General features: G+C 43.1%; 10 protein-coding genes across 14 annotated transcripts; 4 read left to right on the top strand and 6 right to left on the bottom strand.

Annotated features, from left to right (window-relative positions):
* Positions 1–10658: 10658 nt before the first annotated feature.
* LOC310816840 (gap junction gamma-1 protein-like) lies at positions 10659–12095 on the top strand (the record flags this gene model as incomplete). The annotated part of the gene is made up of 1 exon (XM_083687153.1): positions 10659–12095. One exon carries the CDS (start codon positions 10659–10661, stop codon positions 12093–12095), a length of 1437 nt encoding a protein of 478 aa, XP_083543279.1.
* Positions 12096–25666: 13571 nt separating this feature from the next.
* On the top strand, positions 25667–49914 carry adam11 (ADAM metallopeptidase domain 11; the record flags this gene model as incomplete). Its single annotated transcript, XM_083687151.1, has 26 exons — positions 25667–25724; positions 26071–26261; positions 30189–30265; positions 30948–31014; positions 36042–36124; positions 36335–36398; positions 37834–37897; positions 38392–38537; positions 39128–39202; positions 39530–39601; positions 39843–40009; positions 40110–40194; positions 40485–40575; positions 41979–42030; positions 42461–42560; positions 42917–42988; positions 43972–44064; positions 44930–45010; positions 45507–45557; positions 45739–45802; positions 45975–46080; positions 46253–46372; positions 46589–46757; positions 47518–47632; positions 48876–48966; positions 49866–49914. 26 exons carry the CDS (start codon positions 25667–25669, stop codon positions 49912–49914), a joined length of 2403 nt encoding a protein of 800 aa, XP_083543277.1.
* A 6561-nt stretch (positions 49915–56475) lies between these two features.
* Positions 56476–67656, bottom strand: LOC310816844 (endoplasmic reticulum protein SC65-like). 3 transcript variants are annotated; one of them, XM_083687158.1, is made up of 8 exons: positions 67531–67656; positions 64701–64786; positions 60398–60547; positions 59092–59263; positions 58265–58393; positions 57865–58010; positions 57115–57198; positions 56476–56960 (listed from the first exon to the last, which is right to left on the bottom strand). In XM_083687158.1, the coding sequence occupies exons 3-8, from the start codon at positions 60476–60478 to the stop codon at positions 56817–56819; spliced, it is 756 nt and encodes a 251-aa protein (XP_083543284.1). In that variant the 5' UTR covers positions 60479–60547; positions 64701–64786; positions 67531–67656; the 3' UTR covers positions 56476–56816. The 3 variants fall into 3 exon arrangements, with proteins under 3 accessions (XP_083543284.1, XP_083543286.1, XP_083543285.1); XM_083687160.1 differs by having other exon boundaries at positions 60398–60544; XM_083687159.1 differs by lacking the exon at positions 67531–67656 and adding an exon at positions 64995–65130.
* Positions 65606–73316, top strand: fkbp10b (FKBP prolyl isomerase 10b). The gene is made up of 10 exons (XM_083687152.1): positions 65606–65948; positions 66389–66534; positions 67534–67723; positions 67958–68103; positions 68973–69162; positions 69747–69892; positions 70066–70255; positions 70799–70941; positions 71140–71303; positions 71950–73316. The coding sequence occupies exons 1-10, from the start codon at positions 65758–65760 to the stop codon at positions 72136–72138; spliced, it is 1695 nt and encodes a 564-aa protein (XP_083543278.1). The 5' UTR covers positions 65606–65757; the 3' UTR covers positions 72139–73316.
* A 2165-nt stretch (positions 73317–75481) lies between these two features.
* LOC310816805 (7-methylguanosine phosphate-specific 5'-nucleotidase-like) lies at positions 75482–81153 on the bottom strand. The gene is made up of 10 exons (XM_083687110.1): positions 81080–81153; positions 80204–80278; positions 79021–79119; positions 78654–78723; positions 78481–78527; positions 78112–78197; positions 77268–77357; positions 76810–76972; positions 76145–76345; positions 75482–75733 (listed from the first exon to the last, which is right to left on the bottom strand). Exons 1-10 carry the CDS (start codon positions 81080–81082, stop codon positions 75608–75610), a joined length of 960 nt encoding a protein of 319 aa, XP_083543236.1. The 5' UTR covers positions 81083–81153; the 3' UTR covers positions 75482–75607.
* Positions 81154–81679: 526 nt separating this feature from the next.
* On the top strand, positions 81680–84692 carry LOC310817562 (kelch-like protein 10; the record flags this gene model as incomplete). The annotated part of the gene is made up of 5 exons (XM_083688198.1): positions 81680–81813; positions 82045–82534; positions 82770–83378; positions 83567–83716; positions 84327–84692. The coding sequence occupies 5 exons, from the start codon at positions 81680–81682 to the stop codon at positions 84690–84692; spliced, it is 1749 nt and encodes a 582-aa protein (XP_083544324.1).
* Positions 84693–84920: 228 nt separating this feature from the next.
* Positions 84921–89621, bottom strand: LOC310817424 (kelch-like protein 11). Its single transcript, XM_083688004.1, has 2 exons — positions 89060–89621; positions 84921–88619 (listed from the first exon to the last, which is right to left on the bottom strand). Exons 1-2 carry the CDS (start codon positions 89617–89619, stop codon positions 87035–87037), a joined length of 2145 nt encoding a protein of 714 aa, XP_083544130.1. The 5' UTR covers positions 89620–89621; the 3' UTR covers positions 84921–87034.
* A 2112-nt stretch (positions 89622–91733) lies between these two features.
* LOC310816990 (ATP-citrate synthase) lies at positions 91734–113998 on the bottom strand. 3 transcript variants are annotated; one of them, XM_083687374.1, is made up of 30 exons: positions 113875–113998; positions 110176–110367; positions 109586–109708; positions 107782–107844; positions 107251–107441; positions 106264–106343; positions 105861–105991; positions 105457–105575; positions 104878–105014; positions 104562–104623; positions 104118–104235; positions 103767–103921; positions 102795–102888; positions 102328–102384; positions 101343–101372; positions 99489–99630; positions 99048–99216; positions 98726–98830; positions 98351–98547; positions 97895–97976; positions 97694–97804; positions 96284–96411; positions 96041–96134; positions 95628–95782; positions 94991–95141; positions 94674–94817; positions 94359–94472; positions 94111–94193; positions 93795–93871; positions 91734–93294 (listed from the first exon to the last, which is right to left on the bottom strand). In XM_083687374.1, the coding sequence occupies exons 2-30, from the start codon at positions 110332–110334 to the stop codon at positions 93200–93202; spliced, it is 3366 nt and encodes a 1121-aa protein (XP_083543500.1). In that variant the 5' UTR covers positions 110335–110367; positions 113875–113998; the 3' UTR covers positions 91734–93199. The 3 variants fall into 3 exon arrangements, with proteins under 3 accessions (XP_083543500.1, XP_083543501.1, XP_083543502.1); XM_083687375.1 differs by lacking the exon at positions 102328–102384; XM_083687376.1 differs by lacking the exons at positions 101343–101372; positions 102328–102384.
* Positions 113999–114718: 720 nt separating this feature from the next.
* On the bottom strand, positions 114719–124098 carry LOC310817489 (dnaJ homolog subfamily C member 7-like; the record flags this gene model as incomplete). The annotated part of the gene is made up of 14 exons (XM_083688110.1): positions 114719–116523; positions 116634–116708; positions 117000–117149; positions 117278–117424; positions 117684–117757; positions 117992–118083; positions 118496–118660; positions 119038–119191; positions 120009–120127; positions 120209–120283; positions 120551–120664; positions 121152–121276; positions 121560–121648; positions 124028–124098. The coding sequence occupies 14 exons, from the start codon at positions 124096–124098 to the stop codon at positions 116486–116488; spliced, it is 1488 nt and encodes a 495-aa protein (XP_083544236.1). The 3' UTR covers positions 114719–116485.
* Positions 124099–125364: 1266 nt separating this feature from the next.
* On the bottom strand, positions 125365–130758 carry LOC310817561 (uncharacterized protein; the record flags this gene model as incomplete). Its single annotated transcript, XM_083688197.1, has 7 exons — positions 125365–125997; positions 126286–126357; positions 128622–128747; positions 128959–129063; positions 129195–129338; positions 129421–129466; positions 129640–130758. 7 exons carry the CDS (start codon positions 130756–130758, stop codon positions 125966–125968), a joined length of 1644 nt encoding a protein of 547 aa, XP_083544323.1. The 3' UTR covers positions 125365–125965.
* Positions 130759–144179: the final 13421 nt, after the last annotated feature.

Below are 144179 nucleotides of genomic sequence, written 5' to 3'. Positions count from 1 at the left end.
GGTAAGGCTAAGGTTGTGTCTGCTCCTGCTGCTTCTCCACACAGCTAGTGTTCATCTGCCCCTGAGCAACACTTCACCTCAGTCCACCCCTACACGCTAATTACAGCACACAGAAGTGTGTTAGGATGCAGCCGAGTCACATTTAACGCTAAAATAAGCCCACTTGTGTTTTAATTCAATTACCATCGAGGTGAAGAGACCCTCATTCTGTCTGTGTTTTCTTCTCATGGATTCGCCTGCGGCTAACAGTGGCCTCGATGAGGATCCTAGAGTTTTCATGGATGTTGTTTTGACAAAAGGAGTCATTTTAACACTAACAAACGGAGATGAATCAGAGACTTCACAGCAATAACAATTTACTTGTCGTGAAATGAGAAAAGCAATTCATCATTTCAGATTAGCCTTTGCTGTAAGAAACAGTCTGCCGATGATATAGCCTGACAGAAAGAGAAAGGAGAGTATCAAGTGAAATGAGAAGCCCTAAAGTAGCCCTAAATTAGCCCTAAAGTAGCATGTTTGTGGACAGTTTTGACTAAACTGTCCCTGTGTTGCTCATTTGTCATCTGTTCAATCTGCATGTGAAAGAAAAGCACTTTTCTTTTAAATGTTACATTTCAGCTAAATAGTAGGCTACTGTATATTAAGCTAAAAAAACCCTTCTTCAAATGAAAGTCACCCCATGGTAAGTATGACAGTAAGGAAGTCATTAATGTCCTATAATATGCATGCTAATGTGCTACCATTATGAACAAGCAGGTAATGGGTTTACCCCAGTTAATCATAGCCTCCATTAAATGCATGACCGGGGGTGTAAATCGCAGAGGGATTGTAGGCATGTAAAGATAGATGCCGAGTGTAGGATTTGAAGGTAGATTCCATATGCCACAGTGGTATTAGGGTGAAAAGAGTCTCGCTGTTTAGTTTCAAAATAATTGAACAACCAGGCCTCTTGTGTTTTGAGATTGGAATGATAATGATACATTAGACAGAGCATGGTGTGGTCTCTATGATGGGGGAGATGGGGATTACCCTGCTGCACACTAGTATTTCCCATCGGGTGTTAGTCACTGGCAGTGTCCTTGGGGTGGGGGGGTGGGGGGTTATTGAGATCCTGCCCTCCAACAGATGACCCAGATGAGCAGCTGAGTGTGTGTTTGTGCGATACATGGGAGTGTGTCTTGTGTCTGAGCTCTTTCTTGGTTTATAGAGACATGGTTAAGTTCTGCAATGTTGTTTAAGGCCCAGAGCAAGCAGGTCATTTCTAATGTTGCTTGTTAAGCTGTTTTTGTAACATCATATTTCGGTTATGGTTCTGCTGTTTGTTGGTGTTTGTTTGCACTTACTTTTTAAAAAAAACAATTATGTAATTCTGTATACTTTGGCCCATTAACCAATTTGGCCTATTTTCACCACTACCAATGACTTTACTATGGCTTTAGAATGAGAACCTATTATTTATTATTTATTATGTATTATGAAATTATGAAATTATTTTGACTCAATACTGGTCGTTGAACTATCATGACTGCGAATTTACAGAAATAAAAATACGATTAAAAAAATAGTGAGACGTCTCTGATTATTTCCATCACAGTGGATAACTTAATCATAATATAATGCACAATCCCCCTGCCCTAACCCAGGCCTTCGGTTGGTTGTACAGTCAAATGTAGTGTTGATGTGGTTCACCTCTAGATTAATTATCCTACGGCTATATGAGCATTATTTGCAAATAAAATAGGTCAACGTAGTAAAGCTGCAAAACAGGTTCAGGAACCTGACAATCAGTATCACATTGGCTATCATATTATCTATGTTTGATATCTCTACAATCCTGTTTCATGTTTCTAACATTTGCACTGGCTTGGGGATACATCTGTTATTGAAAACATTTTTTTTTATAAATGTTGCGCACATTTTCTGAACATAGAGAATGCATCCACCAACACATTTACAAACACACACACACACACACACACACACACACACACTGGTCTGTGGCCTCATCCCTTTAATACTTCTTTCCTGTGGGAAGGGTAAGGTCACAGTTCACCCAACCATGCCTGAGGACAGGATGAGATGAACGGTACAGCTATTGCCCTTCATAGTGTTTTCCAATGATCACCACTCCCCTGTTTAGCCTTTGTTCGTTAGTTATACAGTGCCTGTATAACTGCATGAGTATAAGTAATGCATAAGTAAGTAATGGGACAGTGCATAAGTAATGGGACAGTGAAGCATACGCATATTAAAAACCTTGTATTTGTAACCTCTGCAGGATTTTTAGGTAGTGGTAACTAGTGGTTTGCACCTTGCAGTGAACCTCTGTAGTGCAGCTAGTGACGTATTCTGCAGATGGTAGTCTCTGACACATTCATGTCTACTTCGTGGAGAGAGTTTTTTCTTCATTATGGTGAGCATTCTTCGGTCATGCACTGTGGAAGTCTTCCTTGGCCTACCAGCCTGTTTGTGATTGCTGAGCTCACCAGTGCTTTCTTTCTTTTTAATGATATTCCAAACTGTTGATTTTGGCATATATAAGGTTTTGGCTGTGTTTCTGATATGTTTTTCAGATTGTCTAGCCTAATAATGGCTTCCTTGACTTTCATTGACACTTCTTTGGTCCTCATGTTGACAGGCACCAATAGCAGACGCAAATGCAAAGCCTAGAATCAATACTAAACATTTACAGCTCTCTTATGCCTGCACCAATGATGTGACAGAACACACCTGAATAACCAGAAACACCCGTCAAGCCAATTATCCCATTACTTTTGGTGCCTTGAAATAGGGGGACTATGTATGTAGTGTTGTCATTTCTAAATGTTGAAACCAGTATGTACACAAATACCCTCAAATAAAAGCTGGAATCCTAATTTGACCTTATAGTAATTGTTTGATTTAAAATCCAAACTTTTGGATAAAAGAGCCAAAAGAAGAAAAAATGCTTCACTGTCTCATTACTTATGCAGGACATTTAGGCCTAGTTTACTTGTGCACATAATCAAATATATTATGCATATGAAATAAATAATATGCATATGAAAATATGTAGCTAGTGCAGGTGAGGTTGAAAGAACTGTACAGTAATTGTACAGTTAATTAAAAAAAAGAACAGTACCTATTTGACTTAATGTATAACATAAGACAATACACAAAAATAATGAAACTCCTTCAAAGTTACACCAGTAGCTGTAACAGAAGATAACCCTCTATTTCTCCATCTCTCCAAGTCTCCTGACTTTGTATAGTATTGGATTTATGAGGTCTGAAGCATTCAATCTCCTCTTATAATACAGCACCACACAGCACTGGTCAGAGGGCCTATATATAGTGTTCTGTTCTGGGATGACAGGATGTATTGTGGCCTATGGTGGGAGTGTCTGGAAAAGCGTACTCATGAGTCTTACTACTGGTGACATTTTGTAACAATAGCAATTATGGTTAAGCATACCTTGGTTATCATTAATTTTCTCTTTGTTTATTGAAAGTGTGTGTTTAGACATGAGCAAGACCTGGGCCCTGCTATGAAAGGCAACACTGATCAACTTGTGTTGTTATTGGGATGATTATAGAGTGGTCTCAATTGTGAGTGGGAAAGATGATGACAGAGTGTGTGTGTGTGTGTGTGTGTGTGTGTGTGTGTGTGTGTGTGTGTGTGTGTGGACAAGCATGCATATGTGTGTGTATTAGTATTTATTTTCTGCATATCCCAGATGAATTCCACAGTAAACTGAATTTGGAGATCAATCCAAGCAGTGTGTTTTCAGTTGAATCTGGCTAAAGAAGAGCATGCTCCATTCCCTTCACTGCCAGAGAGAAGAGCACTGTCAACATACCAGAGGAGAGTGATGTCTTCATTTTTTGGTAATCGTTGTGTGGGTGTATGTGAGAGAGACAGACAGGCACAGAGACAGAAAGAGAGAAAATGGTGAAAGAAGTGGGCTATACTCTCTATTTTGAAATGAATCAAGGGTGTATGTCAAATACTTGTGACCGAAAAACATTGTATTTAATTTTTTTCCAACTGAAGATGTTGCATCACATTTCTAATCCAGAGTGTGTGTTCATTGCCAGGTTAACATACAGCAGTGCTTTAGCTTCGGTGCAAAATAATTGGGTTGGTTTGAATGGATTAATTTAATTACCGGGAGCTCTCTACACCCGTCTACTCCATGGTGGGCGGAAGTCTCTGTTTGTGTTTTTAAGACCCCAAAGGGACATGCCATTTGATTTAAAACCACACTGGGAAAAAGCATTCTACTTGAGCTCCGCTGATTGTCTAGTTTTCTCACCATGTTTGTGTTGAGTCACACGTACTCTATGTGAAGATTACGAGTGCACTGGGCAGTGGGTAATAGCGTCCTCCAAGCATTTTTGGCAAACTCTCCTCCACGACTGTGTGACATGACGGCAGTTAACCGTTGGCTGCTGTCACTAGTGGTAACAAGGAGCCACTCCAATCCGTGGGCTACTCACAGCTTCATGGAGAGGTTGAGGACACAGTCCCAGATTCTCCTCCTTAGCCATGATGACATTCTCAATTCTCATTCTTTCCTCTCCTTTAGCTCTCAGCTTTTGCTTGCTCTCCTTCTGTCTTCTTCCTCTCTGTCACTCCCCTTCTCCTCCATTTGTCTCTCTCTTGTAGCCCTGTTACATTTTCATTTTTAACTCTACCTCAAGGAGCCGCAAGGACCTTGACTGTGATTCAGGGGACTTTGGTCTTGGGTGATTATCTTGACTGTGACGATCTGAGTTGTTGTCGTCTGTCTTATGATGTCATGGTTGCCACTGGCACAACGTTTTGCTGATGTTGTAGAGAAGTGGTCTGGCGTCCTCATCCATTTGTCTTTACCCATTGACATGGGCCATACTGTATGTAATATCACATTTACATAAGTATTCAGACCCTTTACTCAGTACTTTGTTGAAGCACCTTTGGCAGCGATTACAGCCTCAAGTCTTCTTGGGTATGATGCTACAAGCTTGGCACACCTGTATTTGGGGAGTTTCTCCCATTCTTCTCTGCAGATCCTCTAAAGCTCTGTCAGGTTGGATGGGGACTGTCGGTGCACAGCTATTTTCAGGTCTCTCCAGAGATGTTAGATCAGGTTCAAGTCTGGGCTCTGGCTGGGCCACTCAAGGACATTCAGAGACTTGTCCCGAAGCCACTTCTCCTTGGCTTGTGTGCTTAGGGTCGTTGTCCTGTTGGAAGGTGAACCTTCGCCCCAGTCTGAGTCAAGGATCTCTTTGTACTTTGCTCCGTTCATCTTTCCCTTGACCCTGACTAGTCTCCCAGTCCCTGCCGCTGAAAAACATCCCCACAGCATGATGCTGCCACCACCATGCATCACCATAGGGATGGTATTGGCCAGGTGATGAGCGGTGCCTGGTTTCCTCCAGATGTGACACAAAGAGTTCAATCTTGGTTTCATCAGACCAGAGAATCTTGTTTCTTTTGGCAAACTCCAAGTGGGCTCCAAAGTGGTTTCAAACTTCTTCCATTTAAGAATTATGGCTACTGTGTTCTTGGGGACCTTCAATACTGCAGACATTTTTTTGTACCCTTCCCCAGATCTGTGCCTTGAGACAATCCTGTCTCGGAGGTCTACGGACAATTCCTTCAACCTCATGGCCTGGTTTTTGCTCTGACATGCACTGTCAACTGTGGAACCTGATATAGACAGGTGTGTGCCATTCCAAATCATGTCCAATCAATTGAATTTACCACAGGAGAACTCCAATCAAGTTGTAAAAACATCTCAAGGATGATCAATGGAAACAGGATGCACCTGAGCTCAATTTCGAATATCATAGCAAAGGGTCTGAATACGTATGTAAATGTGATATTTCAGTTTTTTATTTTTAATAAATTAGCAAACATTTCCAAAAACCTGTTTCCGCTTTGTCATTATGGGGTATTGTGTGTAGATTGATGAGTAAAAAAATACATTTTAGAATAAGGCTGTAATATAACAAAATGTGGAAAAAGTTAAGGGGTCTGAATACTTTCCGAATGCACTGTATGTGACTCTGCAACTGGAATCCATCAATCCATCAGTCCCATCGACCATCAACATGTCTGCTGGATTCAACATGTCTCTCAAGTTACAGTGTGTCTTTTCCATAGGAGTGCCTCAGGGTTCTGTGCTTGGACCCCTCCTTTTTTTCCTGTTGACAGATCCCACGGCTGTGGTTTCTTACAACAACCTTGTGATATTATGCTGGCGTTATACAACACTCTCTTTCCCACAGTCTGACAAACATATTGCCTTTGCATCAGGGCATGCCTTAGTGGTATGTCAATTTGCAATGTCAAACTCAGTTTATCCAAATCCAATGTGCTCCTTCCTCCCAGCCAAGTCCTCACTTCCATAGGATCTCTCTGTGACTCTCAAAAACAAGCCAGCGGCTCGCTCAATATTTCTCTTGTCCAGATCAGTTTTTAATCGCACTAATTGAGGTTGTTCGTGGGATGAAATGTCTACAAATTGAAATCTGTGGAGTAGGGAGTGGTGACAGGGGCATTTGTTCACTTTCCCTAACCTTAATCTTAAACCTTACCCTAAACTTACTTTAGCATAGACGAGACAAAACAGCTATCCAGTCAAAGCAGAGTTATTCATAGTTTTAGCCTGGAACTCACACCGGAAGCCTTAAAATCCCGGAAATCTGAAGCCACGCCCCTCTACCGGGATACAGAAGTCGTGTTTCCCAATTGACCCCACTAGAAATATGTTTCAATAAACTTTTTCATGGGTTTGGGGTGTCATTATCAAATTAGTTAGCTATCATCACCATCAATAACCTACATTATAGTTAAAAGACAGTTGTACCCCACTGGAAAACCCCACTTCTGTAACTCAGTAGAGGGGCATGGCCACTGTGGAACATCACTCCGTGAGGGTCTATAGTGAAACTGTTTTGTTTATCGGCAGGATTTGTTTATTCAGTCATAAGCAGGAAATGCCCTTCAAACTTTACATAGAGCATTATTTAATGTATATTGTGATAATTATCGTTACCGACCAATATGGACAAATATATTGTGATAACATTTTTGGCCATATCGACCAGCCCTACACCCAAGGGAACATTGAGTTACGGTTAGGAGGAGCAGGAACAGAAGCGGAAGCTGGTCATTTCCACTGCAACCTCATCCCTTCATTCTGCACCTTAATGGGGAGTTTACCCAAAATCCATTTTTATGTGTATTTCTGGTCAATCCACGATGCATACCGTCTCGTACTGTCATAATTTTGCGTGCAGCTACATCACAGAGTAGGTCAGTGTTTAAAAGGTTCATGGTTGAGCAACAGTATCGCAGAGGTACCGCAACAGTCAACTGGCCCTTTCCACATATTTTATTTGAGGTATTTTACCTCTGCAATATAACCACCAGGGGGAATATAACCACCAGGGGGAACATAACCACCAGGGGGATCATCGTTTATCAATTATAATGGATAGGCTTGTTGTGAAACAGTAGCTCATATCGTCTTCACTTGCCTAATTTGTGAGCTGATATTAATTGTATATTTTAATTGTCCCCCACAATGAAATCGGGGAGGGGGACTATGGATCGGTCTCTGTCCGTTCGCCACATACATTCATCTTGTGATGGTGCGGCTAAAGTGATAGATTGTTATTAAAAATGTCATAATAGGGTGCAAAGAGGAGAGTATACCTCACAACTTTTGACCAATTGACTGTTTTCAAATAATACTGTCAAATCCTTGGAAATTAATCAAATAAGCATTACAAGCTCAAGTAACTTTTCAGCCTACCTCAAATCCGTAGACTGCCTTCAAATAAACGCAAAGCTGTAAGAAGCAAGACTAATAATGAATTTAAGAAGCACTACACATTCCAGTTACCTTTTCAATCATACGTTTGAATAATTGTCACCAATTCACACAAGGAGGGGCGTTACATCATGTTTACTGTACACTTGTTTAATTTGTATTATTGTAATTTTTCATATTGAATTAACAATAATGGCAGCCTGGATAAATTATGTAAGGAGTAGCCTATGAGTTGTTGTTTCAATTTGGAAAAGGACAAACTATTGACTGAAATTATGTCCTTTTTTTACTTTCATTTAGAACAAATCATGTCTTCATGGACACTTGATAAAATGAATGGGTTATTTTCATCAAGCAATATTTCTTGACTCAGATATCGTTTTAAAAGACGAAAGATTTTTTGTGAATGTGTCTACTGTTGACGAATGAAAACAACAAATCCACTGGATTACAGGGTACAATTCCGCTTTAACATCCTTCTCATCCTGTCATAACACCGTTTTTTCCCTCTCATTCTCACACTTTTGCCTCCCTCTTCCATTTTAAGGCGCCGAGAATAATGAGGCTGAATTATCAGGGATTATGTCTTCTATTGCAAATGGCCTTGATTGGGTTCTGTATTTTATTGTCTTGGCATGGCATTTTTGCCATCATACGGAACAGAGACTTCATTCTCTCTCACTTCTACACAATACCTCTTTAAATCTCTTGCTTTTCATCTTTATAGATATTTCATCTGCTTCCACATTCTTTCCAATCTATATTGGTCTCTCTGTTTATAGATAACTTCAATTCTAGGGAATAAGAATAAAAGTAACAAGAAAAATATCTTCCAAGTGACGCTAGTTTTTCCAAAAGGATTCACCCAAGAGAGTTTTGGGCCAAGTGAGCAAGCAGTGGGAGAGATGTTGGGTTCAGTTTCACAAATCATAATTTCACATTCCTCGAACAGTACCTGAGACGTTGAGGCTAACCTGCATACTGTAGGGCTAGCAAGTTAACCTGTTATCCAGTCAATGCTGGTTTTATACACTCATAAATGGAACTCAACAGTAGATTTGACTGATTCCTCATCTGGCTGACTTCAAGTTTCAAGTGTGGTTCAGTCTGTCTACACATTAGACTATTCACTGATATGGATCTGAGCTCCAGTGACCCCAGCAATCAGCAGCCTGATTCGATCAAGGATTTAAAAAAATAAATGCATTCTTTATGTCAATCCTTAGTTAAAGAAGAAAGCCAAGAACTTTTCCAAGAACTTTTTCCTATGGATGTTAAAAAAGGTTGTTTTGTTCTCCTTTGCGAGCCATAGTCATGGTTCTGCTTTGTTAACCCTAACCCTGTTGATAGCAAGGCTACATGAAACAGGTGCAAACTTTAATGTCTGATTGTAATGTTTGATTGTAATATGAAATAAAGCGTCTTATGGTGTGTATGTGTGTGCACAAGTTGTGCAGGAGGAGTGTGTGCTCTTGTGTGTTAATACGACAAATATGTTCCAGATTACATCTTGGCAGTCATCTGTGGAGGCATCAAATGTTAAATATGGAATTCTGTGGCGTGCTGTTTTCAAAAAGTGCAGAATTGAGGTCTTATTCTCATCCATATATTTCAGACCATACAAAGCCATGTTGTCTCTGGCAGCTGAAGTGCTTCATGTTTCTGAAGGTCTGTTTTCCTACAGACAACATCGTAATCCATAAAAACACTCAGATGTGCAGATCAGAGGGCTCAATTTATGTAGTGTGTGTTGTATTCCATAAATTCCTTTCTTCAGCTACACGTCAGCATTTTTGAACATGTAGGCTACTCATATTTTCTACCTTGCAGCCTTCTAGGCCTACATCTCACTCCAACTATGTAGCTATTACTGTATGTCATAATATGTCACAGTACAAATTGTATACAGTATATTCCAGCACCCATTGTAATGTCTGGTTGTCTGTATGGTAAAGTATGGGAAGATTACATTGATTTTGCGTGTGTGTGTGTACACGTGCACAGTGTGCCTGTCTATGCATACGTGACTGACTGTGTACAATGCGGAGGGGTGGTCTGTTAGTTTTTTCCACATGGTCATAATGTATGGCTGGCCTGGCACTCTGCCCTGGGTAATTGAAAGCATGTGTCTTCAATGGAGAGGTGCCCGTTTTGCTGCCCGTCTTTGGGATTGGGGGGGGGGGGGAAAGAGGGCGATAGGGAGGCTGCAGGGCACAGTAGAAATATGTGGGATGGGTCTCCAACAGAGCGTCCAATACACACACACACACACACACACACACACACATACAGAGAAGCACCAAGTGCCAAATCCATCACCACCCTGTCTGGACTGCACAAAGGCAGATGTTCTAGGATCGTTTGTCTTTGCGCTCCGTCTTTATCGTATGTCCTTATTTGTAGTGGAATTTTGGATCTAACCTCTTTTGAAAAAGTCGTATATTTAGTATCATCATGATGACCACTGTTTCAAATGTACTGAACCCCGTGATTCTTCACTTACAGGCTCACAGGTATAGTAACATGTCAACAATACATCTAACATTCATGTTCATCCCCGCCCACCCCCCCCCCATCTCAAATGCATTGATTCAGTAAAACAGACAGACTTTTAATAGCTCAACCGCTGCTGGCGTCCTGAACAAATGACTTTTACGTGTCGATCATATTTGGAGATTATGAGTGTTTTTGGTTGGCGTCTCTGTATGTGATTCTGAACATGTAGCAACATTTCTAATTTCTAAGCCCTTAACCCCCCCCTACCCATTGTCTCTCCCTTGTGTCTTCCACAGAGGCTCATGAGTGAGGAGGGACGCCTGTCTTATCTCTTTAACGCCTTCCCCAATCATCACCATGAGCTGGAGCTTCCTGACCCGGCTGCTGGAGGAGATCCACAACCATTCCACCTTTGTGGGCAAGATTTGGCTCACTGTGCTCATTGTCTTTCGCATCGTGCTGACGGCCGTGGGTGGCGAGTCCATTTACTACGATGAACAGAGCAAGTTTGTCTGCAACTCGGGCCAGCCTGGCTGCGAGAACGTGTGCTACGACGCCTTCGCTCCGCTCTCGCACGTTCGCTTCTGGGTGTTCCAGATAATCCTGGTGGCCACACCCTCCCTCATGTACCTGGGCTACGCCGTCAACAAGATCACTCGGCGGGAGGAGAGTAGAGAGGAAGCTGGGGGGACGGGAGCTGGGGGTCTGTCCCAGCGAAGGTCCAGGAAGCTGTACTTTGGGGCGAGGAGGCAGCACCGGGGGATGGAGGAGGCAGAGGACGACCAAGAGGAGGACCCCATGATTTACGAGGTGCCAGAGGTGGAGAGCGAGGGCGGCGGAGGTGGAGGAGGAGGAGGGGGCAATGGAGGAGGCAGCGGCGGGCAGGGCAAAGGCAAGGTGCGCCACGACGGACGCCAGCGCATCAAGGAGGATGGTCTGATGCGCATCTACGTGCTGCAGCTGCTGGCGCGCTCCATGCTAGAGGTGGCCTTCCTGGGCGGGCAGTACGCCCTGTACGGCCTGGCGGTGCCCGCCACCTACGTGTGTTCTGGCCGACCCTGTCCGCACAGGGTGGACTGCTTCGTGTCGCGCCCCACCGAGAAGACCATTTTCCTACTAATCATGTATGCTGTCTCGCTGCTCTGCCTGGCGCTCAACGTGTGGGAGATGCTCCATCTGGGCGTGGGCACCATCTGCGACATCCTGCGAACCCGCCGCGGACCATTCTCAGAGGAGGACCTATACGGGCTTGGCGGGGGTCCGATGGGGCCTGGAGGGTCACCCACTCTGAACGAGGGAGGAGGAGGAGGAGGAGGAGGAGGAGGAGTGGTCAGAGAGGGCTACGGGAGCTACCCCTTCTCCTGGAATGCACCGTCAGCTCCGCCGGGCTACAACATTGCTGTCAAGCCGTCTCTGGTGCCGGGAGTGGCGCAGGACCAGCAGCTGCCTTTCACCGACCTCAGCAATGCCAAGATGGCTTGCCGGCAGAACCGCGCAAACATTGCCCAGGAGGAGCTGCGTCAGTACGTCAGTAACGAGGACAACTTCCCGTCTGGCGGTGTGGGTGACGCTCGCGGCACGTTGCAGAGGGAGATCCGGCAAGCACAGGACCGGCTGGAGGCGGCTATCCAGGCTTACAGCCAGCAGCAGAGCCACAGTAACCCAGGCAAGCCCCACCGCGACCGCAAGCACCGGCAAACCTCCAAACACACTTCCAGCAAGGCAGACCGGGGCAGCAGTAGCAACAGCAGCAGCAGCAAATCTGGAGAGGGCAAGGGCTCAGAGTGGATCTGATGGCCTGTTGGCCAGATAGGACTACTCAAATGGGACAATAATACCGTTAGCTTCTATTTTCTACAGTACTCTTCCGTAGTTAGTGCTCCATATAGAGTGTCCAGCTCCTACCTGTAGGCCTATACAGTGCAGTGCCAATACCTGAACTATTGACCACTATTGAGGTTGCGCCCTGTTGAGGCAGGGAGAAATATTTAAGCAGTGTTCCTCTACATTTACATCTTATACTGTAGTTGTTTTCGGATTTGATGTAGTCAATCACCTCAAGTAGTTTTTAGATGCGTATCCTGCTTCTTTAGTTATTTAGATGCAGCATTTAGTCAGCTTGTTTTGCCCATTGAAGCCCATTAATTTACTAGGGGTATTTAGTCATAAAACAGAACAGAGCATTTTATTATTCAACAGACACATACATTACGGTTGGCAAAGTATTTCAGAGTTCAATGCTTGTCAAAACCGCCTGGACCACTTTCAGAGTACTGGACAACTATAAGATAAATAGTAAATATAGTGGAACATTTCTTTAAGAACTAGGAATGGTGCTTGGCTGTGTACTGGCCACATCTATCTCACACATACAAGTGTGCCCAAACACAGACAGACAGACAGACAGACAGACAACACACACATACACACCATAGACAACACACACACACACTGATGCAAGCTGTACCTGACACAAAAGGAGGTAATTAATTTGTTTGACTTTTGTCACAATTTTATGAGGGGTTTTTATACCCTTTTATGTTGTGCATATGTCATGTTTGAATAAGTAGTAATAAGGGAAGATAAACAGACTTCTGTTAGTTTTAAACAGACTTCTGTTAGTTTTAAACAAACGTCTGTTTGTTTTATTATATGGGTATAACTATGCCATCTTTGCTTCCATGAAGAATGGGAGACGTTAATGCTGCAACCCTGCAATCTAAAGTGCCTTTACTCTTACAGAGAAGCTATGGAATAAAGTGTGCTTCCAAAGCTGCTCATGAGTAGTGCAACATGAACATTGTTTTTTAGAATGCTTGCAATTATATTTTCATATTTGGTGTGCTCAGTACCAACAACTGAAACCTTTTTTTCAGAGGTTTTAGCTTCATTATTGACTCTTGGGCACCAACCAGTGGTCAAAAATGTGAACTGTATTGCTTTTCACCTCATCAATGACAGTTGCTTCAGGTCCCAAGACAATCTGTTCCTCCTACTTTTCATCAACCCTCATATCAAGCTAAATAATATCTCTCTGGGCTATAACAAAGCAGCTACCATCCAAAGCCAAAGCCGAACAACAATAGAGGGAATGCAGATGGTTTTGAGTGCATATTTCTGTTTGAACTATGCCGTTTTATACCAGCAAAATAGTCTTCCGTGGTTTATCCAAATGTTTTATGCTTGAAATGTGTGTGTGAAATGTGTGTGAAATGGTTCTCTGTAGTTGTATTTCACAGTGTTACGTTTTCCAGGCAAAAGCATTTGAAGAACCCTTTAACCATTGATAGACCAGCCACTGTTTTATGAGGAACTGCCAGAGCAGATTGGAATTCTAGCCATAGTCTTAAAGAAAGGGAGAACGTTTTAAGAAGAATCAGTAATATTTTCATAATGTGTATAAGATTTAATTTTGTTAATGCGCTATTGTTACGTTTTATTGTGTTTTTGAAGAAACAATTAAGCAGCACTTTGGTTCATTTACTGTATGATTTTTGATTCATGTTACATTTCCTCAGTTTGACAATTTTACACATTACAGAGATAAAAGGAATGAACAATGTATTGTCAGTATTCTTGAAGCTGTTTGTTTGCTTTGATGTATTACTTCACGTGTTTTTACCGTAAGGTGAGGTCATGTTGTGATCTCTCCCGGCTTTGCCATTCGGCTCCATTTCCCTATTGTAGATGCTGTGTGTTTTGCTGACGTCCTTATGCCTGTGTATCGCAAAGTAGAAGATATCAGACATTGTTAATTGATGAAGACAGACATCAAAATTATACTTTTTTGTCACCAGTTATCTTTTAAATATTCACCTCATGGTGTCGGTTTATGTATCTCAACATAAGAAAAGAGGGAAACCCGACTGGGTATCAAGCTATATGTTATTTTCATTTGCCTCTTTTTTCAAATTGAAATGTTTAAAGTTGAAATCTGAGAGCCCTTGCACTGTGCCAATATTTCCATTTTGGGGAAATAATTTTGTATAAAAAAAAAAAAGAAAGAAAGTGCATGTTCTGAATAATTTTGCAAACCTGAAAGTGAATAAACTAAAAGTTCAGATTATACAGTATTTGCCTTCAGTTTTTGTGGGTACTTGCAGGGGAATTAATTGCCCTATGAGATATGGTAGTTGTAAACACAATTTCAGCTATTTGTTAAATTAGTGTGGTCCCTATTCTGGATGTTCTGTAGACAGCTCCTCTGACCATAACAACATCATGGGAGTTGGCCCATACAAATCTGGGACCAGTCGACACAATCTTTAGAATTATTTTTTTGGATGCCTGCTCAAGTGTGAACCAAGTAATTTGAATGTGTGGCCTTAAAACTCAACAATGTGGGTACAACATAATGGGCCGGTTTCACAGACAAGGCTTAAGCCTAGTCCTAGACTAAAAAGCATCTTCAGTGGCAATTTGCCATTGAAAGTGTGAATTAGTCCAGGATTAGGCTTAAGCCTTGTCTGTGAAACCGGCCCATTGAGTAATTGTTGTCTTACATTAAACTAAACTAGAATACTACTACAGAATTACTACAGACAAGTTAATTATTTAGACAAAATGTATTGGAAAAAGTGAGCATTATATATATTATATATATATATTATAAAGTGATATTATTATATTATATTATATTGTAATTGAAAATACAAAAAAAGCATATTGTTGTTCGTTTCTTTCATACAATTGGAAATTAATTTCAGTTCTGCCAAAGGGGTTTTGTTCTGCTTTTAGTTCCTAGTATGATTGTCCCCGCCGGCTTGCCATAGTCTAATGGAGGGGAGTTTGAAAAACAAGGGATTGTGTAAAAAATCGGCGGTTACATTTTAAACTAGCTTGTCGTTTGACAGTTTATTTGTGTTATATATTGGGAATTTAAAGCCAGTTTGGTAACTTACTACACTGGACGGTCACGCTTGATTACATCCCCGAGAAAGTAAGGTACGTTTTAAAGTATATCTTTCTTGCCAGTTTGTGTAACGTTAGCTTAGCCACCTCAAGCTACCTATGACAACTCATCTAGCATGCTTATCTAGCCTAGTAGTGCTAGCCTCTATTGCTAGCTTACTGCTACCCACCCAGCAAGCTAATATCTCACTAAAAGCTAGTTAATGATGTGTCTGGGTTTGTCACTTGGCTAGATTTGTCTCTGTGGCCAGCATATTAACGTTAGTAGCTGCCTGTATCAAGTGTGACTGAACCAGAGATTTTCTACAGACAGGTTTTGAGTGGACCAGCAGGACAGGCCATGCAGCAGCACCCACCCGGGGCAGGACCCCTCTTGGGAATGCTGTCCCCTGGGGCAAGAAAGCTGGAGGGGAAATCCTTTTACCTAGATGCTGTGAAGAGTCGCTCTGCAGCCCTGCTTGTAGAGGCCATCTCCCACCTTGGAGGGGTAAGGGAGCCTGGGGTGGGAGTGGGGCTCTAGAAAGGGGTCATAGATAGCCCAGAATCCAGAATCTGACAGTCACTAATGTCACTCAGACTCAGACTCTTAAAGTGCCATTTGCCGGAGAACTGACACCGCATAAAGCCTATGGAGTGAGAGTTATGGTCAGAGTTAGACCCCTCTATTTGGTGACTGGCTTCAGTCTTTGATAGGTAACCTGACACATTCTTCTTCTCCTTCACCATTGACAATTTTGGTAAAGACCATAAAACTTAGTGTATATAAGCTGTTTTAGCCACTGGACTAGAATTGTATAGGCCTGCATTCTTACTTAATTAGATAATATAAAGTCATTCACATGTGCTGGTAAATTACCACTGACCTATATTGATGGCTCTCTTGTTTTGCAGAGCATTGAGAATTTCCTGAACAAGGACGTCAGCTTTGTGGTGACTGGGAACCAGGAGGGGCTCCGGGATCGGAGGTCTGAGGTGACCCGTGGAGGATCCGATGGGATGAGTGGGGAGGTTCTCAGCACTCCTCACTTCACCAAACAGCAAGATGCCAGGCAGCGTCCAGGCACTCCCAGACCCACAGTATGACCCTCTTCTATCCTCCTCCAGTGCATTGACATGACATCATTATCATCTTGGCCATGTTGTGGTTCATGCCATTCATGGTCACTTGGATGGAGTATAGACCCAACTGTGATGCTGAGCAGCTTGCTCTGCGTGAAACTGGCATAGACAGTCAACCGACCCGTGTCACAGCCCTGTTTGTTTCTGCCTGCAGGTGTTTGGCAGCCGTGGGAAGGTCCTGCTTGAGAAAGCCATTCGCAACAATGTAAGTATACTTTATGTTAGATTACGTTGATATTTTGCATGTATTTGGCCTCATATGATATCTGGAGATGGGGATTGTCTTATTGTGGATGCAGTTGATTTTGACACACTGTCACTGTGTGGATGCCTTTATATTTTTACAGGAACGGCTTCAGAGGAGCAGTGTATTGGCCAATGCCCGCTCCTGGGGAGTGAAGATTGTGCATGTGGACGGTATCCTTTTCTCTGCAAACGCAGACGGAGAACTTCCCTACAGGCTTATGTTGTGTTTGGTCTTTTGCTGTAGTGAGCCTAAGCTGACAGCAGATGGCACCATATTGTTTCTGTACATATAACTGAGTACAGTCATGATGATCATTGAGTGTTTACAATGCGTTCGAACACTGTCACTAATGGATGTATTTCCTGATGCATTTGGTCTTAATTACAAAAATAAGCATCCTGGAGGCTTCTCCAATATGGCGAGGGAATGACGTGGCTTCCCTTGTAAGAGGCTTGGATTAAATAACCTGAGTTATTAGGTTTAGAAACTGTTTTATAGATCGGAACCTAGAACCAGAAAGGACGTCTTTTTTAATGGTATACTTCACACACAAAAGCTAGTCTTGTATTGTATGTAATGGTATGTAATCTAAGCCCAAGACATTCAGGTTTCTCAACACATGGACATTAATGAACGTGCTCCTTAATTTAGTTGAAGATTTCCTGTCGTACATGCAAGTGTTGACAGCGGAGAGCTCCAGGGTCAAACGCAGGAAATCAGAGGTAATGTGGTTTGGGTCATTAGCTTGTTTGGCCTGCTCTGTTCTCTACACTGGGGACAGAGAGGACAACCAGTGTTTTGTTTAAGAAAGGAGATTAGATTTCGGTCTTTGCGTGCCAAACTGTCCGAGAAGCATTATTAAGCATTGAAAACGTAAAAATATATATTTCGAGAAAAAAAAGTACCTGGTAAATAAAATGTATATGTAGTAACTGTTAAAATAAATAAAAACAAGTACGTAGGTCCTCCAATGAGGGAGGTGGTGGCTGGGCACAAAAAAAAAGAAAATATGAAGATATATATATATATATATATATATATATATATATATATATATATATATATATATATGTGTGTGTGTGTGTGTGTGTGTGTGTGTAATTATATAGCAAAAAAAAAAAAAAGAGTGGTGCTTTGGAAACACAGTGTGCATGTATTTGGTTAATTGAAATACAGGGCTGGCATGACTAACATTTACCCCTTTCAGCTTTTGCAGAAGAATGCCAACAAGTACCCTGCATCTCATGTTGTCAAAGGTCAGTAATAGCCATTCAGTGTGTGTATTACATTATTATCCATGAGATACATATATTAATGGCATTGTCTTCGTGCCTCCTTTGACTCATGTCTTTGTTGTACAGTACATGTCTGTTTTAACATGTGTTTTGCCTCTAACTTCACATCATTTGTTCTCTCCCTTGGTCTTTAGCTGGAGCTTTGAAGTCCCCCTACCTGAAAATTGAGGACTCATGCAGGTAGGCCTCTCTCTTCTGCCTACCCATGTGCCTTTTTATGTGGGCCCTCTCCTTACTCGTTGGGGGGGGGGGGGTTAGAAGCCAAGTGCAACCAGACGCTTCAAGTTCTCCATGGCTCCACACTGCCTGAGTTTCCCCTCTAAACATCCCTCTCAACTCCACCTGACTCCACACATCCCCTTAACCAAAGCTATATAGTGGGGGCTTGACAGGCCTTTAATATTTAATCATGAGCTTTGAGAGGAGGGGCAGAGTTAAGAGGGGTGATTCGCTGCCACTGCGTCTGCATCACAGCTGGGATTCCAGCTTTACTCACAAGCTGTCCCACGACTGGGACCAGTTGATGAAGAAAGAAGTAGTAAGCATTTAGTTTAAGACATGCAACATTAGCCATTAGGTCCTGTTGCTGAGCACTGGAACAGATGCTGTCCACAGCTCACTTGCTAATGACTGAAACCACAATGTGGGTGGTGGTGCCCTGCCCTGCATTTCTATCCTTTCTATCCTTTCCACCCCACCCGGCTAAGAGGCTAATGTTTCAGCAGGCTGATTCTCTTAATTGAACTTGTTTAGAGTACCGACAGGTAATGTGACTAAGTGCCATCAGCAAAGCTGCTCCCCAGGAGTCCATGGATCAAGTAGAGGATACGGTTTCGGTTCCACCTTGCATTTGGAAGCAGCACTACATGGACATGTTGGGATCTGGATGTGCTAAAAGCCCCTGTCAGCAGCACTGTCATTAATCAGCTGATTAAAGGGCTGTGACTAAGGGACTGGGCCCATTCGATGAGAAATTGAGCCCGACATCTGAACCTGTTATTAGTTATTTTGATATGTGCCGTAGGAGTACCTTCCACTAGTGTACAGAATATCAGTCTTGTTTGAGCTGTAGATGTACGCAGTTCAATAAATCAATCTTCTAATCAAAGTGTTTATGCTATGCAAAGTCCGCTTCACCTAAATCATAATTGTATGAAATTCTCTGATTTGTTATGTAACCAGGAAATACAAGCCCATTCACATGCAGTCCATGACCTTCCCTACTCTATGCTACTCTGGACGCTTCAGTCCCTTTGAGCCTCCTCCACCTCCACGACCTGAGACAGTCAAGGAACAGGGGCCAAAGAAAGCCAGGTTTGTGACACACGCACATATACATTGAACAGGTCACACATCCTAACATTACCTGCGAAGTCAAGTCAATAGCAGGTTTCCAGTGTGAGAAATCTCAAAACTAGTGTTTTTCTCTTTCTGTTGGTGTCCTAAAACTTCATTTTCTGGATTAGGTGATGCAGCAAAGCCTTTGTAGTGAGGAAATGCAAATTCACACAACACTTTTGTGTTTGTTTGTTTGTTTTTTTACCAGAGAGGGGAGTACCAGCAAGGACAAGCCTCAAACCCCGTTCCCACTTATCCCCTCACCTTTCCGTCCACGTAAAAAGAATCTTGGCTACTGCGAATGCTGTCATGAACCATTTAAGGATCAGGATGAGGTGAGACTGTTGGTGTCTATACGTTTGTGTCTGTTTCGTGTTTACATCTGCCTGTTGTCTCTGTTTTGGTCTGTCTGTGTTTACATCTCGCCATGTCTGTGGTTAGCCCCCCGCTTATTGTTTTTTTACTCTGTCCGGCAGCACTTGCAGTCGGACCAGCACCGTGGCTTTGTGCAGGACTCCTCCAACTTCAGCGTGGTGGACCAGCTGGTGGCTGACTTGCAGCCAGGCTTCGACTCCTACCCACCGGAGCCAGCACCAGACCTGATGAGGTGAGCTTGAGCTGGAGCCTTCACCTGCAATGCCTTGGTACTCCAATGAGAACCACGTTATGATTCATTGCATTTATGCAGCTCTTCACTAGGTCTCAGATTTACATTTTGCATGTCGGTAGTCCACCCCATCCACCACCAATGAATAGCATTTGCCAGTGAATACCTTTCTTTGATGCCCAAAAGGGTATCTGTCAGAAATAATAATAATTGATAGTGTTTGTTCCTGTTGTCAAACACATGGAATGAAATGGTTTTGTGATGTCTGCTGTCCTCCCAGGTCGGTGACCCCCTCACCTCTGCCACCCCCCAGCCCCTTTGAGTTAGAGACCCATGCTAACAGTGAGACTGAGCATGCCATCCAGGCTCTGCTGACACAAGTCTCACCATCCAACACCCTGGACCAGATGGATCTTCTCACCAGGCCTCCCACCCCCAGCCTAGCAGCTCCACCACCTGACGCTCAGCCTCTCTTTTCCTGCCCAGACACTTTTGGTCAGCCATTCAGCCCCTACTCCCAGCCTCCCATCCTCAGCCCCCAAACCATGGATTCTGTCTACATTCTTGACGCCCTGTCTGAGCATCCCAACCCCTACTCTCTGCCCCCTGTCCTCAGCCCCCAAGTCCTGCTCCAGCCCCAGAATCCTCACCAGCTTACAGAGGATGAAGATATGGAAATGAGCAACCTCATTTCAGCATCTGAAGAGGTGGAGCCAGCTCCGCAGACTGTCCTGGCTGTGTCAGTCCATGTACCCACCCCTTTCCTCCCTTATGATGGTGAGGACCATACTAGTTGGGTAATGGGATTAAACCAAGATGGTCCGGACCACAGTTTGGCGCGGTCAGGGGTCGGAGCAAGTAGGTCTTGTTTTCTCCCACGGCTCTGGAGCACCACGGTGAACCCAAAGAAACGCAGCAGGTCAGTCAGCCCAGACCTGAATGCCAGTAAGAGGAGAAAGTCTTCCCTGACCAAGTGTCAGAGGTCAGACCCCATCTATGGCTCTAGCGCTGGCTTGACCAGACAGGAACATCAGCTGTTAATCTCTTCCATACATACTGAATATGAGCTTGTGGCGAAGACCTGCTCCCTTCCCAAAGAACCATCCTACCAAAGCCCAGTGGATACCTGTTGTACTGCGGATCATAAACCTATCGTGGAGCGGCTTGATGTCAGTGGAAGTCCACAGATGATCTCACAGGCACAACAGGGGATCGACTCTGGGCGCACTTTCATCCCATCAGCCAGTTGCTTTTCTGTGCCCAACTCCAGCCTGGATCATGCCACCTGGCCTTCCTTGCAGGGAGACTGGACCACCAATTTATTAAATGGGGAAGTGTTGGCTTCAAAACCTCAAGTTTCAATCACCTCCCCTTCCCTTTGTATTATGAACTTCCCCCAGTTGCCAATGCAGGCGATGGAAGACCCTTCATGTCATAGGGACCCCTCTATGGACATTGGTACTGGCCAGCAGCACTGCCTAGTAGCCCCAAACACCAGGCTATTCTTTCCCCCTCTCTTCCCCTCCAGAGATAAAACCCACTGCCCACCCTCCAGCCAAGACTCTCACCCCTCCCTCTCCCAGTCCTTCTCATCAGTCTGCATCGAATCAGCTCTCCTCCCCAACCTGTCCACCCTCTCTCCCTCGTCTTCCGACTCGGACTGGGACTGCGAGCTCCTGTCCCGACTCGCCCCAGCTCCTGCACTTCCTCTCCAGAGGACAGGGGGGAGCTGTGGGCTGGATCTGGAAATGCTGCAGAAACCCTGCAACTGGACACACAACACCAGCTATGAGTCACGCCTTTGCTCAGCTCTGCAGCCTCCCTCTCCACCGCCGTCCCTGTGTGGAGAAGCCACTGAGCCGTCGTTGTTCTCGAGAACTGTAATGCAAAGTCTAGAAGTACAAAATTGACTTGGGTTTAATAGGCACAATTCATGTTTGTGAAAGTGCTTCTCTAAAGAGAGCCTGCTACTCCTCACCCCACCTCTGCACTGCCCATATTGCACTCTGTCATTGCTAGATCCATATTCATCTAACAACATCAGCCAGTACATAAAAAAAACATGCTAAACAGCTAAAGTATTGACTAGGAATCTCAGAAATTGTGTGTTCAGGTATTTCCTGCAAAGATAATTGATGATGTATACCGCAGAGGGTCACAATGAACACTGGTCATTATAACACTGACTTACAAGGATGTGGAGAAGATCCTGTGTCCTTGTTTAAGCCCATCCCTAATCCTCTAGTGCTTTTAAAGCCCAAGCCCATATTTTGTGTCTCCTGCTGACTTTTGTCTTTCAGCAGCAATCTCCGGGAACACACGATGGTATTGAGAATTTAATGAGGCTTTGCTGGAGGGGGCATTACTCAATTAGCTTAAGTGCTGCGTCTGGACCTGGTCCCACTTGCACCGGTGTTGATGGTCAAACAGGCTAAGCGTTAAGTGAGTGAAGGACTCTATATCCCCGAGCCAGAAAACTGTCTTGATTAATCTGGAATGGCTCCCTTTCCTTTTGAAGGTGATCCAAAATGACTAGGCAGGTGAAAGGGATATGGTGGGCTTTCTGCAGTGCGTTCCACCCAGAGGCATGCAACATATGGTTTTCACTGTTCAATGTTCTGGAAGGATCACCTTAAAGAGGGAATGAAGTCATTGGAGAGATTTTTAATTTACAAATTGGTCTAAGCCTCGAAGTCCAAAGCAGACAATGCAGCAAACAATAGTGGCCACCTGGCTCATTTGCTGCCTTTCTCTTTATAGTGTGACTGACTGCTTGGGGTGCAGTCAACAACTCCCCATTGAAGGATATTGTTCTAGTAAAATGCTTCAAATTAATTAATTTCTATTGTCTTGGATGCTATGGTTTATTGGCCCTTCGATTTTACAGAGCACTGCCCTAGCTTATGATGCTGCCTCAAGATACTCTTATCATTCAAACACATTCAGAAAATATTGCAATTCCTCTCTACCTCAATGTGGACCTTTGTCTAAGTTTCAGCACTTTGCCAGATTCCACTCAATTTATTTAACTGATTATGTTGAACATGTTGCATCTCAAAATCAAGGGACTAAGTATTATTTTTTAATTTTTTTTTCAATTTCTGAAAAGTTGACAGATTGCCTAAAATGTGAATTAATCATGTCTCGTTTAAATAAATGTTTTAAATTCACACATTTACGTTTCTTTACTATTGACATTGCTTGCATGTCAATTCAATGCAATGCGTCATCATAGGGAGAGAGAAACAACCTCATGTACATTTGTGTATTGATAAAGTTCTATTGTACTAAGTAACTGACAGGGAGTGTGGGCAATGAGTAGACACACAAGCAAGGTTATGAGGTTTCTCAGGCATTTTTTATTTTTGGGGGATGGTACTACCTTCCAAGCTTTATATGTATTGAAGTCAATGTCTTTATGTCTTTAGGGAAGAGTTCGCTGAGCCTTCAAGACAGAGGGTGGTGGAAAATAGCAGCCACATGACTTTCTGTGGTCAGGCGCTAGCAGGTCTCAGAAGAGTCTGTAGGGGGAGACAGAAAGGTTGCGTCTCATCTTGTTAGGGTCCTTCCAATTTCTCCACTGGTGTGAGGCTCAAGCTGACTTGATTAGAGAATTCTGTGACTGCGCCTCACTGTCTGTGAGTTCTCTCTCTCTCTTTCTCTCTCTCTCTCTCTCTCTCTCTCTCTCGTGCGTCAACAGTGTGAATGCTATGCTATTTGCCAGTTGAGAAATGCAGCAGGGATCTCCATACAATGGATGACTTGGTAAAGCTGCTGACTGAATTTGAGTTGCCCACGCTTTCCCCATCTCTTAGTACTTAACACACTGTTACTACATGTACATAGATTTCATGTACGGTTTGGGACTTACATGTTAAGAATCTAACCAACATGTATCTGTTGCTGTAATGCCTGATTTATACTATAGAATTCCTACCATACACCAATGCAATACTGTGTGTGCTTTAAAGGAAAAATAAACAAAGACAAATGGAGATAGTTGCTGTAGTGACTGGAGCTGTCCATGGTGCTGAACTGGGTGCATTTCAGCCACACGTACACTCACCGAGAACTTTATTAGGAACACCTGTACGCGTTCTCATGGTGGAGGTGGTGTAATGGTGTGGGGAATGTTTTCTTGGCACACTTTGGGCCCGTTAATACCAATCAATCATCGCTTGAATGCCACAGCCTATTTGAGTATTGTTGCTGTTCATGGCCACAATTTACCCATCTTCCATCTTCTAATACTTCCAGCATGATAATGCACCATGTCACAAAGCAAAAGTCATCTCAAACTGGTTTCATGAACATGACAATGAGTTCAGTGTTCTTCAGTGGCCTTCCCAGTCACCGGATCTGAATCCAATAGAACACCTTTGGGATGTGGTTGAACGGGAGATTCAGAGCTTGAAAATCTGCAGGAATTGTGTAAGGCAATCATGTCATCATGGACCAGATTCTCAAAGGAATTTTTCCAACATCTCTTGGAATCAATGCCACGAAGAATTGAGGCTGTTTTGAGAGCAAAGTATTAGTATAGTGTTCCTAACAAAGTGCTCAGTGAGTGTATGTTCAAGCTTCCAATGGTGTGGAGCTGTCTGTGATGCTCAACTGGGTGCTCTTCATCCCTATCTAAGCCCATGCCTCTTAACAGTACCACAGTAAATTAAGAAGATACAGTAGTGTATGACTGAGGGGGAAGGGAAGAGAACCCAGCAGAGAGGGATCTATAGGAGCTTGCAGTATTAACTTTGAAAGTGTCCATTAAGCTGTGTAGATCAGTGGGTGGAAAAATCCTAATTTAATGCATTTCAACGTCAGGCTCTGAAGCAACAGTATGTGAAAACTGTGCAGGGGGTGAACACTTTTGCAAGGCATTAGTGCTGAGAGTACAGATGGTGAAGGGCAGCTATGGGTCGATACATCCTTTTTGGCCCACCACTATATCAACCTTGCAGACAGCTGACACACAATATTTGATACCTCTCTGTGTAACTCCATTATCTTGTTTAAGAAAGTGGATCTTTATTATTTATTTTCTTGTTTATTCTTATTTTGGGTCAAGATGTCTGGATCTAGTTGGATCATGTGCTGCAGTAGCTGTTAGAGCCTAGACCTACAGCACTTCCCAGTAACAGTAGCCTACACAGGTGGTCCACAGTCGATGGTATGCTGATGTAGAGAAAGACTTTGGAAATTGAAAAACATGTAATCTCATTATCAGTAACCTACTGTTACCAAGATAGTGTATGTCTTGCTATACTGATTTATGGTCCTATTCTGAAATACTAATATTTTTTTTCAGCTCCCTGAAAATTCTGAATACAGTGAGCATCTCCTGTGTCGTACAGGGGCTTGCGAGCTGCAGCTGGACATTTCCTAGAAGGAGAGAATGGTAGACTGACAGCACTGCTCAACGGGAGGAGGAGGCGTTGAGTCCCACGTGTTCTAGTCAACGCGGATTCGCCGCTCAATGCGCGCATTCGCACCACTGTTTCCAGCATCTCGGAGGCAGTGAAGAAGACGGACGATTTATACGCCCGCAACCTAACTGCCCTAAAGGGGTATAGTATAATATAGGTGTATAGTCTTCCCTAGCTCTGCTATTTATTTATTGTTTACCCTCGCCACCAGACTATGATTTTTTCCTAGTAGGCGCCAATCAGAGTGTCAGAATGTATTTTTCTAACTAGAAACAGCTGTTTGTCGGGAGATGCGGCTAAATCGTTAGAAGGGACCCAGCGGCTCTATTTGTTAGTGTCACCTGCAGTTGGTCCAATTATTATTCTGTTTTGTTTATTCAACGGTGTCGCTACATGCAAATCCCGGGGACTATGTGAGCATCATGCTGGCGGTGAGATGCCTGGTGTTCGCTGCAGTGTGTGCACGGTTTGCCGTGACAGGTAAGATAGGTTGGGAGGGAGAGGATTAAGCCCCATTGCTTTTAGCCGCAAATTCAAACGCTCTACCTTGACATACCGTGACATTAATTACTTTCCCTTGATTAATGGCGCTTTATTGTGGAGCTGTATTGACATATGTATATATAGGCAGGCCTATCTCATTTTGGTGCTGCTTTCTGTCATAACCGATGGAATGGATTTGCCACAATTTCCCCCGCAGCGCGCCGTCGAGATGGGCTCCGAGGTAGCCTGCCTACGCAGTAAATCGCCAATACATTGGCATTTCATCGTTCCCGTTAACAAAAGCCCATTGACTAATCACTCTCTTGCCTCCTGGCATGCAAAGGCTGGAGCAGCGCCGTGACGCGGGATAGAACCGTGTGGGAATGGGAGCCAGCGGAGGACCGGGGGGAACGGGTACCGGTTGCCCAGGAGGTCACCCAGCCCAAGCGGCTCCTACAACAAAACGACTCTGAGGGAGAGCTGGTTCATAGCCATTTGGACACCCGGGTGAAGAACCTCACCGAGGGAGCGCAGGTGAGTGATCTCTCTGAAGATGTACAGCCTATAGGCCTAAGTGAAAGTAGAATCGCAATATCCCTGTCCTTGTCAATAGCCATTCTCAGTCAAGAGGCCATGCTGTGGCTGTTCTCTTGGCAAACACATAGATTAGAGAGTAGGCTATACTTAGAAAGAAGCTCTTGCCTCAGCTCTCACAAGCTTTGAAAATTCCATAATTCAGGGTGACATTAGGAGGTACAGAATAATAGTTTAACTTCCTCAAAGCCTGACCATGGCTCTGCCAAATTGAGCATAAGACTGTTCTGAGGAATTCTCTAGTGTTTGCCATAATGTAACTCCATACAATTAATTGAGAGACAAAATTGTGCTTAATTGAAAGAGTTTGTCATTGGCAATTTAGCTGTATGTGATTCGGGGGGGGGGGGGGATAATGAGGAAAGGAGAGGCAACAGATGTCAGGGTTTTTCATTCTCCAAAAGAAATAAGATGAACAAATCACATCCAATTACCTTGCCTTGGACATGGCGGCACCTTTCATTAGTCAATGTCATGTAGAAGAGTTCTCTCATCAATGATTAAAACCCATTTGGTGAGGAGCAGGCTGAAATGCACAGATTCTCCCGTATGGGACAGAAGAAATGTATGTGATGTTTCTCATGTGTCCCACTGCTGGACCAGGAATGGTGAGGCTAGCATGGCTAGAGAACAGGTTAAACTGTTCCTTAGTAAGAGAATTAAGTGAGACTGGTGTCTTGTGTGTAAGCATATCATGATTTAATGACCTTTTATGCGCACTTGTGCCGTGCTGTATTTTCAGCTAAGATGACTCAAGGTCAAATGGCTTGCTGTCTTTTTCTCCGTTGCTCAGAGAATGTCGGTCTACCAAATGCATTTATCATTAGTAATTGGTTATTTATTTATAGAATCTCACAAATTTCTTACGCCTGAATCTGTTGCCTTGTGAAACTAAGGTTACGAAAATGGATCAAAGTTCCTAATTTACAATAAGCATGAGGTGGAAAAGCCTCAACATCTGCTCCCAAAAGTGTGTAATTCAAAGCTGCCCAGGTTGTTGTCTAGTTCCAACAATGGTCCAAGTCCTCTCTACATGTTGCTCTTATTGAACTAGAACATTTGTTGATCGTATATATATGCGTTTGAAGACATTTACTTGTATCACAGTTTGTTGTACACAGGCTTATGTCTACCTCTGTTCCACTGACCTGTGAAACACTTTGAAAGTGCATCTTTTCTTCCTCCTTTTGAAAGTGCTGATCTGAAAACATCTGACTTGTGTTAGCAACAGATTCGTAACACCTTGCTGTCACCTATATCATCATGTTAGATCACTTCAAGAGAGGAAGGGGTGTGTGAGAAGGAAGGATGTGTGATGAAGTGTTTGAACCGGGCCTTCTTTCATCTGATAGGGCTTAATTGATTTATACAGCTCATGTCTAAGTCTGACTTGAACTGAAATGACATTGACCCCAAGTGCTCCCTGCCTGGTCAAAAGGTCATTGCTGTCCGTCCACTCGAGGAGGTCATCCATTCGGTTATCTATCCTCCGTCCACACTGGCTCTCCATGGGGTCCATTCAGTTGACCTCTCTCCTCCACATCCTGTGTCCCACCTGATACCCCCCCAGCCTGGGTCCCAGGCAGCACAGGACACCCGGGGCTCCCGCCCACCTGCCTGTCTGCATGCCGATCCCGTTTCTCACCTCCACCGCACGCCTCTCCCATTACCTTAAGCCTATAAATACAGCCTGTCAGTCACTCAGCGGCCAGTGTCCCTGCTTCACACGGCCCTAACCTTGAGCTGCCCTCAGCTGCTGCCTGTCCCCCCCCCCCCCCCACACACCTCTCTGAAACTCTGCCTGCGTGCCCCCTCCCTCCCTGAGTCTGTGTGTAAGACCTCAGGGAGGTGCCCTCTTTTACAAAGGGCTGACTGCATAGGGTTTCTATGAGTTGGAATATGTGAAGCAACGTGATATGAACAGATTTGTTCTGAACAACATTGGAAAAGCTCTTTTACATGAATGTAGTGATTCTATGTGAATGCGATGTGTCTCGGAATGACAGCCTAATAGCCATGTGGCAAGTTGAATTTGGGATGGATTGAAGGTTGTCCCTTCCCTGATTCAAAGGCTTATTTTAAAATGTCCTCCCCCCTTCATTTTCAAACCTGATAAACAGCCATACTCTCCTTTACAGAGAAGACTTTCCCGCTTGCGTAGAATACAATAAACCCAGAGAATAAATGAGCTGTCGGCTTATTTGATAGGTTACCGTTGTAACTCCCAGGTTGTGAGCTCTTGACTGTCACAAACTGGGGTGACATACAGTCCATCTTAATGACATACAGCCCATCTTAATTAGACTGTCTGGTTTGGCTGTGCGCCGCATTGTCAATCTTCCACTGTCAGTTTTCATTGGCAGTCCCCCCCAGATAATACCTCATCTGATGGGGCCCACCACAGAGAGAGACTAGACAGTGGTGATGGGGCCCACTGTGGAGCAGGACTAGACAGTGGTGATGAGGCCCATTGTGGAGCAGGACTACAGTGGTGATGAGGCCCATTGTGGAGCAGGACTACAGTGATGATAGGGCCCACTGTGGAGCAGGACTAGACAGTGGTGATAGGGTCCACCACAGAGAGAGACTAGACAGCAGTGTAGAGGCCCACTATAGAGCAGGATTAGACAGTGGTGATGGGGCCCACTGTGGAGCAGGACTAGACAGTGGTGTTAGGGCCCACCACAGAGAGAGACCAGACAGTGGTGATGGGGCCCACTGTGGAATCAACAGGGTTACATTGTATAGGTCAGTCCGATCGGCCAGGTACCCATAATGATGGGGCCCACTATGGAGTGAGACTAAACAGTGATGATGGGGCCCAGCACGGAGCAGAGCCAGACACTGATGATGGATAGGGCCCACCGCAGAGCAGCACTAGACACTGATGAAGATGTTGCTGCTGTTCTCTTCCACCTTGAGTGAGGTTGTGAAGAATAACCTTTCTCATATGTCTCAACACACCTTTTAAAAGCAGTGTCTGGCGCTGCTTGTGCTTACAAAATAAATAAATATAATAATAATAATAATAAAGTTGTAATAACAGCCTGACCAACGCAGTGTGTAATTGATTCCCTATTCAACTGAGGGATTCTACAAAACCAAGGGTATTTATTCTGAATGTGTGCAAGCTATTATCATTTATCAACTTATTGTACTGTAGGAATTGCATCTGAGCTAATTCTAGGAATGCCACAGCAAAGGGCAATCAGGTCTTGAGAATGCTTCTGTCACTTTGAAAGTGTTCAGTTAGGTGTGTGAATGTAGTGTTGTGACTCGGTCTTTCTTTCTCTTTCTATTTATTTTTTTCACTCTATTTTTCTCGCTGTTCCTCTTTATTCATCCCCCACTCGTATCTCCCTTATATATCTTTTGATCTGTCCATCATCACGCCTGGTCTCTCCAGCTGTCCATCATACTGTATATCTTTCTTTTCGTCTCTCTGTCCTCACTCCTTTTCACACTCTCTTTTTGTCATTTTCTCTTTTTCACTTACTGTAGTCCTCCCTCTCTTTCTCTCATTCAGTCTTCTAGGGCGCAGAGGCTAAAAAGACCTTTTGCCTAATCGATAAGTTATTGAATTGTTTGTTTAATACAATAAATGACTTCAGGCATGAGAGGTTCTGTTTCTGGCCAGACTGGTGTAATGGATTGGATAGTGAATAATGTTGATTATCTTAATTACAGACCATAATAACGTTGGTGACACAATGTTTCTCAATTGTTCCTTCCCCAGTGATAACCAGCTACTCTAATTGTGTGTGTATTAAAACATTTCATACTTTGTGTTCTCTCTCTCTCTCTCTCTCTTTCTCTCTCTCTCTCTCTCTTTCTCTCTCTCTCTCTCTCTCTCTCTCTCTCTCTCAGCCTGTCCATCTGGCCCAGAGCAGTTTCCTGGTGGAGGCCTTTGGCAAGTCTTTCATTCTGGACCTGGAACTGAACCAGTGAGTCAACAACACACAACAACACACGTTTGCTAACCCTAACCCTTTGCCAACAGTACAGTATCAGCAGCATTTTTTGTTGAACGAGCTTTAGTGAAGGGCTGAACAGAGAAACCTAGTTTACTGCCAGTCTATTTACCCCGAAAGCGTGTTTTGTCTTACGTGCACACATACAAACTCAAACATTGAGGTCGGTTCATCCTCAGTTTGAGTCAATCGAACTGGACATGCTCCTTCAACTCGTATTGACTGGAGCTGAGTGTGAACACGCACACACACTCATATTTTTCTGTATTTTTCTCCTGACCACCACCACCCCCACCCACTCATTCTCCTCCTCCTCCTCCTCCTCCTCCTCCTCCTCCTCTTCCTGTGTAGGCAGTAATATGGTCAGGCTGCAGGTTCACTGACTATCTTAATCAAGCAATCTCTGTCCCCCTCTCCTCACCACACACACTGTAAACATTGTTTGAATGGATCGCATTTTCAATTAAATTGTGTCTTTGACCTCAACTCTCAAAGTGTTTGATATTACACAAGGACATCTTCCTTCATGTACAGTACCAGTGGTGTAGACTTAAATCAGTCAATCAAATGTCATTGTCTATGTGTTTGTGTGACAGAATGATAATGCAGCTGCAGGAGAAATGTCATCCCTTGCTTTATCCTTTCTTTCCTTCAGCAATCTCCTGTCTTCAGACTATGTGGAGCGCCACTTTGATGAAGAAGGGAAGCCGTCTCAGAGCATGGTAGGACTGGGGTGCAGCGATACTGGCGTACAGTATGAAGGCATAGTGTCTTTGGTCAGCGAACCCGAATAAGATTAGAAAGGGAACGGGTCCAAACGGATTGGCGGCCACCTTCCGTGCCGACTGTTAGGACCTCTGTCGCGTTGCTTTCACCTTGCCCGGCTGGTTGGCGCCACAGTAGGACGCAGGGAACGGAAAACTGGCCACGTTAAGAGTGTTGAGAGCTTCCTTCCGCAGTGGCAAAGCACCCTGGGGCCATTCTCTGCCCCTCCCACCCCCCCCACTCTCTCTCTTTCTCTCTCTCTTTCTCTCTCTCTCTCTCTCTCTCTTTCTTCTTCTCTCTCCCAGACCACCTGGCCAATCAGAGCAAGGTTACCATGGCAACCGACAGTCAGCAGCAGAGCTGGCCCACATTGGTCTGGGTACTGCGACTCGTTGTAGGAGCGGGAGGGGATTGACAGAAAGAGAGATGGAGAAAGAGAAGGGAGAGAGAGAGAGAGAGAGAGAGAGAGAGAGAGGAAAAGTGACCGAAAGAGACAGGGAGGAAGGCAGAATGTGGTATTTCAAAGGATGGAGCGGAATGCTTAATGGAGAGTAATTGCCTGTTAGCCAGTGAGTGGGCTACGCTGGAGATTGGGGAGACTGGGTACATATACTCTACACACACACACACACACACACACACATACACATACACATGCAAACCCTTACATATGAACAGTATCTGTGCATATAAACACATACAGCACACATACACACACACACACAAGAATGTACACACCCGCAAACACAGCACACACACCAGGGGACACACATGATTCATGAGGACACATTTTGACTTACACATGCATGAACAAATCCCCTCTCTCATAAAAAACCTTCCCATCCACATCTTGATTTATTTCATTTTATTGACCAGACTGCAAATTGTGTCACATTTTTATTGGTCCCTGTGGATCCATCGCATTTCATTGCACCCACGTACTGCCTGTTAGCGTAGAATCTCAATGACGCTTGAATTGAATAGAATTAGAATTGAGAGGTTAACACGAGAAGAGTAGTCGGAGGAGAGAGGTGTGTGTGTGTGTGTGTGTGTGTGTGTGTGTGTGTGTGTGTGTGTGTGTGTGTGATTGATTGCGTGTGTGTGTGTGTGTGTGTGTGTGTGGTGAGAGAGAAGAGGACTTGTTCCCTCAGGTGTCTTGTTCCCTCAGACAGGAATAGCCACAGTGCGGAAGTTTAGCGAAAGTCGAGATATGCGATTACCCTTGTTCATTTTGCAAGGTCCTAACCCCTGAAGGTGCCAGAGGCCAGAACACAAAACTATCCTCGGATGAAAAATCTGTCCAAAGCCCAAGTCTTTGATTTTCTCCTTGCAATTTTTCCTCAGATACATTTTGAGAATTCTCAATGAGAAGGAGGTAATGAGATTTTTTGGGAGTAGGCTCTTGATTGACGTGATCATGGCAGCAGGTGTATGTAAAGTGATGCCTCGAGGAGATAACATTTTTATTAAACACAGAGCATTTTTGGGTAGTCAAATGGAAGCGGTAGAGCTAGTGTTTATTCGTTTATTCTAGTATCTATTAGTATCTATAAGTGTCTGAGTGTCAATTCTGTAGCTATACAATATGTGACACCAGTTAGATATGAGCAGCTGTGGAAACAAAACGCTGTAGGATACTCTTTTGAGTTGTAAAAGGAAAGCACACTGAAATGGAAATGCTGTAAGAACAATTTGATTGCTCGAGTGCAAAATCAGAACACAGAACTGTTGTGTGTCAGGGATCAGCGGTGTCGGTATTTGCAGCGACGGCTCTCTTTCTGTGGGAGGTTGGAGCCTTTCCCTCTGGTCTGAGGGGTCTTCATAGCAGCAGCAGAGTCACCCCTAACATCTCCCTTCTGGGTGGTAGACTGGCCATGTCTGTTTCTAGACTGTTCTCTGGCCTGGTCAAGCATTAGTGCCGTCTCCTGGCTCACCTAGATATGAATAGATACATATGGTTATTGGGAGATAAAATAATTGGGAGACCAAAAGGAACCCATGACATGACCAACTCTCCTATGACATCATGATGAGTGCACATTTTCAGTTTTTAAGTTCTATAGGAATAGGACTTCAAATATAAAAGTAAAACCAGGAAACAGTATTAGTTAGAAATATGTTAGAAAACTAGAGCTTTTTTTTTTTCTTTTTTTTTGTTCTCCTTTTTTGTTATGCCCTTGACTGAATTATAAGAACAATGATTTGATTATGATCTCTGTGATTTCCCCATCGGAATATACACTCACCGAGCACTTTATTAGAACACTATACAAATACTGGGTAGGGCCTCCCTTTATTAGAACACTATACAAATACTGGGTAGGGCCTCCCTTTATTAGAACACTATACTAATACTGGGTAGGGCCTCCCTTTGCTCTCAAAATAGCCTCAATTCTTCATGGCATTGATTCCACAAGATGTTGGAAATATTCCTTTGAGATTCTGGTCCATGATGACATGATTGCATCACACAATTCCTGCAGATTTTTCAGGTGCACTTTCAAGCTGTAAATGTCACGTTCTACCACATCCCAAAGGTGTTCTATTGGATTCAGATCCGGTGACTGGAAAGGCCAGTGAATAACACTGAACTCATTGTCATGTTCATGAAACCAGTTTGAGACGACTTTTGCTTTGTGACATGGTGCATTATCATGCTGGAAGTAGCCATTAGAAGATGGGTAAATTGTGGCCATGAAGGGATGCACATGGTCAGCAACTCAAATAGGCTGTGGCATTCAAGCCAAAGTGTGTCAAGAAAACATTCCCCACACCATTCCACCACCTCCACCATGAGAAGGTGTACAGGTGTTCCGAGTAAAGTACTCTGTGAGTGTATAGTATATGGTGGCAAACATTCACACACTTTAGGCTAAAAGTTATTACACATTGTAATATGAAGTAAAATAAGAGTAGCCATATTTGATCCTATGATGGTTGAGATCAGCCATTAAGCTGTCTACTTTGCAACTAGTTGACGCGCATCAACCAATGGTTGTGTGCCATGTCATGGACTGCGCAGGCGAGCATCAGATTGCTGCAGTATATCATATGATGGGGAGGGTAGCTGCATGTAAAATATTTATCCAGGCGAGATCTGGCAGGTGACTGCAATATAGTCGGTCTGGAATGTGTCCAAGGATTTCACCTTCAATACCTTTGTGCGTGCGTGCGTGCGTGCGTGAGTGAGTGCGTGCGTGCATGTGTGTGGGCGTGTTTTCTTTATGCCTTTGAGTGTCTGTGTGTCCTTCTATTGAGAGCATCTGCAGAGTGCCCATTACCTTAAGCGCAGACTTCCCCACCCTTCCAACCCCCCTCCAGTATATCCTCTGAAAGGACACTCAATCCTCCTTTGCTAACAGCGTGTGAGGCAATCAGATTTCCTCCATTTACCCTTGTAATCCTGCCCTTTATTTATTTATCTCAGCCACAGTTAAGTGCTCCGGGCTTCCTATGTAATTGGTATGAATAGACCAAGTGTCTTTCCCACAAAAGAGAGGGAAGGATGCTAAGCTAAGGTAGGCTTTAGCTCCAGGGTTGGAGGTGAAGTGCAGTTGCACGTACAGTATTCCCAATAGTCCAATGTTGCGTCCACTTTGTCTACTTTTTGGTGATCCTTAAGTCTATAAAGATGCATCCTGCTGTGAATGCAGCTTAGAGTAAGGTTTAATTTTCGAGCAAGGTTTGACCAAGCATGTAGAACCCAGGTTGTTGTTTGGCTGGCTGAGGTAAGGTAAGGTCGCTACACTTCAATACAGCTTTTCTTTCTTGCTGTTTGGCGGTCCAGACGATAGTGGTCTCAGGTAACACGCATGTTACAAACACCTGACACTGACCACCCCCCCCACACACACACACACACACACACACACACACACACATTCCTGACAGACACTCACATTCCTGACAGACACATACAGTGCTCTGCGTAAGTAATGGGACAGTGAAGCAATTGTTTTTTCTTTTGGCTCTACACAAGTTTGGATTTTAAATCAAACAACTACTACGTTAAAGTAGAGATTCTCATCTTTTATTTGATGGTATTTGTGTACATATTGAATTCGGAGGCATTTGCTCACACTCGAGCAGACAAGATATTTCTGTACACTTCAGAATACATTCCGCTGCTGCTGTCAGCCGCTACAATCATGTAAAGTGGAAGTTAGCCAGTTCTAGCTATACATGTCCTAACGTTAACACCCCCCCTACCATCTGTTTCACAGATGAGGTGCTGTAAATCTTGGGCAGATCCTTTTTTCTCTAAACTTTCAACTTGTGATCACTCTGGTACATGATAACATCTTATCTGTCCACAAGACCTTAGTCCTCTGCAGGCTTTTTAGGTACTTTATAGCAAACTGTAAGTGACCATCCTTTTTGATTTGATAACTAGTGGTTTGCACCTTGCAGTGAAGTGTCTGGTGACGTATTCTGCAGATGGTAGTCTCTGACACATTCACGCCTACCTCCTGTAGAGTGTTCCTGATCTGTGGGGCAGTTCTTACATGATCTCACGTTAACTTCCCAATACAAGCCTGATTCTCACCAGCCAAACCTTTAACACCCAGAAACACCTGACCCTCTCACCCGCCATCACTCTTGTTCCGCAATGAAACTCGACTCATACAAAGTCTCTGTTCCTCACCCTAACTGTAGGTGTAGGTTTTCTTGGCTGTGGTTTTACAGTTGTCATTGATACAGCTCTATAGTCCCAGCCCTGGTCAAGCTAATCAGTGATCGATATTTGTGTGTCTGTCTGTGTCTGTGTCTGTGTCTGTGTCTGTGTCTGTGTCTGTCTGTGTGTCGTTTCAGAAGTTAATGTAATAATGACATACACTCTAAATAAAAACCCACAGTACAAAAACCCACAGTATATTGTCACAGTTTGCCCCATCATATCTACCAAGTAGTAGTAGATACTGACAAGGCCCATATTTGCCCATATATCTTGCTCTGACTTTAATTGCTGTTTGTTTGTTCACAGGGTGGTGAGCACTGCTACTACCACGGGGGGCTGCGGGGGGTACCAGGCTCATGGGCAGCCCTCTCTACTTGCCACGCATTACGGTGAGTGAGGGCACCACTCTGTGCCCACCCCAGGTCCATCCAGTGCCCACTCTGCCAGTCGTTGGCAGCCCCTGAACCAGAACCTCGGGGAACTGGACTTTAGCATCGCCACACTGAGTCGAATACAGGGCCTATACCACCCTTCTCCATCATTTGAAGTTACAGTACATCCAATCTCTTCAGACTCTTTCTTACTTTCTTTCTCTGCAGTGGGATGTTTTCCGATGGGAACTTCCCCTACGGGATCGAGCCTGTCCTCAGTGCCAGTGGGGAGGTGAGTGTGAAGGGACATGGGGTGAAACTCTGACCAGGACCTCTTGGTGTGGTATCACTGTTGTCTTTAGTGCGTGTAAGATGGCTACAGTACAGTAATGTAAGACCATGGCTCAAAGAGATCTGTATGTCAGTCTTTCCTCTATCTTCATATCCTGCTCTTTCTTTTTCCCTCTCTTTCTCTCTTCCCCTCCCCTGACTATCTTTCCACTCTCGACTGTATCTCTTTCCCCTCTCTGGCTTACCAGGAGTGCAGATAGTGTTATTCTATCTGTCTGTTGGCGTATGGAAAGTATTGAGTTGATACCCAATCCCAAACAGACTTGCCAATGTCTCATCGAGAGAGAGAGAGAGAGAGAGAGAGAGAGAGAGAGAGAGAGAGAGAGAGAGAGAGAGAGAGAGAGAGAGAGAGAGAGAGAGAGAGAGAGAGAGAGAGACAACTATGCTAAACCCATCTCTTTCAGTAAACCTCCAAGACCACTCAAAGCCATCTCATGGGGCTCTTTGAAGCTAGCGTTCATCCCATCTGTCTCTCAGTTACTGTCTGCCACGGTTAACAGTGTCTCTGCAACTCTTGTGTGACTCTCTGCCGCACATTTGGAATACCACAGATGATGAAATCTTTGACATCTATATTCTATACCTTGTATTTTTAAAGGCGAGTCTTTCAGTCATTTGATTTGTTTCTATGTTTGATACTCATCTGAGGCGAAGGACATTTTCGCCTTTTACGCAAAATCAGTTTGGCCTGTAACACATATAAAAGTGACAGAGAGAAGGATAGAAGAGCAAAAGTGGACAAAATATGCTTTAGGGGGTGAGAGGGAGAGAGAGAGAGAGAGGGGGAAAAAATTAGGGGAATGGAAGAGGCTGAACGTTTTTCCATTAAGACCTAGGGGTAATGGAGGTTGAGCTCCATTACATGGACTGGAACGATAGATCGATGTGTCCTCTCTCTCCCCCTTCCTCCCTCCCTCCCTCCCCTTACACCATTATGACTCTCAGATGGCCTCCCCTCTTCCCCTCCTCCTCCTCCCCAGATGGGTCATTTTAAATCATAAAGTATTTAGTCCCTGCTCAAGTTGTCTCTCCCTGACCCTGCAATGCCCGATGGTATTATTGCCATAATAAAAACCCATCAATGGATCAATTATACATTATGGAGCTTCTCTCTTCTCAATACTCAGCTACTAAGAGATGATCAGTCAGCCAATGACAGAGGGACGGCAGTTTGTCATAAAACATTATAGGAGGCGTCCCTTTGTAGAGGTCTTGTTGTTTAGTTTTTTTGCCTAGCATTTTGTGACTAACTTAAAAAACAAAAAGATTCACTTCACAAAATAATGTGTTTTGTTGTTTTGAGCTTGACTCCACCAATCACACTACAATTACTATCCTGCTGCTCTAACTCTAATGTGTCTTCATGTGTACTGCAGGAGCAGAATGATCACGTGGTGTATCGTATGCCTGACCTGGACCTGCTGCTTCCGTACTGCCCAGGTGAGACCTTCGGATAACCCTTCAGATAACAACACATCTCTCCCTCCATGTCTTTGCTCTCGTCAGCTCCTTGAGTGTTCCAATCCCAGAAGGTTCTCTGTCAGCTGACTTACCGCTGCAACAGTACATACAATCGTCATGTGTCTCCCTCTCTACCACTCTCCCGCCCTGTCTCCTGCTTTCTGGCTGACCGCCTTGTCCTCTCCTTGGTTCACCTGAGACTGGAAGGCCACTCCTCCCTGGCCTTCCAGTCCCATCCCCACTCCCTCCCTTCTCAATCCCTCCCCTCCCCAGTCCCATCCCTCCCCATACTGTCTGTCTGAGTATTGATTCCCTGTTCAAGATCACTGGACAAAAATACATGGCTGCATCGATCAGAAGGGTTTAATAAGTGTGCGTTTTTGCTGAGACTGCTCGTCTTTCCTCCTCCTCCTCAACCTCCTCTTGTCTCTCCTCTCACAACTGTCTCCTACCTTCCTCCTCCTCCCCGCCAGGTTGTTCAATGAACAGAAGTGACCCAGAAGGAGACTTTGAAAATGACGGGAATGCAGACAATGACACGGAACCTAATGACGATGGCATCTTGTTAGAGCAGGAGGAACCCGTCTTCACAGAAGGGTTGAGGCGCTCAAAGAGACAGGTGAGTCCCTACGATGCATGTGCACGCACGCACGCACACACACACACACACACTTACCTACATAACCACACACATACTCACATTTAACCTGACACACACACACATTATCATCATCCTCATCAGTGAACACCCACAGACTGTGACCCCCCCCCCCCCCCCACCCCCCCCACTGTCACAAAGTCACCAACAAACAGAACACCGTGAACAGCCAAGGTGCAATAATGAAACGCAATACGACGACACAACACAATCAATGTTTCACAATCCATTTAATCTAACACTGAAACACAGTCAATGAACTGTCTTCATAGGCCCTGCGTTGGCCACCTAAGCCACCATATCTCACTTACATATTGGCCGCAGTGTAGTAAGAGTGGAATTACAAAGTCATCCGAGACAGACATGGCAATATCCCTTTTCAGAGGCACAGCAAAATTATAGCAGATGAATTGAGGCTGCAATCAAAGTTTCGGTGCCCTCTCAAGGACGTAGACTATAGAGCGTCACCCGCAGTCGATCTGAATGTGTCCTCAGTGGAGGTGACGGTCGAACCAGACCGAACTGATACGGCTCTCTTTTGCCCCCTGTAGGTTCGCCGCGGTCAGCGCACGGTCCAGACTGAGACCAAGTACATCGAGCTGATGGTTGTCAACGACTACGAACTGGTAGGTTCACTGAGGCGGTTAGCAAATGCTGTACTAAACACTAAACCAACTTAGGATAAAGTACAGATTTAATAAATGAAAGAAAGAAATGATGACAAACATATAGTGACCTATACAATTGACGACAACGTTATATAATTATATATATATATATATATATATATATAGTGTATGTACAAACCAGAGGGGCACTATGAAGATGACCCTCTTCATGAGTGATTCATTTGGATATGAAGGGGCCAGTGTTGTCTCTCCTCTCCTCTCCTCTCCTCTCCTCTCCTCTCCTCTCTTCCTCTGCTCTTGGTCCCTGCCTCTTCCTGTGAGCAGTTCGTCCAGCTGCGCAGGTCAGCATCTCAGACGAGGAACTTCGCCAAAGCGGTGGTCAACATGGCAGATGCGGTAAGAGCACTTCTCATCCACCGGATTGCAAATCAGATAAATATGAATCTTACACAGAGAACTCAGCTTTTCCCAGCTGCCCCCCTTCAGAACAAATGGTACAATGGTCGAATGTGTTTTTCACAACTATGGTTAGTATCGGTATTAGATTTGCATGGACGTACGTTTCGTTTCAGCGTTGGCAGAGTTGGCAGAGTTGGCTCTCTAGTGATGACTGTTTGTCATGGCTGTTTGGTCTCAGATTTACAAAGAACAACTCAACACCCGGATCGTGCTTGTAGCCGTGGAGACATGGTCGTTCCAGAATATGGTCTCCGTGGGCGATGACCCGTTGCTGACCCTGCGGGACTTCATGAAGTACAGGAAGGAGAGCATCAAGGAGCGCAGCGACGCCACACACCTCTTCTCGTGGGTTTTTTAGCAATAATGACCTGACATAAGGTCTCTGTAACACTGTTAGAAGCTTGACAAAAGGTTCCCAAGTAACACTGTTATCTGTTTCCTGCAGGGGGCGGACTTTCCAGAGCAGCCGTAGTGGTACAGCCTACATGGGGGGTATATGCTCCCTCAGCCGGGGTGGAGGGGTCAACGAGGTAACATGCAAATGCATACAGTACACACACACGTGCACGCACACACTCACGCCCGCAGGCAGGCTCAAAACATAATGTTTTACTTAAGTAATAGGTTTTGATGGAATAAAGTTGATTTGAGGAGTGCTATGTAGGGGAATGCTGCAGTGTCTGTTTCCCATATAAGTTTATGAGCCTGAACGGTGCTTATAGTTTATGAGTGGAGGAGTTTTCTCACTTCTTTATGTGTGTGTGTGTGTGTGTGTGTGTGTGTGTGTGTGTGTGTACGTGCATTTGGGTTTGTGTTTCAGTACGGCAACGTGGGCCCTATGGCCATCACCCTGTGTCAGAGCCTGGGCCAGAATATTGGCATGATGTGGAACAAGGAGCGGCCCAATGCTGGTAAGACCCTGTGGCAGCAGGACCCTAGAGGTTCAGCCCCCTACACGTGACAGTCCCCAACACTAGTGACAACATTAGATGACTGGTTTAGTGGAGAATACAGCAGATCTGTGAAAAAATACATATACAGTGTCCTGCGTAAGTAATGGGACAGTGAAACTTTTTTTTTTCGGCTTTATACTCCGAAGATTTGAAATCAAACAACTGGTTAAAGTACAGATTCACAGCTGTTATTTTAGGGGATTTGTGTACATATTGGTTTTGCCATTTAGAAATGACAAAACCTTGGAGTCTGCTATTGGTGTCTGTCAAGATAAGGACCAAAGAGGGTGTCAATGAATGTCAAGGAAGCTATTATTAGGCTGAAAAATCTGAAAAAAACTATCAGACACATTGTACACAAATACAGTACCATCAAATAAAAGCTGAGAATCTCTACTTGAACCTAATAGTAATTGTATGATGTATAGAGTCAAAAGAAGAAAAAATGCTTCACTCTCCCATTACTTACGCAGCGCTGTATCGATTAATCTAACAGATTAATTAACTAATTGTCTTAATCTATAGGAATAGGAAGGGAAATGCACACCTTTGATTTTGAGGCCATCATTTCATTGTGAACTTGGAAAGTACCCAATTAATCCCCCACTCATTGTTTAGGCGCCACTTTGGGTTTCTTGTCTTGAAATGATTAGAGTAGTAGATTAATCACCTAATAGGGCAGCCCTAATTTGAATATTTGAAAACATGAGTCTCTTGTCAGGCACAATGAAAGTATGGAATAGTCTCAGAAATACTAACGGCGCATGCAAGGCAAGCTAAATAAAGCACACCATTTCAAATCTATATTTTACCAGGTCTGCTACACAGTAAGGAAAGAAGCCTCTAGCTGTTGAGCTTTGTTCCCATAACCCTTTCAACTACCTTTTTATACGATTGAAAGTGATGTAACGTTCCAGTATTACCACTGAAAGTCCCAAACAAGCAACAACCTATTTACGGACCTGAGAAATTCTTGACTTGTTTTTTCTCTATTCGTTCCGTTCCCCAGCACCAAGACGCTTACAGTAGCACCTTCTCAGACCATGTGTACACAAGTTGCAGACCCATCATAAGAATGCATATAAACCTCTCTTTTAACAATGCTCATAGGAGGGTTCCAATCATACAAACATATTTTTTTTAAAGTGTGAAAATCTGTTGCTAAATGTCTGGAGTGTGGAGGCGCATGCAGTGCCACCTTGAGGATAAACTTTGAATTACATGTTGTTAATGTGACAGGTCAGGTGGTGAAGAATTTCTCAAGTTCTATAATCATATTAATCTCAATTAAACAATCATATTACTTGGGTGAGGTACAAATGGGTCATTTACCACAATACCCTGGTGTTTCTGTCCCATAGGAGATTGCAGGTGTCCAGACCCATGGCTTGGCTGCATCATGGAGGACACTGGGTGCGTGTAAATATCAAATGTGATATTAGGCTTAGGTCTTTACCACAGGGAGGTAATGCTCTGACGAAGGTCATGCGACTGAAAGCTTTGCCAATGAATTGAAATAATGCATCGATCCTGGGCAGAGACCCCCTTCTTTAAGGTCCTCAGCACAATACTTTTGCACACCTTATTTCATAGGATGATTCACATAGGTGATCACAGCTGACTGCTTTCATTATTGGAGGTTATAACTTATGTTGCAAGTTTAAACTGCTGTATGTGGTTTCATTGTTTAGATGTAGACTTCCCTTGAACTTATTCTACACAGTAGTTGAGACCAAGAGTAGCATATATGATACTGAATGACTGGTTGAGGATTCCAATCATGAATAGGTCATAATCGTAACTGTTTGTAACTGTTCTCTATCTCCTGCACGTTGTTTGTTAGCTACTACCTTCCTAGGAAGTTCTCCCGCTGCAGTATCGATGAGTACCTGCGCTTCCTCCAGCTGGGTGGGGGCAGCTGTCTCTTCAACAAGCCCACCAAGGTGAGCTCTGGCTGTGGGGTTGGGGGGTGAGTCCACAGGGGGTGGAGGGGGTTGGTGTCTAGGAATACTGCCTTTCTAGGGTTGGAATACTTAAAAATATTGGTTTTGCTTGGACTGAGCAGCCTCTCAACACAACCTTCAATTACTTAAAAATAAGATTATAGAGCGGTACCTTTTTGTCCTGGCATACAGTAACGAACTAGAGGTGCGTTGTCTACAGCAGTCGACAGCACTGCTGTAACGGTCTTGGTTATTGGTGTCGTTTATTTAACTAAGTATAGTTCCCTCATTCTCTCCTATTGTGACAACAAATGCTTTTAGGCCCAGTGTTAACTCCCTACCTCTTGTTTCCATAGTTGCTAGACCCCACTGAGTGTGGAAATGGTTTTGTGGAGGTGGGAGAGGAGTGTGACTGTGGATCCCAGGTGGTGAGTAAACATCAGCTACACTATTGTAGGCCCACAGGCACCATCCAGAACTAGATAATAAACAGTACTATAGTATAGTATATGATATCGTGTAGCATAGTATGGCGTAGTTGAGCGTAGCACACTATAGTAGTGCAGGATGGTAACCTACTGAACTGTAGGTGGCATTGTGAGAAATTCACACTTCTCAGCCAATCATAATGCTTAGTCGGCTCTATCCGTTTTATAATATATAGTCATATTGTTACGTACCCCGGCCCAGGCCTAGGGAATGGGTGAGGCATGTAACATAGGACACACGCAGACCGTCACAGTGGAGCAAGCACAATGGAGAACAATGACACAGAGGCAAGGAAACAGTATAAGGATCATTTATTTGAACAAAGGCTAAGGAAAGAAGGGGGGGGAATTGTGCCCAAAGAAAGAAACAAATATAAAGTGAAGTCCCTAATCTAAGGCTAACCTAGGTCTAAGAAGGCCGCTAGACACAGTCTAGCACCCCCACTCTAAACTGACCAGCAGATGGCACCTGCCCCCAACTAACTAGTGTGTATAGACAAAAGTAACCCATGTGCAGGAATGTATACCCATGGGCTGCTCTCACCTATGCTACTTCTCTCCTGTATCCTGAAGGGAAAACACAACTTAACACACTTAAGGCTGAACAGAGCACTGTAACACCAACACAGGCTCTGAACAGGTAGACAAACAAATGGAAGAAGAGGGAGAGGGGAGGAAGTGCAGGGTTTAAGTATGACCGGGCCGTCCTCTGATTGGCTCTGGAAGTGATTGGGGAATGAGGTGCAGCTGAAACCAATTGATTGCCAGAATACCGGTGGAACACAAGACAACCAAAACATACATATGACATTTGTGATGTTTTTTTTATCCAAAGCCAGTTTGAATGCATGTATATATGGTCCCAGCAAGTATTGTAGGTGAATGAGATGAAACTGAAATGGATGTGTTTCCTGTTGTTGCAGGAGTGTGCTCGGAGTGGAGGAGCCTGCTGTAAGAAGTGTACCCTTACCCACGATGCCATGTGCAGCAACGGCCTCTGTTGTAGGGGCTGTAGGGTGAGTTCTAGTAGTATCACTTACCAATGATATCCTCAGACCCAAGTGTTTAAGTACTGTCTGCAGTTGTCGTTTTTTACTATATTATTGCTGTGGAAAAGCTACCATGTATGGTAGCCATAGTTTTTGTGAAATCTGGCACCTCTAGAACCAGTCTACTTAAATACTATGGCAGTATGTTTGGAGTCATTGTCTTACTGTACGATGAAGCGCCATCCAATGCATTTGGAGGCATTTGCTTGTACTCGAGCAGACAAGATGTTTCTGTACACTTCAGAATACATTCTACTGCTGCTGTCAGCAGTAACATCATAAATTAAGACAAGTTAGCCATTCTGATCTGTGGGACAGTTGTTTTGGAATTTTTCTTAATTATGGTGAGCATTCTTTGGTCATCCATTGTAGAAGTCTTCCTTGTCCTACCAGCCTGTTTGCAATTGCTGAGCTCACCAGTGCTTTCTTTCTTTTTTAATGATGTTGATTTTGGTAAGTCTAAGGTTTTGGCTATGTTTCTGGTAAATAGGGGGACTATGTATAAAAAGGTTGCCCTTACCAATCTGAAAAAAGAAAACATCTGATTTCAAGCTGAGAATTACACATTAACTGTTTGATTTCAAATCCAAACTGTTGGAGTGTAGAGCTAAAAGAAGACAAAATACTTCCTCTTTCCAATACTTATGGAGAGGGCACAGTACCTTCAGATTGCTTACAGTAATAAGCACCCAAGCAGAACTGTCCTTATTTACAGCGTGTTTCAGCACCACATGTTGTACAGTATTTTCATGTACATTTGAGATGCAGGAGTGTTTTCCACTGGGAAAACGTTAGTGATAAGTGTCCCTCTCTCTCTGTTGGTGTGAGACAGTATGAGGTGAGGGGCGAGACGTGTCGTGAGGCGGTGAACGACTGCGACGTCCGTGAGACGTGTACGGGAGACTCAAGCCAGGTGAGGGAGCTACAGACATTACAGCATGTCAGTGTAACATCATGACACTTCTGTATTGTACCTACCTAAGCACACGCTGAAGATTTACATTACATTTACATTTACGGCATTTAGCAGACGCCTTTATCCAAAGCGACTTACAACAAATACATTTGTTAAAGTAAGTGAATCATCTATCCAACACTCATCATAAGACAAAGTAGTCAATGCTCACACCAGGGGCCATTGGCAGTCGTAATGCCAGAAGCCAATTTTTTTCATTAGAAGCCAATTATTTATTAACAGAAAGCTTCGGCCGAAACATTTGTTGTATGAACTTGTTTCCTTGTGCTGTAAAAGAAAAAAGAATGAAGAATTGTTTAAAAAAAAAAAAAAAGGAAATGGGATATTCTGCGGTTTCCCTATTCTGTGTGCGAACCCACTCCTGAGTTCTGATGCACCTATCTAAGCATGCAATGTGTAACTAAATCACATGATCTGTTGTTTTGCTTTGCAGTGTCCTTCTAATGTCCACAAATTGGATGGGTACATGTGTGATCTTGGACAGGTAAATGAACATTGATCCACTAGGACAGGTTTTAGGACCAAATGAGAGCATGTGCTTCTCAAGTAAGTAGCCTATATTCTTCCTCGTGCCTGTCTCTATGACAACTGTTAGGAAATTTGTGTCTGCCGAAAACCAATTTCTATATCTCTTTATAGCTTTGCTCTCTCTCTCTCTCTCTCAGGGCCGTTGTTATGGGGGCCGCTGTAAGACCAGAGATGGCCAGTGCAAGAGCATCTGGGGCCACAGTGAGTATCAACAGAACTTTGATTCTCTCTGTTCCTGATCTACCGTACTCATTAACTAAAGGGGGGCCCGTTACTCAATGTGCAGTATTCCATCATCATCATCTCCATCGTCACCCTGATCTCTGGTCCAGCTTGTGCATTCTTTAATCAGAGGTGTGTGTGTGTGTGTCAGACTCAGCTGATCGTTTCTGCTATGAGAAGCTGAACTCGGAGGGGACAGAGCAGGGCAACTGTGGACGTGACTCCAGTACCCAGGGTTGGGTACAGTGCAATAAACAGTGAGTGGCTGTTCTCACCAGGTCCATTGTGTTGACGGCCTTTTGTTTGACAGCTGTCGAAGCACACGTTAACGCACCTCGCCTCACTCCTCTCAAAACAATGTTTTACACGTGTACAGATTCTCTCTCATCTGTCTCTCTCTCATCTGTCTCTCCCCCATCTGTCTCTGAGGGATGTGCTGTGTGGGTTCCTGCTGTGCACCAATGTGACTGCCAAGCCCAGGTTTGGAGAACTTCAGGGTGACCTCACCAGCCTCACCATCTACCACCAGAACAAGTACATGGATTGCCGGTAAGAGAGCGATGTCATATTCTTGTGTTTCCTTGCATATGGCTTATATGACGTGATGCAAGTTTCTACGCACTACTTTCTTGGCAAAGTGTCACCTATTTATTTCGAAAGCTAGAGTTTTAAATAGTGTAGTCATACGTAGAGGTCATACAATGAAATAGTCGTGTTGGTGTGCTTCTAAGTTACCTTTCCCCTTCCCCTCTCCTGTGTCGTCAGTGGTGGCCACGCGGTGCTTGACGACGGCTCAGACCTCGGCTACGTGGACGACGGTACTCCCTGCGGGCCAAACATGATGTGCCTGGACCGCCGCTGCCTCCCCGTCCCCACCTTCAACCTCAGCACCTGCCCCGGCTCCTCCCCCTCCCGCATCTGCTCCCACCACGGGGTGAGTCCGCCGAGCCGCCGTGCCGTTTAAGGTTCTGGAGGATTTTGCAGATCAGGGATGATATGGCCAACTGACCTGGGTCAAGTAGTATTTGAAATGCTTTTGCGTTTGCTTGAGCTTGCCTAGAGTGCCAGATGGGCAGGGTTAGCACTTTGGGGACTGTTTCATGCAGCAGACAAATAAGTAAATTACAAAAACAAATAAGATAAGTATTTGAAATGATTTCAAATAGTATTTGAACTCCGGTCTGGTGGCCAAACACTGCTCCTGGAGAACCTCTGTGCGTGCTGGCTTTTGAACTAACCCAGCAGGGAAACACCTGATTCAAACTCTAGGTCTTCCATTTTGAATCAGGATTACTTTGATAATTTAGGTGTGTCAAAGCTGGACTAGAACAAAAGTCTGCAGTACACACTTATTTGGAGTAATTTGGTATGACTTCCTAAATGTTACTATGGTCTAGACTATTAGCTTGATGTCCAAATTATTTTTGAGTCATTTGGAGTGACTTCCTTTTCTTAAGTCTATCTAACTACAGTATGATATATATGCCTGTATAGATTATTTAAATTGGACCTTTGTACCATCATTCATTAGTGTATTTGGATTGACTGACCATTCTGCTCTAGTTTTTATCTGGTTTGTTTGGACACACGTTTGATTGTCATGCTTACAGTACATGTACTTCATACAGCATTTCTGAATTTCATTCTTGGATCGCTTGACTTATTTCTCCGTTCTCTCTCTTTCCCTCCTGCAGACGTGCAGTAATGAGGTTAAGTGTATCTGTGACCCAGACTACACTGGGAAGGACTGCAGCGTGTTTGACCCCATCCCTGACCCAACACCCGCAGATGGTCCTGAGAAACACAAAGGTTCGTACAGTAAGACCTCACTGCTCCCTTACGGTCAAACTACACCAACGCCATGACGGCACCGTAACATCTCCGTACCGCGAGCCGCAGTTCAACGACTCGCGGTGATCCACGAGACATGCTTGACAGCATGCCAAAGCAGCGCAGGTTTACACTTCGAGTCTATTTTCCTCGGCAGCGAGTGTGTAGAGGCATAGATGCAGAGAAAGTAGCACATAGAATCAAATCTAAATTCACAAATAATCTCAGTCATCCTAAAACTAAGTAGGTAAATTGCAAAAATCACCCTGCACACATTGAAAGGTTCGGTACCGCATTTTAGGTATTGTATTAAAAAAAGATAAACAGGGTTGACGCCATTCTTGATGTCATGCAGGTACAGTACGCTGTGGGCTACTTCTAACCATGGGAATTGCAGATGAGTTGTTGAGGTTTCAAGAATATATCCTCCTGTTATGAAGTGTAGCCGAAATTATTTTCAGATAGCTTCCCTTTATGAAATATCGCCTTTTTTACGATCAGATAAACGTTTGTGACAGCGCATTTTGTCTCGCTCTTGGTGCAGTACCCTGAACTTAACTGTGTTAATGGAACTATGACGGTACACTCTTTGTTTTGGTGTTGGTGTCGTTTCGCCGTTACTCAACAAACGTATCTGAATGACGCTCAGGTTTAGAGTTTCTCTGTATCAAACAATATCATTGAGACAGGTTTTTTTCCTGCAGAACATTTCAGTGTTAGGATGCTAGGCTGATCATGACACCACTACAACAGACTGAACCCAATGCCCCTTACTGTAGAAGTATGTAAGATTCACTGTCTGTGTACAGTATTGACATACATATTGATATTGGGACTGACTTGCTTTCCAGCTGGCCATATTGATATAAAAAGGCTAAATACTCTCAAGTTTGTTTATGGATATAGAAAAAACATCTGAACCTTGTTCAGTGTTTACAGTGACAGAACAGTGTTACATTTTTCCTTGCTCTCAGCAAATAAGACAGACATGAGAGACAGAAAGGGAGAAGCAGGCCACAGTAACGTCCAAACAACTCCTATCTTTCTTAGTGTTTTCTCCACTCCTATCATGTTCTTTCTCTCTGGGTGTTAAATAAAGGTGTAGAGTGTTTCCTCTGGTTTTCTGATGTATGTTTAGCGGTCTTTGTGTTTTGTCCTCCCCCACCTTACCCCTTCCTTCACCCCCCCCCCCGCCCCCCCCCCATTCCTTTCCTTTACACAGGTCCCAGTGGCACCAATATCATTATAGGGTCCATCGCAGGTGCAATACTGCTGGCAGCTATAGTCCTAGGGGGAACTGGATGGGGATTTAAGTAAGAGCTCTGGCATGCCTCTTTCCATGTGCCTGTACATTTCTAACAGCTTGCATTCCTTCAGGCAAGCACTCGCCCTCACTACACTGGTATTATACAGTATAGACAGTCTATGTATGACTAAAGATGACCTCTGTTTCAATCGCTACTCACGCTTAATTTACTGTACACATAGTACACACACAGTAGGTGCCCACTGGATGCTTTTTTGACCTTACAACACATACAACAATACCCCATGAATGCCAATTTGACCCGTTTCACTTATTTAACTCCAAGGACTCCACTCTTTCCTAACCTGCTCTGCATGGCTGTTGTGGATGCCCTATTTATTCTGTGTATATTATACTTCTGTAGGACTATGCTATGCTATGCTGCTGGTGTGCTGTGCTACACCATGCTATGCTATACGTTTCCGCTATTGGTATTTGGAGCTTGCATCGATTCAAAGCATGAGTTGAAAACATGAGGGTAGGGTCCCGAGGCAGTTGCAAGTCTCTCGGTGGTCAAAATGGCTTTAAGCACTTTGATGTCACAGGAGACTTCTGATTTCTGGAGATTATGTGGTTAAAAGACTAGTTGGTCAGGGGGTGGGGGCTGTCGATACAAGGGAAAAAACTGTGAGCCTCAAAGTGACCTGTCTGCCTTCAGTGCTGGCTCTGCTAATCTGACTTTGCTTGGCTGCTTGGCTCAATACTCCTGACATGAGCAGTCAATGTAGTACTCAGTCATCTGCCTGTTTGCCTGTCGGTTGCGCTAACTTTCAAACTCATCAGGAGTTGCATGTGTGTGCGCATATCACCTGTGTGTGACAAAGAGGTCAATCTTCTGACTCCACCTCCCCCTCTCCCACCATCTCTCACTCTCTCCTCGTTGCTGCCCTGTTGCCATGGATACAGGAACATCCGAAGAGGAAGGTATGACCCCGCCCAGCAGGCTATGGTCTGAAGTGAACTCATCCTACATCACAGTCCATATCCAGCCCCACTCCCATGCCCAATTTTAGCCCCCAACCTTAGTCTATATCTTAATCTATGTCCACCTCTCAGCACTACAAACAAGCCCTACTATCCTGAGCCCCCCTTCCGCCTTGCCTCCAATCATTCTATTCTATCCTAGCGTTCCAGACCAAACACCAAGTTCTTCCTAATTTCTCTCTTCTAGTCCCCCTGTGCCCGTCCACTATCCTAATCACCTGTCCAAGCCCATTGAAATCCCATGTACATCCAACATACTGAAATTCATCAACTGTGTGCTCTCACTCCCCTTCTCTCAATATGCTGCAGTAGACAATATCCCCTCCCCATCCCCCACAACGAACTTCACTGCCATTCATAGTGTCTAGCTGCTATCTGTAGTGGGGGTTTGCCTTTTGCATCCCACAGCCACATTTCACACTGTTGTAGCTGCTCTGTAATGTTGATTCAAGGCTTTGATTGGCTGTCCTGGGTAACCAGAGAGGCAATAAAAGGAGAACAAGTCTTTTGAAGTGCCTGTGGGAGTTACTGGAACACTTGACAATCACAGCGAGAGACCATGTTGTAAAAACATCAGAGCCAATACACGACTAGTTCCTTCCATCTCTGACACAGCGACATCTTGAGTTGTGCTGTACTTTGCCTGTGTGATTTTCCTTCTTAAACTTCTCAAACTTTTGTCCTTTCCTTCCCTCTCTCTCTCTACTCTTTTTTCTAGATCTGGAGGGGGATGAATCGTCTATCCATCTGCTGTCCTGTCTTCCTTGCACTGTGTCCTTTTCACTTTGAGGAGAAAAACAAAGATGTCTTCCACTCACTCTCAAACTCACAATTCCACTTATCATGGTTCCTTTCCTTTTAATTTCTTGCATCCATCAATATTCCATATCTGGAAGTCTCACTTCTTGCCTTTGGTAGGGTCACTTTAACCTGAAATAGGCTACACATTCCGGCCAGATCTTAAGACCTGTCTGGCTATGGCCTCCCATTTAATCATGTATCATTAATGTAACAGTTACTTTTTCATAAGCGGCCTTTCAATGTCATTCCAGTTTGTCCCCGTTAACTTCCCGTAGCTTTGTTTTGCTATGACAATGTTGAAACTCGACCAAGCTTACGAGGACATGTACTCTCCTTACTTAAGTGCTTTTACTGACGTTTTACTTTTCTTCCTCTGGTTGAACAGTTAGTCCTGCCTGCCATTTTGACTGTTGCTTTATCCCTTTAATAGATTGTATGTGGTGAGGGAGGAAGAATGAGTTAGTGACTCATTAGTGACTTCATTATGGGTTTGCTAGTATAGTCCTCTCTCACCACAGGCTAGTACACCCTCAATACAGTACATGGTTACGGCATGGGACCTCAGAGGGCAACAACTGATTGAGGATATTTTTTCTTTTTGGCTAGTGGTATTGAATTCCAGTAGAAGTTGGACTCATGGACTGATTGGAAAGCCATGGGCTTTCTGTCCTGTAGAAACCACTCCATGGTTGGCTACTGTATAACTACAGCTATGTGCTCCAAGCATAGCCACTTGTACTCAAGTGACATTTGACCCTAGATCAGAGATTGATATTTGTTCATCAGTCCACTGTGTAATGTCTGAAAAAAGAAAAAAATATGTTTTTGAAAACATTACAGTATTCTTAATATCTTACTTGAACCAAAACCACCATTTTTTTTTCTTTCTGACCATACAGACAGGGGCTCGACCGAGCACAGATAGATTTGATTTTGGAGTTATCTTCCCCTTTTAAAGTATCTGTGCACAGAAAACCACTGTTATAAAAGCTCATACCCTTGTCAAATCATACTTAAAACATGTTGACTCATCCCTCTCACGTAAAAATGTAACATCAAACTTGCATCTAAATCTAATGGTTCAGAAAAGCATTCCAGTTACCTGAAATCGTTGACCTCATCGTTCAATGAAACTGATTTGTTCAAGACAAGACTAGATTTGCTAGGTAAGGTAGCTAGCTAAGGTACATTTAGATGTAGGGTTACTTGCTATGTACTCTAAATTAGCTACTGTAGCTAGCTAACTTCTTAACATCTTCAACTGTCGAACAAGGCCATGCCCCCGGATTCCTGGCATTAGTGGCCAGAGAAAAAGTGCACACAAAAGCTGCTTTTTAAAATACTAAATAATGATTTAAAAAAATCTTATAGACATTTCATATGGATATATTTTGGGGAGAAAATAGAAGCAGTGCACAGATACTTGAACATTACGATTATTCTTGTTCTCATATTATGCTGCTTTTCAGTATCCTTCAGTAATCTATCCTTAATCAGTAATCCAGTCTAACATAATATGCATTAAACGTATGAATGTATATCTCAAGCTTGCAAGAGAGGGAATGCTTGTTATCTGTGTGTAAATATCGACAATACCTTCGCACAGAGGTGGCTACCTAGCTAGCTAGATAGATAGATGACATACACACACACAGACATAGAATGTGTACTGTATTGTAAAATATGTAATCCATATAGAGATTGAGTATGCATACATGTATGCTGAATATGGGTGCTTTGTATATATTGTATATCATAGGGGCTCACATGTTTTAGATAACGGTGATGTAGCTGCAGCTGATAGAATGAAAGCACAAGTTTATGAGGGTAGACTCACTTCCCTCTCTCCGTCCTGCAGAATTATGAAAGCTTGGTTCAGAGATTTTGTATAAATGGAATTTTAGACAACTTTTTAAGTAGTTGTATTTACTTTATTGACAAAACATATAAGAGGCTAATTGAACAGAAGAGTTTGTGAGGAACAATTTAAATACAAACCAAATTTGTCAAACTTGTTTTTACCTTAAAAGATTCGCAGCAGTGGTAAGAGACTGGAATCCACAATGTTTGTTTGATTATTAAGCCATTACAAAACGAGTGTCTAGTTAGCTAACGTATCTAAATCTACTTTTGAAATGTTTGATCACAATTCCAAAAGCAACAACTGCAGTGTGTAATTCTCACTGTATCAGTTGGCTATACAGTACATGTTTTGTAGGGGATTCTCTTTCAATACAACATGAATTTAATCTATCTTTTTTAGAATGCAATTTAATATGGAACGTCATTTCCCCCAATTAGTTATTTAGTATAGATGCTAACTTAACACGTTGAATTTACAGACTCACTGTGAACCACAAACCTTCACAATTTAATGTAGACATATATAAAAAATATAATTAATATATATAATTAATATAGACAGTATAAAAATCTGAAAATCAATTGTTTTAACAGATAAGCGTTGACGTCTTATGAAGAAATTGTTAAATGTTCCTTAAGAAAAGAGTCTGGACCTGTAGCTTGTGTGCGCCTCTGTATCCCTCCTCTCTTTACCTTTGAAAGGGGATCGTGTGTGTACTTTGTGCTCAGACCATACAGAGGGTGTTTTGTGGCCTCAGTTGAACAGGAAACTGCCACTGCTCAATCTAATCACATGAAAGGGACTTGGGCCATTTTTAAAGCTACACTGCCAGCCTATCTTGCCTAACTTAGCATTTAAGTATATTTGAACTGTACTCTATATCAATAAATGTATTCAAACTAACTCTACTTACACTGCAAGAATCTCTTAGATTGTTTTACATCCCTTTAACCACTGTTGTCTACGATCATACACTGTGGTATCATGATGTATCTGCCAACTTATCCCATTCGGCAGATAATGGCTTAAAAACATGGTATCAGTATTGGCCCAATATTGGCATTTGATCACCAATATTGAATGTAGGGTTATTTCCGGCGCATTTTCTGCATACTGTAATACAACTTTGCCTGTAGACTTTTTTCAATACCATTTCGGTATTGGAATCAGCCGATATGGTCAGTAGAATATCGGCTATTGGTACTGCCCCGTTTCAGGCCTTTAGGAAACTTCTAGTGTATGAAAACATGAGTATGACAATAAGGTTTGAATGCCAACGCCTGCCTGTGTTCCTGCAGTATGGAAGTGTCTCTGTCATCTTTATCATGGTTGCCATAGACTGATGTGGGGGGTTAGGAGGCTGCTATATGTTCTCAAGAAGACCCTTCTCTTGCCTATCTTCCTTACTGTCTGTATCTTGTTAGTCCAAAATGTTGGTCCCAAAACTTTATATATGGCCAGGTTTTGCTTTTTATGTAGACCTTCTATATTCCAAGTGTGGGCCTTTGCTTGTAACCTCAAAGTGATAATCTAATATCATCGTGAGACAATGCATTATCTTGTGTGTATTTAACTGCCAGACTTTGAATCAATCCTAATTCTTGACAGAGTAGATTTGTAGTTCTATTATTAGTTCTATCATTTGTGCTGGCCTTAGGGCTATCCACAGATCTGGGAATTGAGTTCATATCTGTGCCTTGTATACTCACAGAGTACTTTATTAGGAATACTTGTACACCTTCTCATGGTGGAGGTGGTGTAATGATGTGGGGAATGTTTTCTTGGCACACTTTGGGCCCGTTAATTCCAATCAATCATCGCCTGAATGCCACAGCCACGAATATAATTGAGGCTGTTTTGAGAGCAAAGGGAGGCCCTACCCAGTATTAGTAAAAGTGCTTAGTGAGTGTATATCCGTGATACAACCTCCTCAAGATCTGCCTTGGAGGTCAGAGAGCCTTTTCTCAAACAGGACACTGTGTACTTTTCAGGCCATAGTTCCACAGGTTTGCAGTCTTTTTACAGTGCGTGCTATTATATATGAAAGTGATTTCTGATTCAGAATATTTTCCTGTAATTGCACCAAGTGTCCAGGTTAAAAGTTCATTTTAAGTATTTCTCATTAGCTCACCATTGATATGGTTCCCAAAATATAATTACTTTGTGAATACAAAGCTCATAGATGACCTAGTTGCAAGCTCAGATTTACTTCCTAGTATAGTCTCATAGTGACACCAACACATCAATCTGAGGCTGGATTGTACAGAAAATGCAACCTTTTTCCTTTCCTTGTAACTTTTTCTTGGCCTCCCTCAGACTTTTGCTAGCAAGGTCAAGGAAAAGTTACAAGGAAAGACAGGATTCTAGACAATCGAACGGAGCCTGAGACTCTAATACAGAAAGTAAAACTGAGCTTGCTATGGGAATATCTAAGGCTCTGTTGGGGAGGAAAATTATAATATTTTGGGATCATATTAATGAGGGACTGATGAGAAATATACTGAAAAAGATTTGAGTAATATTCTGCTTTAAATGCTTAACACTACAGCATATAAAACAGAATGTAATTTATTTTAAATCCAATGGGCTATTGAAAATGAGACCTACGAATTTAACAAGGCATACCAGTTCAAATATACTGCCACGTGTAACCACGTGTTCTTGTTCAGGAAGCTTTTTCACACTTCGGTTTCTTGTAACCTTCAATCTTCAAAAGCTTGAAACACGTCCACATGTTAGGGATAAGCAAGAGGAACAGCGGTCGCTCCGGTTTGGTTCGCTTTTTCCCCATTTACCACTGCCACAAAACCCCAACTCAGGCTCGCTGTTCTCAGGCTCTCAGTTCTCTTATGCTGTTTGACAGACTGTTTATATAAAGATAGCTGTATTTCAATGGCAGTGTGTCAATGACGATGTTGAGTTTGTTGTTTTGGGACCATTTATGAACGGAACAATTATTGTTTGGGAACATTTTGAATGTAGATTGTTTTAGGTTTGATTGATATGATGATAAGCAGACAATAACCAATAGATAATGATTAACTGACCTTATTAGTGTTATCCAGATTGATTGATTTCTCTGATCTGATATTTGATTTAGAATTTGAGCCCACAGATTGGTCTTATTGGTAGATTTAACAACACTCCAGAGTGGAGCGCAAAACAGGCTTTGTACAGCATCTACTTTATATATACGAACGTGCATACATCTGTGTATTTGTACATATACATAAATAAAGAATACATATGTATCATACATTATACTCAATATACATAACACCATTCAGAGTTTGACTTAGCAAATACAGATGTACTTCAGATAAAATATACAATCTACTGTAGAATCTGTCTATAGTAGACTTAAAACCCAGTGTAACTTTGTACATTTGTGTATAACCATCTTAACTGTGCATAAGTTCCTGGACTTGTGTTTCCAGGCTACTTAAACATTGTATGTATATAGAATAAGAAGCACTACGAGGTTATGTTTGGGACTCATTGTTGACCGTTTGGGACTGAGCTTTAACTACTGAAGTATCCTTTTTTTCATGTGTGATCTGTGCGCTCTCGTGAACAAATTGTGGAACTTCGTCTTTTTTTTAACCCACATGCATCATAGCTCTGGAACAGACGTAATATATTGACTATTTGACTTCATATATTTTCAAAGACTTTCAAATAGAGGGACAGTTGACACCATTTCAATAAAACTGTGAAAATAAAAATGAAATGTGAAAGAATTTTGTATTCTTGTTTTATTTAAAATTGTTCGTCATGAAAGCTTCAAATGATGTCCATTGAGAGGAAAAATTATACTAACAAAAACAATCAAACCTATTTTGTTAAAACCTTGAATATGTGACGTTGTGTCATCAGACATTTTAGCTCATCTTTTTTTTCCACGTGTGACAAAGTCTTGACTATATTTATATGAGCATTTTTGTACATGGTATATTTCTTAAAGCGATAGCTCACTACTATGACTGTATTGTATTTCCATACCCTGATCAATTTGTAGATGGAGGAGGACTGGCTGCAATAAATCATTTCTTTAAGGTTACTTGGCTAAACTCGCAAACAAGAACACTACAAGATGAACTATCACTAACTAACTGCAGTGTGGAACAAGCTCACCTCAGTTATGTCATTCCAAGCAGAGTCCCTCTGGTGGATCAAAAGGTCTTTGACGTTCCAATGTTGCGGTTCAATTAATCAGAGTTCCCAATGTCACCTTTGCCCTTGGGCTGCCACCACTTGGCGTAAATGGACTCCTCATAATCTCCAACACCATCAAACTCAACATCAGGGGACTCTGTGGCCTCCATTGCAGCTTCCTCTGGACCCAAGAAGTCCTGTAAAACAATCCCCACAGACAAACTATGAGTCAAAGTTATACAGGCATAATTAGTATATATTCATGTTTGTGTTATTTAGGGTATGTATATGAATTTGTAATTGTAGACTTATCTACAACCTTAGGAATAGCCTTGAACTTCATGATCCTACCTCGTTGTCCAACTGGAAGTAGTTCTCTGCAAACGCCAGCATCTGCTTCTGTGTGGTGGTCTGGTTATAGTACCTCACAGCCTCCTGTTCAGAGAGACCGATCACTACTTAGACCTTCTGTTCATGACTTAGGAGCCAACAAGTGTATCAATGAAATACTGCTCCAAGAAGCACTGAAACATTTTGGCATCAGATCCTGTATCAGGATATACTGACTAAGGCTGAGTTTCTTCCCCCACGCCATCAGAATCATCAACGATGACCCCACCAGTGCCCCCCTCAAGTCACTCACATCATAACACATATGCACACACAATCATCCATCTGCTGTTTATATTGCTTACTGTTTATACTGTATATTTTTTAGTACTTCTATTTTAAAACTTATTGTATTGTTGCACTACTCTGTGGCACTGTCACTTTTGCATTTCACTGTATACTTGTATGCACGTGACAAATAAAGAATCTTGAATCTTGACTGCATTACAATTAGTTTGTCTATAACCGCTGCTGCAGGAGTTGAGCCAAACAGCCTTGATGAGTTTATGTACATTGTGAGTTGCCTTAGCTGAGCAGGCACATTCCTATATCTCCATGGTGATTTGGAATGAAGTACAATGAGGGGAATTGTTGAGATCTGGGATTCCCATTAGAGGGCTATGCTAGGTTAACGAGGAATAGGAGATTCCCAATAAGTCCTTATGCATAAGGTCCTTGTCAACTTGCTTTAATAAATGAATTGCCTCTTACCGTTCTCGGTATGAAATGCTTGTCCTCCAGGCCCCACTGCTCTTGGTAAGACCGGTAGTACAGCATGTTTTCTTTCATGACCACATCCTCTGGGTCGAATAGGCCGTAGCTGGACGCACAGGGGGCCGCACTACGTGCCTCATTCACTGCATTGGGAGAAAATACTAAGAATTTGTCGATCAGTCCTGAAAAGAGACATCACTATTTTTGTATAGTTGAGTGTAAGATAATGAATATACTGCATGAATTAGGTCTGAAATTCCTCAGGTGTAAATATTTGAGGTGCAACATGAGATTTCATTGTAATGTTGTTGTCAGCAGGGGCTTAATGTGTGAAAAAGGAGGTTGGTTGTTTTGCGCATTACTCATAACTATCGACTTTCAGCATGTTGGTACTTACACTTATAATAAGAAAATTGCAGGTAATGGTACATGGTTCCCATGAAATTCTCCACGAAGTAGCCACCCACATTTGGCATCAGGTTTTCTTCACACTTCACCTTGCACTTCAGAGCTTCAATATAGGCATCTATAAAAGAAAGAGCCAGGAGAAGGGTGAGAAGAGTATTGTAATTGGTGGTGCCTGGGTAACTCATCCAAAAAGTGTCTCGTCACTATTTGGTCCTGCTAGAAAGCACTGAAGTATGGTGCTCTCAGACAAATTATATTTTCATCACTTACAGTACCATCCCCTCGATATTCACCTTAACCATAAATCAAGAACAAATAGCTCATGTTATTTCTCGTCAGTTCAGATGATGTGGTTAGACCTCAAAACAAACAACAACTGAAGATGGCTGCGGTACAGGCCTGGCAGGGCATCACCAGAGAAGATACCCAACGATCAGGTGGGGTCAATGGGTTGCAGACTTCAGGCAGTTATTTCATGCAAAGGATTGTCGACCAAATACTAAAGATGAGTGCTTAATTAGGACATTATATGAATCTGTTGGTCTTATGGTGCCCTTAATGTATGTATAAAAAGTGTTGTCATTTCTAAATCGTGAAACCAATGTGTACACAAATACCACCATACAAGCTGAGAATATCTACTTTAACCTTATAGTAAGTCTTTGATTTCAAACCCTAACTTTTGTAGTATAAAGCCGAAAGAAGAAAAAATGCTTCATTTCCCATTACTTATACAGTATACACTGTATATCACACACTGGGAACACAAAAATATAAGAAGCGCCAGACATCCTTAGTTCATGGAGAAGTACTGACCTGCTATAGTGGGATAGAGATCTTTGATTAGGGGTACTTCACTGGCCCCCTCACACCTCGCCTGGCACAGGTCATACTCCTGGAGGTACTGCCCCAGGGCCTGCTCCATGTGACCAACACTGCTGCTGAAGTCTCCAGAGCTGAACAGAGTCACTGCTTTCAGGAAGCTGCCCTATAGGGGTCAGAGGGCATTGTATATGCGAAGCACACTTTGGTGAGCACCAACCATTGCAACAGTGCTAAGGCGATAGAACAAAGAATGCTCACCATAATTAAGAAAAACCCCAAATCTGTCCCACAGATCAGGAACACTTTCTACGAGGTAGGCGTGAATGTGTCAGAGACTACCATCCGCAGAATACCTCACCAGCCAAACTACAGATGCTTCACTGCAAGGTGCAAACCACTAGTTATCCTCAAAAATGATGGTCAGACTACAGTTTGCTAAAAAGTACCTAAAAGTCTGCAGAGGTCTGGACAAAGGTCTTGTGGACAGATAGGATTAATATTATCATGTACCAGAGTGATCACAAGAGGAAAGTTTGGAGAAAAAGGGATCCAAGATTTACAGCATACCACCTCATCTGTGAAGGGCGTGTTTGGGCATGTCTTAATTGATGACAGCAGTGGCAGAATGTATTCTGAAGTGTACAGAAATATCTTGTCTGCTCAAGTGCAAGCAAATGCCTCCAAATTCATTGGATGACGCTTCATCATTACAATAAGACAATGACCCAAAACATACTGCCATAGCAACTAATGAGTTTTCAGGGCCAAAAAGTGGAAAGGTCTTCACTGGCCAAGTAAATCTTCAGATTTAAATCCAATTGAACATGCATTTCATTTTCTGATGATACGATTTTAAGCAAAAAGACCTCAAAACAAATAACAACTGAAGATGGCTGCAGTACAGGCCTGGCAGAGCATCACCAGAGAAGATACCCAGCGTCTGGTGGGGTCAATGGGTCACAGACTTCAGGCAGTTATTGCATGCAAAGGACTGTTGACCAAATACAAAACATGAGTGCTTAATTTGGACACTTGATGAATCTGTCCCATTACTTTTGGGTACCCTGATAAAAAGTGTTCTGTGTTAAATTCTGAATGGTGAAACCAATATATACACAATTACCATCAAATAAAAGCTGAGAAGCTCTACTTCAACCTCATCATACTTGTTTGATTTAAAATCCAAGCTTTTGGAGTGTACAGTGAAACGAAGAAAACATGCTTCATTGTCCCATTATACCGTCACCGTATATCAATGAATTGAGGTAAAGTTATCTTACCATTTAAATCACCTCACCTCATACGGTCGTTCCTCATGGTCAATGAGATAGCCCTCCAAGTCAAACTGGCTTTTGTAATGGTCCATGTGCTGCGTCATCAAAGGATCCTCTGGGTTCTTCTGCAGATAGGTGTGGGCACAGGACACTGCCTTCTGTTGGTCATTCTTCTGTGGGAAACAACAGCAGGCTTGAGTACTGAAGGGTGTTATGCAGTACCAGTGGAGCAGAAATGGGCAATGGGTTATATCTTTATTGTCCAAGGTGGTTTCCTTTCCTTGTCTCTTAACCAAAAGGAGAGGAATCCACTTTGCACTCCAAGAATGATTTATCTTCACATGCCATAACTTCACGTGACATCAATGGAGACATCATTCAATACATCTCAAGCCCATTAAACTTACCTGGAAATGAGCAAAGTACATGTAACGGTATGGCGACCTTCTCTCGAAATCATCCATGATCTCTTTCTTAGGAAAAGGGAGCGAGAGTGCAGGGAAGTGCGTCCTACACTTTTTCAGGCATGACGCACGCATCATAACGCGCCAGAATACCTGGAAGTCCCCGTCAGCCACGACTGAGTCCTCTTCTTGCTCTTGTCTCTTTTTATTACAGTGTCGTATGCAACATGTCACACTGTCTCCAAGAAGCCGATGAAGGCGTAAACTTAATTCCATATATTTGATACAGTCCGTCCAATTTTCTGCGGCATAGTGGTCCAAGGCTTGTCCATACGCTGATTCAAGGGGCATAAGTTCGTGTTGCGGGAAATCCCTGAAATTGTAGTGGTCATACTGCGCGACCACTACAGGGGCTAAACAAAATAGGACTAAAAATATAATTCCTTTTACGACATGGGGATTGGCGACCATGATCAACGAATTTATTCCATGCTACCAAACGTGCTCGTTTAAATTGCGCATTTGTCTTCCCTCTAGCCAAAACAGAGTTGCGTTTTCCATGAAGTCTGGGAGAGGGGCTGGCAAACTGCTTAGGGGTCTCAGGGAATTCCGGAGTTGGACAGTTGTATAGGGTATGTCTCGGATTTCTCGCTGTCGTGACGCCCAGCTGTCTTTGGTAACATTTGTCGGTGTTAAAGATTGTAATTTTAACCCCCACGTAGAATGAGTGATAGAATTGTGATACCCCCACGTGTTAGATGAGGGTGTTTTAATTTCGTCAAAATGTATTTTATAAAGAACAGTAGGTCAAATACTTCCAATGTTAGACTGATTGGAGGCCATTATGCTATTAACAGTGGAGAGGGGCAGTGGCACAGCAGCTGCTTGGTCCAAACATGGATGAGGCTATGCTTCTATAACTGGGTCGACAATTGTATTTCATTGAATCAAATGGCATTAAATGTAGAGCACTTGTCCTGTAACCATACGGTCGCTGGTTCCAGGCCGTTGCCCTCACATGGTTGAGCGTACGCCCGTGTTTGGATTTGCGGCCTGCTTGGCCGCTTCTCCTTTTGGAAAGGGTGAAATAATGTCCTGTGGTCAGCATCGCGCGTTGACGTCGCCGACCTGAGACCTTGAAGTAGTGTTGCCCTAGAACAGCGTTACATTGGTGCTCTGATCTGATGTAATTTGAAATTCAATGCTTACACTGGAATTTAATTGGAATTAAATAAATATCTCAACCATTGGAATTTGACTTTTCAAACTTTTTGAATTGCGATTTTCCATATTGCATACTGGAATTCACATTTAATTATGAATGCACTGTTTTCTATTGAAATAAACTGCATTATTTGTTTTAATAACTTGCTGAGCTCAGTAACATTAATAAATAATACGCAGCAGTTCTATTCAGATATCTAATCAAGGTAGCTAATGGTTTTAGGTGACTGGGATGTAAGAGAATTAAGCAAACTAAATTGGTCTAAATAGGGGATTGTTGTGGAGAAATATTGAATTTAGAATTAAATGGAATTAAGAGGAATTGAATTGATTATGAATTAGACGAGGGGATCTGGAATTCAATTGAATTGATGGAATTTCCTGAAAAATCGAATTGATTTTGTGGAATTGACCCCAACCCTAACTCTTCTGTGCAGTAGCCCAACCCAACCTTGGATCACTAGGTCATCATTTAATATTGTGCATGACCACACAAAGACACAATTGTATATGGTGGGGGTCCACTACGGTTGATACGTGTGGTTGAGTTTACCTCACTGTGGTGTTGACGGTGAAAGCAGACGGAACAAATCTCAAGCCCTATGTTGTCTTCAACGTGGCTGTCTGTGATGTGAAGGCGATGCAGGATATCAACAAGAGTCATGGTGGCATCCTCCCCAAATGGATAGATGAATGACATCTTGACCTTGACCGCAGACTGGCTGCAGAGGGCTGTGGGGAAGTTCAGCTTCTCTCCCGGCCTCTTAGCGTGGGAATTATACCAGCGTCAAAATCACTGCCACCAAAGTGGATCTTAAATATGGCGACAACATGCTGACCGCTGTCATTCCTGGTAGGTGCACAAACGTGAGGTGGAACCAGCCTTTCCAAGCCAGTCTACATGAGTCCTACGACAGCTGGATGGCCGGGGAGCAGGCAAGGAGTACACAGCTGGCGGCAACATGAGAGCCGCCTGCTTGTGAACTGGGAGCTGCACGCATGGGATAAGCTATCAGGAGCTGGTGGTTAAATCGTTAAAAGGTGTGTTGACCGGCAGCGAGGACCGTCTTATACACTGTTTCAAGAAGGGAGAGCTGCTGTCCCAGGTCTATGAGAGCCCTGGTCTATGGGGAGAGAGCTGCTGTCCCAGGTCTATGAGAGCCCTGGTCTATGGGGAGAGAGCTGCTGTCCCAGGTCTATGAGAGCCCTGGTCTATGGGGAGAGAGCTGCTGTCCCAGGTCTATGAGAGCCCTGGTCTATGGGGAGAGAGCTGCTGTCCCACGTCTATGAGAGCCCTGGTCTATGGGGAGAGAGCTGCTGTCCCAGGTCCAACAGAAAGGTTTTTGAAGAGGTAGTTGACAAAGCAGAGCTGGTCCCCTGAGGCTCTCGCCACTCCAGCTCCTGATAGGCTTGTCCCATGCGTGCAGCTCCCAGTTCACAAGCAGACGACTCTCATGTTGCCGCCAGCTGTGTACTCCTTGCCTGTTGAACCCTCTTGCAGGTGTTCATATCCTCAGATCTGGACTTGCTTGTTCAAAGAGAAAAAAATCACCCACCATATATGCTGCAGACTAAATGGTCTGTGCAGCAAATCAAATCTTCCCTTCAGTTACAGCAACACTCATTTGTGAGGCCTCAACCTCTATAACTGCCCTGCAGAAGGACAGAGTCTGTAGGTCCATATTACTTCATGCTAAAAGACACAAATAAATCTGATATTATACTATTGTGAGAGCCCCCTACAAATAGATCCACGGACGACGCAGTCTCCCAGGTCCTCCACACCACTCTCTCTCACCTTGACAGTCAGAAGGGGGGCTATGTGAGAATGCTGTTTACAGACTACAGCTCAGTGTTCAATACCATCGTCCCCACCAGACTGGCTGAAAAGATGATTGGATTAGGACTGAACATTCCCCTGTGTGCCTGGATCCTGGACTTCCTGACGGCCAGGCCACAGGTGGTCAGGGTGGGTAGACACACCTCCAGCATACTCATCCTGAGCACAGGGTCCCCCCAGGGCTGCGTCCTTAGCCCCCTCCTCTACTCCCTGTACACCCACGACTGTGTGGCTAACACTGAGTTTCTTCCCCCCTCAAGTCCCTCACACACTCACTGACATCATAACACACATGCACACACATAATCATCCATTGCAGACTCATCCTTCACTTTAATTATCTGTACTGTCAACCTGTCACTGCCATTGTATATTGCCATTCCATTGCGTACATTGCTTCACCGCTGTTTATACTGTTTATACTGTTTATATATTTTAGTACTTCTATTTTATTTTATTTTATTCTATTTTAAAACTTATTGTTGCACTACTCTGTGGCACTGTCACTTTTGCATTTCACTGTATACTTGTATGCACGTGACAAATAAAGAATCTTGATCTTGATTGTAGGTGTTCAACTATCAACAAACTGCTGGAATACATATTATTAAACCGGACAACTAATACATAGCTGATAATTTTGGGGATTTTTTTTTTACCGATTTGACTTAAATATCACCACATCCACAAAGCAAAGTAACATTATAGAAATCATCTCTAAGCTGCGTCAGTGTTAGTGCCATGCTCAACCATGGTCTTCTTGGCATTAGACTTCCTCTTTATATCGTTTAGTGTTACAACAATGATCAGGAATAAGGTGCTTGTAGTTCACCGTTGAACTGTTGCCATCTCACCTACCTTGCCAGTCCTGTTCCGTTGTTTCTCTGGTTTTGCTGAGCCACCTTCACCTCCTCATGTTTCCCCTTTTACAGACATTTCAGAATCTGAAAGACACACAGAATAGGAAATGCTTTTCAAACGTGTTGGTACCTCCACATATTTCATCATATATCATCTTTGAAGCAGTCTTCAATGCAAACTATCCAATGTTACAGAAACAATATTTTTGGAGCACAATGGTAGCCTGTGTGAACGTGGTTTTATCCCTTGCAACTGCTCGATCGTGAAACGTGGGTAATTAGATCGTCTTACCTCATTTGAATCTGACACTGTTTTATATGGAAAACCCGTGAATGGCAAAGAGTTAATAAAAAACATATTTTGTAGCCTACATTGTGGAGTGCAATATTTTAGACTTTAGAGAACCTAGAAGTGTCATCTCTTTGGGTGTCATACCGTCATTCAACAACAAACACAGTCCTTATGTCCTTTGATAACAATGGCTCAATAATAATAATTTGATTTTTTTGTTTGAATTTACAAACAAATCAACCAAGTTTAAAGTAAATTTAAGTTAGTTTTATGCATGTTTATTGCACTGTTAATTGTTATTATCTTATCTAGAAAATCATCATCATAATTATAGATTCGATCATCAATGGCGTCTGACAGGCTGTAAAATGCATGTTCCCATGCTAAATCAAATTATGTTTCCCCTTCACATCGTTTGTCTACGTGTATCATCATTTGTACATGCATATGAGACTTATCACTGTCTAAAAAGACCCCGGGCTAAGCTGCGTCGCGCCGCGAAATGCCCCCTAGTGTAAGCAAACTGGAGACTGTCCACGTTTACAACATTCCTTGCCAGTGGAATAGCCCCCCTTCCTCGAGAAAAGTGCCGTTCTACTCCGAAAATTCTCTCTAGGTGCAGTTTGAGTGTAGAGAAGACGAATGCGTGTGTGTCTGAGAGAGTGAAGTGTTTTAAGACGAATGCAGGCCCAAAGTAACTAGCAACAGTTTTTTTTATTTATCATTTTAATCCGTTTTTCAGGATTAACTAAGGCTATTTAAGATGTTTGCAAGCTGTGTTTTATTGTTACTCCTCAATACGTGGTCTTACGTGCGATGCAACCCTGCACTTGGCGATATCGCCATAGACAGATATTCAATACCTAAACTGTGTCCCAGAGAAGTGAAAAGTGGAGATTTCGTCCGTTATCACTACAATGTGACATCCCTTGATAGAAAGACGTTGTATTCGAGGTAAGACCTAAAATATATCTTCTTTGTGAGAAAAACGACAGACAATTACATTTAAATGTAAAAGTAAACGGTTTTATTATTCATTAGAAGTTTTGCTTTTTGGTCTTACTATAGGCTATAGTCTATGAAGTCCTAAAAGCGCAACACCGTGTCATGTGAAACTAACACAATGCCACATTCATGTGCACGGCAGGGTTCAATTGGATGCAAAAGTGTCGATATATCTTGACTTCTCATGCACAAACTCCGTACAATAGAATGCATTGCAAATAAGTCAATATTTTGCAGCTATGCTATAAATGAAGTGCAGCATTGTGAGACTTTCCAAACAACAACGATGAATCGTATTACTCGTAATTCAGTGAGTGTATTATGTAGGCCTAATTCTACGATATTTTTCCTTCCTGTAAAATCTCTCTTTCATGCCCTGGCCTGCGCAGCTATGAGCGCGGAGCTGCGTCGGTAGGGCAGACAGGCCAGGGGCGTCTCATCGTTGGGATCGACAAAGGGGTCCAAGGCATGTGTGTCAACGAGCGCAGGAAAGTCACCGTGCCCCCACATCTGGCCTACGGAAGCCTGGGAGCAGGTAACTGTACAGTTAATCGTTTAGCCAATTATCTTACAGCACTCTCTATTACTGCGACAGATAGAGAGAGAAAAAAAGTAATCTTCATAGAAAATGTTATTCATATACATTTTTGTTATTCATCGAATTCTCAGTTCACTGACATTGAAACATAGACAGATATGCTAACAGACTTTTGATGTGCTTGCACTAGGCTACATGAGGCTGAAAGCACAGCCCTTTTACCAACTTCTGACTATTTTAAATGTATTTGCATCATATCAAGTATATATGCTACTGTCCTTGGAAAGAAGTCAGATTGCTGCTTAATATCTCAAAATAACTTTAGAAACACATTTTTTGGGGGAAAGCTCCATTGGACCTCATACGTTCCCTCCTCATGTGCGCCCCTGCTGGTAGAAAATATAATGTTTTGTGGGAGTGGAAATTCTCATCTGGTTCTCTGACAGTACTACAAGCGAGTTTCACGAGTGGCTCCCCTAGGAAGCAAAAATGCATGTTAAACAGTACACACTTCCTCCAAAAATATGTTACCCCTTTATTCATAGCTTTAAATATTATGACATTGATATATTTTAGCTTTAAAGAGCAGGAATCTACTTGCCCTGACTCCATTACAGTGAGTTGAGCCTGGCTAGAAGCAGCTATGCTTGCTAAATAACAAAGATATTCACAAAAATTAGATCAATGTCAACAACTGGAAAAACAGGTACAAGTCTAAAAATAGTGAACAATCCATTTAAATAGCTGAGTAAATTTTAGATGGCACCAAATCCCCAAAATATGCTTTCTGCTTATAGTTTCCATGCATTGGGAGTGAACATCACATACAGACGACAGAGTAGCCTAAATACCTTACTCTATGCATGCATATTCAGATACATAAGAGACACTTTCACATTATTTCATACGCCTATTTTATGATTGCCTTGGCGGGAAAACATATTACATTTTCATTCAATTCTGTATTGTAATGTATGTTTCTCCGTCCCCTACCAGGTAATGTGGTCCCTCCAGACACTACTTTGGTATTTGACGTGCTTCTGTTGGACCTTTGGAACAAGGCTGACCTGGTCCTCACAAACACCATCAGCACTCCTCAGGACTGCAAACGCTCTGTGATGCGAACAGACTTTGTCCGTTATCATTACAACGGCAGCCTCCTGGATGGCACCCCCTTTGAATCTAGGTGAGCACATCCTGGATAGGGGGAGAGTGAGGGGGGGGGGACATGAATGGGAAGGATTCAATTTGATATTACTGATTAACGGTTCAATGTCTCACACTGAATCTACCCACTGCAATGTCCGAATGACAGCCCCTGTCTGTCTGTCTGTCTGTCTGTCTGTACTGTGTTTTCCAGATGTGTGTGTGTAAGGGGAGGGTGTGTGTTTGACGTTGCGCTTGTATGAGCCCCATGTAGCTACAACAGGCAGCAGACCCACGATACCTTAGTGGGGGAGGGCTGGCTCATCAAGGGCATGGATGAGGGCCTACTGGGAATGTGCGTGGGAGAGACCAGGAACATTGTCATCCCACCCTTCCTGGCCTATGGAGAGAAAGGACATGGTCAGTACAATAAAAATAAAAAAGGGAGGGGGGAGAATTGACATAAGTGTTTTGATATTGATATGTACCACCGGTTTCTCTGAACTGGTATGAAATTAAATGAGATTGTACTGATTCAAGCTGCTGTTAGAATAGTTGCAGTTAACTTAGACTTGAACTGAGGTTTTTTTGGCCTCTTTCGTTTTTCTTGAGAAATGGAGATAAATATGTATGCATACCTATGTAACTCTTATTCAACTACCCCTAAACTGTTTTATTTGAATAAGCCTACATACAGAAGTAATGAAAACTATGTTCAAAAGCTATGTTTAAATGCAAACATAAGAGATTAATGTTTGTTATTTGTTTAAAAAAAAACAGCCATTACACATGTTTAATGTGCTTCCACCAAATAACAATGTTCATACTATCATTGTATGTTACCACTACAAGCGGGAACCACAGAGCCACTGTCTTACCTGTTAGTGAGCTGGAGGAAGTCCTTTAATGACAGAGCTGCAATCTAATTACTACGTCTGGGTTCCTGACAGACAGACTGGTGTTGGTTTACTGACTGCAATTTAGTCAGTGGTCCACTGTTTTACTGACTGCAACTTAGTCAGTGGTCCACTGTTGGCTGTATTTTCAGTGAGTTATTGATGCCTCCATTAGCATTAAGACCCCTCTGCCCATGTGTCCAGATGCAATGTGGGCAGTGTTATGCAATTACAAATGCCCTTACAATATGTGTGTATGTTTTGCAGATGTGATGCTCAATTTGCTAAAGTTATATTATATGTGAGGTGTAGCTAATGGCAATTTATTATCTCTGGACAATTAAGTTCTAGAAAAGCAGTATGGTGTGTGTGAACTCCCTTTTCTCTCTCTAGGCGGCGACATCCCCCCTCAGGCCACACTGGTGTTTAACGTCCTAATGGTGGACTTACACAACGCCAAGGATGACATCATAGTGGATAGCCAGGTGGTCCCAGAGTCGTGCACGCGCAAATCTATTACAGGGGACTACATCCGATACCATTACAACGGCACCTTCCTGAACGGAGTCACCTTTGACACAAGGTGAGCTGTGTCCGCTTCTCAGGGTAGAAGTTCCATAACGACAACTCTAGGATATTATTACTCTCAATCCACCCCTTAAATGTTCCCGGGATCTGTGGTTAGAGCACTGAGGCCTATACCAAGGACAACTAAAAGTAATATGGTGGAAGCCTACTTGGTGTTTGCTTTAACATGTCCAGTTTTTTCTAATATCAGTGCAGAAGAAATTGAATTTTAGACTATTCGAGATAAACCCATGCTAAAAACATTAAGGTTCAAAGATTAACACAATTTAGCCTGGCACTTAGCTTGACACTTTACTGTACATTGTATTTTCATGTTGTACACAAAGAGAATGTTATTTGACTGCACACAGAGGAAAGCCCGACACAAATGTAGTCATAAATGTTATAATTTGGGGAGTCCTATTGACTACTAGTCAATATTGAGATGTCAATCATTTTATTTGGCAACATTCTGAAATATTTGTGGGCAAAATATGGCACCATTGTATCATAAAACTCAAGAAGCTTTGAAGCATTTCTAAAGGCTTTACGGCTGCTTGCTATACTGAATCCGTCCCTCTTTCTTACTCCATTGCGAAGTTACCAGAGGAACAACACTTACAACACCTACATTGGGATGGGCTATGTGATCTCTGGCATGGACAAGGGTCTGCACGGGGTGTGCATTGGGGAGAGGAGGAGGGTCACTGTGCCCCCCCACATGGCCTATGGAGAGCAGGGAGCAGGTAAGAGGCTGGGGGAAAGTAACTGTATACAGTATACCATCCCCGTCTAAACCTCATTAACCGTATCCCTCTGCTGCAGTTTGACGTGCAATCGCTGTTAACTTAACAGATGCAATATAGTTTATCTTGGTGTGGGTGACTGACTGACTGACTGACTGACTCTGGTCATCTAGGGAAGGATATCCCAGGCTCGGCTGTGCTGGTCTTTGACATCCACATCATCGACTTCCACAACCCCAAGGACCAGGTGGAGATCCAGGTCATGCACAAGCCTGAGGTGTGCAACGAGACCAGCGATGTCGATGACCTCATCCACTACCACTACAACTGCTCTCTGCTGGACGGGACCCGCCTCTTCTCCTCGTGAGTACAACGTCAACCTGTCTGGACGACCTTATGAGGATACTGATGTGCTTTAAAGCTCATATCAGCATCTACAAAATTAAAATATTGGCGTACATAAGAACCCCTAGTATTGCTCTTTACCTATTTTCTGCTCTCTTTCTCTGAATCTCTGTTTCCAGGCTCTAGCTGTTTTGTTTTTTTATCAGTTTCTTTCAAAATGATGCCTCATATTATTCATACGCATAAAAGCATTCAAGCCAACAATTTGAGCTAAACAAAACGAAACAGAATGGCATGGTGACGTATGATGTAAGGTAGCCTACAACTAATCTCTTCCTCCGTTAAAGTCCAACCACGCCGCCGATTTTTCTCCCAACTCTGATCGTGCGGATCGTCCAGCGCTGAATAGATTAATGCGCAAGGCATGGCGCTGTGGAGTCTCACATGGGCCGTCGCATTGTTGGTCACCACCGGCTATGTGGCGTAATTGGTTACCAGCAGCTATTACACGGTGATGTGGTGTAATCCTTACCAGTGGTGTTTGTCTCCCTCTGTCCTCAGAGGTGACTATGACAACCTGCAGGACACGGTGCTGGGGGCGGACAAAGTCATTGACGGGCTGGACGTAGGTCTGAGGGGCATGTGTGTGGGCGAGAAGAGGGTGGTTGTCGTACCACCCCACCTGGGTCACGGAGAGAAAGGGGGTGAGAGACCTGTCACAGGGGCACCAAACGATACACCTTTATTGATGCCCTTAGGGGCAGGAACATACGAGTTCAAATATAGACAAATATAAACATTTTCCACATACGTGCAACATTTGTATGTATACACGCACGCATGCACGCACGCACATCCTCAATACTGACCCTCCTTTATTCACCTTTCACCCTCTCCTTCAGCCTCTGGTGTTCCGGGCAGTGCCGTACTGCACTTTGAGCTAGAGCTGTTGAACCTGCAGAAGGGAGTACCAGAGGGATATTTGTTTGTGTGGGTGAAGGAGGCCCCTGCAGAGCTCTTCCAGGCCCTGGACATGAACAAGAACGAGGAGGTGCCCCTGGAAGAGGTATGCTAAATACACTACTAAAAATAGGTTTAATGCTCCAACTTAGGGCCGGGTCGATATTATCGAATATCATGACATTTGGAGCATATCGTGATATTGTTCACTTATAGAAAATAGTCTGTAAAGTGCTTAAAACTCCAGATACTGTATGTGGATAACTATAAGGGCAATGTCCTGCTTTTTTCTAGAGGTGAAAACATGTCTCTTTGTTTTATCAGACTCTTTTCAAGACCAGTCAAACACTCCATGCACTGCAATTCAGTCATTTTTGCTCATGCTGTTATGCTCCAACCTACTTAAGCAATGAACAATATCTAGTAATATTGTGAAGAAGGAAATCTGGATATCCCCCAACCCTACATGAGTATTTAGGTGATTGAAGAGTACTGTAAAGAGGAGAGGAATAATCAAACATTGGAACAAACCTGCTTGTCTAATACAGATGGGGCTGTCGCTACTACACTTACTAATAGACTTAAGCTTATATGGTAATCATGGCTATGCATACTACTCTTTAGGAAACAAATTGCTACTGCCAGACATGTCTTTGTTAAAAAACAAACTTCTAAAAGGTGGTGATTCACCATAAATTCTCCTCCTCACACTTCTCCCCTTTCGCTCTCTCAATTTATTTGAACCTTTCCAGTTCGGAGAGTTCATCATGCTCCAGGTGGCCGAGGGTAAAGGTCGTATGAAGCCGGGGATGGACCCCAAGGAGGTCATCGCCGACATGTTTAGGAACCAGGACCGCAACAAAGATGGAGTCATCACAGCTGATGAGCTGAAACTAAAGATGGAAGAGGACAATGAGAACGCTGCGCATGAGGAGTTGTGATGAGGAGCGCACACACACGCACACACACGCACACACACACACGCACACACACGCACACACACGCACACACACACACACACACACGCGTCAGGGATAGAACACATGCCTTAAAACATTCAAAGAGAGACATTTTTTTATGCAGTGAAATATTTAATTCAGTGATACCTTAACAGTTGTGCCATACATTTCACATAGTGGGGAAATAGTTTAACAAAAGTTATGATTTTGTTGCATGATTTGGTCATGTTTGATAGATGTTTCAAAGTGATTGCATTGAAAAGTTGACCTACTGTACCAAACCAGCACCTTAACTGTCCCTGATGTTTACACCAATAAAACAGTTTTTAGAAAAATACACTTGAACTTTTCATTAAGCGGTACAACAGCTAAATAGCCCTTAAACAGAAGCCTCAGAAGGACCTTTGTGAGTTGAAGAAATACAGTACTGTATATATGAACCCTTATTGTACAGGCTTCATGGACAATATTGGGAGTATTGGATACTGACAGTGGTAGTCTCTCTTCAGAGGGACCCAACAAAAGAAGCCTAACCTTTTAATTAACCGATCTTAAAAGGCCATAATCCATAGTGTGTAGAAATACAATCCAAAAAGCAGAAAACATTCCATCTATGTGGCACAGAGAGAGATGCGTACAGGGATAGGCCTACTGCATGACTTTAACATGTTCACCGGGTGGCATTATTCGAACACTATTATGGCAACCTGCATGATTTAAATAATTGGAAAGTTTTAATACCAATATTTTGACTGTGGCTAAAAGTTGTGCCCGACGAACATTCTAATATTTTTGAATATTCTAACATTCAAAAACTTTTTGTTCACATTTTACCCTTTACAAAGTCGTGAAGTTTGTTTTAAGCAAGTGTTTCAAACACACAATACCGTATTGTTTCAGGATGCCTTTGAATAGACATCTTGCTTTATCAAAAAAGTATGTGCAAAATAAAGTGCTTAACCGGATGTTGACGATGATGACGTCACTGGTAATGTAATATGATGTTGTACTGTGTATGAAATCATTGATATTTTTGAATGTACATATTACTAAAGTATAAATTAACACTATCATAGTACTAGCTCAACTGACCCTATGTTAGTAGATGATGTATTTTACTTATTTTTTACAATTTAAATCCTTTTGCTTTCTAGTTCTGCTATGTACTTGTATTTGACTGTAAGCTGCTATCTTATATCTATATCTATCTATATCTATATATATATATATATCTATATATATATATATATATATATATATCTATATATATATATATATATATATATGCATAGTCCCCCTATGGGAATACTTTCTGGTAAGTCAGGTGTGTTCCGTCACGTCTTGTGCAGGCGTAAGAGAGCTGTCAATGTCTAGTATTGATTCTAGGCTTTGCATTTGCCTTTGGAGTTTGCTATTGGTGTCTGTCAGAATGAGGACCAAAGAGGTGTCAATGAAAGTTAAGGAAGTCATTATTAGGCTGAAAAATCAAAACTATCATCAGAAACATAGCCAAAATCTTAGGCTTGCCAAAATCAACAGTTTGGAACATCATTATAAAGAAAAAAAAGCAGAAATCACAAACGGGCTGGTAGGCCAAGGAAGACATCCACAGTAGATGACCAAAGAATGCTCACCATAATTAAGAAAAAGCCCAAAACAACACAGATCAGGAACACTCTCCGGGAGGTAGGCTACCGACGATTCACTGCAAGGTGCAAACCACTAGTTATCCTCAAAAAGGATGGCAGGGTTACCGTTTGCTAAAAAGTACCTAAAAAGCCTGTAGAGGTTAGTAATAGTATGATTTCACATGCAAACTTTTGGAGTGTAGAGCCGAAAGAAGAAAAAATGTACCCTTTAGAAAGTAGGGAGTTTTTTTAGGGCCACAAAGTGGAGAGTTGTTGACTGGCCAAGTCAATCTACAGATGTAAATCATATTGAACATGCATTTCATTTGCTGAAGAGGAGACTTGAGGCAAAACATCCTCAAAACAAACAACAACTGAATATGGCTGCAGTACAGGCCTGGCAGAGCACCACCAAAGAAGATACCCAGCACCTTGATTTCAAATCCAAACTTTTGGACTGTAGAGCCAAAAGAAGAAAAAATGCTTCACTGTCCCATTACTTACTCAGGGTACTGTATGTACACACATGCACGCACAGGACTTTCTGGTTAAATAAATAATATACAGAACTTCAATATTGACCGCAGCTTTGGGGAATATACTTCTCTGCCTTTATAACAACCTTTTTCAGCAGCATGCAAAATGAAAATAAAAGTCTATTTATCAGATATTGGGCTTATCCAGAGCATTTAAAGCCAAATTTACTTCATGTAAAAATAATATGAAATATCATGAAATGTGTTCAATTGTAATTACCTACATTTACATTTCTAAAGAGAATTAACTGAAACCTTCCATCAAACCAATCATTTCTCCACTTTAAAAACTCAACACGAATCATTAATAAGCTATACTGTAGGCCTACTGTTTATTAAAAGCACTAAACGTGCAAAGGAGTGTTGCATATTGCATTTCATATTGCGCAATCAAATACATCATTGCTACGTATCACTGATGATATGCAGGTGGGCATACGCAAAATCCACCAAAACGAAGGTGGATATATAGCATATACTTGGGTATCTCCTTGACTGCACCACTAGTTAAAGACATGATTTGGCTTAATCACATTCCCTTAGAATGAAACAAGGATTTGAAGTTAACCGTCCAATTAAAAATATATATACAGTACCAGTCAAAGGTTTGCACACACCTTCACATTCAATGGTTTTTCTTTATTTTTATTATTTTCTACATTGTAGATTAATATTGAAGACATAACTATGAAGGAACACATATGGAATGATGTAGTAAACAAAAAAGTGTTAAACAAACCAGAATATGGTTTATATTTTAGATTCTTCAAAGCACTCTTGGCAAGGTGTGTCCAAACTTTTGACTGGTACTGTATATCCAAATGGAAGAAGAAACGGAGCACCTCTGTGAATACATACTAAACCTGGCAGTGTCTTCACTGTTTAGAAAAATGGCAGCCGTATGAGGTTATATCGATGTGACATAGACTAGACGTCTGAGGTTTTTCTGTTGCATCTTGAGTGTGTGAGGGGTGTTCTTATCCCCATTGAAGACGCAGTCAGTCTTTTGAGACACTGCCCAAACATACTGTACATTACATAGTTCTCCTCAAACAGGGTTTGAGATGATTTGTAGCACCGATCGACCACATACATGGAACAAGGGGTTTCAAAATCTCTAAAATCAGTCTTGAATTTGTTTTTGAGGTACCTATGGGTTGCAATGGTGATCCAGCAGGCATCTGTGCGTGAGGAATTGTTCACATCTTCTCTGTGATGGGAGTCCATCATCGTGGGGTTGCCTGACGCCCATGCAAACAGAAAGTGACCCAACCCAGCTTTGGCCCACTATGACACCACTTCCTTCCTGTCCGTGGTGATGTAGTCAAGGACAGCATTGGGAACGTCCATGGTCTCGTCCTTCATAACGACAATGTCGTAAGAGTTGACGTAGGACTCTTTCCTCTCCTCTACCTGATGAAAAAGCAGATAACTATCAATATCCATCTCACAATATAGGGGCTAAAACCATCTAATATCCATTGCTGCATTGAATACAGGTGAGCAACTCACACCAGATTCAACATACGGTTTCACAAACTACAACTAAGCGCAATGTCCACTTTAAAATATGTATGTATATTGTGTGTATATTGTATGTATATTGTGTGTAAAATTTGCAATTACACACACATGCGGACACACAAATATGATGACACACATATATGATGACATGGAGAGCATAAACCCAAGTGTGCTTTCAAACTTGAGGTTCATTATTATTTTTTCTCTTCAATAACTCACATCACCTTCCAGCTTTACTGTCACAGTCATTAGAATAAATACAAAGATACCTTTAGTTACTCATTTCCACTGGTTTCTCACCTGGTCGTTGAGGAAGCCGATAGTGAGGATGTGGTCTGTGTGGGCCACCCCGTCAGCCATGGTCAGGTCTCCCAGAGAGTCCCCCAGCAGCAGCACGTTGGGCCGGTCCTGCAGCTCCCTGAAGTGGGCCGCGTGGATCAGAGCGCCCTCCCGCTTGTTGAATGTGTGTATCAGCTGGCCTTTAAACGCCCTCAGTAAACCCTGGGGGAAGACAGGGGTGGCAGAGAGAGGCTCCAACTGAAATACAAGCAAAACCATGAACCATGCCCATGCCATCCCAGGTTTGATTCCTGGGTCCAACATCTCTGTACAGCTCCCTCTACACCTATTTCTTCTCCTTCTGCCTGTCTAAATAAATGTACAAATATGAATCTCTTGTCCTTAAATGCAGGTAATGTATTGGTAGAACAATGTTGGTTACACACAGTCAAGCTGGTCTATGATAGCAGTTTTTTCATGGACACAGAAAAAGCCTATTACTGGACTGGAGAACACTTTCAATAGAGATTCTCCATTGAACTTTGGTCTTTAGTCCATGACTAGGCTTAATCTGGGTCCGGGAAACCAGCCCCATGGAATTCTAATCTGTAAAGGAACATACAAGAGAATGTGAATATTGTACATGGGGCTAGGTCTAGGATTTAGCCATTGGGAAGCCAACTCACACTCTGGTCGAAGTCCATATAGTTGGAGATGACGTGAACGTTTGGGTGGAAGACCTGGTTCTGTCTAATCACCTCCTCCAGGATGTCCCCTACCCCAGCAGAGAAGATCAACAGAGGAACCTGCTGATCCTGCAGCCTGTCGAAGAACACCTTGTAGCCCTCCCTAAAGACAAGGACAACGTAAGTAGATTGGGGTAGGGTTACTCACTGAATTCAAAACCATAGCATTAGATGTATAATGGCACACCATCATGACAGCTTACACTAGTACAATGTCATCCCACACTAATTCAAGGGAATGGGTTTTGTAGTATCATATCATCAGGTATCATTCGTCACATATCACGATAGTGGCAGATTAAATATTGAATATTTTGAAATATTTCAGGTAAAAACATATATATATTCCGCTCTTAAGGCTGACCATTCTTTGTAGGCAGGTTCTGTAGTGATCTGACCTGAGGATGGCGCTGGACTCCTTCACTGCCTGGGCTAGTAAGTCCCTCCTGATCTTCTGGTGGATCAGCAACTCATGGACTTTGGTCCACCTGTAGAGACAAGCATAGGATACTAAACTACAAAGCTGTGTATGTGCCACCTAAGCAGAGAGAATATATATTGTAACTTATATATAACTGTGTAATGATGATTTTCGGACGTTGAAAATACATGGTCAGTGCATATTTCCACATGAGAGCAACGAAGTTGAATCAAGACGGTTTAATTCAGATCGATCTGGGCTCACAATGGAAGATACATGGTCAATGTATATTTCCCATCAGAGAGCAACGAAATGGGGGTTTCGCTCCTATTTATACAGAAAGACAACAACTCTCTGTAAGCCCCCCCCCCCATACCTTATATAGCATGGTGCCAGTAAGTCTGGAGGTTGGGGAACCTTTAGGCTATGTTCCACACCTGGTTAGTATTACAAGAGAGTCGTTAAATAGTTTGCCACCAACTAAAATTCATCCTAACAAACTGTAAATGTATGGTAAATGGTAAATGTAACTTTCATATTATTGATGGATAATAGCTCAGGATCATTATAAGATGACATAATACATTATAATGCATTCAAACATGCTTATAACAAGTATTTAATGAGCTTTAAACACATTAGAACTGCATGCTCTAAGTGTTCCTTGTTACTTTCTACCAAGATGCATGATGTGAGGACCAAACAGGGGCTACTGCGGTTGGATAACAGGTACTACTAGTAATAACAAACACATTTGCTCATTCAAGCAGGAGAAAAAGGAGTACTACCAAGTTGGCACTGCCAGTCTGCCAGCCACTCACCATTCAACCATTAAGGGTAGCTTCTCCTCGACGGTACGGCCTGCGTCAATCTCTATGGGGTAGTACGTGTTCAACAGCTCCCTCATCTACAGAGAGAAAATAGGAGATAGTGAAAGGAGTGTGTGAGACTGTGAGACAGTCAGTCAGTCAGACACACAGACACACACACAGACAGACACACAAACTCTATGCATTAATAGGTCCTATTGAGATTGATAATCTCTGCAAGGGCTCCCTTGCAAAAGAGATGACTGAGAACAACAGTAGATATACCCCACCATACTCTTCCTGTGTCATTAGTGTGCTAGATACTCAAACCAGAATAAGCACTTCATTCTAGTCCTTTTGAGATTGAGTGACTGTACTCACCTTCTTCTTACAGTCGTCATTGATGAGAAGGTTGTTATTCAGAATATCTGTAAATTGGAAGGACAGCTTTATAGGACAATAGTCAGTGTAATTTTGAATAATGATAACCTTTGTTGGTCCTTTAATGTTGTGACTCTGACCCAAGCCTTGATGACTGTGACCTGTGTACTCACTATGAGTGGTGGGGCATCTCGTCCCGTTGTGGGCGAATCTGGTGAGGGTCATGTCAAAGTCAGAGATCACCTGTAGGGACAGTGCTTTGTTCAGAATCCTTGCTTCAGGTATTACACACAATATGGTCCAATTTGGGCTAATAAAATGCTATTTTGGAGGGGAGAACATAATTCTCCTAATGAATACTAGCTATGATTACTGCACCGCATACCCAATACCCATTGTTTCAGTGACTGTTAACTTGCCCTATCCCCTTGTATTGGTCATAAACTATGTTGTTTTACTCTGTACCTTAAACAGAACCCTCGAAAATGTGGTACATTCAATATGATTCATATTCAGAGTCATGGCGGTTATGGCAATTACCTGAAGGGTGCCAGGCCCGGCACGTTGCATGGCCTGGATGGTCTCCTCCACTCTTCTTCGGTCCCTCATCAGCACTGAGGACTTTGCCAGCTCTGGGATCTGTAAAGGGAAGAGCACAGGGTCACCTTCAGAAACAGACAGACCTCCACATAAACAGCGAGAGTCTCAGGTAGGGGTGGGGGATGGAAGGAGGTCAAGGAAAGGGTTGTCTGGTCTAGAGTAAGTAGGCTATGATGTAAGGCTTTACACACAAAAGATGTACAAAATATTAGCCTACTGTAATGAAGCTTCACAAAACGTTATCAATGACATTCATATCAATAAAGTTGCATCTTGATAAAGGCTTTGTGGTGTGGGTGATAATATAAGTTGCTGTACTTAAATTCTAATGAACAGAATCAATTAGTGAGGCTAAATATTTCTAAGGAGGGTGGAAATATTTTCATATCCCAACGCAGAGGGTACTAGACCATTCTGAATTGCAATGTTTCAAGAACCATATCCTGTTCTCACACCATCACATCACAAACATTTTTACAGCCTGAATATCCCAAGCATGCACTATTGCTATTTAACTGCAGGGGGTGCAAAGGACCAACCTAGGACAAAGCTAAGCCTTGCACCAAACTGAGAACCAAATGATCAGTCTGGTCCAAGGCAAATAACACACTGTGGTTAGTTCGGTTGTTAGTTGTTACATCCACCATCACTCTAAACCCAAGTTACTCATGCATCATTCTAAACTACATGCAGAGTTGATTGCCCTAATTCATTTATCAACGACAGAACCCTTTCTGTAGTCGACTAGGTTTACAGAACATTCTTCTTTTATTAGGAGGGATTTCCTACTGTACCAAGACAAAGCACTAAAACACCATTACTTATATAGGAGAGAGGGTAATACAGTTCTTCCAAATCTGGGTAGCTTCATCGGATTTATCAATTTAATTGACCCCTTGTTGGCTTGACTAATTGCCCCCTTTCAAAACATATTGTTAATCACTAATAATATGCATATTCTTAATTCCTTGAAAGGACAAAGACTGACACCAAAAGACAGACAAGGACATGCAGCTATTGTATATCAGATCAGGTGGATTTGGATTAATTAACTCTAAAGGAAGGCATGGAGAAATCAGTAGACGAGGTTGGGAGGATTCGACAGAACAGAAAGCCATCTGACCTCATACTTTGTCAGCTGGTGCCAGATTGCTAGGGCAGTCCGCACCGGCATATATATCCAGGGGATGTGGTATATCTGGGTATAGAACCGGGGAGAGAAGATTAACTTGGATTACCAGCGAAGGAGAAAGACCTATAGCACCCAGTTCCTGAAGTTGCACAGCAGAGGAAAAACAGAATTCTTAGGATATACTTCAGTATATATATATAGTTCATTATCCTGTAAATTGTGAATAAACTAGGATAGTAAGACAACAGAGCAGAATGCTTTGACCACCAAGTCCTTGAGACATACATTTGTGTGTGTGTGTGTGTGTGTGTGTATGTGTGTGTACATTTGGAGAATAGCTGTGATTTAACATGTAGGTTTAAATAGGGAATTGTATTCGGCGGTTAGTGTGCCCCTGGAATAGTAGCTAGTGTGCCCCTGGACCAATTGCCTGAAGGTGTGAAATATGACCATATCAAGTTAAATGTGTTGAGATTATTTATATCTGAAATACATTGCGGCATTATTGCGTTGTGTTCATTCAAATTCGAAATAATCTGGTACATAAACAACCGTAGCTAGCTAACCAACATTGCATGCTAAGACTGTATTGCTGAAAAGCTAACTAGCTAAGCAAGATGTTTCTCCATAGAAATAGATCGGTTTCTCTCTGGGTAAGCTAAATGAGTGAAACCTATCATTTCCCCTGTCTTTTATTGTAACAATAGGGTTGGCCAGCAATAGAATCACAATAGCTAGCTATGTATTCATTTGACTGCATGGATGCCAAACTCCTGACTAATTCAGCTGGCAGATTAAGACCAATGAATGAATAGAAATATGTATCCCTAGCTGTCAGGAAAGGCTAAAAGCTAGCAAAACACTCACCATTTTTAGGCGTATAAGAGAAACAAGTGGCTAAAATAGAGAATAGATATGCCTCTGCAAGACATGAAAGAAAGGCTGCGATAGATAACGATGATGTATCTATCTTGCAGTAGACGTGCCAATTAGATGTTGTTAGCAACAGCTTGGTAGCCAATGTTTACATTTAACAGGGGAACATTGTTGCACTTGCAACACTCCTACTTGAGCAAAAAATAACTGAAGTCTGTGGTTCCGGGGGCACTTTTTGTTCCTATATGATGCAAATGGTGTACTGTTGAATAACTGTATTTGGCAAAAAAAAAACTGAAAAAAATATAGCTCTATAGAAATAATTTATTTTAAAAAACTCTTTCTATGTGTAAGACATCTCTCTCTGTCCATGCATGTTTCCATGGTAAATCTATGACTGCTTTGCATCCACAGAGAATTGGACATGCCATTGTGATGTATAAATACATAGAAACTCTAGAACTGGAACTCAACAGACTTGTCTCTATCATATCAAACATTTCACAAACAACAAATTGTCTGATGAGCACATATTGGAGGAGTCTACCAAATCTTCAACTTGAATTTCAAAAGTGCAACATGGACAAGACTATGAGTGCCATGCCCTGCAACATTTTAAATGAGCTACGCTTGGAAGGGAAACTCTGTGATGTGGTCATCAAAGTCGAGGGAGTTGTGTTTAGCGCCCACAAAAATATCCTATGTGGATGCAGCTCGTATTTCCGGTAAGGCCTACATGATAATTCATCATTAATCATGTTGATAATGAGTAGGCCTAGTAATTACTTCCTGATAACACATGTACATTTAATTCTATTTAATATATATGAGGATCAGTGACTAGTTGTCTAATTCCCTAGAATTTTTCCATGAAACCATTTAGCCTAACCATAGAAGAGAAAGCACTAACTATTCAGCACTCAATTAGTTGTTTGTATATTTTCCTCTCCACACAGTGCTCTGTTCACCAGCGTCTGGAACAACTCAGAGAAGCATGTGTACACAATCCCTGGTATCTCCCCAGAGATGATGGAGATTATCATTGAGTACGCCTACACACGATCTCTCCCAGTCACAGCAGACAATGTAGAGCTGCTCCTGGAAGCAGCTGACCAGTTCTGCATCCTGGGTATTGTGCAGGCTTGCTGTGACTTCCTAGAGAGCCAGCTGTGTCTGGAGAACTGCATCGGCATCTGCAAGTTTGCAGAATTCTACTCTTGCACCGAGCTGCGGCGAAAGGCATTTTTCTTCATCCTTCATCACTTTGAAGAGATCATTGGCGCCTCTCAGGAGTTCCTGGAGCTGTCATTGGCCCAGCTCTGCGACTTCATTGAGAAGGACAACCTGAATGTGAGACAGGAGGACGTTGTGTTTGAGGCCATCCTTCGGTGGATCAACCATGCTCCTTCCAGACGCAAGCACTCAATCGCTGTGCTGTTGCCCAAGGTGATGGTCTTCTTAGTCAAACGGTCACGGTCATATCTAGGTGATACAAGCTTGTAGTGATAGATCAAAGATCGTCAACCTCTTGTTCCTGTACAATTGTTGGGTATTACTGGTCAGAGAGACCACAAATACAAGAGCATGATGTAAGACAAATCTTCGAGGCTATCTGGATCACTTTGACAAGTGTTCCACAGAAACCGTTTTGTAATAAACCTTTCTGTGTCTATCTGACTAGGTGCGAATGGCCTTGATGAACCCAGACTACTTCATTAACAAAGTGAAGACCAACTCACTGGTGAAGGATAGCCATGAGTGTAAACCCATCATCCTCAAAGCCCTGAAGGCCTTGTACGAACTCAACATGAATGGGCCCTCCAACTTCAATAACCCACTGTCCCGCCCTCGTCTGCCCTGCACCATCCTATTGGCTATTGGGGGCTGGAGTGAAGGCAGCCCAACCAATGCCATCGAGGCGTATGACACGAGGGCCGACCGTTGGGTTAAGGTGGCACAGGAGGAGGGCCCCCGGGCTTACCATGGTGCTGCGTACCTCAATGGCTTTGTCTACTGCATTGGCGGTTTTGACAATGTAGACTACTTCAACAACGTACGCAAGTTCAACCCCATCACACGTACCTGGCACCAGGTGGCGCCCATGCACTCACGGCGATGCTATGTCAGTGTGACAGTGCTGGATGGCCACATTTACGCCGTAGGTGGCTTTGATGGCTATGGGCGCCTCAACACTGCAGAGCGCTATGAGCCAGAGACAAACCAGTGGACCCTCATAGCTTCAATGCACGAGAAGAGGAGTGACTCCAGTGCTGCCACACTTTATGACAAGGTTAGGCAAGAGCTAAAGGCTGAGACACATAAGTACATGCCTTATTATACTGAAAACTAATTCTACAAGTCTTAAGCTGTGTGACCATTCAAGTTGAATCACCTGTTCCTAAGAAACATGCTAAGGACAAAGGTACACTCATGTAGATAAGTAGGGGTGTGAATCATCTGGGCTTATCTGGCATTCAGGTCTACATCTGTGGAGGCTTCAGTGGGAACGAGTGCTTGTTCAACGCAGAGAGCTACTGTCCAAAGACCAACCAGTGGACCCTGATTGCTCCCATGAGAAGTCGACGCAGTGGTGTCGGTGTCATTGCTTTCCACAACCAGCTCTATGCGGTAAGTAAGGCCTACATTCAACACCAGTTGGGTCAAGTCAGAGCAGTACATGTGTTTAATACCCTGGCTACTGTCCCTTTAAGAAAGGGCCACCCTTGGAATGTGATTTATGGTTTGGTCCCTATAATCAAAGTACATCAGTCATTCCCAGATGTCACAGGGAAAGCTTAATTCAAAATTTTAAAAAGGGACAATAGAAAATGCACTTGAAGCATTGAGATGATGACCTTGGTGAGGATGGCGCATGGTTCTTCACCGATTGCAGTGGAAAACTCTACCTCTTGAACAGATGGATGCATTTATAAGACAATCACCTCAATATTGTAAAAGTCAGTTACATTTGGAAGGAGAGGCTTTCTTTAGTCAGGCATTACATTTTATCATTCATTGTCGCTATGTACAATGCATTTACTGACCTTTTTAACATTTAAAGAGATGTTGGGTGAATTAAGATTTATTATATCATGCTGTTAATTATTTGACTAATAGTTATCATTTGTTTTAAAACAAATTAAATTAATTTGGCGTCACTCACATGGTTAATTAACTATTTTGCTAAAATTTGCTTTCATACCCAACCAACCAACCAGCTTAGTGTTTCCTCTTATAGGTTGGTGGTTTTGACGGTGCCAACCGACTGAAGACTGCCGAGGTCTACAACCCCCTGATCAACAGCTGGCGGACCTTGCCCACTATGTTCAACCCACGCAGCAACTTTGGCATGGAGGTGGTGGACGACCTGCTCTTCGTGGTGGGGGGTTTCAACGGTTTGAGCACCACCACCAACGTGGAGTGCTATGACGAAAAGGCAGATGAGTGGTATGACGCCCACGACATGGCGACATTCCGAAGTGCCCTCAGCTGCTGTGTGGTGCACGACCTGCCCAACGTGGCACAGTACGCTGTCCCCCGCGACACCCCACTGTCTCACCCAGAAGGAGTGAAGACAGCCCTCAGCTGCAAACTGTCTGCATGACCAACCCTAATGTACCTTCCTCCTAGGTCTCCTTCAAAAGTACATTCTCTTGATAATAACTTTTGGATTTGGAAAAAAAACAAAGATTTAACTAATTTTAGCCACATGACGCTCAGGATATAATACTTATTAAATGGTTTTGATGTAAAACATCAGATTTGGGTTGTAGAATATCATGCATCACACGGTTTGTTTTTACAGATGACATCAGGTATAGTTATAGTCATGAAATATATTTTTATTGCAAATGATTGTATACTCAGAGTTTGTTGTGCTTTACAGCAAATACACAGAAATCAAAATGTCTTTACACTTTCAAACTAGGCCTACTGTACAAGAGTGAATGCAATGGGAATGAATATCTACAGTAGACACAAATCCTCTCTCTGTATTTATGTGAGAGGAACAACTATTATATCAATAAAGAAGGATTGACTGCTTTGGACTTGGTAACCAACTCACCAAGACAATGAAATTCCAGTATTGAATCAAAGCATCATAACAATCAGTACAGATGTTTACCCCCTTCTGGTTCACTCAAATCTAAGCAACTATTCAAGATGTGCATGGTTTCACATGGACAGTATGATCTGAATCAACAGCATTGTTAACTTATTTACATCAAAATGATTGTGAGGTACTGTAATCAAAATGGTGTTGAGGAATGTATCGCATTGCACCAGACAACCGGTGACAATGGTTTTACAGAGCTTAATAAATCTCACAAGATACACAGCCACAGTATACCTCAATAAGCACAGGAAATACACAAAATTAACTGAACATTGTCACAAAGCACTGATTGAGTTTAGACCAGAGTTTAGAGTTTTTTCAGAGTGACCGAATCAATGTTAAACACCATTTCCGGAACATACAAGTTACAAAGCTACCAGAAAAATCTTCTCTGCACACAATACCAAAGCAAAGATAGGTGGTAAGCACACAAATGGAATGCTAATAAAGGTTTCATCACAACTGTAAGAAATGAGAAAACAAAACACTGTGGCTTGAGTTTGAGTTGAATGGAAAGAACTGCTCATTGAATACCAGCATAGGACAGTTTCTAATATGTGTCATGAAAATTCCTGTACATTTAGTAGGGTATGGTATGTTTCATACCATAGATCTGGTTCCAGATCTACTGTATTGGCCAACCCTGTCGTTGTCATGGCAACCATCTGGGTGCAGCGGTAGTCAAAAGAGTAGTGTAAAGAACATACAGACTTAGGACTAGGCTGGGTGTTACTCCAGGAGCTGTGATGTGCCTTCCCCTGAGATAGTGGGGCCATATAGTTATAACTGAATGAGGAATTCATGAAATTCTAATTAAGTGGGGATACAATTCTATTTGTGCACAAAAATGTTTTGAGGATTATGCTTTGCGGGCCTTATGCTGGAATGTAAGCTAAACTGGCCAGTTCGGTTCACAAGCAAAGCAAATGTATGCCTATTCAAGAGTTGTCAAGTTAGATTGAGAATGTTACAATATAGGAATGTTATGCCTGACAGGGTGGATCCATTGATTCATAAGAACATATTCATATGAAATTACTGTAAATATGAGTGCACGTTACAGAGGAAAAAGGAGAGAAATTTTCAAATTGAGTGCTTTTTAGTTCTCTCCTCTTCTCTATAGTGCAGATTGAAACAACAAACAAATATTTGATGTGTTATTAATCCCTTTTCAACATTCACATTCAATTAGACATATTATCATACGAAACATTATGAGATGTAAATAGTGCAAAACAAAGAGATGAAGCAAGAGAAGGGAGTCATAACAAAGCTTTGTTCTCTACAGTGTAAGAAATGTAGATTAAGACTGGGCTAAATCTTAGCTCATTGTCTTAAGCACATTTTCACCTCATCTGTTGTCTGGGCTAAAGCTACAATGACTACATACACCACCGGCATGTTCTTCTCAACTGCATAAAGGTGGTCATGGAGGCCATCATAGTGGCAAATGGAATGTCAGTTTATGTTATTTATAAACTCAATTTGGAAAATCTAGATTCTGCAACTCCATGTACTGACAGAGGCTTAAGATAAGGCAAATTCTAAGTAAGGCCAAAAGCAAATTGTATCATTCTGGAAAGGATACATGGTTAAATTACATAAATATGTCTTCTTTTTTTTACAAGATGTACCATTGTCTGGTCTATACATAATTAAATACACATTGTCTCATCTCCCACTCCCTCTCTTTTAAACCTGAGCCAGTTCAATCCCTCACCGACACAATTGTAAGACTTTATATGAAGCAAAATGAACAAACCGAATATTCAGCAGGACAGTGCTAGCAATGAACGCCAAATGCTGCCCAGAGACGATGGGAGTATAACTCAGCACTCGATCTGTGACTGCAGCTGCCTGCGCAGGGTGAGTGTGCGACGGTGCAGCTGCTGCATCTGTTGCATGCGGTCCCGCTGCCGCGCCAGGTTCTGAGGCATGGGGTAGCGCTGGCAGCCGTAGAGGAAGCGGTAAGGGATGCGCACGTGGCAGGCGGTGGCGCGGCAGCGTGGCTGGGGCATGGGCGGCAGCAGCATCCAACGCTTCCTCTCGGCGCAGTAGCGGTACGCCTCCTTACGGTACTGCTTGTCCACGTCGTCGCTGTTCTTCCAGCCGCCGATGATGAAGACGTCCTCGCCCAGGTAGCAGATGGCGGCGCCCTCGATGCTGGTCACCTCCGGCGGCAGGCTCTCCAGGATGTCGTCGGAGATGCGGGCGCTGATCTTCTGCCGCGCCTCCTCGTCCTGCACCGGGTAGCTTTTGGGGCAGCAGGAGGCGGTGTGGTAGAAGTTGGTGGGTGCCACGGCCATCTGGAAGAGACAGTAATTGTCGATCAGCGGTAGGGAGTCCACTTCTTGCCACTGGCGGCTCTCTGTGTCGTAGCGCGTGGTGACCGTCTTCAGCCCGTCCTCGTTGTCCGTGTCCACGGGCGTGCGGGCCGTCACGTACATGTAACGGTCTTCCACGCTCACCGCCTTCACGTCGCGCAGGATCTTCGGCGCCGACTCCAAGTTGTGCCACTTGTCCTGCTCCGCTTCGTACACGCTCACGTCCTTGAAGCCCGGGCTGAAGTTGCCGTGGCCGCCGACGCTGTAGAGGATGTTCTTGATGCAGGTGAGGCCGAAGGAGTGCTTGCGCGTGGTCAGGTTGCTCACCTGCTCCCAGGTGTTGCGGTTGGGGTTGTAGCGCTCCACTGTCTTCGCGAAGCCGGGCTCCATGGAGCCCGCCACATAGACGTGGGAGTCTGTGGCCGCGATGGCGTGGCCGTCCAGGTGGTTGTGGATATGCGGCAGGTTGACCCAGCGGTCCTCATACACAAAGTAACCGACACACTCGCTCAGGTAGTCGCCCCCCTCCGACACCCCGCCCACCACCATGATCACGTCCATGTTCTGTCCAAAGCGGGGCTGGAAGGCCGCCATGTAGGAAGCCCAGAACTCCAGGTCAGCGGACTTGAGGTTCTCAAAGCGAATGGCGTGGCCCTCAACCGCCTCAGACACCAGCTGCAGGCAGGCAGCGTTGTTGATCACCAGGGGCTCCTTCTTGACCACCCGCGTCAGGTAGGTGGGCATGATCTGGGGCAGCCTGAGGAGCCGGAACAGCTCCTCAAAGTACTTCTCTCTCTCCTCGCTGTTTCGCTGGACCCATTTAACGATAGCGTCGAAGAGCACCTCTTCAGAGTCCACAGTGATCTCACCGTCGGACAGCCAGTCCCTCACCAGGTGAAAAGGGAGCGTGTAGAACTCCTCGTCCTGGATGACCTTGTGAAAGTTACGTCTGATCATGTCGGCAGCGCGCAGGGCCAGCTGGTCCAGGGTGTACATGTGAGCCAGGCTGTGCACCGCTACACAGTTGGTCAGGCTCAGCTTCTTCTTCAGGAACTCACCACAGAAGTCCTTCAGTTGCACGAGTAGGAACCTGAAACAGTGAACAACACTGAAACATCACACAATCACAGGACACAGCTAATACCCAGAATAACAAAAGGCTATGCGTGACGTTCCAGTTTGACCCAGTGGTGGTTGAATGGTCTATATTTCAAATTATATTATAATTTAGAAAAACAGGGCAGCATTCAATCTCTTAAAATCCCGATCAGTCCATGGAAGCAACGTACATTACAGAGTGGGTTGGGCATGTTGAAACGTCTTCCGGGTTTATTCAGTTTATAAATATCCTTATATGAGAGGTCGCTCACAAATAAAATCAAACATTATTAATAATGAAATGGTGCATGTTATTCAGGCTACGTATGCAATGCAGACAATGATGGATAGAGATAATAAATAAATGGCGTTCAGTTTATGCTGCTGTTTCAAGGTTCGAATTGTGCCGCAGCATAATGACAATTAGGTTACCTGTCAGCAAGTTCCAGTACTTCGTGAACATTGGCAGTGCTGACTCGTATTTCCCCAGTGTACATGAACTGTATAACGCTTTCCACTGTCTCTGGATCGGGCCCTGTTTCAGAACTCCATTCTTTCATGTCCACCCGCCCGGACTGAGACTCGGAAAACTGGCCTCCCAGAAGCGGTGTGAAATAGTCCGTAGCCGCGGCCAGAACCGAACGGTGGGCAGAGAACTCACAACTTTGTACTCTCTCGCTAGCTGTCCCGCTGCTGAAGGCCAAGGTAACGTCGCAGAACAACCCGGTCTTCCTCTGCTCGTTCTGCCGACGAGACAGCTCCGAGCAGTGGGTTGAAGATGTAAACTCCTCGGCCTCCTCCGACTCTCCGTCCCCAGCTAGGGCACTGGGTGTGCTGGTTCCACTGCCACCGCCTCGGTTCGCCTCCTCCGGGTTTGGTGCTGCGGCTGCCATGTCGGCAGAAGTTGGTTTCAATTTCAAAATAATGTTACTTATTAGCTTTGGTAAGCAGTCGCATACAACACAAGTAAACAAACACTCCAATATGGACATGCGTAGTTGATGACAGCGCTCAGTCGGAGTTGTGACGTTGCACCACCAAATGAGGGGTGCGTTCAGAATGAGGAAACGGTGCTCCACCAATTAGCCTACAGTGATATTGTAGATAGATTGAATTGGCTATAGGCATTCAAGACAGGTATTTAAGTATGGTATTTACATTTAGGTAATTAATTCGAATTATTAGGAGTGCAATTAGTGCAAAAACCTGTATAGTCGACTTCAGCTAGTTCGGAATTAAATATATATTCACTCTTCAACCAAATGTCTATGAATAACCATACCTTCACTCTAGAGTCTAGACCATATACCTTCACTCTCATGCCATACTTTGTACATCCATATCCCGGTTATAGCAACATGCAGCAGACACATTTTCCAACATGGAAGGAGATGAGGTCCAATTTGGGGCCACAAGCCGATTGGACAATGTGTGGATACCAGCGCCATAGTTTGATTTGCTACAGCAGGTAAATACAAGGTGCCTTGTAGTGTTTGCATGTGAATGCCTTCGAGACCAACTCCTGGCTTTATTGCCCCAGAGGCTGTGGCTGTCCCAACCGATTATATATACCAGTGGTCCCAGCCTGTCCCTGTCCCAACCAATGATATATACCAGTTGTCCCTGCCTCAACCAATGATATATACACCAGTGATCCCAGTCTGTCCTTGTCCCAACCAATGATATATATCAGTGGTCTCAGCCTGTCCCTGTCCCAACCAATGATATATACCAGTGGTCCCAGTCTGTCCTTGTCCCAACCAATGATATATACCAGTGGTCTCAGCCTGTCCCAACCAATGATATATACCAGTGGTCCCAGTCTGTCCTTGTCCCAACCAATGATACATACCAGTGGTCTCAGCCTGTCCCTGTCACAACCAATGATATATACCAGTGGTCCCAGTCTGTCCTTGTCCCAACCAATGATACATACCAGTGGTCTCAGCCTGTCCCTGTCCCAACCAATGATATATACCAGTGGTCCCTGTCTGTCCTTGTCCCAACCAATTATATATACCATTGGTCAGAGCCCAGAAGCTGTCGCTGTCCCAACCTGTCCCTCCCCCGACCATGATCAGAAGACAACTACTGGCTACACTGCACTAGTTGCGCCGAGGTAGATATGGTACTTGTAAGCTATAACTTCAATAGTCTAATTCCTTCCTATGCATCTTCGAACGCATCAATAACTGGGGAATGACTGGAAGAAAGACAAGTGTCATCAAATGGACAGTGTCATCATCGCTCTGTTCTCTCACGCTCTCAGAATAAGGAAAACAGAGCTGAAGAAAAATAGCTACCAGCTCCACACTACCACCTGTACTACAGGTACAGTACTGTGTCAATAGGAGAGGGGCCTTGTTGGGGTAGGGTGTCAGAGAGAGTGCGGTATCTGAGGGTCTAAGTCAGAGTTCTGTCTCACCTTCACAGGAGTCAAGGGAGGATCGGGCCATGCAGAGGGCAGATGATTGGGTCCATGAGAATAAAGAAAAACTGACTCTCCTTTGCTACATGGGTACACCACAGCCGTGCAGAACGAGTGTGGTAACCAATGACACGACACAACCTTGAACACACAGCATACCTCATGCAGCCCCTCTCTCATTGCATTACTGTCACATAAAGGGGGTTGAATGTTCTCATTGTTCTGTCTGTCCACACAGAACATTCTCCTTGTTGAGGAGGGGAGATGGGACTAGCTCCCTGTTGATCTTGTTTAAATGCATTTTACAATGTAAATCTGTAATTTGGGGATATTTTGGATATTTTCTTCTCCACTTTCACTGGTCATTGGTGAGACGTAGGAGCTGCGTCTAAACGGGGATGAGGCTTTTGACAAAGCCCAGGTATGTGGAGAGAACATCTGCACACTGCATGCATGTCATGGTCAGTTTGCTGTCAATGTGGACTCTCACTCAGGTTGTTGCGTTGTCAGAGGCTGTAGGCCACCCTGGACTCTGTGCTGGAAGAGAGGACAAGAGGAATCGAGGAAAGACACTAGAGAATTTGCCATTTCATTGAACTCTCCAAGACTAGTGTTTCACTGATAGGTAGGAATGCCCCCACCCCCCAAAATTCCATTATACTTCAATATTAGCCACAATGAAAAGTTAACCAAGAAGTTCTTTATTATACTACAATATAACAGTTCTGGGCATATATTAAAAAAACAACAAAGCAGAAACATACCAATTTCACAATTAAATAAAACAGAGCAGAACAAATAGAGAACAAACACAGCAGGCCGTTGCTCTAGCGCAGATGGTTACACAGCATCTAGAGGTGATGATATCTTACATCAGTGTTCGTCACAGAAAGTAAAATCGATCACTGACGGAAGCCACACATCATCAGCAGTAGTGAAGTCGTATGTGCGAATTAGACACTATTCTCTTAGATAAAATACAGAGCCTTCATGGTCCCTCACAAAAGGTGCATTTAAGACTCACAGGGCACATTTATAAAGCATTTAAACCGTCCTACTTTTACAGGGCTTCTCCTATCCTCATTATCCCGATTCATTATAAAACACCACATATTCTTCAAGCACCCCACAGTCTAAATTGTAATGTCTTCAAAGGCTTGAAACCTAAATCAGCAAAAATATTACAGTAGGTGCTAATATTTTAGAAGTAACCATCCTCCAACTATAGAGGGAAGGTTGGGAAAGGCAGTGGCAAAGGGACACTTTGCGAAATTCAGCTAATTAATTCAGATACACCTCCCTATTATATACAGCCACATGATATATTCCATAGTAGCCCATCAAACTTTGGAAAAGGGGGTTCAGGACTGACACTAGATTGAATGTGGATACAACCGACCTAATCCAATCATTTTCTAATTTCACTTTGGTTATGTATGTAATTAAGGGTTTTGAGGGTTAGGGTTTGCAAGTTTACAGCCGACAATCACTTTTCCATTTGCAGGCTTGAGCTAATGTTTAGTGTATTGCTAAGTCAGCAGTGCTTCAACTGCACACCTCCTAGAGGCCTAAAACAGGGGAAGCCTAACTAAACCATGTGTTAATTGTGCTAGTTTAGTACAGTAAGAGACAGATACAGTAAGAGACAGAAAGTAGTTGGAGACGTAGTTGTGCTAGAAGATGAACATAAATCATTGTCATAAGTGAGTATGAGATGAACCAATCAGACTCCACAACACAGGTGACATGGTAAAAATTGTGCTGCTTTTCCCTCCCTTGTACCAGCGAATAGGCGAATCCCCATTGTGCACAGGTGTCAATCCAGTACTAATCAACCTAGTGTGACCACAACTGCAGCTTGCATTGGTTTGGCTCTTTCTTTGTTCACGATTCAATAACTTACATCTCAACCTACTTAAATAACTCGTACAACAAAACAAAAAGTCATGGTTCTCCTTTTTTCAAGTAACCTACAGATAAAAACTAAAACGCTCCCTTCTTCCCATGTCCCTCCACCGAAATCACACTTTCTGGAAACATCCAGCCCAGTTTTCCCAAGGCATTGTGTCGTGAATGAGGGAAGAGAGGGGGGTGAAATGCTGCCCGTCATATTTGGGCAGAGGTGCAGATGACCGTTGTCACGGTTACATGGACATGTGTTCAGGAAGCACGTAAGAGATGTCGTCCCACGGGTGGCGGTACAGGCCCTGTTTTAGCCTCTTCTGGTCCAGGTAGTGGCCTATGGATGGGGAAGGAGAGGGTTAGTTGATGACTGTCTTTCTCAATAACGTTTCTCCCCAATGCTGACAGATCAGATCCCTCCAATGCACTGTCCAGCTGGACAGACCTGTTCAAATGAATTCTTTGCATTCTGATGAGAATGAAGATCAACTATTTCTAAAGTAAGTGATTTGCAGTCTTTCACTTAAATTGTTGGCTTTTCCCAAGCAGATACACCAGTGTCTTTAGTGTCTCATTAAACTCGCCCACCAGCCAGCTCCCTCTCTGTTGAGACATCTGGTTTCCAAGCGCCATAGCTCAGTCATGTGACTCGATATTATGTTACCCAGTAAATCCACTCCCCCTAAGTCCCAAACAGTCCCACACTGGCAGGCCCTATGCACTAGCAATTCAAACTTGGCGACGATGTTAGTGTCTCATTGTTGAGAGAAATCCATCACAGTGACTCCCGATGATCAATGTTGACGTACAGTACTTCTCCAACCAAACGGTACTCACCGATGAAGCCCATACTCCTGCCCAGCACAAAGATCCCGTTCAGTGCACCGATCTCCACAAACTCATCCGCTTCATCTCTATGACAACGAAAATAAAACAGTTACGAGAATGAATACCTGCTCACTCATTACTGTGCTCTCCCCAATATGCTATAGAATTAGAACGAATGGATCAGCAGACAGCCACTGAACTTGTAAGTAGGCATACGAAAGGGGAGGAGTAACCTCCATTAGAGCCACACAATGTATAAGACATCAATTAGAGATTTGCAATTACGTTACTGGAACTAGGATTCTGTCTCTAGAGGGTGTCCTACCGTGTGAATCCGCCACATGTCCTAAGAAGGTCTACAAAGGCCACCCCGATTAATCCGTCCACGTTGAGTATCAGGTTTGGTTTCTGAGAGGGGATGGAATACACCAGACACCAGAGACTGAAATGACCCAATAGTTCTTGTATAAAAAAACCCAGACAAGCCCTATTTCCCACCTGGACCGTGAACACTGACAACAGGACTACACTTTGTGACAATATAGAATTGTTACAACTGGAAGGGTGGGGTACCTTTGAGGTGGTGATCTTCTCCACGTCCAGAGCATAGTCCAGTAGTTGAGTGGAAGGGAAATTCTGCTTAACATAGTCCTTCAGGATCTGCACCCTCATGTCTGGGTTGTTGATCTGAAAGCACAACAGATACCGTTGTGAATTAACATCATTCACCAGTGAGAATATCACTCAATCAACATATTGACATTCAATCAATGTGCATCATTCAATCCATGGCTCATATTAGTGGAGTTAAATTCATATGTATGTAAGATCCAATATCATACATATGACAGATCCTAAAGGTGACACTTCATACTGGCTGTCACTTACCGATTTGACCCTGTGCCCGATGCCCATGATGAGCTTGCCATCCTTTTTCATCTTGTTGACAAACTCCATGGGCAGCAGGCTGCTGTCGAAGGCCTTGCTGAACTGCTTGGCGGCAGCATCCAACGCTCCTCCGAAACGGTCCCCCTGAAAAGACAACAACGCCATTAAACATCTTAAAAGTTCTACAAGGACAGAGAGGTTGTTTTTCAAATGACATTAAAACGTAAGGATATTAAGTGATGTCTCTTAAAACCAATGCAGATTTGGAGGCATGGTAATCTGCAACAAAACACTTGAGAGAGAGAGAGAAAACTTACGATGGTGAGCAGGCCAGATGTCAGACTGGAGATGAGGTCCTTGCCAGCGCGGGCACAGACAATGGTGTTGTGGGCACCAGACACAGCAGGCCCGTGGTCCGCCGTCACCATCAGGCACATCTCAATGAACTGGCAGGCGTACTTAGGTAACCTGGGAAACACCATAGTGGACAACGGTTCAAAAACATTCCTTAGCGCTCTCTCCTTATCCTTTCTCCTATTGAAAACAGACTAAACTCATAGGGGGACATATTATTCATGAGCATGCATAACCAGGCCAGTTAACCCATCAACATTTCCAAGATTCATTTGACACGACAATGAAGTGTTCTTCTCCATAAAGTTGCTGATGAACTGAACAGCGACTGTCGGTAGAAGTGTTTCTATTTGCTCCCTTTTGACTGTGTCTGTTACAAAAGAACAGGGACAGCTTCGATCGGGGCCAAACTGTACCGTAGGCTAGTGGCCAAACTAACTCTCGTCTATAAAGAGGCTGACTCCACTGCCTATAGGCAAGGACCTCTTTTGAAAGGGGCCAGTCTACAGACTTCATTATACAAACCAGTATATAAAGGCCCCTATGATAGGGGTTTAACCTCCCACTCTCTGACCAGTATATAGGGGTTTAAACTCTGACCTGCGTTGGAACCAGAGCAGGCCCAGCACCCCTCCCAGGCCCATCTCCTCCTTGAAGACCTCTGTGATGGGCATGCCAGCGTAGATGAGCTCCTGGCCGCGCTCGTCACAGATGCTGGTCATGAAGGAGGCTGGCTTGCGGATCAGACCAAGCTCCTAAAGGAGACACACAGACAAGAGACAATGAGTGTATATACAATAACAAAGTACTTCTACTTCAGGGAAATTACATGACTGAAATAATCCTGCATTTCCGCCATTGGATTAAGGTAGCTCTCAAAAATGTGAGAGAAAAAAACATTGTGTGAATGTAGATTTAGGCATTAATATAGACAAAGAAAAATGATAAACAAATACTCTCACTACGATGTTCATTAGATTGCTAGACTTTAAGATGGTATTGGTTCCCCTTACCCTGGCCCAGGAGTAATCCATTGGCACTGTTGGGGGAGGCACCTCCTGGGCAGGAACGATGGTTCCATTGGCCACCAGTTCATCATACACGGTCCTGTTGTGTCCCAGAAATAAACAGAACACACGTTATCAACATGCACATTGAGTGACTACAAAGTGCATTGGTTCAATGAAGAGTTGTGGTCCTATTGTGGTTAAAAAAAAGTCTATCTGCAGTGGATCTCTCTCTGTAGGGACTCTCACTTGATGACATCACCCAGTTCGTCGAAGGTCTTGGGTACGAAGGCCCCAGCGTCCCTCAGGGCCTGGTTCTTGGCCACTGCAGTTTCTGAGGCCTGGCTGGCACAGGCTCCAGCATGGCCAAACTGAACCTGAGGGGGCATCAACATGGATCGTTTACAAATCTACAGTACTGTATATCCATCCAGGTTTCATTCCATGTGAAATATACACTCACCGAGCACTATACTAATACTGGGTAGGGCCTCCCTTTGCTCTCAAAACAGCCTAAATTCTTTGTGACATTGATTCCACAAGATGTTGGAAACATTCCTTCGAGATTCTGGTCCATGTATGGTAAATCTAAAGACAATATAAGGGTTGTAATCCCACACCTAGGGGAAAAGGTCACAAGGACACCAGATGGTCCTGGAACATCTCAGAAGGGGTGAGATCAGATAAGTGGGGGTTGACTAGAGGGTATGAACACAATGGAGTACAATAGATCAAAGCTGCAGAAACAGGATAGATGAGTAATAAACACAGTTGTAAACAGCCAGGACAGATGGCTTTTGTAAACAGCCTAGGTCAATTGATCTCTCCACAGACTGACAAACGCCACGTCAGGTGGGAGTAGCCCCTGGATGATGAAATGTAGTTCTTAAATATCATTGGTGTAAGTAGACAGGAATTTGAATGAAGGGCGTTGACCTGTGTGATGTTTATAAAAGGACAGGTAACGGAAGTGAAAGGGGTTCAACTTTGCAAACCTGACCCGGCTTCTTTCTCTGTGAATAAAGTCTCTGAATGAATCAACAGCTCTGGTTAACGGTATGTTATTTCAAAATACCATTACTTAAATTCTACTACACATGATGACATGATTGCATCACGCAATTTCTGCAGGTTTTTCAGGTGCACCTTCAAGCTGTAAATCTCCCGTTCTACCACATCCCAAAGGTGTTCTATTGGATTCAGATCCGGTGACTGGGAAGGCCACTGAAGAACACTGAACTCATTGTCATGTTCATGGAACCAGATTGAGGCGACTTTTGCTTTGTGACAAGGTGCATTATCATGCTGGAATTTGCCATTAGAAATTGGGTAAATTGTGGCCATGAAGGGATGCACATGGTCAGCAACAATATTCAAATAGGCTGTGGCATTCAAGCGATGATTGATTGGTAACGGGCCCAAAGTGTGCCAAGAAAACATTCCCCACACCATTACACCACCTCCACCATGAGAAGGTGTACAGGTGTTCCTAATAACGTGCTCGGTGAGTGTATATACCCATTGATTCTCGAAGAATGCCGAATGAGCTTAGTACAACTGTGTTACCTTATCAAAAAACTAAATACAAGGTTGCTTTACTTCATTGCTTCAATAGCTCATTCTCTCTAGGCATGGCTCCCAACAAAACGTTCCACTGACCTCTGAAGTGAACATGGTGGCGCAGGTCCCTATACACCAGCACACCACTGGCTTGGTTATCCGGCCCTCCTGAATACCTTGGCAAATCTTATACTCCTCCGTGCCTCCAATCTACAGAACAGAAGGTGGGAGAGAGGAGAATTACAGTGTGTCCAAAACCTGTATTTCAATCAAAGATGAATTCAGACAGCTCATTCTTACCTCTCCCAGTACCACTATCACCTTCACCCCTGGTGTGTCCTGGTAGCGTATAACGTGGTCCATGAATGTTGAGCCTGGGTACCTACACAGCAAGGAAAACAACATTATTCTGTTTTTATCAATAACTAACTTAACAGTCTTTGCAGCCAATAAAACTACATCTTCCTTACAAAAACAACAGTGCGACTTCAAGGGGCTAAACTTTAGACCGCAATGCTTCAATGCCATTAAATTGCCATTTTTTGGTAACAGCATATCTTCAATGTGAAAACATGATCATACAGGTTTCATATAAGGAAACGTGATGAACATTTGTTTATAAGAAACAACAGATCTGAACCCAATACAAGCATTCAAATGCCATTCAACAGGGCTGGCTCCTCCCCACTGAGCCAATGCATGTGGATTGGACTGGATACTCCACCCACTTGCCCTCTGACCCCTCCCCCTCCTCACTTGTCTCCTCCGATAGCCACTCCCTCGTAGACGCCGTCAGTGGTGCGGTTGATGATGTTGTTGAGCTCATTGGACATCCCTCCAGAGCGGGACACATAGGCCACACTGCCAGGACGGTACAGCTTAGAGGCCAGGATGTTGTCCAGCATGCCACCAGTGTTCCCGATCTTGAAACAGCCTGGCTTGATACCTCCCACCTAGGTCAGAGAAATGGACGAACCAAGAGATGGACAAATGGGTAAAGAGGATTAGCTTGTGTTCTGCTACTCTATATCATGACAAATGTCACAATATTGGTACATCCGCCATCTCGGATAAATACTTAAATAACTGACACACACACACACACACACACAATATTCTGATACAACGTACCGTGGCTGGGCCAATGATAGTGACTCCCTTCTCATCCGCCCTCTTGATGAGCTTCCTGGTCTGGGCTTCAGGGATGCCCTCAGCTATTATTGCGATAGTGTGGATCTGGAGGCACAACACATTTTCACAAAATGTATTTGGAGAATGCATAAGTAGGGTACCTAGTGATATGATCCCTGTTTTGTGGTCTTTATTTATTATTTTTAACTTTTATCCAAAGTAAACTGCAGTTACCACAAAAATACATTAAAGGCCTACTGTACGTGGCTCATGGTTGAATTTCAGGTGTAGCATGGTTGCCATGTTGCCAATAAGCCCTTACCTGTGGGTACTGCATGGTTTCGATGGTGCTGTCGAAGGCAGAGCGGAGAGAGGCAAAACTGATGAGCACGTCCACCTCCGGGTGTTTCTTCATGGCGTCCGCCATGTTCTTATACACAGGCAGCAGGATCTCCTTATGGCCCCAGTAGAACTTCTGCTTGTGGTCCCCACTGAGAACAATCAAATCATTATCACAGTTATCAGTGTTCTAATGGCCAAACCACCCACTTGATCATTCAAGTTTTATCAACTGGAATAAGCTCCCAGAGTATGTTGTCAGAGAATTTAAAAATGAGCTCTAATGATTTCTTAGGGTTCTACACATGGAGCGGTGGCTAACTGTGTTGTGTCACCATATTGTGTGGCCCTTTGTTGATAAAAAAGTAGATTTAGAGCCGTATCCGTTTAATTAATTTGTAATTCCACAAATCTGAACACCTACGTGAAGGGGTAGACCATAGCTGCCACCGAGGGCTCGTCCCGCGAGCACACGTAGTCAAAGTCCAGCATGCCTTGCACCGCCCGCGTCTGCATGCCCCACACGATGGACTTGGTGTGCCTGCTGAACAACGTAGTGGCCTTGGCTGGAGGGAGAGGGAAGAAGAGCAGAGGAGTGGAGAGAAGACAACACACACAGTAGGGTTATGTACAGTGCAGCAACGTGCTGGAGAAAGAGAGGGAGCGAGCCGCACACAAAGACCACAGAGAGACATGATGTGCTGTTAATTCAAATAAAGAATACTGGGGAAAGTGCTTCACAAATGTAATACTAATGCATCAAGTGCAATGGGGGAAGAGGAGGGTGGGCTATGGAGATTTTTTTTTCAAAGCAGACAAGGACACTGAGGTACAGGAGAGAGCCGACACAAAAGGGAGGGCACTGTTCATTTCATACAAGGGACCTAAGTCTGAATTAGTCCTCTCTTAATAAAAATAATGGAACTGTAATCTAAAGTAAACTGAGAAATGTTATGAAAGCTTGAGTGATGAGAACATAAAAAAGAGAGAATACAAAATAGAAAGAATTCCAAGAATCCTTGACTGTGTAGGAGTGGAAAACAAATGTTGTCGCTGTCCTTGACTTTGGCTAACAAACGCATCCATGTGAGATACTACTCCAAATATTTTCCAGCAGTGAAGATAGAGGGACTAGCTAGTTCATATAACATTTGTTAGTCAAAGTGTGACAGGTTTTTTGTGTCATACAGTGTAGTACTGTACTTCTTTCATTGAGTTGAAGGGGCTTCTTTCTCAAATATGTTTTTTTGTTTTCTGTGTCTAAAATTAACCTCCATCTGAAAATGTAGTTATTTATAATTAATATCTTCCAAAGCAACAAGATCCCATGTAATCCAACAAGGAAGCACACACATTGGGTTGACACAGGTGCAACAACACACACCAGCACCACCACCACAACATGGTTGCGTTCAAGACAAAAATGGTTGCATTTTTGACTACTGGATATGCCATCTTTCATGAAACATGAACAGTTCATGTAAGATCCTGCATCCACTATATATATGATTTTACTGGACATGTCAAAATGGTAGATTTAATGCTCTGATTACTGCAACATTTTGCTTGCATTTGTCAACTCTTCTGTGCCATTTTCTTCCCTTGAAGTGACTGACAAGATATATACATGGCTCTTCAGAAAAACAGGCCACATGCATAGTAAACACACACAGCACACATCACTCAACAAGGTTGTCTGCAAACATTACAAAACATCTTGAACGCAACCCTGCTGAATGCTGCAAAATAAAAAAAGAATCAAATGGTAGACTAAAGCATGGTGACTGAGTGGGCTCATGATGAATGTTAAATGTCATTCAGGTCCTTAAACCTGATTGCCTGTAAAACGGGGGTTAAGCAAAGGACAGATCTGTCAGATGCATTTGTTTTTCTCAACACTGTCTAACCAGGGCTGTCTTTGATTCCAGAAAGTACTTTCTCTCCTCCTATCTGCAGTCACGCTCTCCCTTTCATGGATCTGATAAAGATCTGACACACACACACACACACCAAAAGGTGGAAATGAAGCATACGATCAGATTACATACACCTATCCAGTTCTATCAGATAAATATGGCGATTGAATAAGAGATTATGTGAAGCCACTTTCTCAAACACAAATGCAGCCTGGACAGTCAGCCACCATGAAGATACCAATAAAGGAGGGAGAGGACAGAGGAAAGGCATTGCCCACACAACAACAAGCGAGGGGGGGGTGGATAGAGGGAGAGGAAGGGGGAGAGAGTCTAGAGGACAGGTCTATCACACCCTTCCCTACCTCCACTGCAGCCAGACGTGGCCTGCACTTCTGTGACCCACCAGGAGACAACACAAAAACAACAACGACAAAATAGAACAAAAGAGTTTGAATAAATCCAACCATGTAACCTCATAAATCCACTAAATGCATTGGGTTTGAGCATGGAGTTTTTTGCTTTTTGAAGAACAGGCACACTGAAGCACTCCTCAAATCAAGGTGGGAAGAGAGGCGATGAAAGAGCATGCAAAGCTTAGCCGCTATATCGCAGCATGCCTCGGATGTACACAAACTAACTAGCACTGATACTCAACGTAGAAATAGACAATTAAATCAACTTCAACAGCCACGAGAAATTACAAGGTGGGCCAAATATGGTCCACGGGCCACTAGTTTGAGTATCACTGACACCATCAATGTATGACTGTCTACCGCACCATTACTTCTAGTCTAACAGCATAACAGCTGGCCTTCCTTCCACACAAGACATGCAAAAGCAGGGTATAAACTTGAAAAGATGGAAAATAAATACATATAAACAAAACTTGAAGTTTGACGCAATTTAAATAATTCTAGTTCAAACCTGTAGACGATTTCGGCTAAGAGAGTGATCCATATGGCGTATTAGCTTAATTTTTAATCTGAAAACGATTTTAAAAAAATGACTTGTCCTCTCTGTAGCATCATTAAACGGTATGACTGTGCAAGTAGCTATAGCAGTCATATTTCTTCCTAAATATAAACCTTTTCAGGTTTTCTTAAATGTGAAAGAGCCATGTTTTCCCATTTACAGGCCACACAGCATATGCAGTCTAAATAGAACTCCGACCTTGCGAATCATTGCCTAGCCAGTAAGCCGAAGCAGAGATACAGGTGTCAAATTCACACACACATCGAACTGTTAGGGGAGTAGCGAGGAGCAAGAGAGGGACAAACCCAAAGGGCGTGCTGGTCAGGGACAGAATGGAGGGAGGGGGGGGTGTGAATGTGGCGCACCTGCACATACCTTTGCTGTTTCCTATGAATTCACTCTTCACAGGCCACAGTGGACAATGAGACGTGGCTAACAGATTTGAGCATGAAAAAGACGGGCCGATTACACAGCAAAATGAGGGAGAGAGGAGAGAGAAAATTAAATGCAGAACTGTGTTGGAGTTGACGGGTGAGGGGGGGGGGGGGGGGCAAAAAAAAAAAGGAAAGCAGAGACAGTGGAGGTGAAAAAGCAGGCAGATGGGTAGATACAGAACAGAGGGGGATGTGTGGCTGCGGTTCAATATCCACACTAACATACAACACAGGAAGCATGGACAAAACATTGCTTCATTCTAGTGGGACACTAGTGTGGATATTGGAGGTGTATGGAGCTTTAACTGCCCACTTGCAACGCTCAACGATGACATTTCTGCTCCCTAAGCTCTGAACAGCTAAAAGGATGTGCGAAAAACAAAAGCAGGCGAGTGCAGCACTGGTTACCTGCTGGGACGCCTGCCTGGGGCTTTTTGACTGGCATGGCGTCGGTGGCAGCTCTGGGCTCCGAGAAAGACGCCGTTCTGGTGGTAGCTGGAGTCTGGGAGAGAAAGGAGAGGGATCGTGAGAGAGGGGGATGTGGATGTGTGTACAGTTGTATTTGGGTTTTGGGCTGGGGTTAAGAGTACAGCTGCACCTGAGACTGTGTCATGAGTTATGAAGACAGCCGTTTTCTTGTATAAAGCTTCTGTTGTTTACATTATTTGCAACACAATTTCCATTAAAGTGTGCCTTTCGATTTACTTCTATACACAGTACCTACAATTATATTTCCGAGCATTCATTAATCCGCACAAAGTACAGTATGAATGATTGAGCAACAAGCTGTCAAGTGTCACTGCCAGCCAGTGGAAGCAAGGGCAGCCTCCTGAGAGTGACAGTGAGAGTTAGGCCGGGGGGGGGGGGGGGGGGGGGGCTCAATGTTCTAAAACAAGAGGGCTTATCGTAGGGCATCATATCCCATGCTGAGGTCACATGACCTACAGTTTAGTATAACTCAAGGGGAGTACTGAAAAAAAAAAAAAAAAAGAGAATTCCAAATAAAACCAAGCAAGAAGTAACCACTCACTGAATGCCCATTCAGCACTGTCAAAGAGGATGTAGATGTTTCAATAAGGCAGCTGAAGAAACATGCATGCAAAGGAGGAACCATTGGTTCCAGATTCCTTTGTCATACATGTGGTTCACATTCTCAAACTAGAACCCTCCTGTCATGCAACAGTCTAGACACATTTGTATAGTTAACATATGTACTCTCTTTCACTTGTTTGTTCTGTGAAATTAACTATTGAGTACTTGAGGTGGATTGTATCTCACCCACCTGACATTGAACACAAAAATGTATGATTAAGATGGACACACAACACACAACCTTGAAGAGACAGAGCGAGACACCACTGAACACACAAACACACGTACAACTGCATTGTTGCTGGAGTTGAGGAGGAAGTTGGCGGTGTGTGCGGCCATTTGAGGCTGATTGGGGATTGGCCGGTGGCCAAGCGCCATGCCCACGATGGCCGTCATGTGGGTCTCTGTACCGAAGACGTGTATCGGGATACCAGTGGTCTTCCCTACAGAAAATATAGAAGTAATTATTAGAAAATAATGTACAAAATAAATAAATAATTGGTCAGGTAACATGTTTACTTTAAAAGTTGAAAGGAAGAGATATGTGATAATATGTGTTCATATTATTTCACCTGGTTTAATAAAGACGTTCCCTTCTTCAAAAGTTGCAAAAACAAATATTCGAGGGGGAAAACTCACCCATTTCTCCCATCACCCTCAGTCCCTCCTGGTAGTTGGGGCCACCACGACGCACAAAGATGGTGACCTCATGCTCCTTCAGTGGGCCCTGGTAGTCTTTGATTGCTCTGACTATGCCCTATTGGACAGGTGGGAGGTCAGAACAGAGTTAGAGCTGTGTGGAACAAGTGAGGCGTCATTTATTTATTTAAACCACGGGCACAAAAGCCAGACAGAGAGTGCTGTTTTCTTACTGCTGCATTAAAAGCATAATATCTAATCATATCTAATAGCTAAAGCATGATTGTAGCTTTCAGAAATAGCCGTGTGTGGTTTGAACTGATTATACAAGCGTATGAGATATCAGATCATATCTAGAACTTCAGAACATTCTACATCCACAGGTTTTGTCTGCCCCATCCACTGACTCAGCACTAGGATGGAGAGTGCGTCCGTGTGTCTTACTTTGAATGTGGCCGCCACGTTTGTGAAGTTGGCGATGCTTCCTCCAATGATCAGCACTTTCCCTGGAAGAGGCAGAGAGAAAGCACAACATCATTACGACTGCTGCTAAGACTTCATGTAACAAGGAGCTAAATCTGTCTGGACACCCGCAGAAAGTGACGTGACGAACATCCATTTTGGATCAAAATGTTGTTAAAAGCACTGCAGGTACGGGAGCAAAGCTTTTCTGTCCAGCACCTTAAATGCAATGCGACGTGACGTTCTTATGACAACATTGATTTCATAACTGTAAGAGGTAAGCTGTCGCAGTGCCCACCTTCCAGGTGTTTCTCTCTGGTCATGAGGGAGAGGATAGTCTTGGCGTAATCGTAGGTCTGCTGTTCGCTGGGCGCGCCAGAATACTCCCCGTAGTTGGCCAGCTCATCCACTCCACCCAGGTCACAGATGGTGTCACTAGATGTGTGGGGAGGGGGGGGGGGGGGGGGGGGGGGGGGGGGGGGGGGGGCGAGGGGGACAGGAGAGAGAGAGTGTCAAGGTCATATTTTGAAAACAGCTGTGACAAAAGCTCTTTGATGCAAGCTCTCAGGGCTGAATCCTAATTTGAGGCACATGCGTGCAACTCAAACTGAACTGACATCAATGCACGGGATGCATTTTCTGCATGATCTATCACACGGTTCCAATGGCTTACAAAAAAAAGTTTGGGCCAGGATAACCATTGAGCATCTGAAAAATAATATTATACAGTTTTATTTTTTATAATTTATTCTAACCAGAGAGGTCATATTGAAATTGGGATCACTTGTCAGAATGCCAGCCATAGCATCCCCCCCCCCCCCCCCCACCCAGAAAACATAACATGGCAGAGTGTATAAATGTATTCTTTCTATTTTACCTGTAGACAACCGAGGCCCCTCCCCCTGCCACCATGGTCCAGATCCTACCACGGGGGTTCAGCAGGGTGAGCTTCAGGCTGGCACCACTCTTGGCATCCAGGTCTGCAATATAGGCCTCCTAGAGTGGGCAGACAAAGAGGTGTCAGTACGTAACAGCAGCAGCCAAACATTCAAGTAAGTAGGTCAACCGGAGAGTAAGACAGTAGAGTAACTAAGAATTAAATAACGAGTTATGGAAGTGAGAAAGAATACAGAGCCCTCTTGCTATGGATACATCTGAAATATATTCATGAGAATTCTGACTTGTTTAGCAGCCACACTCTTGGTATGAGCATTGAGAAACGAAGGCGTCATCATTGCGCAATTGCTGAAAGAACTTTGTTGCCATCCACTCAAATATCACCTCTGGGTAGGCTTCTCTGCCAAAGGGTGGGGGGAACTCCACATCGCCCCACTTGGCCTTGCAGATGTAGTCTGCTGTGGCGTCGATTTTGGCCGCCATGTCAAGGACGAACACACCCTCTTGAGTTACCACTGGAGAGGGGGGGAGAGAGAAGGAGAGAGAGAGAGCATTATACAGTCAGTCAATAACTAAAGTATATCTGGACCTTGTCCCACCAGGAAACAACAAGAATATTTAGTTATAAAATGTGCAGGACTAGAAAAAGCCTATGGTCAAAGGAGTCTTTGTTTTGGTCGATCCCTACGACTGGATTCAAAGTGGGGACTTTCTTGCATTAAGAGGCGTAAACTTTGCTTAGCTGTATAGGGTTGACTCCCCTGACATAACAGCCAAGTGGACTTACCCAGCGGGTTGATCTCCAGGTAGGTGAAGTAAAGGTCTTCATACAGGTTGAAGAGACCCACTATGAAACTGGCCAGGACCCTGCATGACAACAAACAGGCAAAGTGAGGGAAAAAAAACATTAAAACTGCATGCAACATATTAAGAAGCATCCACGAAGGAGCTGTGAAGAGTTTAAAAATACCTGATCAAGTATCTCAAAATGACAGGTGTATGAAGTGTAGGCTGAAAACATCACGAATACAGTGAGATAAACATGAAACGTAAGATCTGGTAGTAGCTACAATTGGTTACAACATTACACTCTACTAGATTAACCATCACTTGTTCTTGCTTTACAAAACATCTTGCAGTGGAACTCTCCTTCGGTTTTTGGCAGCCTACCAACAGTTTTAAACCACAAGCCTAATAGCATAGATTGCCAAATTATGTCGGAATCGGTCAGTGGTTCGCCACAGAAACTCCCCTCGGCGATGCGACAATGCTGTTGCACTGTATCTGGTCCATCCTCATGGGGTGTGCATGCAAAGGTTATAAATAAACTAGAGAGGTCTCACTGAGTTAGACTCATCCTTCTGTCAGAGACAAGAGTTGGGTATTGAGCACACAACATATATCGATTGCTTGGTAATAAGAAGAATCCGTATTGTTACAAAGAGCAGTACGATTCTAATGATACCAAACCCTAGTCAGGAGTGATAGAGGGAGGAAAAGAGGGAGGGACAGCGAACACAGCAGCGTGTTCTCCCTCACTACTTCCTCTCTCTACTTCCTCTGAGACACAGGATGTGGTAGTGGTGGGACCCCATTATGCTATTAACACCATGACACCATGCCTCCATTACCAATTGGGCCATGATATGTGGAGGGGGGATACCATAACACCATGCTCAAATGTTAACGACAGTTGTCGGTTGGTTCATTCTATCCTCTCAATCAACGTGTTAGCAGGCCAACTTATTGTGAGTATCGCTACTGGGTTGCTTACTCTTTCTTGTCTTCGGGGAGGTGTGTGAGGAGCTGCTCTTTGACGGTGTCTTCGCTCAGCTTCTCGTCCACGGCCACCAGCAGTCTCTGGGCCTTGGCGTCCACATCTCCCACGTCTACGCCTCCCTCGTGGTGGAAGAGCACATAGTCACCCTCCCGCGTGGCGTAGATACACACGTAGAACTCCTCCTCCTGAGGAACACCAATGGACAATTCACCATAGACAGGAGTTAGAGGGAACCACGTACACACACTCACATGTAGAATGTAACATGTAGCACTGGAAGTCTTTTGTAAAAAGTAGCATTGGACAACATTGTATTGTTTTAATACATGCAAACTATTGTGTGTCTAATGATCCCATAAATACATAAGGACACTAGACAGGCAAATCACACGCACAGTGGACACGGACCTGCACACACATTATGGATATATGGACAGATATGAATGTTACAGTAAACGCTCACGCACACACACACACACACACACGCACCATGGTCTGTTGAAGAGCATTCAAGACACACATTACCTGTGTATGTGCAACAAAGGGCTCAATGAGAAAATTCTTCAGGATGCCTTTTGCTTTTGCCACCTGGGGAGATAAGGAAATCCATGTTACAAACAGTCTATGTAGAGTATTTCATTATGAGGCAAATACGCTGCCAAGCTAGGTCTGAAGGAAATGTTATTCCATTTGATTGGTATAAACATGTATGCAAATTGTTACACATTTGGTCTTGGCATATGATGATAACAATGCTCTGCTTTGTTTAAAGGTGCTCCCAGCTCAGGGAATGCATAAACAATACCTGGCCAATACCAAGGCAGGAAGCACAATGCAGCCAGTCAGTCCTCTGACGTACACAATAGAAATGCTGAGGTGAGATGTGAGATGGAGGTGAGATGGATGAGGCAAATGCAAATAGTATAGCATAAACACACAGGTTAGGGTTAGGGCTAGATAGTGCACCATGTAAGCAAGCAAAAACAGACAACTTCATTTGGTTTAAACAGCAGCAATATACATTTGAGGTGTGTGTGTGTGTGTGTGTGTGTGTGTGTGTGGTAAGCCAGAAGACATGTCAGGAGTTTCCTGCCTGAGCGGAGTGTCGTTCCATTTAGAAGAGATCAATAAAACACACTCTCATTGGTGGGTAATTACGGTGCTGCAAAAAATAACTCAAAAGCTTTCACTAGAAAGAGGAAAAGCAGTGTAATAGGAAAAAAAACAGCATCGGACCAAAGCTGTTTTGACAGGGCTTGCACACCAAAATAGTCTCCTGACATTGGCATTAAATAACCTCTAACCCTGGTTCTAAAGATAACCCAAACTCCTCCACTCCGGGACAGTGAGGGACATATGGTAACCTCAGCCTTGTAAGTGTGCACACTGTCAACTTGTGAACAAGTACTAGTACACCATGTAGTAGATGAGGAAGGGATAGTTCATCCTGAAAGCTAATTTCTGTGATTTTCCACATACCTTCACCAATCCACCAAAACACACCCATATCCTGCTTATTGAGCAAATTGCAGTAACCTCTGGCTAAATAGTAGTAGCAAAATGAGATAATAACAACCCTTTTTTTTTTTTAAACTATCCCTTTAAGACTGTGGTCAACCTGATCAGCAGACAGGAAATATGAACAGAGGAAGGGGGGCCTCTCTTGACTAGCTGGACTGCATAGTTGTTCTGAAACAAGCAGTGTGTCATGGATTAACACCCCCCTGAAAAAGACATTCGTCCGCATGCCACACATTCACCGCATTAACTAGCACAGAGCCACACTGATGGGTTTGGGGGGAATCTGCCTACTGTATGAGTCGAGAGCACTGTTATCCTGAAGCATTGTGACCGCACCACCTCTGCCTTATCTTATCTGCCTATCTCTCAATCAGAGCAGCAAACAGGCCCCGTTTCATTCCACTAGACACCTACCAATTAAAATTGCACAGATGTGAGAGAAGTGGATGGCAGGCAGCAATAAGGAAGCTCCACTTGGCCCATTGGAGTGCTAGGTAGAGTCAGACCTATCCTTTAATCCCTGCAGACACTCGGGAGTATGGCGAGGGGAAAGGACTGGGTAATGAAACTAAACTAGGTGTAGCAGAGGTCATTTGGAATCACGCTCCCGTGATGGGTACAGTCTGAGACATGTCAACTGAGTAGTAAACTCAGACCTGGAGGATGTCCTCTTGGCCTAACGGTAGAAGCTTGGGTCTTTCCAAATGGGAGACCAGGGTTCGAACCCCGCCTGTCAGATGGGCAAAAGACTTTGGCTTTATAGAGTGTAGTTGTAACCAGAGAATACGGTGGTCGTCAATAAACTCACAGTAGTCTCCCTCATGAGGCGGGGCTTGAGCCACTCCTGCACGCCCTTCAGGTCCAGATCGACGCCCACCAGGCCAAGCTTCCCTCTGCGCTTGATCAGCTGGTCTGGCTTCACCACCAATCGCTGTAGAGGAAGGGATAACAACAGCACAGAGGCACATCTTTTAAAATACAGGTGAGTTCAATGACAATGTCTCTATGTAGTTCAGTACAGACCATCAGTGTGAGCTCAAACATGGCATGTGTAAATAGAGTAGATTATATTAGACCATTGCCAATCAAAAGTCTTTTCAGAGAATTTTAGATGACATGGGGCTCCACCCTAAAAATGCTAACAATTAGCTGTTGGTTACAGTGCTCACTACCCAGATAAACAGAACCACGTGTTGATTGAAGTTTGTCCACAGACCGATTTCAGGGTAAGGGACCAAATGTGTGATTTTGTAATTTGGGTGAACTATCCCTTTAACGTCTGAATTAAGTCATTGTGATCTCTATGCCTATTACAGAAGTCAAAACAAAGAAAGAAGACAAGACAGTGATGGGACAGAGTTCAAGGTTCAGAAGCGAAGATGCAAGAGAACGCCTCACCTCGGTGAGCAGCCAGGGGTGGTCCTGTGTGAGGCGGTCCCAGTCGGTCTCAGACGTGACATTGGCGTAGTGGAAGCGGTTCTGCACGGCCGCCGAGGTGCAGATGTACTTGTATAGGAACTCCTTCCCTGTCTGCTCCGAGATGGCTTTGGCCGACATGGCGTATCACTCTCTCGCTAGCTAGCAGAGGGCCTGGGAGAGAGGAGGGAAAGGAGAGGACACGAAGCCATTCAGGGAGAGCGAACCACAATATCACGTTTTCAAAACGCTCAAAAGGTTGAGTTGAGTCCATATCCCAGCCCACCTGGTATGTAAATCCTACTAATACTTGAGGGCTGACAGTTTTAGTTTTTGCCTTTGAATCAGTAGGCCTACCTTATTTAGACCTGAGAAACCAGGTGTGCACTCTGGCCAATTAAAGACATTAATATATCAATAAAGTAAAAAAATACAAGAGCTAAAGTGACTGCAGACCTTGAGGACAGGAGTCGTGCATTGTGCACACCACCAGTCACATGCTGGACAGAACCTAGACTAGGCTACACACGGGTAACGTTAAGGCCTCAATCCCACATTGATTAGTAGCTAATGATTGGCTCCATGAATCCATCTAATGCTTTTGGGGGACTGTGTGAAAACAACTGACAAAGTTTTGGGTTGAACAAATCTTTGGATGACCCAATTGCAAGACAATCACAACCCTCCTATGACAGGGGCTGGGTGGAATAACACCATCTCCTGTTTAAACTTAATTACTTCAAACCCTTTGGTCTGTTTGGAAACCTTGTTTGGTTTAAAAAAACATGCATGATACATTAAACCAGTTTAGCGCAAGACCGTGGGACAGTAGCCTGCAGCGCAGACACTGGTTCTCCAGAAATATGGAAACCTAAAATATGGCCCAAGTCAAACTCACTTATCGGTGTGTGGGAACAAGGCCATCCAAGGACACCTTGGGCTGCTATACCAGCAACTAGACGTTACAAATAAATGTTAAAAAAAAAACAGCACTGCAGCCAACACTAGAAAAGGGTTGATAATTGACCATAGGCTATGAAAACCCCTCTCTTCTACTACAACCTTCTGTAGGTTGGAAAGGATTTCACTCCAGGGTAGTTAAAAAACAATGTGTGTAGTGGTAATTTGGCTTAGTGTGACATGTGCCATGTTTCCATGTGTTTCGGTTAGGGACATACAGTATTATGTTTTTCTCAAGATGCTGTTCGTGGTAGGGATAACAGAATATCTCTGTAGATCACTGGAAAAATGTCAAATGACCAGTAACTCAGAATAGGATCAATAGTATGGTCCCTGGCAAATTATGTTTCACAAGTATAGGTTGTTTCACAAATAATAAGTTGTGAACGTTAACGTAAAAAAACAATGTACTCAAGCCTACACCCACAGATGACCATAGGGGAAAATGTCAGGCTCTGTTTCTCTGGCTCCAAGTCAGACTTTTACAGTGTGTGTGCGTGTCCATACAAACCTTTAGTCAACAAAACAGCCTTTGTGCAATGGTACTGTACACCAACAGAGAGCAAACTAGCTTCTCTGCTGGAGCCAACTAGCTTCACTGCTGGAACCCTAATAATAGGCAACACCAACAATTGCAATAAGGGACCCTGTATAAAAATAAGCATTAGGAATATCAAGAGTGTTCTTGCTTCAGCAAGCCCACTAATTAACGACACAATGTATGAGGTACGTCACCGCTGGCAACATAGTCCTAACTGTAAGGACCCTAATTTGAAATGTGTGCTGTCCTGAACTGAAAGGTTGAACTTATATTGCTTTTAACTTAATCATAAAATAACAAAAACAGAAAGCGAGCCAGTGCTTGATGTTTTGGCTCGTTGCCTTTTTCAAGAGTACGTTTATGAGTAAATCAAAAATAAATATAAGTTCATCCCATTTTGAAGTGTGTTCGGTTTAATTTCATGAAGTTATTGCTCTAAATTGGGGACCAGCACCCTTGTAAGTAACATTAAGAGAAGTCAAAGATTTTCTTCTGACAATGCGCAAATACCTCATTCTTTACTGCCCTGAACATTTTAATCAAATACTATAATCAAAATCACTCAACAACCAAGAGCCTGTTGCCTTAGTATGTCTACACAACACACAAGGGAGTGAAGGACACTGAATGGGAGTAGCCGATAGCCTACATCATAAAGTTCCATTATGTTGCTCTCATACAAAATGTATGGATAGCCTTGTCAATAGCTCCTTGACAACTCAGTCCCTACCCATACTACCCTGGAGGCAGCCTACAGGGGGAGAGTACTAGGCCATGTGGAATATTCACTGAGGATGAAAGAATTCTCAAGAGCACAGGCTTAGGCACAAGTTAGAAAATAAATGACAAGGTGACAACCTCAAGAGGAATGGCTATAGTGACTGTACCCACATTCCTGCTTCCTTGAGACATTGCAGCTTGTTGCCAGACCAGCTAAGCCTGTCCAACTTTGTCAATGTTATTTTCACACTCTTTCATTTATCTGAGATGTAGCCTCTATGCTTGCAGATCACACCCTTGGCAAGGAGAGCGGGATCCTTACACGATTGTCTCCAAAAAGGGGGAAATGCACTCACATAACTAATGTGATCCACAAGCTGCTACTTGTATTATGACTGTATGACTTGTATTAAGCAATTAAAGCAAACAGTGACAGCCTATGTAGTGATAGCTGTTAGAATTCATATCTTATCTGTTGCTTTAACAACCTTTTACAACTTTTTAGATAGTACTGTCTTGGAGATGGTCACTTAGCGACAACCTTCAACATCACTGCCAAGTCTGACATGAATCAAAATGAGAAACTACAGAGACAGCAATTTCAACTAGCTACCTAGACTGATTGCCATCATATATATTATCATCAGCCACTTGTCATCCTTTCTATGAAAGTTTCCAGAAATGAAATGCCATGTCCGTTTCTGTCAGTCTCATCATAATCCACGGGGGTCATTGTTTGAAGTCATTTGAGCGTGAAATTTGAAGCCAATTTACCTACTGTGAAGGATAGTACTGCCAACATCAATGGCAAACAGCAACAACTTGCAGTGAATCAGAATAGGACATTAGCTAAATAGCTTGCATGCTAACAAGGACAGGTTAGTAGTAACCATCTACCTTACCTAGGCTCTATAAAGATGTTCTTGGGGCAAAGCACTTCTATCTGAGTTCAGAACATTGTTCATGTACCACATCCTCTGACGCTCCAGCTATGCCGTGATGACACGTTGTTGAAGGGGACTTGGAGTAACTCGCTAGTGGGTTGAATGAATAGGTAGCTATTGTCTGGTTAGTTAGTTGTTAGGTAGTGTTGCCCTGGCTGGAAGACAATTCAGTTTTGAGGCTCATATTCCGCTACCCAGGTCTGAACATGAAACGCAAACCAACTAGCTTGCGTACTAACTACAGCTAAACTTACAGTTCGCTTGATTGCCTAACTAGTTAACTAGCTACCTCGGTAATCAGGATGCTTCGTTTTAGATAGACAGGACTAGTCACTTCACACACACACATACATATATATATATATACACACACATATATATATATACACACACACACAGCATCATCATGCGCAAAGTAGCCGCACGTAGTCGCTAGCTAGCTAGCGACTACAATGTTGGCTTGAACGTTCAAATTCACAATCTCGAATCATGTCAAATCAACGATGTCCACATTACCTTGTTTAATGCTGATTTCACGCCCTCCGAGTAGAGAAATTGCGTCCTTGTTGCTTATCTACCTAGTTTCGGTGACTCCGAGCAATCTGCGCCAAGTAGAGCCGTCCACTCCTGCCACCTCACTTCTCTAGTCGCCCCATAATCTGGCGATACGATTACACGACTCTCTCAGCGGCCCCATTGGCTCAAACACGGCCACGTGGTCACATTCGTCCACGCCATTGACGCCCACTACCTTTATTTATAATAAAAGAGCGACCTGCGAAATAACCAGCCATTTGTCATTGAGCAACAACCCACATTTCTTGCGATCATACACATAACCTGGTCAATTTAGACATCATTCTACAAACACTTAACATTGTTAGAATGAATTGTATTTTTTAGTTGTGTACACCAATGATGAGCATAAATGCATTGTATGATATGGTAGTCGACTATCCTGTAATACTGCATGACATTACTGCACATGTATCTTAATCAAAACCGTTAAAATCGGAACAAAGTGCCAACTTTTGGAAAATGTATGAAAACTATGGTCTCAATAAATACAAACAAAATGTCAATGAGTAATAGTGTAATGTTATGAGTGCATGTTGGAGCCAGTTCCATTTCACGTGTGAAAGGCCATTTTAAATCATTTAAAGATCCGTCTTTAAATCCTTAAATTGAGATTTCAATAACTGTTCAACACTTGAATTGACATGAAGATGGAATTGACTCCAACATTTGTGTAGAATCCAGTACAGTAGAGCCCCCAACAGTCAAGGACACTATTCCACATCAATTCAACCTTTTAGCCAAATGGACAAAAGACAAAATAATTGTGAACACAAGACATAAGTATGAGTAAAAGACAAACCTTTATTTCCTCTAACCAAAACATCGGAGGCCTACTACAGTGGCATATTCATTTTAAAAATGGTACACAGGTACTGGGATCAGGACAATGTACAGAATTTCTGTTCACATATTCTTCGGCCTTTCACCTGGTGGATTCACAGGTGGAGAGAGGGAATACACTGACCAAACGTGCATGACAGGTACGATGAAGGTGTGAAGACGATCTCCAAAACTGAACAAAACCCTCACAATGTTTGGCTAGCAGACACTCTAGGTGCAAAAAAAAGAGATCTGGTTTGTCAAGGATCTACTTGCGAGATTAGAATTGCCTACACTGGTCAAATTGGGAATTTTTCATGTCTCTGTGGAACGCCAACACAAAAGCCATGCCAGCAAGGCAAGTCTCGTCTCATATCTTATCAATAGGAAGCAACATTTCAAAATCAAACCATGTCAGAGTAACATCAAAATGAAAGAGGTGAGTTGCTAAACCTTGGCTCTTGTAAGGCACCACCAACTGTGAGGGGACTGACCTACAAGAGGCAGCTGCTATCAAGTGATGACTCGAGTGGGTTGAAACCAGATACATCTTATGGGGCCAAAGCAAAGCGAGAAAACTACACAAAGAAAGAGAGAGGTCCATTGAAGAGAAAGACAAAACTTTACATACATTGATTTTGGCCTTGTTTGATGCAAAATAACAGACATAAGAAGAATCACCACTGAAACTCTCAAGGGGGAATTGGGCCGTGGAGAAAATGTTTACAGCCCATTGAGTAGAAAACATTTGAAACTAAAAGGAAGACCACCAACACTGTCATTGTGATGGACACGTTCTGAATATACAATAAATATAAATATATTTAAGGGAAACGGGAAGAAAAAAAAATTATAAACACAAAATAACACTTTACATTCCAGTAAAATGTACAATGCAACAATGAGCAAAGAGCAAAATGGAGACTAAACATGAACCTGCAATTTGTGCCTGCAGTCTGCAGGAGAGCGAACACAATTGGGATACAAACTGGACTTCTACATGGACAAAAGTTGCCCCTTGGCGCTGCCTTGAGGTCAGTTTCCTGCTTCACCTCCCAGTGCTCCACCTTCAGATTGGGGGGGGGGAGGAGCAGCTGATCAAAGATCAGTGTTTAGGGGCGAACTCTGCAAGAAGCATTTGAAAAATGCATGCAATGCAACCTATTCCTTCAACTAACAATGAATTTGCACTAGTAGTGCGCTCCCAATGCATCTATGAAGCTTAACTTGTTCCAAAGTACAGCGCAAATTGTGTAAATATAGTTTCTATCCTCCATTTCCATTCAAGCTGTGAAATTGATATTTTGGCAATACAGTACTCATACTTCATATCTTGAAAACATGCTTTATGACAATTGGGCAGAAGGAGAATCTAGCTAATTTCCTGAGGATTCAAGTTTTCCTAAACCCCTTAAACCCCATGTCAACTAATCGTAAAGCTCTACAATTTGTTACGTTCTCTGTTTTTCAAACCTTTAAGTTGCCCTGCTGTATGCATAGTGATTTTGAATGAGGAGGGGAAAAAGCCATAAGATTTTCAGGAGAATGCTAAGCATAGTGAGCTCCACCTTTCTTGTTCAGATATTAACACTGGGTGTCTCAAGCATGTGAAAGCGATATTTTGCGGGGGGGAAAAACATTGGGAGTATAAAAATCAGGTTGTGAGGGTGAGTCCAACTTAATATTGTCCCCCACAGGGCTGCAGCATTCCCAACAAGGATCCTTCATTTTAGCCAAACTGGAAAAAGAAATTTCCAGGTGCAGAATCTTGAGGAAAGAGAATAAAAGACATATTATTAACTCAGTTGAAATCAATAATAACCTATAAAAGCATGTGCACAAATCACGTTCATAAATGTCTATGGTAGTATACATACTTTGATTAGATTCAAATTGATATCCTCCTCCTGGGCCTCCAAAGAAGGCCTTGAAGATGTTGTTGGGATCAAAATCTGGAGAAAAATATAAACACCAATGAGTCAAAAGGGGTTCAACATGAAATATGAAAGCGACACATCAGATTCGATTAGAGCAGGGTTGCGATTCACATGGATTTCTAGCAAAAAATAAATGACTCTTGTCCCTCATAACAAATATTCCCCAGCATTTTTATACTTTCCCCACCCCCATTCTCTTACATTCAATTATAATGAATCTGCGTAATAGATGGAGTTGAGGTGGAATCTACCCCTTAACCCTTGACCCTGAGAGAAAGAGGAGAGGGAGAGGGGCATAACACTGACCTCCCGTGTTGCTATCGTCGTCGAGGTCGTGGCCACTGTCATAGCGGTTCTTCTTCTTGGGGTCAGACAGTATGGTGAAAGCCTCACCCACTTCCTTAAACTTCTTCTCCTCCTCCTTCTGCACGTCTTGGGTGGCCGCACTGTGTCGATCTGAACAACAACAAAAACGGAACAAAACGTCATTCAAAAACTGTATTTTACAGCTCTGTTTCGTCTGCAATTGACCTGGTGATTTCTATTAAATTATGTGGTAAGAGGTATTTTCCAGTACTTCGTACCTGGGTGGTGCATGAGGGCCCGTTTCCGATAAGCTTTCTTGATCTCGTCCTCGGTGGCACTTTTTCCAACGCCCAGTACCTTGTAATAATCTTTTCGCTTGCTCTTCTTCAATTCCAGCTGAGCCGTCTTCAAGAAGTGCTTGTGTTCTAGAGGAGAGAGTGGGAGACAGATTGATAGATAGATAGATATAGATTGGGGGGGGGGGAGAGCAATTGAAACCTCCCATCATGAACAAGGGGATGTCATCTTAAAAAATAGCAGATCATTGTTGCTATGTCAAATGGAACAGTTCACAGAGGAAGACAAACACACCTGATTAGTTCAGCTTCTGCCTTTCCATTCTAACTGATGACTGAGGGTTTGTAGTGGAGGCGATTAATATTGCTATGAATGATAACACCTTACCTTTAGTCTTCTCTGTCTGGTAGACCTTTTCGTAGTCCCGAACAGCTTCTTCATACTGTTCTGTGTCCATATAACTACATAAAGCAAAAGCTGAGTCACTTTCCACTTAATATCAAAATAATAGGCATCCATCTTTACAAATCAAGAATAACAGAATGTATGTACATCCATAAAATGTCAGAAAAAACTGGAACACAACAATTAACTCACTAACACCGAATGCATTAAAAAAAGGATGTAACACTTTCCATTGGTGAAGTACAATCAGATGTGTATGCGTTGCTTGGTAATTCATCTGACAAGCTTACCACTGGGCTCGTCTCAAATAGGCCTTGATATAAGTGTCGTCAAGCTTTATTGCACTTGTGCAGTCTTCAATGGCTTGATCACGTTTCTTCAGCTGTGGGAGAAATACGTACATTTACAGATTGCATGACTTCCCGATTGACATGGAGATAAACTACATGGGCAGTAGTACAATTGCACTGTCAACTCTTTAGGGATTGAAGAACAAGTGAGAATTCAAGGTATTGTAAGACTTGGTGGAGGAGCAGGCATTTACCGAATCAGCTCAATATAAATCATGTATCGAATGGTAAAGAATGTCATCATGGTCTTCAGTTTTGTAAAAGGGTCATTGTTGAAATGATGAACATTGGGACGTTTACGAAGTACTCTCACAGTCACACATAGTGAGCCATGAAATGTAAGAATGAAGTTGACCCAATGGTAAAGGTCAGGAGAGAGTTAGCTGATCCTAGAACTGTGCAAACAGTAAACATGGAATGCCAATTCTGTGGAAGAGGCCTCACCTTCGCCCCCACGGTGCCCCTGTTGCAGTAGAGCTTTGCATTGGTTTTGATGTTGTTGGGGTCTATCGTCAAGGCTTCTGTGTATAGCTGATAGGCCGCATCGTAGTTGCAGTCCTTGAATGCTTTGTTGCCCTCCTCCTTCTTAGCTTTCAAAGCTTTAGCATTCTGGCAGGGGGTGAAATATCTAGTTAGTTCAACAATATCAAACGATTTTGCATTTGCGATTTTTATATTTTGCATTCGATGCATTAACTTGTTCGCTGTTAGGACGAGACAACAAAGAGAACTATGATGGGTTTGATTTAACTGAGGTGGGATCTTTTTTTGCAAGAGAGCCCTGGCCATGAGGCAGCATCAGATGCATGCATACCAATAAAATACAGTTCCTGGAGTGAAAAAGTAACACTGCATTAGTGCTGTCAAAACATTTTCCCTGCATGGTACAATGACAAAACAACAAGCATGAAAACCACAAGAGTCGCAATGATTCTATTTTGAAAACGTTTTCAATAAACACAAAAGAAAAGGTTGAAGGAACTCACTCTACAAGCTAGTCGAGCCTTCTCGTGGTCTGGGGCCATGCGCAGTGCCTGGACGAAAAACTGCACGGCTTTATCAATGCAGTCCTCGTAGTACAAACATAGGCCGCGCACGTACAGTGCATCTCCGTTGGTCGAGTCAATTCGCAGGATATCACTGGGAGAGCAGAGGAAAAGATTCAGACTACAAAGAGCTTTGCTAGAGGACCCATTTTTTTCATCCAGAAGATGAAGTATATGTATATGTTCAAGGTGTTAAAAACCCACTGGAACACACAACAGCAGTGGTCACCTTCTGGGTAAAGATACGTCACAAGCCTTGCATAAACCTTTTGGAATCTCAATGCAAATTTAGCAAATGAAACGTCTAAATTATGGAGGCTGTGGCCACGTTGACCTGAGCTGTCTGAATGGTCAGGCGGTTACTCACTGCAGCGAAGCGCACCTTGGGACGCAAGTGCACTGTGCTCCCCGTTGTGTCGACGTTTCAGGAATTCAGAAGCTAGCTGCAAGCCAGCTAGTCTGACTTTGCTAGCTACATGTAGATGCTATATCAAATTCAGCTAAATCCATCCCCAACTTATGGAAGCCTACAAGCTTTGCAGATGTAGCTAAACAGGCTGGTTTGTTGTCAAGCTGCCTGCAGTTGATGGCAGGCTGCTGAAGTCAGACAAGGAATAGCTAGCAATGTGACAGTTGGCATGATTCCCGGACTTATGTATTTATACCCTCATGTTTATACTTTTCAGTCCAGGCTGAAATTGATGTATATGACTACAACAGATGACACAATGACAGTTCCCAAGTGAAATAGTTGTTTTTTCATGAAAGCTCTTTTAGCTTTAAAAGCCACGTTAACATTTTTATTTTTTATTTTTTTAAAGGCACAAATGTGCTGACTAGGGATATGGATAAACAGCAAATACCCCTAACCCACCCACTCCCAGTTTAGTGCCTGATGGTGTGTAATGTACCTGGCAACAGACTGGGCTTCTGGGTAGCGGCCAAGCATAGCCAGACACTCAGCTTTGAGGATTTTGAAGCGATGGCAGGCAGGTGCTAACCCTAGAGCACGGTCCATACAATATACCACCTGCAGCAGAAGAAGACTGGTGTGAGGTCATTTTACCACTAGGACACATGACACAGCAATGAGGATGGGGTATCATTTTACCTTTCTAAAATCCCTCTTTTCAAAGCCGAATTCTGCCATCTGCTCATACTCCAGGACTGCTGCGGCATTCTTATGCTGAAAAGCACAGAGGAAAACCAAAATGAACATGACAATGACACATACTTTCGAACAAGCAGAAAAGCACACTATTTGAATGAATAATCAATCCACGAACATGGCGATGCCCTGGTATCAACACATGAAGCTACACAGAGGCTCTGGGGAAATAGTAACTGAATGAGCTAAAGTTAAAAGGTTTTAATTAAACAGGTGAGGATGAGTTGTTATATGTAAAACATCAATTAGTTGTGTCTAGTCCCAGAGGTAAACTAAAGATCATACCTCCTGTTGTGCCTGGCTGTTGCTGGGCTCCAGTTCCAGAACCTTCTGAAAGCAGCGGCTGGCTGCCATGGCGTTGCCCAGCGACAGGTGGCACTTGCCCTCTCGCAGATGGCCCTGCAGTACAGTAGGGAACCACGTCATGGTTAATGTTACAGAACTAGAATGGATTTAGTATATTCATACTCAAGAACTGAATTCTACAACAGTCTATTTGGGTGGAGGCTTCAAAAGTGCTTGTGGCAGGAGAAAAAAATAACAAAAAGTATTCACTTGAAGAAAGTCTAGATGGGGGGCTAATTCATTTTGACATTTGCAGCCTTAAAATGAATTTGGGCTACCTTTGAAGCCATTGGTATCGCCATGAGGCAAGTAAGGCTAAGTACTGACATGCCTTAAATGCACAGTACACTTAAGACTACAGCACCATTGCCTGCAAAAGCCGGACAGGGCAACAGCATGATTCGTACAGATCTATCTCTCATAACTCCAGGCCGCGTTGAATGGTAAATGTAGCTGGACATGCTCGTCACTAGCACAGCATGTGAACTGAGGGAAAGATTATTAGTCTCACACAGCAGAAACAAGCTAGATCAAATCTAACCTTCATGAAGCAGTCATCCAGTCGCACAGCCTGCTGGGAGTCCTCCAGAGCTTCTCGGTAGCGGCACAGCATCATGAGGGTGGCCGCCCTGTTTCCATAGTAACTGGCATTTTTAGGAGATGCGTCTGTCAAAAACAGTTAGTGAGCAAAATGGTCAATGTCTACCTGGAGTCATTCATCTTCAAAGTTGAAACAACAGTCTAATGTACTAAGAACAATTTCAGTGAATCATATCTGGGTCTGGATACTGAAATAGAATAGTAAGCTATTTGCTGTAATTACATCAGGAAGAACATTCATCTAACGAGAATGTCTATACGCTTCTGCGGTCCGTACATCGCTGCTATTCTAGGCTATATAATGGCATGTTTCATGTAGTGGTGAGTAGAAACTTAGTCGTGTTCCCACCAATGGCCTTTGTGTAGTAGTTGAATGCCTCTGAATAATCCTTCTTGATGTAGAACGCATTTCCTTGCTCTTTGAAGCCTTCGGCCTCTCTGGGGAGAGAAATTAAAACAGAGGGATACAATTGTCAAAGATTATTTTAAAAGTTAGGAGAGAAGATAAAATGTATGTAGAGAGGGGGGGGCAGAAAGCACAAGAGAATGCCTGATCAGCCTTTACCCTACCAAACAAATGCTATATTCTATCCACCAGTATGCTGTAATATCCTAATTAAGTTTCATACATCCAGCTGTAAATGCCCACCACAAATTGACAATGCACTAAATATGCCAGGTAGGCAGGGGAAAATTGACTTCCATCGACTAAGCCTAATGCCTCTCACTTAGGGCCTCGTGTTTTGACTATGATGTTAGCCAAAACATTCAGAGGCAGTCTTGTCGAACATAGCAGGGATCGTGTCCTTGTAAGTGAGCCCCAATTTGACCTATGAAAACAGCTCAGTGTGCCAAATGGGAAAGGATGCTTGACATGACATGTTCACCTGATTGGAACAGGGACAGGACAGTATAATATAGCCCACTGAGGACTACACATATAGGAGCATAAACCAGCTGCCGTAACCCAATGAAAAAAATAGGAAGACCAAATGGAGGAACCATTAAAGGGTCAGTTCACTCCAAAACCAAAGTTTGTCAAATATCTTCAGACCTCAAAAAATTGGTCTAATACTGATACATGCAAACAGCTCTCTTACTGACATTGAGTCTATTACAATCAAATAGCTTACATCTCAACAAATAAGCTTAGTATGTACACTGTCATTGCTTAAGAGTAAAATCTACCCTTGGTTTCTACATCCCAACTAGCAGGCCAATGCTCATCACAGACCTCCAGATTTATCACATTATCTTCAGCCGAGTGACAGATCTTGAATCGTTATATCGCTGTTTTTAGGATATAAGATAGACTACGAGTGGAGACTAAATAGAGACATATAGATTGTTGGGACACAAAGACTTTTTACAGTTCTTGCAATGTATCGTATTATCCTCAGCAACGCGACTGAGAAATGGGTCATTCAGTCTAGCCTCAGCATAGATTTGTTTACTGGGTCACAGATGTGGTGGTCCTTACATAATCTACATACATCTTCAGCAGTTGGCCATACACAACAGCAACAAAGGGGAGGAAAAATACCAGTTCAAGTAGGTAGCTACAGCTGGCCCAGATACTAGGCTACTGCCGAGGGCCTAGTTGGAGTCAAGAAAAAGGCAGGCCTACCACAGCAGAGATTACAACAATGTATACACACAAATATGCCCAATAAATACCTTCTTCAAGTTGGTCTACTAGTTTGTGGTGTTGTTATTTATAGCTGACAGTTTCAAAGAATACACTAGGATACACAGAATACAATAGGCCTATGCTATGCCTAGTAGCCTACTACAGAAAGGATAGGGTAAAACCTTTTGTATCATATTGAGACAGTATTACAGACCTCTGGATGAGGGGAAAAGTGGATTAAAAAATATTTCTGGTGAGTCTCTGCTTGGGAACCTTTTTCCCCAACTCGGTGTGCTTGCTATGGTTCCGGGGGGAGGGTCTACAGGCTACCTGTCGTGGGGGCCCGGTTCATCAGAGGCTAAAGGCTAAAGCTAGGCTACATATTCATTGTTGTGGATTGGTTTAGCCTGGCTTTACCTCAAGACCCATGCAATAAAATGTAATGAAACCCTTAATTTGCTGTTCATTGTTTACCTTTTTACATAGGCAGTGTATGGCGAGCATTACCGTGAACTAACTGTTATCCTAAATATAAGAAGTTTGATTGGGGCTGGAATGTTTTAGACTCGTCAGGGAGAACATTTTAAACTGTGTCTCTGTTGCCCTTGCCTTGCCGTGGCTTAGGAGAATTAGCGAGCTAAACACTCTATCACAGTAACACAACATCTGAAAAATATATGACTACCTACTAAACTGCCACCAATATAATCCAAAGTAATAATCAAGAGCAATCATCAAGCCATTTCGTAAATTAACGTTACCCCGAACGAAGTTGTTAGCGAGCTAGTGTGCTAACGTTAGCTAGCTGTCTAGGATAGCAGGCTAGCTCGAACATCACCAGGCTAGCTACCTGGCTGGGTTGATGGAATGTAGTAACAGTGCAACTCAATTAGGAATGTATCCTCATCAACTAGCTGGGTTTCCAATACTAAAAACCTGTTTTGTCATCCAAAATATTTCGGCCAGTGGTAGTCAGCGAACTTGCTAGCCGGCCCATGCGGGTACAGCAAGCGGTAGCTTGGGGACAACTGGCTAACGTTAGCTAGCTAGATAGCGGACAGAGTCAGGCCCCGATGGCAAGAAATAGATCCGTGTGCCGATCAAGAGTCGTGGAGCAATTTTGATTGAATAAAAAGTCGCTAAAATTTTCAAATAGTGTATAGAGTAATAGCAAATTGCACATTTACCGTTCCATGTCCTCATCACTGAGAATTTCTGGCTCTGTTTCCATTGGCATGTTGATGTCAACAGCTGCCATTTTTTTCCAAAAGGAGTGAGAGGATGCAATTTCCGGGGGTAATAACTTGGCTGAAAAAAAAGAAAATGAGCTGGTTTCGGCCTCCCACTCACAGGACTATGCATACTAACTGTGACTGTCTTGTTAGGCCATTGACGTATTAAGTTGAATTATTTATAAAGTCATATTTACAATTACCCTCTAATAAATACTTTTCCAAGCACAATTAATCCCCACATTAGAAGTTTCACGTGACAAACGTGGCTATTATTATTCTCCACAATTAAATTCTACTCCAAAGCAGGTGGGCTCTAGCAAAAAACAGGCTATTTAGTTGTTATTTAAAGTCTAATGATAATAATAAGATTCCAGTTTTTATATTTTACTATCCAGGCCTGCCTTCAAAATAAAGGTTTTATAGCCATAGGACATTCCTCAGACAAATCTATCTTGAATTTAACTCATAGATGATTTCTCTTGGCTACCAGAGTGGTGGGACTTTGAGACAGACAGTATTTTTCAAGTGCGTAAAGTCTGGAACGACCCCAAATGAGAATACCAAATCTTTGGAAAGTGCGGAGCCAGAAGTGTATAAAAGTCCCTGAGCGAAAGGAAATCAGGATAGACCCAAGAGAGAGTTAGAAATGCGGTCGAAAATAAGGTAGAATCTAGGCTACATTTTCCAACCTCATGCCAAAAGTACATCGATTTATTGTTTCCTCCCCCCAAAAATCACAAATTCACAAAGAATAAAAAAAGGAAGAAAAACAAGATTGAAAAACTCCCATATTTGTTTGGACAAATACCCAAATGCGAAATCCTAGCAGCAAAATGTTTTACGTCCTGCCACAATGACAGAAATGTGTTTTGTATTGTAACTGTTTCTTTGTAGTTTTTTCAGTATTGTCATTTTCTTTATAATTAGTAGAATTGACATAATTATTTCCGTCATTATACCATTTGTCATTACTTACTGATTGTTTGTTATATCTTTCTGATTGTTTGTGATATCTGTTGCTTCGACAATGTAAACCTTTTGTTTTCTCATGCCAATAAAGCCTCCAACACCATGGAGCACTCTCGGAGAAACAATGCAGAAAACGGCACCTTCCATTCCCTCTAGCACCGGTTTATCCAGCCCCGTACCTATGCAGACTGAGGTCCAAGAATATTGTACATCATCATGACATTTATAACAGCCACTTTAGTCATTTTGTTGACAAGAGAAACCTATTTAATGTGTGCATGCAGACATTGTGGTGTCTCATCATTAGGGGAGCCATTCATTCTTGTTATTGATTATACTGTATATAGTAAGACACTTAAGTCATTATTATGACATAAGACATAACATTAATACACATGTTATTCAATTGTTAATATTAAACTTTACATTTAGCAGACACCTTTATCCAAAGTGAATTACAACAAATCAATTTGTTTAAGTAAGTGAATCATCTATCCATCAGTCATCATAAGCAAAAGTAATCAATGCTCGGACCAGGGGGCAGTCACAATGCTAGAAGAAGCATTGTTTTTAACAGGAGAGACTTGTACAGGGGGGTAGTGGGGATGAAGAGGTCTTTAGGAGGGACCGTTAAGATGTAGCCTGAAGAGATGGGTCTTCAATCTACGGCGGAAGATTGGTAGTGACTCTGCAGTCTTGACAGCAGTGGGAAGCTTGTTCCACCAGCGGGGCGCCAGGACAGTGAAAAGCTGTGACCGAGTAGTGCAGTCAGGCATTGAAATTATTCTACAAAAGATAATTTCATTCAAAAGATAGTCAAATCAACTGATCTTGAAATGCTTTTCACAAAAGCTATTACATTGTATTAAATATAATATATAACATTAATATGCCATTCATTCCGTTCTTGTACATCTTCCTTTACGTGTCCATCGAGTCTTGATTACACAATTCTGAAAGAGATTTTTAGAAAAAGCTGGTTAAAATAGTCACAAGATATGATCTGAACAGACTGACAACTTTCAAGCCATTTTCAAATGTGATAACAACAAATTGCACTGTATCTTGACCTACAGAATTAGACCTCCCAAAGACACCCGATCTTTAAAATCTTACAATTGGACACATTTACACATTACAAGACAAGGACCAAGTTCCATCGAATGGTGTAAGGTTGCCACTGGTGTTTATACCGAAACGCAGGTTACACAAAACACATTCATTTTGAATTTGAGTCATACCCGCTTGCAGTCTCTTGTTTTCTTGACGACACTTCTCCAGTTCTTGACACAGCAGCACACAGTTGGCACACCCTGCAAATGAACGTTCAAATCAAAAACAGCATTGAGTATTTTAGGACAAAAGTTGACAATACTTGACCAAATGTAAACACAAAAATGTAAGTCTGTAAGACATATAACTGAACTACACTTGGTGCCATCTGAGCTGTAGAGAAGTGTAAACCAGCTCAGTGATGCCCTGTCAGATTGTCAAAGTACACAACTGAGGTGGCCTTGAAGGAGGCATTCATCTCAATATAGCCAGAAATATCCTTGGCAATGCTGGGTGAGTTGGTGTTCTTATGTAGGGAAAAGGCTTTTAAAGAGCCTTACCATCTGGGGCGTTAGCAGGTAGGGTTGACATTGAGGGGACAGCAGTAACTGAGAGACAAAGAAAAACATCAAGGTATAAAACAGGTCCTGGCTACAGACAATAACTACAAAGCAATCATATTTGCACGTGCGTCTTTGCGTGAAGCTAGAAAAGGAGGAATGTGTTGCCAGGAGGTAAGATGGGCATCGCGGAGGGTGTACTTAAAACCTCTCCTCGATTCCTCAGTCCTCAATTCCTCTGTGGCCAAAGAGTGGTTGCCGTCATATTTAAGAGCGTATCAATTGTCCAACAGGTGTATTCCTGAACACTTCCTTGAGGAGGTGCCTTGTCCAACAGGTGCCAAGCTTGCATCCTCATGTGGAAGACATTGCAAGCATTCTGCTTACATATCAAACTCATACCCCCTTTACTACTGTTACTACAGTGTTAAGGTTGAAGCGCAGGCTTCGACAAAATCATGTATTCACTGTTTCTTTGATCATATGAAAATGAATTATGTAGATTCAAGATCAACAAATCATAGGGAAATAAATTATCCACTAATTATTTTCATAACAAATAATAACAAGAGTTTGAGGCAAAATCAACTTTCTTACAGACAAGTGACGTTTTATATTAAGTTGAGTAGAGGACGAGAAATTAAATTAATATAATTTGCACTAGGCTACACAATCGTGTAATCATGTTCCCTTTTGCTTATGTGATGAACTGTTCATGGTATATAAATATTTATCCTGTTAGTGATCATTTTAGTTGTGGAATCCCTATAAAATATCAGGCTTTCAAATCAGCTGGGCTATTGTATAATATTTCATATAATCATTCACTAAGAGGGACACATTAGTTGTTGATATTCATCGATAGTGCGTTCATATGTCAATGATGTTGCTAGTCTACACAGCATTTATTTGGTCATTTAAACAGGCGCCTCTAGAGAGAATCGTGTGAGGAACATGATATTTCTTACAAGCTCGTTTCCTCTCACCCTACTGTACTCATTCACTCTCCTCGTTTCCCTGTGATGTTTTCAGTAGGACGCGAGTGGAAGACTGTGGAGAGGACGCGAGGAATCATCACTAACAATTGAGAAAAGTCATAGGTTGGGGCAGCTGATCAAAGTGCTTTTAGTGTTTACAGTGCGTGTTGGGTCATGCACGGCAAAGAGCGAACAACAGACTGAGATGGCACATCTGGGTACTTAGTCAAAACTTGGGAACAAATTGGGAAAACATTGGGGTACTTTCATAGGCAACAGTTCCAAGGAGCCTGAAGTCACACATTAGCGACATGTTTCAAACATGTTTTGTATTGTAATCAGTGGTTGTCAGTACACTAAATCTTAATCCGTCAACATGACAGTCGAGGTTGATCAGGGCTCGGGGCACCCAAAAATGAGAGATTTTGGCAACCTAACTATACTGAATGGTTGCCCAACCCATCAACTAATTATCATTGCACAAAGTTTCTCTGAGGAGATTTTGGCATGTAATTTGAGCAATGCTAATATAGGGTTGATTGTCAATCGCAGGACCCTGCAGCTTTCCCCCCAATTTAGGGGCATGGCCTTGTTGAAACGTTGTGCCATCTTGCCCAACTGCTTTGTGGTTCTACCTGTAACAAGCGACTACTTTATTTCTCAAAATGTAACTAACAATACTAGAGCAAACATATGTTGCATAAATAATTTATGGTATGTTACTGTACAAAGGACAGTGAGTCTTTTCAATGAGAGTATACAGTTTCCATAAAAAAAAAAAATCCTAACCGTTGTCACATCAAAATGTGCTGGGTATTATTCAAGTGGGTGAAAAGTAACAGATGTATGCATCTTGTACAACAGACATGTTTATCTGTCATTTTGAGTAACGGTAGAGAAAGCTGTGTGTGTGACATTTCTATCTGCAACATTATATATATAAAAAAAAGAGGTTTAAAGAGGTTTTTGGTGTATCCACCAACTCACAAGGGTGCGGTTTCTTTGGTGGTAAGGCCTTCAGGGTGTTTGCAGGCCTCTTTAGACCCCAAGCACCTCTAGCTGGCTTAGCTGAACATGATGGGGCCTCACTACTAGTGGATGGTACTGGGACAGCTGAACACACAGAGAAAGAAGATACAACCTTCTTTACTGAGCAGTTCAATACAGTATCTGTTGTAAAAGCAGTCCCAAAACTCCAGTGAGTTTCAGCAATAGATCCAGTGAGAGGTCAAGTCATGCTGTATGAACTTATGTTTACAATTTTACATATTTAACTATATTATCAAAGGCTAAAGTAGAATACATAGGATCACTGAAAATTTACCCATTTTTTTCCTCTTTGGTATTGGAAAAGCCTCACTGCTGGTCGACAAGTCCTTTTGGGCTTGGCTGGGTGCTTGTATACTCTTCGCCTTTAGGTTTCTGTTTGCTGTCAACAAGTTTATAGGTGCAAAACACACAAGTTATTAATTTGGGTACATACAACCAAGAGAGACAAACTCAAAAGTATAATTTATCATGGTTCAGTTTATTTCCAAACCCAGACATAGCTGTGTGTACCTGCATGGCCACTGGGTTTGTCACTCGAGGAGGTTGCAATGGCTCTTCCTGAGAGAGGCCTGAGGCTGGGTATTGATCTCAGAGAGGCTGGCGGCAAGCCAGAGGGTTGGGCTTTCATCAGACAAGATCTCAACAGCTTGAAGTCTACAATATAATTAATCATAGAGGTGTTGACAGACAACCCACACACACAATAATCAATCAAATTAACTGAACACCTGCTTACCTGGAATTGCACTACGTCCACTGCTGGAAGTTGAAACTGCTGTGGCCTGAGGTAGAATAGGCAGATTTTGCAAGTTCCGCAATATCAACTAATTATTACATCATTTTCTACAGGAATTGACAAAGGGCAATGTTGGATATAATCATACGATTATTATATGGGCTATGCCCCAAATCTTTAACTAAATTCAAGACAAAGTGAAATTAGCATCTCCTATACCTCTTGAGAGAGGGCGGCTGCAGCATTTCTTGAAGCTTGCGTCTTCCTCCAGGTTCTGGGGAGAGCAGATGGGTCTGAAACTGTGGAGGCTGGCTTGGTTTTTGGCAGGCCAACCAACGCCGGAAGCTGGGATGCAATTCCAGGAGGGGGTAACAGCAATTTGGGATTGGAGGAAACACTAGGGGGCTTTAAGAAGGTCTTTCTGTCAGTGATTATGTTTGAGGCAGCAGGTGGATGAGTGGTTGGTTTTGGGATGGAGCTCAGATAGAGTCTTTTCCTCACATCTAAGCTTTTTCCTTCTTGCATTTCTGTGTCCATATTGAAGGCTTTGGTATTAGGCATGGGAGTGGAAGTGACCAGTGGGCTGGAACTCAATTCCAGTATGTCTTCCAAACTGAGAGCAGCCCCTTTGTTGTCCAGAGATACACTTTTGTTACACAAACTGTTGGAGCATCCATCTCTCCTGGATGGGCCTGGTTGGGACTGTGCCTTATCCTCACGGCCTTCAATGCCAGATGTTTCTGTAGCAACAGGCTTGGCCTCAAAAGTGTTGCTCAGGAGGTTCTCAGTCTCAGCATTAGCCTCCGGATCAGTGGTTGTTACTTCGAGCTTCAATGGTGGGTGAGCTTCAAATGTGTTGTTCAGAGAGCTCAAAGTCTTTACATTAGCAAGTGGTAACTCAGTGGTTGTAAGATTGAGCTGAGTTAGGACTATGGTGTAGTTGGGCCCAATTTTGGACTCCTGTGCTGGTTCAACCTGATGGTCAAAGGTGCTGTTCTTTGAGTTAGTCCTCTTACCGTCACACTCTGGGTCAAATGCAGCTCCAGATGATAATGAGGAAAGTGGCACAGTGCATGAGGTTGACACCTCACCATGAGAGCAAATAACATGTGTGACATTAGCATCTGGCACACAGGACAAATCCCCAGAGTCTTGGATCACTGCAGACTCGGCAGTCAGGTTCTGTACTCCACTACACTCAAATGCAGACATATCATGCTCGCCCTCCAGGGTGACTCTAGAATAGCTAGAGCTGTTGATGGACAGGGTCTTCATGTCATATGTACCGTCAAGGGAGGCTCTGGAGCAGCTAGAACCATTGATCGACAGGGTCTTCATGTCATATGTACCGTCAAGGGAGGCTCTGGAGCAGCTAGAACCATTGATCGACAGGGTCTTTCCAAGAGGTGTCAGTGCAGAACTTTCCTGCAAATTGAGACTTTGAGTAGAGCTCGCCATATCAGAAAGTCCATCCTCTTCCTCCTCCTCCTCTGATTTATTGATCATCTCTCTAATGGAAACAGGAGTCTCACGAGGGATATGGGACAAGTCTTTTGTAGTCCTAACTGTCTGTGTCACTGCTACTGGCAAGAAAGAAGAGTCCACAGTAGCATCCAGAGAACTGATCTCACTGTAATAGGGCAGGGTTTCATCCTCAAGCCAGAACATTGAGGGGTCCATGGGACTGATTGCTCTGGCTGGAGTCAGGCATTGGCCTGTGAATATCTCATGATAAAGACGGGATGCATTTGGATCACCGTCTTCCCCTGCCCTCACCAGTTTTGGGGATTTGAAAACAGGGGTGAGGGACGAGGTAGCTAACTGACAGCTGTCTGGGAGAGGTACTCTTAGAATGCTAGTGTCAGAGAGGGGGTCTGCCCTGTCCTCTGCTTGCATTGAGACATTTTGTACAGACACACATGAGGTTGCAGTCTTATTAACATTGGGAGGTACAATATTTTCATCCTCTGCCATTATATTTGGCCAAGAGGCACCTGGGATGGAAGCTTGTTGAACTGCCTGACTGGCCATGTTAGTCTCTTGACTGCCATCAGGCAATGTAAACAAGGTCTTCTGGCATTTCTGGTTGGGTAACTTAGAAGAAAGAGAGTGAGATTTTATGGGATGGGACTCCTTGACGTTGTTGGTGTCTCTTTGCCACACAGAGCTAGGGATTGGATTCAGTGTTTTCTGTTTCAAAGCAGAATGTGTATGACCTTGGAGACCATTAACAGTGTGACCCAGATTCTCCTTATCCATGGCCTGTGGGGAAACAAATGTAGATGAATACATAGTTCCTGCTAAAAACTACCTTTGACCTATGATAAGAAAAATACACTTTTACAGCATAAGTTTGAGTCACATAAGTTACATTGCTATGTGGCTATCCAGGTGTATAATTCTATCTTCAACATTTAGATACCTATCACTCCACCTGACACATGAGGCTTTGAAAGTGCCTTGGCAGATCAACATTAACTTGAGTCAGTACAGCAATAGTGTTAAACTCGATCTAGCCATGAAACACAACTTAATTGGATTTTTGTAAAGGCTACTGGCTTAGCCATAAAACATGACGTAACCAGTGGATTTTTGTATACTGAATGAATACAGTGTACAAATACACTTGTATTTTTACACTCTTAACTAGATAATCATATCATGAATTAGAATTATGAAAATATGGTAGATATGAATATAATACTGCTTCTATTACCCTCAATGAATTGGCCAGGATGGAGATTTTCTGAAATGTGGCTGGGGCTGTGATGAATGAAAGAGTATTTAAAAACTCTGATGAAACTAATAACTGGAAACGTAAAGTCTGAATCAAATTAATTAACCTAACACATTGCATTAATGAACTGATTTTATTAATTTAATGAATGGAAGGTACAAATTGATGTAATTAATGTCCTCTTGATATCATTTTATTCTGGGGGGGGGGGGTAGGTTTGGTTCAATTTACATTTACGGCATTTAGCAGACGCCTTTATCAATTAATTAACTAGTTATCTAATTAATAAGTAAGTGTATAATTTCGGTTTGAATCCTCCTTTTTACTTGAAGTTACTTCTCCATGCCTGTCCAGTTGGTGACAGTAATGCACCATTGAGTTGCCAACCGCCATAAAACCCGACTGAGGAGGAAGAACTATAATACACTGCTCATTGGTTGGAATGGGTCCAGTCCAATGAGAACAAATACATTTGAAACTTGCAGCGGGATTTTTTTTAAGCCCATTCCTCCTGTTTATTGTTTGTGCTAGCTTGCTGCCTATGAAAACATATTGTGAGATCTCAGGTTACAGTAAGTATTGATGTGTGATCGTATAGATTTGACTATGGTGCTATCAAAGACAACGCCCTAGAAGTATTCATAAACTTGTCACGGCAAGAAACAACGTAGCTAGCAAGAATAACAGTTGCATAATACATGAAATATATATTGAACAAAGCAATAAAACCGATAAGAATAAGAACCTGTCAATCAATAAGTAAATTGCAGTCCCAAAATGTACACCAGACAAGCTCGTGACCACCTCATAAACTAAGTAAACATTCTACGAACATAGGCTCGCGTTAAAGGTGCTAGCCGCACACATTCATTAAAATAATCCAACGGACACGTTATGCAATTAGACAGCACCAGAACATATTGGAGCAACTGTTCAATCGCATACCTGCGCTTCAGATCGAGTGGCCCTTTCCTCTTGCAAACGTCAGGACATGCGTAGCAGGTCTTTAAATCTGTGCAGTTCTTCCTCATTTGACAGTCTGGAATCCACGCGCGTGGCTGCCGCCCGCAGGCCGGAGGAGCCACAACCAAGGTATTCTAACGCGTCAGGAGAACAAACATCACATGAGTGAATGAAATAATTCAAATACATAATCTGGACATCCGGTGTGCTAAATAAATACTCAGCTCGGTGTACAAACCAGCAGATATAAATCAAATCGTATTGGTGACATTGCATACAGCCGTAAGTGATATAGTGAAATGCTTTTGATAATTGAGCTCCGAGCTCAACAACAATCAAACAAATCAACAGTTCAATACAATATAATAATAATAATAAATGGCAAGGGTACCAGATAAAAGGAACGTTATTCTCCAGACAGTACTGTGTCTTCTCTTGGAAGCCATATGCATCTTGGAAGCCATATGCATGTACATTTTAATGATATCTTCCTTGAGGTTGTGGTCGAAAATCCCAGAATGATGCGACAGAAAGTTCAGTGATAGCCTTTCTAAGAAATCACTGATGTTAATTCCTGCTTATTAAATAATGGCTAATAGGATTCAGATGTTGTTATTGGGACAAGAGTAAGAAAAGCAAGTCATAATGATGTCGAAACGATGATGTTCTGATCCAATTCTTATGAGCCAATGGGTTTTGGGCCAAAGGGTGGATGTTGTACACATGTTTATGCCAAAAGAAATGATACAGCATTTTTCTCCTCTATATAAGAAACAGACATAATGATAATAACTTTTTTGGAATACCTCTGCAGAGACCCCAGTTTGTTTGTTATTATCTGCATTAATAAAACTGTATAATCCTTTGAATAACTCTTCTCATTTGTCCGCTTCCACTCTACCACGAGGTGAATTGTGAATCTCAATGAGAGATGGTGTTATTGCCCTCCTTTTTAAAAGGGGTAATGCAAATCCTTATGCAGCTGGAGGCCTTTGACTATGTTAACTAGATTACAAATTAGTAAGAAAAGTTATAACAAACAGATGGGCAAGTGCAATGCCTTATTTAACTGAACCAGACCAAACATGTGGAGTAAGGGGTAGGATGGTTAATTAAAACATACAGCTCCATAAAGATAAACATAGGCATCAGACAGCTTTCATAGCTGTCAGTCTAGATGGTTTTGGAGGAAACTCGATAAACTGTTCAAACCAGCAGAATGAAACTGGAGCTGTGTTCCCACTAGAGCACTGTTAGAATGACAGTTGTGATAGAATGGTACACCCTACTGGTCAAAATAAGGAAAAGCTTACGGCACCGGGTATTCCCAGGCGGTCGAGATCGGACGAGATCGGGCGTGTTCAGGGTGGTATGGCCGTAAACGGAATTTGCAGTGGTGGGTACTGTATACAAAGTTACGGCAGGGAGACATCCACCACTTTGAAATAAAGAACAATACTATATTGTATACGCAGAAGGCAGGGAATTACCTTGAAAAAAAAATCAAACTGCAATTAAGATGATTCGACTAACCTACATTTGAAAGAGATCCATCTCATAGAAGACAGTTGGTTGGTTGCAAACATTTCATTTAAACCCGAGTAGAGAACCGACATCCACCACTTTACAAGGAGGAGATCATTCGAATATATGACCTTTTTAACATAGAAAAAGCAGTTAATTCTAGAAAATGCAAGGACTTAATCTCTCACGAGCACATAGTCCTGACCAAACATTGGCGTAACCAAATACAATGAGAGAAATGTACTTTTGGGGTGCTGTACAAAAGCAAGTGAATTTTCTTGAACACAGAGAGGGGGTGCACCGTTCCTGGAGATACTGCAATACCAGGTCGATGCGTGGAGTGGACGGAGCAAGCCCCTATTCCATCTCCCTGTTCCAAAAATCAATTTAATATATGGTCCCCGGGTAGGGGACGTATCAGATATTAAACTGATAAGAACAGATACTACACTTGATCTTAGCCAAAAGGCCGAGAAGCGATACCTTCAACCAATTCGGGAGAGGGGGGCCATTCTCTGGAACGTCAATCCCGTTCACGATTTAACCACACAGTGAGTTCTACATGTATTTCACCAAATAACAAAAATAGCGTTTAGATAACATTGACGTTGTAACTTCAACATTTACAAACATCTGAAATAAAAACTTTTGACCGTACTAAACCGGTACTTTCGAAGCCCCTTGGTCACGTGGTAACCACGTCCTCAAATCGGAGATGCGGGCGGGCATTTTCAATCTAAATACAGTCGTACAGAAAAGTAAACTACGGTTAACCCGTGGATAGAACCAGCTACAGTTTCTTTTAAATGTTGAGATAATAATGTCGCCTAGCGAAATGCTTTTTAATGCCAGTGAGTGGTCGTTATTATACCACAAACACACATGAGAGAGCAGAAAGTAGAAAACGTTTTGTCGCCATCTACACTTTGCCCATACGCATACATTGAGACATCACACCACTGTTTGTGTTCGCCCTGGTAGGCTGATCCTTCCCATCCTGGTCACCACCTCTTCCATAGACTTCCATCCAGCAAAAGGTTCCGGTCAATCAAGACCAAAACCTCGCGCCACCTGAACAGTTTCTTCCCCATGGCAGTGGGGCTCACAAACAAGCTCCCTGCCTCTCACTGACTCGAGGACTTCCTCCCCCCCCCACACACACACACACTATGAAAACCTTTTGAAATCAGACAAAATTCACGAGGAAGAGCAATGACTTTTCTTTTCTTTTTTACGGACAAAAAAGTTACCGAAAGATACAAGCAATGATTTAAAGTCCCTTTTAAATGGGATGACGTTTTTAAAGCCTTGAAAAGCATGAAAGACAATTAGGTCCCAGGTAGAGATGGCTCCCAAAGGAGTTTTACTTTGCCTTTTGGGACACAGTTGGAAGCCATATGCTGGACATGTTTAATGACATCTTCCTTCAAGGTGAATTGGAAAACTCAATGAGAGATGGTGTTATTGCCCTCCTTTTTTAAAAGGGGTAATGCAAAATCCTTATGCAGCTGGAGGCCTTTGACTATGTTAACGAGATTACAAATTAATAAGAAACGTTATAACAAACAAATAGGCAAGTGCAATGCCTTATTTAACTGAACCAGACCAAACATGTGGAGTAAGGGGTAGGATGATTAATTAAAACATACAGCTCCATAAAGATAAACATAGGCATCAGACAGCGTTCATAGCTGTCAGTCTAGATGGTTTTGGAGGAAACTCGATAAAACTGTTCAAACCAGCAGAATGAAACTGGAGCTGTGTTCACACTAGAGCACTGTTAGAATGACAGTTGTGATAGAATGGTACACCCTACTGGTCAAAATAAGGAAAAGCTTACGGCACCGGGTATTCCCAGGCGGTCGAGATCGGACGAGATCGGGCGTGTTCAGGGTGGTATGGCCGTAAACGGAATTTGCAGTGGTGGGTACTGTATACAAAGTTACGGCAGGGAGACATCCACCACTTTGAAATAAAGAACAATACTATATTGTATACGCAGAAGGCAGGGAATTACCTTGAAAAAAAAATCAAACTGCAATTAAGATGATTCGACTAACCTACATTTGAAAGAGATCCATCTCATAGAAGACAGTTGGTTGGTTGCAAACATTTCATTTAAACCCGAGTAGAGAACCGACATCCACCACTTTACAAGGAGGAGATCATTCGAATATATGACCTTTTTAACATAGAAAAAGCAGTTAATTCTAGAAAATGCAAGGACTTAATCTCTCACGAGCACATAGTCCTGACCAAACATTGGCGTTACCAAATACAATGAGAGAAATGTACTTTTGGGGTGCTGTACAAAAGCAAGTGAATTTTCTTGAACACAGAGAGGGGGGTGCACCGTTCCTGGAGATACTGCAATACCAGGTCGATGCGTGGAGTGGACGGAGCAAGCCCCTATTCCATCTCCCTGTTCCAAAAATCAATTTAATATATGGTCCCCGGGTAGGGGACGTATCAGATATTAAACTGATAAGAACAGATACTACACTTGATCTTAGCCAAAAGGCCGAGAAGCGATACCTCCAACCAATTCGGGAGAGGGGGGTCATTCTCTGGAACGTCAATCCCGTTCACGATTTAACCACACAGTGAGTTCTACATGTATTTCACCAAATAACAAAAATAGCGTTTAGATAACATTGACGTTGTAACTTCAACATTTACAAACATCTGAAATAAAAACTTTTGACCGTACTAAACCGGTACTTTCGAAGCCCCTTGGTCACGTGGTAACCACGTCCTCAAATCGGAGATGCGGGCGGGCATTTTCAATCTAAATACAGTCGTACAGAAAAGTAAACTACGGTTAACCCGTGGATAGAACCAGCTACAGTTTCTTTTAAATGTTGAGATAATAATGTCGCCTAGCGAAATGCTTTTTAATGCCAGTGAGTGGTCGTTATTATACCACAAACACACATGAGAGAGCAGAAAGTAGAAAACGTTTTGTCGCCATCTACACTTTGCCCATACGCATACATTGAGACATCACACCACTGTTTGTGTTCGCCCTGGTAGGCTGATCCTTCCCATCCTGGTCACCACCTCTTCCATAGACTTCTATCCAGCAAAAGGTTCCGGTCAAAGACCAAAACCTCGCGCCACCTGAACAGTTTCTTCCCCATGGCAGTGGGGCTCACAAACAAGCTCCCTGACTCTAGGACTTCCTCCCCACACATGAAAATCAGACAAAATTCACGAGGAAGAGCAATGACTTTTCTTTTTTATGGACAAAAAAGTTACCGAAAGATACAAGCAATGATTTAGAGTCCCTTTTAAATGGGATGACGTTTTTAAAGCCTTGAAAAGCATGAAAGACAATTAGGTCCCAGGTAGAGATGGCTCCCAAAGGAGTTTTACTTTGCCTTTTGGGACACAGTTGGAAGCCATATGCTGGACATGTTTAATGACATCTTCCTTCAATGTGAATTGGAAAACTCAATGAGAGATGGTGTTATTGCCCTTCTTTTTAAACGGGTAATGCAAAATCCTCATGCAGCTGGAGGCCTTTGACTATGTTAACTAGATTACAAATTAGTAAGAAAAGTTATAACAAACAAATAGGCAAGTGCAATGCCTTATTTAACTGAACCAGACCAAACATGTGGAGTAAGGGGTAGGATGATTAATTAAAACATACAGCTCCATAAAGATAAACATAGGCATCAGACAGCTTTCATAGCTGTCAGTCTTGATGGTTTTGGAGGAAACTTGATAAATTGTTCAAACCAGCAGAATGAAACTGGATCTGTGTTCACACTAGAGCACTGTTAGAACGACAGTTGTGATAGAATGGTACACCCTACTGGTCAAAATAAGGAAAAGTTTACGGCACCGGGTAGCTTTTCCTTATTTCGACCAGTAGGGTGTACTATTGTATCACCACTGTCGTTCTAACAGTGCTGTAGTGCGAACACAGCTCCAGTTTCATATTGCTGTTTTGGTCTGTTTTGCTTTTTAGTCCAGTTTTGACAGGCTACTATTGTAACAACTTAAACTCCCACACGTTATTTATTTCAAGGTGGTTGGCTATAATATGAAATCATGCGTGTGCGCTGCTCATTCATTTTAGCCTTGTGTAGCAAACATTTCAAGGAAAATATTTAGAGCCAAAATTGTTTTGGAAACTCTCGATGCCCGGACTATAATGCAACAACTTCCTCCGTTTCGTTCATTTTTGATTGTCTCCACAGAAGTCATTCAGTCAATGTTGCAGAAAAATTGTAGCGCTCCCATTCTTTCACCCCCACCCCGGTTTCAGTGACTGTGTGGCGGGGCTGAGTGTGTGAGTGTTCGATGGCGTCTTCGCAGCCTGGTGTCCTCTCGACTCGGACTCAGAAACAAGGAACGACAATTTAAAGAAAACACACTGAATCCATGTTGGCCGATGTGTCTGAACTGTATTCGTTATACAGGGGGATATACAGTATTGTTGCTTGGTCTCAGAGGGATTGTAAAATATACTATACAAGTTATGGTTTGGATCATATTTACCGCAATGCATGATGGGGAAAATACTGAACAGTAGTATCTATAGAGCCACACCGTGGTTGTGAAGCTTATGCACTAGACCGACCTCACCACCTCCGACGTGTACAACTCATACTTACCTGGCAAGGGAGACACCATGATCAAGAAGGCGGTTCACCCAGGGCGAGGCTCAGCCATTGCACTCCGGTTGTGCTGACCCCTGCGAATTCCCCAAATGTGGGAATCTCGATTGCATAATTTCTGGTAGTGGGGGACTGCGTTCGCGCTCTCCCCTGATAAATTGTTTAAATTGAGTCATGATGAGCTGCTCGGCGGATGCATGCTTGCTATCACAGTATGGTAAGTTTTGCCAAACCGTTTGAAGTTTTGTATGTCGTGTGTATTTCTTAAAATGAAAGATTGTACAGAATGTAAAAATGCTTCACAAACCAATGCTTACTTTGAAACAACGTCTCATGGATAGAATAAAGGAAGCAAGACTAGTTGTCTGGTTCCCTCTCTCCCATTCTATCACAACACTGTTATTCAGTCTTCAGCTCAATGAGTGTGGAACAGCCTCGCTCTCCCTGTGTTCGATGGCGGCATTGCAGCCTGGTGTCTCACGGTCCACTCGACTCGTACTCACAAACAAGGATCGACAATTTAAAGAAAACACATTGAATCCATTTGGCCGATGTGTCTGAACTGTATTCGTTATACAGGATGATATACAGTATTGTTGCTTAGGTTAAGCTCTTAGACGGACTGTAAAATATACTGTACAAATTATGCTTTTGAACATATTTACCGCAATGCATGATGGGGAAACTACTAAACAGTTGTATCTATAGAGCCACACCGTGGATGTAAAGCTTATGCACTAGACCGACCTCACCACCTCCGACGTATGCAACTCATACTTACCTGGCAAGGGAGACACCATGATCAAGAAGGTGGTTCACCCAGGGCGAGGCTCAGCCATTGCACTCCGGTTGTGCTGACCCCTGCGAATTCCCCAAATGTGGGAATCTCGATTGCATAATTTCTGGTAGTGGGGGACTGCGTTCGCGCTCTCCCCTGATAAATTGTTTAAAGTTAATAGTTCATGACTGCTCAAAGCATATATGCTTGAAAGTACGTTATAGGATGGAGTTACACTATACTTGCTTAGATAAAAATGCTATGCACTATAATAGTATCATACCTGCCTTTGAGCGGTGGAAGTGGGGTCTGGGGTTGTTGGTTGAGTGATGTGTGTTTATGCTTTTGGTTTACCTCGATCCCCCGCAAAGGAAAGCGGGGTGGGCGTTTTTGTTACTTTTTGTTAACGTTTTTGTGACAAGGGGGGACACGGTCCCCCATGTACAGCCGAAATAAAAACGTTGAACAATCTGTTCTTATCATTTTAATATCTGATACGTCCCCTACCCGGGGACCATATATTAAATTGATTTTTTTCGAATAGGAATATGGAATAGGGGCTTGCTCCGTCCACTCCATGCATCAACCTGGAATTGCACTACCTCCAGAAATGGTGCACCCCCCTTTCTGTGTTTACGAACATTCAGTCGCTCTTGTGTAGCACCGAAAGTTTGATCTTTGTCATTGATTATGGCAATGTTTGGTTTGGACTGTGCTATGGTGAGATTGAGTCTTTGCATTTTTTATGCTATTTTATTATTAGAATTATCTGCCTTTTCTGTGTTGAAAAAAGAATTAGTACATATGATCGCCTCCTTGTGTGGTGGATTTTGGCACAACCTCTTCTCAGTTTTGAATGGACTGTTTGCAACCAACCAATTGTCTCCTATGAGATTAATCTCTTTCAGATGTAGGGTAGTATAATAATCATAATTGCAGTTTTGACTTTTGTTTGTTTTTCCTCAAGGTAATTCCTTACCTTCTGTGTATACAAGATAGTATTACTCCTTTATTGCAAAGTGGTGGATGTCTCCCTGCCTTAAGTTTATATACAGTACCGAAGCTTACTTGGAAGCTAAGCAGCGTCGGGCCGGGTTAATACATGGATAGGAGACCGCCTGGGAATACCCGGTGCCGTAAGCTTTTCCTTATTTTGACCAGTAGTAGCGTATCTATAGAGCCACACCGTGGGCCTAAAGCTTATGCACTAGACCGACCTCACCACCTCCAACGTGTACAACTCATACTTACCTGGCAAGGGAGACACCATGATCAAGAAGGTGGTTCACCCAGGGCGAGGCTCAGCCATTGCACTCCGGTTGTGCTGACCCCTGCGAATTCCCCAAATGTGGGAATCTCGATTGCATAATTTCTGGTAGTGGGGGACTGCGTTCGCGCTCTCCCCTGATAAATTGTTCAAAGTTAATAGTTCATGACTGCTCATAGCATATATGCTTGTAAGTACGTTATAGGATGGAGTTACACTATACTTATAATGCTTAAATTGAGGAAGAGGAAGTGTACCTGTCTCGTTCTAACTTTCTCCCATTCGCTCATACCGTCCCCTTTATTTAGGTTTCAGCCCTGATAATTGTGACTGCCTTTGGCCCCAGGCCCGAGCATTGGTTACTTTACTATCTTATGATGACTGATGCATAGATGATTCACTTACGTAAACAAATGTATTTGTTGTAAGTCGCTTTGGATAAAGGCATCTGCTAAATGCCATAAATGTAACTTGTCCCACAGCTGTGGGACAGGCCCACTCTCTCTGTGTTCAATGGTGGCATTGCAGCCTGGGTTCTCATGGTCTTCTCAAACACACAAGAAAGGCATGAACATTGATTTATACATTCAACTGTATTTGTTTAACTCTCTTCGTTACACATGTGGGATAAGGTAATTTGCTTGTCGCTTACTTTGGGATGTCAGACAGACTTGCGGGGGGTCCGTGGTGAGGGAGCCAGCCAGATGGTCAAGGCTACTTAGAATTTTAGGGATTTTTTCCAGGACAGGCAAGGGGTGGGGGGTGGTTTTTCTAGAACATCTGTCTCAGGCTTGCTGGTTCCTGGCAGCGGAGGGCTGAGAGTCAAACTGACCCAGTACACCGATGACACCACCCTGCTACTTTGCAGGGACTTTGCATGCCCTACCATCATCAGCAAGGCGTCGAGAGCGGTCCTTAACCTCGCCAAGTCATCGATTAAGTACTTTGGCCAGTGGAGGGGTAGGACGGACGTGCCTGGGGGTCTATCTCTCTGCGACGGGCCCTTGAGGATGCTCGGGGTCCGCTTTGAGTCCCCCGGCTCTGTGATGGTGAACTGGAATGCGAGAATCGCGACAGTCCAGAGGAGGTTGGTGCTGTGGAAGGCCAGGTCCTTGTCCTTTGTGGGCAAGGTCCTGGTCTTCAAAGTAGACATACTTCCCTCACTGTTATATCTGGCGTACGTCTACCTGCTGCCCGCGAGCATGAGGAGGCCCCTCGTGCGGCTCATGTTCCAGTTCATGTGGGGGGGCAGGTATGAGTATGTTGCCAGGGCCCGCATGCTCTCAGACACCTGGGAGGGGAGTAGGGATGTCCCGCACTTTCCTCTCAAGCTCGGCTCTGTCTTTGTGTCCTTCCTGCTGACGGAGCTCGCTCGCTCGCCCGGTCATACATCCTTCCGGGTTCTTCCTAATAATAATAATATATGCCATTTAGCTGACGTTTTTATCCAAAGCGACTTACATTGCAGTGAGTACATACATTTCAGTATATATGGTCCCAGCAGGAATCAAACCCACAACCTAAGCGCTGTTAGCGCCATGCTCTACCAACTGAGCCACAGAGGACCAGGGGCCACAGAGGCCATACAGCCATGGACAATCCCAGCTCAGGGACCTGCATTGGTTGAGCCTCCACAAGTACTTGCCAGTGCGATCCATCATGCACTGGCATGGCTTGGTGCGGTCCCCCCTGTGCCCGAGACCAGGGTGTGGCGGGGAGGAGAGCATGCGTCATCTGTTCTGGGACTGTGGTTTCGCCGGAGTGGCGTGGGCCAGGGTGGGGCTTTTGAGAAGGGTGAGGGGGGATTTCACCCTAACTTGGGCGAGGGTAGAAAGAGGGGTAGGGAGGGTGTGGCAGGGACCGTTTCCTCCTCTGGCTGGTAATCAGCCTCTTTTGGCAGGGGCTGTGGGACTCCAGGCAGGAAGTGAGGACGGGGGCAAACTGGGGAAGTAGAAGTTAGGAGGGTGGAGGGGGATTTGAGAGGGAGGATGAGGAAGGAGCTGAGGAAGTGGGGCCACCATGCTGCCTTTGAGCGGTGGAAGTGGGGTCTGGGGTTGTTGGTTGAGTGATGTGTGTTTATGCTTTTGGTTTACCTCGACCCCCGCAAAGGAAAGCGGGGTGGGCGTTTTTGTTACTTTTTGTTAACGTTTTTGTGACAAGGGGGGACACGGTCCCCCATGTACAGCCGAAATAAAAACGTTATCATTTTAATATCTGATACGTCCCCTACCCGGGGACCATATATTAAATTGATTTTTCTAACAGGAATATGGAATATGGGCTTGCTCCGTCCACTCCATGCATCAACCTGGAATTGCACTACCTCCAGAAATGGTGCACCCCCCTTTCTGTGTTTAAGAACATTCAGTCGCTCTTGTGTAGCACCGAAAGTTTGATCTTTGTCATTGATTATGGCAATGTTTGGTTTGGACTGTGCTATGGTGAGATTGAGTCCTTGCATTTTTTATGCTATTTTATTATTAGAATTATCTGCCTTTTCTGTGTTGAAAAAAGAATTAGTACATATGATCGCCTCCTTGTGTGGTGGATTTTGGCACAACCTCTTCTCAGTTTTGAATGGACTGTTTGCAACCAACCAATTGTCTCCTATGAGATTAATCTCTTTCAGATGTAGGGTAGTATAATAATCATAATTGCAGTTTTGACTTTTGTTTGTTTTTCCTCAAGGTAATTCCTTACCTTCTGTGTATACAAGATAGTATTACTCCTTTATTGCAAAGTGGTGGATGTCTCCCTGCCTTAAGTTTATATACAGTACCGAAGCTTACTTGGAAGCTAAAGCAGCGTCGGGCCGGGTTAGTACATGGATAGGAGACCGCCTCGGAATACCCGGTGCCGTAA

This window comes from Argentina silus, assembly GCF_951799395.1.
Source record: "Argentina silus genome assembly, chromosome: 16".
NCBI classification, from domain to species: domain Eukaryota; kingdom Metazoa; phylum Chordata; class Actinopteri; order Argentiniformes; family Argentinidae; genus Argentina; species Argentina silus.
Note: the sequence above shows the minus strand (reverse complement) of the source record. Positions and strands in the feature narration are given on the sequence as shown.

Bases quoted from the DNA above. Each gene is read 5' to 3' on its own strand.
- LOC310816844 (XM_083687158.1), bottom strand. From the start codon at position 60,478: ATGACGCAGCACATGGACCATTACAAAAGCCAGTTTGACTTGGAGGGC. The intron at 57,199-57,864 runs GTAAGAGGCAAT...CTCTCTGAACAG, and splicing joins AGCATTTCATACCGAGAACG to GAGGCTGTGAGGTACTATAA. The intron at 56,961-57,114 runs GTAGGATCATGA...ATTGTTTTACAG, and splicing joins ACTTCCAGTTGGACAACGAG to GACTTCTTGGGTCCAGAGGA.
- fkbp10b (XM_083687152.1), top strand. From the start codon at position 65,758: ATGTTTGCAAGCTGTGTTTTATTGTTACTCCTCAATACGTGGTCTTAC. The intron at 66,535-67,533 runs GTAACTGTACAG...GTCCCCTACCAG, and splicing joins CTACGGAAGCCTGGGAGCAG to GTAATGTGGTCCCTCCAGAC. The intron at 70,256-70,798 runs GTGAGTACAACG...CTCTGTCCTCAG, and splicing joins GGGACCCGCCTCTTCTCCTC to AGGTGACTATGACAACCTGC.
- LOC310816805 (XM_083687110.1), bottom strand. The intron at 78,724-79,020 runs GTAATTGCCATA...CTGTCCCTACAG, and splicing joins CCGGGCCTGGCACCCTTCAG to GTGATCTCTGACTTTGACAT. The intron at 78,198-78,480 runs GTGAGTACAGTC...TTCTCTCTGTAG, and splicing joins ATGACGACTGTAAGAAGAAG to ATGAGGGAGCTGTTGAACAC.
- LOC310817424 (XM_083688004.1), bottom strand. From the start codon at position 89,619: ATGTCCATATTGGAGTGTTTGTTTACTTGTGTTGTATGCGACTGCTTA. The intron at 88,620-89,059 runs GTAACCTAATTG...TCACTGTTTCAG, and splicing joins GTACTGGAACTTGCTGACAG to GTTCCTACTCGTGCAACTGA.
- LOC310816990 (XM_083687374.1), bottom strand. From the start codon at position 110,334: ATGTCGGCCAAAGCCATCTCGGAGCAGACAGGGAAGGAGTTCCTATAC. The intron at 107,845-109,585 runs GTGAGTTTATTG...TTATCTCCCCAG, and splicing joins GCCTCATGAGGGAGACTACT to GTGGCAAAAGCAAAAGGCAT. The intron at 103,922-104,117 runs GTGAGTTTTCCC...TATTTTCTGTAG, and splicing joins GAGGGTGATGGGAGAAATGG to GGAAGACCACTGGTATCCCG.